Genomic DNA, 144,179 nt, shown 5'->3' on the forward strand with positions numbered 1-144,179 from the left:
TATCATCTGGCACAGTTTTCACCTCATCTGGGTAGAATTCATAGGGTCGTCTCTTCAGAAGGTCCAGAGCCTATAATCACGGAGACAAAGCCACACAGTTGTTCTGTCTTCTGAATACACAAATGGACACATGTGAAAATTAAATAAAGGGACTAGTCAATGCAAATTGTGAATTTTATAGAATGATAGAGCCCATGGGACCTGGAAAACAACCAATTAAAACCAAAATAAATCCTTAAAAGAAATCATCCAAAGTCTATAGTTCTCTGGTGGTAAAATAGACAAATCAAAATGATCCTATTCTTATTCCAATAGAGCTGCTCAGTTTTCTGAACAGTAATTTATTGCGGTTGTGTAGGGCTTTATGGTTAAGCTGTGTAACACACTAACCCAGACATCTTTGGAATTTATGACAACTTCTGAGTTGGTCATTACCTATATTGTAAAAATGAAGAAAGTGGGGCCATTCAGACTGATATCTCTACGCATGATTTATGAGGATTAACACATAAATGAATAAAGCTCAGACAATTAAGTTGCTTGCTCGACAATATATAGCTTGTAAAGGGTGTAAATCTGAATTCAGGTTTTCTGTCTCCAGCCTCTTTTTCTTTTACAACACTGTGCTACTACTGACACAGGGGCTGATATTGCCTCCAGTTCTTACAGTGTCTGATTATTTGATGTGATCATTTCATGACTATTTCTATTTGATCACTTTAATATCGGTCCCAAACTTGGCTTCATCTTTGGCAGCACTAAGTAATTAATTAAAAATCAGGATTCAGGATTCAGCTAGAACTTTTTGCTTACTTTTAATAGATGAATTTATTAGGACATAAATAACGAATCAGTGTAAGGAGGGAAGTAGCTAGCAGTTACTTCTTGCCAACAAATGATGACATATCTAATGGTAAGAAACATGATGGGTATTTTTTTTAAGATTTTATTTATTTATTTGACAGAGAGAGGCAGAGCAAGAGAGGGAACACAAGCAGCGAGAGTGTGGGAGGGAGAAGCAGGTTTCCTGCTGAGCAGGGAGGGCTCTATCCCAGGACCCTGGGATCATAACCTGAGCCAAAAGCAGAGGCTTAACAACTGAGCCACCCAGGTGCCCCACATGATGAGTATTTAATCTCCATTTTATAGCTGAGGAAACGGAGTTTTATCGTGAGGGCTACATAAGATGATGGATGAAAGCACCCCATTTCCTGGCACATGATAAATCTTAGCTACTATTATGAACATATATTTTACATCGATATCCTCATTTAAAAAAAAAAGCCATTATAGAGCAGAATTTGTTTCTATTATATTCAAAGTTTTTAGGCTATATTTCAAAAAAAGCTGTATTTCAAAAGAGGCCAAAATTCTAAATTTTCATGTTTGAATCCATGAAAATTAAGTTGGTTCATAATGTATTTTAATTAGTATATACTCAAATAGTTACATCCACCAATAAATATATGAAAAAGAAGTAAAGTAGGAAAACACAAAATAAAAAAGTGTAAGTTATACTAACCAATTCAATTTATTTCAGTTTGAAAGTCGTGGGAAAAGAATTTGTCTTACTTTTTAAACACAATGTTATGGAAAATACTTAGAAAAGTGAAAATATTTTTAAAAACAACAGGGGCGCCTGGGTGGCTCAGTGAGTTAAAGCCTCTGCTTTCAGCTCAGGTCATGATCCCAGGATCCTGGGACCGAGCCCCACATGGGGCTCTCTACTTAGCAAGGAGCCTACTTCCCTTCCCCTCTCTCTGCCTTCCTGCCTCTCTGCCTACTTGTGATCTCTGTCAAATAAATAAATAAAATTTAAAAAAAACAACAACAAAAAACAAATCTACCATTTGAACCATAATATGCTATAAAATAATTTAAAACAATAAAATACAGTACCACAAAAGGCATTTTACATTTCTTAAATTTCTACTTAAAAACTCTCAAATTACATGAGTCCTAGAGATAAAGCTATTCATAAAAACACCACTACCTGCTTTCTGGGCATTTTTAATTTTTTTAATATATAAGATAAGTAAAACCTAGCTGAAATCATAGAGCTATTTGTTGATGCCTTCTCTAATTTTCTTTGCTTACTTCTATATCTGGTTAGCTGTACTCAAAATGGATAATTTATAATCTCTTGATCATGGAATAAGATAGAATAAAGGCTGGTGAAGGATAACTGAACACCAAGTAGAATAACAGAACACAAGACACACAACCAAGTTAAAAGAGTAAATGGTATGCCACTCTGTTAGATGCCAAGTAAATGTCTGTATAGAAAGCTAAATCCAGAGGCATCTGGGTGGCTCAGCTGCTTAAGCATCTGCCTTATGCTCAGATCATGATTTTGGGGTCCCATGTCAAGCCCCATGTAGGGCTCCCTGCTCAGCAGGGAGTCTGCTTCTCCCTTTCCCTCTGCTCCTCCCCCTCCCTCACTCGTGCTCTCTCTCTCAAAAAAATCAACAAAAAATCTTTAAAAAAATCCTACTCATACTTAAGGTCAGATTATTTTTGACAAGGGAGCCAAAAAAATTCAATGAAGAATGAACATTTTTTTTTTTAAAACAAATGGTATGAGGTCAACTGGTCAACACATGCGTGGGAGCATGTGTGTGCACACACCCGCACACACCCACATGCACACGTATATAAGGTGGCCCCAACACATCATACACATAAATTTAGCTGAAAATAGACCAAAGACCTAAACATAAGAGCAAAAACTAAAAAATGCTTAGAAGAAAATGTAGGAATAAATTTCATGGTGTGGAATTTAGCAATAGTTTCTTTTTTTATAGACAATTTTTAAAAATTTAAATTCAATTAGCCAAGGTATGGTACATCATTAGTTTTTGATATAATGTTCAATGATTCATTAGTTCAGGTAGTAATAGTTTCTTAATTATGAAATGAAAAGCACAGACAATAAGAAAAACTGTGCTAGGCTTTATCCAACTTAAAAACTTTTGTGCATCAAAGGATATTACCAAGAGAGTAAAAAGAAAATGCATAAAATGGAAGAAAATATTAGCACATCATACATCTGATAAGTATCTAATATCTGCAATGTATTAAAAAAACTCTCACAACTCCACAAAAAGACAAACGACTCTATTAAAAAATGGCTAAAGGATCTGAATGGGCATCTTTCAAATCGATATACAAATGTCCAATGCACATGAAAAGATGATCAAAATCATTGATCATTAGGGAAATGAAATCAAAACCATCGAGATACCACTTCAGATCCTCTGGGATGGCACGATCAAAACCAGACAAAAACAAATGCTGATGAAAATGTGAAGAAGTTGGAAACCTCCAAAATTAAAATGGTACAGTCACTTTGGAAAACAATTTGGCAGTTCCTCAGTAGGTGAAACACTACATGGCCATCTGATCAGCAACTCCACTTTTGGGCATACACCCCAAAGGACTGAGAAAAGTTGTACTGGGGTACAAGTACGTGTACCTGAATGTTAGCACTCTTTACAGTAACCCAAAAGTGCAATGAGTAGAGAAACAGAATATGTTATAATAGATAATGGAATATCATTCAGTCTTCGAAAAGGAACAAAGTACTGATATATGCTATAATATGTACGAATCTTGAACACACTATGCTAGTGAAAGAAGTCAGACATAAAAAGCTAATATATACTTCCATTTGCATGAATTAGCCAGAATAGGCACATCCAGAGAAAGAGAAAGAAGATTTTTCAGGGCCAGGGGCAAGGTAGAAAGTGACTCTTTAATGGTTACTGGGTTTCCTCTGGGGTGATGAAAAAGTTCTTGAACTAGACAGTGATAATACTTGTTTAACATTGTGAATGAACATTCAGTGTTACCTAATTGTACACGTTAAGATGGTTAACTGGTAAATGTTATGTGCTCTATATTTTAACACAACTAAAATAATGTAAAAATGGTAACCTATTTTTCTTATCTCTATCTAAACTACAAACTACATAAGAAAGTTTAGTGTTAATTTCTGCCATTAACTCTGATAAGCTATAAGGTGATCTCTAAATGTAAAATAAATGATTTCTAAGACTCTACCTGTGACCTATTTCAAGAATTATTTGAGAAAATAAATATATGGAACAAATTTGAATAGTAATTCAGAATTTTTCAAAATGATGTCTAATAGTAGCCACCTTGCACTCCTGAGAGAAAAGGAAAGTGAGCATTTACTTATTTTTTTCCCCCAAAACACTTGTACAAGAAGAACATAAACATATTTTTTTTAGTAAATAAGAAAAAGCCTGTGATTAATGAAATAAGGAGGATAATTATTTAGTCAAGATCAATGGTCTTATAATCTCAGTTCAGTAATTACACTTTTTTTTTTAACATTTATTTATTTATTGGGGCAAATGGGTGGCTCAGTTGGTTAAGCTTCTGCCTTCAGCTCAGGTCACCATCTGATGGTCCTTCACATGGGGCTTCCTGCTCAGTGGGGAGTCTACTTCTCCCCCTCCCTCTGACCCTCCACTTCCTCCTGCTCATGCTCTCTCTCTTGCTCTCAAATAAATAAATAAATAAATAATTTTAAAAATATTTATTAATTTATTTGAGAGGGGAGGGGCAGAGGGAGAGGGAAAGAGAGAATCTCAGGCAGACTCCACACTGAGCACAGAGCATGATGCAGGGTTCCATCTCATTAGCCTGAGATCAGGACCTGAGCCAAAACCAAGAGTCAGACATGTAACTGGCTGTTGATATCCTCGGGAAAAATTCTGAAATGATTACAATAGGAATGTCATTGATTCACAGTATCTTCTAGCAAAGGACCCTCGGTGTGATGCCCCCCAGCTTACACGACTTCACAACAAGCTGTGTCCCTTCCTCTTCTTCCCCTCAAGATAAATAATGTGTTTTTATCTTAAACATATTTCCAAGTATTAAAAATTTTGTAAATTATCTTCCAGGCTTCCTACTATAAAGAGTAAATGATAGAATATTTGAACTAAAAGTATCATTTAGTGATTCATGAACATTACTAATTATTAAAAAAAAACAAATTGAGAGATTTTAAGTGTATTATATTTTACATAACATCACAGCCAATAAGTAGCAGAGCTGGGGTACCAGGCATCGAGTTTAGTTTAGTTTTTTTTTTTTACCTTGTATTTCCCCCATTATTGCTACTACTGCTCACTAATAAGTCTTCATTTCTTTTTTTTTTCTTTTTTTTTTAAGATTTTATTTATTTATTTGACAGAGAGAGATCACAAGTAGACAGAGGGCAGGCAGAGAGAGAGAGAGAGGGAAGCAGGCTCCCCGCCGAGCAGAGAGCCCGATGCGGGACTCGATCCCAGGACCCTGAGATCATGACCTGAGCCGAAGGCAGCGGCTTAACCCACTGAGCCACCCAGGCGCCCAAGTCTTCATTTCTTTTAGGTTGAAAATCACTTTAACATAAAATACCTTACGTAATTTTTATGAGTGTTTTTACCTAGGGTCATTGAAAAAAGCCACTCTGGAAAGATGATATTTGGATTTGGTTCCAAATCATGGGAAAGAGGCAGCTATGCAAATATTTTGAGGAAAGGGAGTCCCAAGATGAAAAGAGAGTAAGTAACTGCTGAGGGAATGACCTTTAGATATCTCATACTGAAGGTCATTGTAGCTAGAGCATGATGGAGTGGGGGAAACAGGAGAAAAGGTTAGACAGGCAAGCAGAAGGTGCAAATCCTATAGGCCAGGGGGAGGAGTTTGGTTTAGTTTTAACCACAATAAAAAGCCATGGGAAATTATAATCAGGGACATTATATCTCTGATAAAGACTTAAAAACATTAATCTATAGATGTCTGTTCTACGGAGGATGAAAGGAGAGACGATGGCACCTTTGAAGAGAATTGTCACAGTGGAGATGCATGGGGGTAAAATGGTCAAATCTAAGGTATACTTTGGAGATGGAGTGAGAGTCCTTATTGAAAGACTGGGTATGGATCTTGAAAGGGATGAATAAATGATGACTCCTTGATTTGCAGACTGAAAATCTAGGTGGATGCTGTTGACACAGATTTAGAAAATGAAATCAGTAGTTATGTTTTGGCCACATGAAAGTGGAGTACCAACTATACATCCCAGCGCAGAGTGAGAGAGTCCGCTGGACACACCATCTTTGCAGCTTAGGGGTAAGAAGTGAGAGGAGATGTAAATTTAGATGCTGTAAGTGCGTTTCCTTAAATCTGGCAATTAAATTAGATCACTTATGGGAAAAGGAGAATAGGGAAGATCACTAGGGACTACTCCTTATGGAACTCTAACATTTAGAAGTCTGTAAGAAAGAGAAAAAGAAACCAGAAAAGGAAACTGGAAAAGAGTGCTCATTAAGGTAGAAAACTCCTTCAGAGAACTTGCAGAAGTCTATGAAGAGTTTCGAAGAAGGGAGCAGGGCACTGTGTCAAGTGCTGCTCAGACATCATGCGGGATGAAATGGAGAATTAACTATTGTGTTTGCCAACATGTGGATCATAAGGGCTGTACCACAGTGAGATTGAAAGCACAAATAGCGACAAAGGAAGAAAGGTTATCAGATGAGGAGGCGGAGACAATTTTTTTGAAAACGTTTAGCTGTGCATGGCTCAGGGAAATGAGGCACTTGCTGGAGTAAAAAGTGCATAAGCAAAGGCATATGAAGGTATGCAACTTACTGGTGTGCATTATTGCTCACAAAAACTCTGCAAAATATATATATTTTTTCTCACAGTTTAAAAGCGAAGAATTCGTGGCTCAGTGACTTGGCTGAAGCCCTATTTACTATAACAAGAGTTTTATTTCCAAAAATTTAATTTTAAATATAGTATCATTTCCCCCGAATCAGTGCTTTTTGTATATAACTGAAAGAAATCATGCTAGTAAAATGCATTTTTAAAAGACGCTTTAGATATAGGACTTTTGAGAGGCGCAGAAATTCTCCACCTGTGTGTATATTCCTCATAAGAAGAAATAAATGAACACAGCTGTAAGGTGAAAGAATTGGGCACTGTCTTTGAATGGTTTTGTTTTTGTCACCTGGCAATGAAGGACTAAAGCATAATTACTCAGTCCCAGTGTGCTTAAGTGTGTGCTGAGTCATTAACATGACCAATTGATTGCATCTATCCACTCTTCATAGAAGAGAGATGACCAGGGGTCCATCAGAATAGTGTGCCTTCTTTCCACAGGGTAGAAGAGATAGGCTCAGCATTGACATTCTGGTCCCAATTATACCTTCTTCGGCATCTGGGTAACATTACATAAATAATTCTTACAAATTCACTTTCAACAGAGGAGGTATGCCTCGGTTTCAGATCAAAGTGATCAAGGAGTGGATATACATTCGTCGTGGTTTCCCATGTGCCATGCACCTGATGCTTGTAGAGAAATCTAATGTCTTAGAAGTAGATACTCCCTTATAATGGAAAAAGTCTGGGTGCCAGGATGTCCCTTGGAAGGATACTTACAAGGATCACTAGTCTTTACTTTATTATGAACTGGAAATAAACAACTACTCTTATTAAACCACTGAAATTGGGAGATTTAAGCTTTCCATCAGCTACAGTTACTTTGATTAATACATACTGCTTGCTCTAAAACCCTCTGTACCAAATTCTGAGAACTGGAGAGTCATAAATAGTTTGGGACTATTTGGACATGATGCTGTGTTCAAAAACAAAAATGTCCTGCTCCCAAGAGGATGGAAGCCTTTATAAATTCTACTTTTGATTTTTGCTACCTTCTGGGTGTCACAGAGAAGAACTATCAGAGTACGGTTAAAAAACAGATGAAATAAAAATCATCCTAGCTGACAACCACACTGTTACTGATAGGTGCCAGGCAGTTGTCCTCTCTGACTTTGAAAGAACAGCTCAATGAAGAAATATTCCTCTAAAAATAGAAATTGATAAAATTGTTTTTTTTGTTGTTTTTTTGGCTTTTTTTTTTTTTTTTTTACTATCTCTAAACTCTCTGGCTGACATCATTTCATTTGTGCATACTGATCTTGGCCAAGAATGATACACATTATCCCCTTTAAAAATTTAAAATACAGAGGTAGTAGATTTTTTGCAAGGGTTAAGAAACACAGCAACGTTATTGGAGATAGACGGACGGATGTGAAGATAGGGATGCATATATGTATGTGTGTAATTGTTGTATTATGTACCTATATCTTCATATTTTTATCAAGGAATTCTCTATTGGTGTCTTCATTTCAGATCTTAATCTAGACATTGGCATAAAGATGATCCTTCCCTAAGAGAGACCAATTTACTCTCATACAATTTTACCTAAAATAGGGAAATGATGAACTATTGGTTAATAAAATCTTATATATGCAGAGAAATTTTAAGGGCAGAAGGGGAGAGGGCTTGAAACAGGATCGAGACTCAGTGAGACAATTCTCCGTAGAGCAGGTACATTCCCCCATTTCAGGCACACAGATTCTTTTTGGAGGAAAAGGAGGTAGTAGAAAAACATACCCTCTCCCCTACTGTGCTTTCTGTATTTTCAGACAAAAGCAGCACTTTACATCTTAGATTTTAACTGCAATGCAAGTGTGCAGAGGGATACCATCTGTTGCCGGTGCTAGTATGCATATTTTTCTACTCCTGGTATAAAATTGAGGAAGTCAATTATTTAAAAAGTACCAACTTAAGGACCATCTACTTTGTTTCGCTTAGCGAGTTCCAAACAGAGAAGTATGCAGTAAATCCCAAAAGTAATCCCAAAGTAAAAGCATCACTTACTGGATTTTTTTTCAATGTACACATTGCTTATAATGTCAGCCCTAGAATAGGCAGCATAGTGTTTCTCCAAATGCTTGATTTGAAAGATAACAAAAGAATTCCATGAGTCAAATCTCAGTACAATCCTTCCTGTTCCCAGGGCCTCGGAGCACTACGCGCTCTCTCTCAGAAATGGAGCAATATAATTCTTTGCTCCTCTGTTGTATAACATTGAGACCATATGCAGTTTCCCGACCCTATGTGATACAACGCAGCATATATTTTTTGTTCCTGCATTAAATACTGGAACAAGCCAAAATATCTTAGCTGCTTGCTCTGGGAAGTACCTCATCGCAGAAGATAAGACTATTTGTGAATTAACAACTTTGTAATTCAGCAGTTTCCTCATCAGGAGTCACTCCAGAATTCTCACTTCCCTTTGCCAAAACGAAGTTATCATGTCATAAACTCAGTTCAAACTTGGCCAGGTTTTTTTTTGCTGTGCAAAACCCACTTTAAAAGCACCCAACCCAGTTCTTAACACTTCATGAATATCCTACCTTAATTTCCAGTTTTGAAATACTATCAGATGCAGTAATATGTTTGTGTTCTTCCTTCAGAAATCAAAAATTCAGTTTTTTTTTTTCTGGTAGTCTTTTTTAGAGTCCACAGTAGTTAACCTTATGTTAGAAAATGGGAATATTTTGCTCATGTCAAGGACTTTTTGAGAATTGTTTCCCATTCAGACAGAAGGCTATGAAGCCATACTTTTTAATTTTAGCTTTTGTTTTTTATATTAACCTACTCCTGGTGTTATATCTGATTGGACCAAAAATGGTCTAAAAATATTTTCTGAAGATTTATTTAAATTTCTAGGGGTAGATCTGCTTCTCTCTTTCTCCTTCCTCTGAAATCTTGATCTTATTCTTAGCTTCTATAGGACAAGCATGTTTCCTTTGAGTTTCCTCAAACTACAGACACAATACATTAATGTGTATGCAAGATAAATCAAGATTTTACATGATGCATTACTGCAAACTAAAGTTGAGTATTAGACCCTCTTGTCCTTTCAAGTCTGTTAGTCAAATCAGCAAGTAATGACAGAGTTTCTAAGAGCTTTAGTTTCTCAACCACTTGTCAGACAGTGACACTGCATCCATCAAAACTCAGATCATCAGCCTATATTCTTTCTCCATCATTATTCACAGAAATTTCTCTACTCACCTCTATCCAACCTAAGATGGGCCTAAAAGGACATCTTTCGTGAATTACCCTTTAGTGACCCACGCAACTGGAGAATTTTTCCTCCTTGTTCCATTAATTGAAAGGGTGTGGTCTAGAGAGTTACTCTCTCCCTGATATAAATAATGATATCCTTTTCAAAAGGCAGACACATTTAGCGTCAGTTTTGATTTTTGATATTTCCCCGACTAGAGCTGGCTACGCAGTTTGGGGCTGGGGGCAGGGGATATTGTAAATTGAAAACATGAGGCCCCTTGGTCAAAAAACAAGGAATAAGTCCGACACAAAAGGCCACTTACTGTACGATTTCATTTCCTGAAATAACCATTATAGGAGGGACGCCTGGGTGGCTCAGTTGGTTAAGCAGCTGCCTTCGGCTCAGGTCATGATCCCAGCGTCCTGGGATCGAGTCCCACATCGGGCTCCTTGCTCATCAGGGAGCCTGCTTCTCCCTCTGCCTCTGCCTGCCATTCTGTCTGCCTATGCTTGCTCTCTCTCCCTCTCTCTCTCTGACAAATAAATAAATAAAATCTTTAAAAAAAAAAATCTTAAAAAAAATAACCATTATAGGAAAGTAAGAGACAGAAAGCAGATTAGTGGTTGCCAGAGATAAGGGGGAGGTAAAGGGGCAACTGCTTAATGGATGTGGGGTTCTCATTTGGCGTGATGAACACGTTCTGGAACTAGATAGTGATGGTATTTGCTCAACATGGTGAACGTACTTAGTATCACCAAATTCTACACTTTAAAATGGCTCAAATGGCAAATTTTATATTATGTGTATCTTATCTTAGTAAAAGTAAATTTAAAAAAAGCAGGGAGGGCGCCTGGGTGGCTCAGTGGGTTAAGCCGCTGCCTTCGGCTCAGGTCATGGTCTCAGGGTCCTGGGATCGAGTCCCGCATCAGGCTCTCTGCTCAGCAGGGAGCCTGCTTCCTCCTCTCTCTCTGCCTGCCTCTCCATCTACTTGTGATCTCTCTCTGTCAAATAAATAAATAAAATCTTTAAAAAAAAATAAATAAAAATAAAAAAAATTAAAAAAGCAGGGATTGTGTGCTGATAATTACTCCCATTAAAATTCTCTACTGGCAAAATAGAAAGCTTCTTCCTTCAGCACTTTCAACTTTCCCTGTTTTTAAAATTTTTTTAATTTTATTTTAATCTCAGTATAGTTAACCCACAGTGTTATATTAGCTTCTGGTGTATGATACAGTGGTTCAGCTTTTCATGCTTTAAATTTGCTTATTAATATCATTTTAAATAACTAAAAATTAAAATTTAAGTTGTTAGCATACATTTTTCCATTTATCTTTATAATTTACAATGCCAGCTTTCAAAAATTATTTTTATTAACATATAATGTATTATTTGCCCTGGGGGTACAGGTCTGTGAATCATCAGGCTTAGACATTTCATAGCACTCACCATAGCACATACCCTCCCCAATGTCCATAACCCAGCCACCCTCTCCCTAACCCCTACTCCCCAGCAACCCTCAGTTTGTTTTGTGAAAGATTAAGAGTCTCTTATGGTTTGTCTCCCTCCCAATCCCATCTTGTTTCATTTCATGATGCCAGTTTTAAGTGCAAATACAAGTGCACTTAACTCCTGTGTGGGAACTAACTCAAATATTACCACTTACCAAATATCATCAATATTACACAATTAGTATTTCATAGTTCATACAAGTGTATGTATCATTCCTATCAGAGCAGTAGAAATACTGCACAAACTCAATTGTTTTCATTTCACTCGATACGCGTGCTCCATATTTTGCTTACTGAGTACACAAAGACTGAAAACAAAACAAGAGCTATGGGTTGCCCCATAAGTGATTATATAATACTGGGAAGTAACACTAATAAAAAGGGATGTGATAAGTTAGCTTGTTTTTTATGTTTATAGAACGCTATTCTCTGTTTTCAGCATTTGAAGCAGAAGGAAAATGCAGTGTCTCTAGGCTTTCAGAGTCCTCATGTTTTGATTTGTAGACAAAACATGCAGACTTTAGACTCACTTTGAGTTTCACTGAACCTTCCTATATTTGCATTGTGTCTATCTCCTTTGTTTAACAACCAGTTTCCATTGTTCCATCCATTTCATTTACAAAGCACAAACCTAAAGACACAATTATTAAGAATTTCAAAGTGGTGGAAACAACCATACAACCAAGTACGGGGGCCCTTGTGAATGTGGGTCCTATGCAACTGGTAACATGTCCATGAGGTCAGCCTTGCATCAAACACATTAGTTTATATCTGATTCTAATTCCTAGTCTCTCCCATTAAAATTCTCTACGGACAAAAATGTACGTCCACTGTATTATAGTTCATATGGGATCAGGATACTCTGTCAATCAGGTTGAAGCATATGAAGCTGACAGCATTCAATCAACTTTTAATGTCAAGACAATATATCCCCATGTTCAAGGCCATGGGTTTTTTCATTATGTATTTGTTTCCACCCAAATATTATTGGATTAATTAAGTTCTTTGTTAAGCTGCCTCATGGTGAGCTCAGTGCATTTAAGTTGGTGGACCTTCTGATTACCTGGTGTCCCCTAGAGACAAACACACTTATAGAAGTTGCTTGTCATTTAAGATTAAATTCCTAAACAATAAATGCTTCTTTTGAAGAGAAGTTATTTATTTGTTTGTTTAATCTACTTATGTCTTTTTAAAGTTACAAAATGTTTGGTTTTCCTTTTTCCTTATGGTAAAATACTCAAGTTTCATATTCCCTGTATGTTTATTTTCTATGTTTTATTTCCTTGGATCCTTGATTGTACTTATCATCCCATGACAAGATTGTTTCAATATCCTCGTTTGTCTTTTTGCCTCTAGTTTATATTAAATTCAATGTTTCGTCCACATTGTTGCCAAAGGGATTACTCAAAAATATTTATCTTATTTGAGTCACTCTCCTACTTCAAAATAATCTGATTTAGACTCTTATTGCCTGGTGCATAAACTTAGATTTGATGGGTGTAATTTACCTAGTGTATGAAATACACTATTGAAAAGGCTGAATTGGTCAAAGAGAGATTTACAAGACAAGTCAATCTCTACAGAGTCTCTATAGACTCTAACTCTGGAGAAGGACATTGATTTAGCTAGCAGTCACTTCAATAATTTCATTTAAAAAGCCAGGGGGAAACTGTTACACTTAAAATTAGCGGTAAAAGAAACAGGACAAAAAAAGAGAAAATGGAAGAAACAAAACACTTTCCTTTTTGCCACCATAAATTTGAGCATCACTAAAAATAGAAACTTATAACTAAGAAGATGGAAGTAATTAGTGAAGACTTCCTGGCATATACTTTTCTTTTGGCTGTAGCTACCCTTCCTTTTAGGATCCCCTCCTTGGAGAGAGAGTAAAAAGTCACAAAGGTATGAGGTAAATCATAATAAGAATCAGAGCCAAATATGATATACCTAGCATTACTTAGGTAAGATCTGTGCAGGATTTTGGAAAGGGACTATACTTCAAATAAGGCATGACAAAAAACAATTTTTTTTTTCTGAAAGATTTTATTTATTTATTTGACAGACAGAGATCACAAGTAGGCAGAGAGGTGGGCAGAGAGGAAAGGAAGCAGGTTCCCTGCTGAGCAGAGAGCCCTATGTGGGGCTCGATCCCAGGACCCTGGGATCATGACCTGAGCTGAAGGCAGAGGCTTTAACCCACTGAGCTACCCAGGTGCTCACCAATTCAGTTTTTTTTTTTTTTTTAAGATTTTATTTATTCAACAACAGAGATCACAAGTAGGCAGAGAGGCAGGCAGAGAGAGGGGGAAGCAGGCTCCCCGCCACGCAGAGAGCCCAATGCGGGGCTCGATCCCAGGACCCTGAGATCATGACCCGAGCCAAAGGCAGAGGCTTAACCCACTGAGCCACCCAGGCGCCCCACCAATTCAGTTTTGTACAAAAAGTTAATTTGAATCTTCCACCTCACCTAGTTCTAGGCTCTCAAGACTTATGGCTTTTCCTGTTGAATTTAGTTAAGTCAAATACAGGGAATAGATTATGCAGTTGTACATTTATGTTGAACCACCTGTTCCATTTATCAATATTTCTGTGTGAAGGAAAAGTCAGGTAATCCAAGGACTGATAGATAGTAAGCAGAGGCTTCTTCTCCAAGATGTCTTCATCTTGGAGAGGCTGTACAGACCAGCTTCTTACTTTGAACTCCTTGCTTTGTTACCTTCCAGAAATGTTGAACCTACTCAGAGCATGGTAGGGACAGAACAGGAAGCCAAGACAAACCAGACTTCTAACATTTTAAGACAGTTTCCTCTAATAGGAAACATCCATTTGTATTACTTTCCTCCTATTTTTTCATAATCTAAAAAGTTTCATTTCATCCTGTGAGATTAATGCAAGATCACTGTGAAATCTTATTAAGAAACCTCCTGTTGGAAGGAATTATCCCCCCTACTGCTCTATAATACTCTGTGTGCTCCATACTTCTGTTACCACGTTGATAGTGTTGTCCTATTGTATCTGCTCACTGGTGTCCAGTTGGTGTCCATTTCCGGATAAAATTCAAAGTCCTTACTATAGATGTGAAGGCTCTGCATGATGCGGTTTCCTGCTTATCACTCTGATCCTTCTTTCCATTTTGCTCACGGGCAGGGTTTTGAAGGAACATTGATCTCTTTCTGCTATTCCAAGACTCTGCCTTACTGATCCCCTTCACTGAAAATCATTTCTCTAGATATATGATTGATTCATTCTTTTGTTTACCTCTTTAAATTGTCTTATCAGACAGAGCTTTCTTTTGCCTAAAAGAGACCTCTTCCCAATCATGTTCCTTTCCCTATGTTTACTATCTTTTAGTTTTTTTCATAGTATTTCTCTTCATTGATTTAAAAATACATATTTATTGTTTGATACTGTTGTCTATCCACCCACCAATACAATATCTACTTCATGAGAGAAAGGAATTTTTTGTTTACTGTGGGTATTCACCATCCAGGACATTTCCTGGAGCACAGCAGGTACTCAATAAATAGTTGCTGAGCAAATAAATATGTTCCAATCTCATCTAGCAAACTACAGATTCCATAAAGGCAAGGACTGTATCACATTTCCTCAATAACTGGGCCATTATCATCCATAGTCATGAACACATAATGAGTACTTATAATGAATGTTTTTCTTAGATTGTAAACCAAATATTACTCATAAGTGTAATGTACATATGCCACAGATTTTGTGAGATGAAAGGCTCTCACAAAAATAAAGGATAAACTAGTCGGCACAGAGTTTGTGCATTCGGTTTTTGGTGCTTCTCTTTTCTTCCTTGTCTCAGCCTCCCAAGCCCCCATGGACACGGTACGTCCTTATTTCAATTGTGGCCGTCTAACACCTGTAAGATTGTAAAATGCCTATTCCTAGTCACTCCTATAGCTTTTAGGTATCTTGTCCATTACTACTTAAGAAACCAGCAAATTCACTGGCGGGCAGTGTGGCACGTGGGATGCTGCCCATACCTCAGTGAACTCAGCACCCCTTTTTTCCTGACATCTTGACTTAGAAGTTCCCTGCTGCCTTCACACAGACTTTTGTAATATATTTTAAAATTTTACCTACGTTTTCTAGCTGTGTTAAGCGAGAGCATTTCTGAGTGCAAGCTATTTCTTCCTAACAAGACACGGAATGTAGATATTCTAGTACTTCCATTAAGCAAGTTTTACTATAGGTATGTGATTGAGTATAGGGTTTTTTTTTTTTTTTCCCTTTTTTTAGGATGAATTGAATTGCCCTAAGATGACAACAAATCCATTAAAAAAAAAGCATGGTTGATGATGATACTCTAAGAGTATGTAATTAAAAAAACATTTGGAATTGAGGTAAGTAATTCTATCCATTTTTAACACAATCACCTTTGTGTTTTCAGTTAATATATATGGAGCAATGAGTGTATTAACAGAGTATTAGAAGGCTTCACAAAAACAATTAAAGAAATACTAAATACTAACTGTACTGAAATATGCAAAATTAAGCACCTACCAAACCCTGGCTATCAGACTAGAACTGAAATCACACTGACCTACCTTTTTATTCTTTGTCTTCCTGATTCTCCATACCAGGAACATTACACTATTATAAAAATAATAATGTAATGACAATCATTGATACAACTCTTCTAGTTAGAATCTATAAAATATTCAGTTTGATAACTGATGAGAAATGAGTATGAGATATAACTGAGGAAGATTATATAAGGCAAAATATGGGATGATAAGTCATCTATTCATACAGGTAAAAATATTAGTCTGTCATGAATTGACATCACTTAAATTGTAAAAAATCAATAAAATACAAGCTTCAGCATTTTTATAGACGTTTCATTCTTGCACGCATTCATTCAGCCAATATTTGTTGAACTACAGAAGACATTTAGACAAAGGGGATTCAATAGAGACCATTTGCTTCTGTAGAAGCTAAGAATCTGTGCTGAAAACACAAATTAACTGGAGAATCACACAAACATATTATTGTAAATTTTTTTTTTTTTTAAGATTTTATTTATTTATTTGACAGAGAGATCACAAGCAGGCAGAGAGGCAGGCAGAGAGAGAGAGAGAGGGAAGCAGGCTTCTTGCTGAGCAGAGAGCCCAATGTGGGACTCGATCCCAGGACCCTGAGATCATGACCTGAGCCGAAGGCAGCGGCTTAACCCACTGAGCCACCCACGCGCCCCATATTATTGTAAATTGTGATACCCATTGGAAAGAGAAAAATGGTACACATTATTGTTGCCTTTCTGACAGCCATAATTCCTTCTTCCTTTTTAATGTAACTACAATTTAATGTGGTAAAAATCTCTTGCCACGTCTCCCTTCCTTCTTGCTGGGATGTTCTTGAGTAAGGATGTGAAGCTAGGAGTTTTCGCGTGTAACTTACCAAGGTGATGAAGATAAGAAGCTGGGGATGGCAAGGAAAAAGTTTTATTTCTTGCCATTGTTGAGCCACTGGATTTACCTCTTATGTGAAATTGGTAGAATTAATACACAATACTCTTTATCTGAAGTTAAACACATCTTATTAAAAGTAAGTAAAAAACACAACGTTTTTCGAACTAATGTTTTAGGAAGGTTGTCAGGAAGCTAGATTTTATTTTTCCAAAATCATTTTTCCCTTTTGTAATACTCTATGATTTATTGACTATTTAAAGTGTACCAGAATCACAAGTATTATTTCTAATTATTATAACACTTGAAGAGAGAGATATTATTTTTTTTTTCTGATAAGGAAACAGATAAGTAAAAATTTTAAAGATTGCATAGCTAGTGAATGGTGGAGCCAGAATTCTAATGTATGTCTCAATGATACCAAAGCCCAGAGTCTCCTGATAAATCATGGTAAATATCTCATCACTTGACACTTAATTGATTAACCGATTGACTTATTGTTAGGAATATAGAAAACCATGAACCTCAATTAATTTTGGCCATAGAATTAAAGGGGGACTAAAGAGCCTCAGATCACATACTCACAAACATATTTCTTGTTGTCATTTTTTAAAAAAATATATATTTATTTATTTTTAGAGAAAGCACAAGCAGGGGGAGAAGCAGCCAGAGTGAGAAGCAGGCTCCTCACTGAGCAGGGGGGCCCTGGGATCACGACCTGAGCTGAAGGCAGACACTTAACTGACTGAGCTGCCCAGGTGTCCCCTCATGTTGGTTTTTAAGTTAATGTACTTTCGAATAAACTTAAAGATAAATCCAAATATAACTCCTCGGGAAACTTTATGAAATCAGGATTAGTGTAGTAAATCCAAATACACTTTGCAACTTAGGAATTTTTTTTCTTTTCCTGAGTAGAATAGAATTCATCATAAATTTTTATCTTCTCGAAGAAGTCATAGGAAATTTACCAATATAAAATGGATACATTCAAATCTTATAAGTTCTTAGTACAAGAAAAAATATTTTAAAAAATTAAGTCATATATATATATAATATATATATATATAAATACACACGTACATAATCACTAGAAGTAGCTCTCAATTACCTCCATGACTGTTCACATTCAACAATATCATATTAGCTAATTATTTTAAATGGGTATTTCATTCAAAGAGTTAGGTGTATATTAGAAAGAACTAAGGTTGACAGTAGGGCTGTATCCTTTGTGCCATAGTAAACATCACTTTTCATCTTTTCTATCATCACCCATAGGAATTTATGCTATCACTCTTAAAGGTTTTAAAAATAATTTTTAATGAAATTCTGATTTCTCTGCCTCACTAATACAACCTGTTAAAGCCAATAAGGCATTTTAGAACTGTTTAGGAATAAGTGAACTCAAGGGAACAATGTTTTCTAGGGAAATGATAATGGGATACAGAGCCTTTCATTTCTGGGTCAGTAGTTTGAAAGTAGCTCAGGTTGTAAGTGATGGAAAGTCATTACTGTTCAATGGCCTATGTGAAATTAGTTGGTGGTTTCAGTCCAGTTCCTAGTGAATAGGTGTTCACATCCCAATTGGCATTAATTGACACACATGTTGACAGTTTTATTATGACGAAGGGCTACAAGCATTGCCAACCTAATTTTAGAGCACATCACACGTAATAGCATGGCTGAGAGAAGGTATGTCTCTAAGAATGTAGCAAGGATAAGAGTCTGAAAATTGTTTCTCCTCATAAGTTCCTTTGAAAGGTCTTTGGTGCTCAGAATTTTTACATAGGAAAGGTAACATTGATCTAGTCTAGCTCTAACATGGTTGCACATTCTTGGGATATGCTTTTTAAAATCCCTAATTATTGGAAACATCAGTCACAAAACCAGTAATTGTTACTTAGAATCCCTCCAAACACTAGTTCTTAATTTTCTTAAACCAGTTAAGTAATGATCGCCTGGCTAGATCCAGTAATCAATATTGTTTGTTTATCTAAATGATGGTGATGATATTCAACCAACTTTGGCAGTGAATAGAATGTACCTCATAGAGGTTTGGCAAAATCCTATGACTCAAATAGTAATAACATAGACTTTCTAATATAGGGAAGTTTGCACCTATCTATGTCTGATCTTTCCTAATTATTTGACAGGTATGTTGCCAGGGCTGAAAAGCCAATTAAATGAGAATCTCAGATATTCCATCAAGCAAGCAAATATACACTGAACAGAGACACCGCTTACTGAATGTTTCATATGGAAGAAGTTGGATAGCATTATCTACTAGACATAATTCTATCGTCTCTCTCACATACACACCAACTAGAAAACAAACATGCATTTATTAAGTGTCTATTATTTTATTATTTTCCAGGAACTTTATGCTTCTTCAATATGATAGTTCATTTAATAGTGACAAAGATCATGAGGACTGTCATTAGTTCAATTTCTTAAGTGAGGAAAGAGTCTTAGAGAAATAGCCTATGTTCCAGTGGCTAAATCACATGGTCAGGTTTCATTTTGTTTTCTTGACTTCAAAATCTTTGTTTATTCCACTACATTAATATAGGAATCTGATTTCAAATTATGATTGAGGAGCCCATAAGCAAGTCATTTATATGCTTTTGGATTTTTTGTATGTAAATAAGAGAGTTGAACTAGATGCATTTCCAAATCGCTATTAACTCAACTGTCATAAGATTCTGACAATGTTTTTTGGTTTGAGGACACAGACAATAATTGTAATCCTTAAAGAAGGTGTTCTAATTATGGTGTATTTTTTTTTTTTAAGATTGTATATATTAATTTGAGAGAGAGAGAAAGAAAGGGGGATGGGGAGAAGCAGAGAGGGAAGGAAAGAAATAAGCAGACTCTGTCCTGAGCATGAAGCCCAATAGTTATAAAACTATTAACTCTGTTCAGTTTATTCACTTATAAGTAAACACCAAAAAATACTGGATTACATCAAAAAACCTTTAAGCTCTTCTACTAAAATTGCCTATAGAGTCCATCAAATATTTCTTTAAGAATAATATTACTGAGGAGAACCTGGGTGGCTCAGTTGGTTAAGCCACTGCCTTCGGCTCAGGTCATGATCCCAGAGTCCTGGGATCGAGTCCCATATGGGGCTTCCCCTGCTCTGCAGGGAACCTGCTTCTCCCTCTCCATCTGCCTGTCTGCCTGCTTGTGCTTTCTCTCTCTCTCTCTCTGTCAAATAAATAAATAAAATCTTAAAAAAAAAAAGAATAATATTACTGAGAGATAACTTTCATCCATTGAGGAAGGTTTTGGTTTGATGAGCCAATAACCAGGTATGGTGAATTAAATAAAAATTTCCAGGGGCACCTGGGTGGCTCAGTGGGTTAAAGCCTGTCTTCGGCTCAGGACATGATCCTAGGGTCCAGGGATCGAGCCCCACATCGGGCTCTCTGCTCAGCAGGGAGCCTGCTTTCTCCTTTCTCTCTCTCTGCCTGTCTCTCTGCCTGCTTGTGATCTTTGTCAAATAAGTGAAGTCTTAAAAAAAAAATAAAAATAAAAATAAAAATTTCCAGGTGAAACATACTATTTTTGATCAAGTTGACAAGTGACTAGAAGATAATATGAGTGATTTGTGTGTTTGTGAGTTATAAACTAGCATTGATGACAATTCTCGAGGAAGAAGACCAAAAAAATTTAAGTAGTGTTAGAATACTAAACAATGTCTGAAATCCTCTTGAGGTGGCTATTTTGAAAGAAGTTTTGATCTGTATTTCAGTTTTTACATGTTTACAGTTTTGTATATTTTGCATTTTTATTCAACAGTCCTATTAGGTATAGAAAGCAAATAAAATGCACCCAAACTAGACATATTAAAATCTGTTAATCACATACAACAAATCATGAGAATGAGCTTTTTAAACAATTCAGTCAATGGCTAACCAATATTACTACAACATAACAGTGTTCCCACTGTTAATAAAACCATGAGACCAGATCATCAAAACCTTAAATTTCTTGTTTTGTGCAGCACCCTAGACAAGATGATATCATCCTATCATCTCCAATTAGTATCTTTAATTTTTGTAACATTAGTAATACTCAGACTTATTTTGATGGTCAATTAAATATTGCATACGGGATTGTTTTGTCAAGTGGAAAAAAAGATATTGATATCTTAATTATGTTCATCGTCTCATTGTTATTTTTGGTGCTATATCATCAGGTAGGCTGCTATTCAGCCAATAATAGGTAATCAATTTCAGAGGGGGCGGTAAACAGTACATTTGTTGTCTCATGTAACAATAAACCCAAGGTATTCCAGCTTCAAGAATGACTTAGTGACTCAGTGATGTTATTGATAATCCCTCTTTCTTCCATTTATCACCTTGCCATCCTGATGATGGTCTTACTTCTCTTTGCAAGATGGCTACATTATTTTCAAGCAACACATTCAAATCTAACCATGACCAGAGAGCTAGAAAATAATTTTCTCTTGCTGAAGAGTAAGGCTCCATTATTCAGAAGTTCCCTACTCCTAGGTAAATCTTTTCTCAGTCTTACAGGACATAGTGGGTGAAATGGCAAGACCAAACTAGAAACTGACAAGAGGACTAAGATAATCATAAGGTATTAGGCTAACTGATTTTTCTCAGAACTGGGAAAAGGTCAAATTCCCAGGCAGGTGACTATCTAAACTAAATCATGGCTCTTTAGAAAAGTAGTCAGCAATAGTTATCATATATGTCTACTGGTTCAGAGCTTTTGTTTTTGTCACTGGAAGATATTAAGCCCTTACCTTTGATTCCTAGAGCATGGGTGATCCAGTAGTTGTGTAACTGTAAAGTGTTTATACTTGTTACACATAAAAAATGTATTTGTATTTGTAGTACAAGAGAGGCAAAATCCCTTCCTTCCTACCCCAACAACAGCCAAAGGGCAACACTGGACTCACATTTTTATACAGTCCTAATCTACTATCTATATTTGATTGACCAAGCCAATTTGAACTCTTACGAATTTTTAGAATAATTGCTAAGTGCAAAATTTAGGAAGTTTTGACAAACACATAAGTTGAATAACCACTATGTGATCATGGTATAGAACATTTTCTTCTCTCCACCCCTCCCACCCAGAGCTCTGTCAACCTCTGATCTAGTTTTTGCCATTTTAGTTATGCATTCTGTAGAATTGTGCAATCTCTTGTATCTGGCTTCTTTCATTTTCCATAATATTTACGTGATTATTATATTTAATGTTAATTTGTTCCTGTTATTGCTGAGTGTTGCAGTGTCACATATGTTAATCTCTTCATCATTTGATGGATACTTATTATGAATAAAATTACCCTGAATATTAAAGTTTACATCTTTCTGTGGACATAAGCTTTCATTTCACTTGAAATGGGATTTTTGGATCAAAGGGGATATAAGGCAAATTTATGTTATCCTTTGTAAATATACATTTAGCTCTCTAAGAAACTACTCTTCAGCTGTCTAAAGTATCTGTAGATATGAGGGACCCAGTTATTTTTCTCATGTGAAGTCACTGTTCAAATCATTTGCGCATTTTTATAGGACTGTTTTCTTACTATTGAGTTGTAACAGTTCTTTAAATATGTAGGAAAAAGTCCTTATTAGGCATATGTACTTTTTAATAAAAGATTTTATTTATTTATTTGAAAGAGAGAGAGTGGGCAAGAGAGAGAGCATGAGCATGGGCGGGGGGGAGAAGCAGACTCCCTGGCTGAGCAGGATGTCTGATGTGGGACTTGAACCCATGACCCTGGGATCATGACTGGAGCCAAAGGCAGTTGCTTAACTGAGCCACCCAGGTGACTCAGACATACATATTTTGCATATTTTTTCCATAGTCTGTGCCTTGCCTTTGTGTTTGTTTTCTCTACAGTGTCTTCTGGAAATTAAAAGTTATTTTTTTCTTTTATACTTCTTGATTTTTTTGTGTGCATCCTATCTAAAGAAATTATCTAACAAACATCATAAATATTTCCTCCTATGTTATATTCCAGGAAATTTATGGTTTTTGCTCTTATATTTAAGATAATGTTGTATCACAAATTAGTATTGGTTTATGCTGTCAACGTTTAATTTTTATGTGTAGATGTTCAAATTTTCTAGCACCGTATATTATTTTATTTATTTTTTTTTTAAAGATTTTATTTATTTATTTGACAGAGAGAAATCACAAGTAGGCAGAGAGGCAAGCAGAGAGAGAGGAGGAAGCAGGCTCCCCGCCAAGCAGAGAGCCCGATATGGGGCTCAAACCCAGGACCCTGGGATCATGACCTGAGCCGAAGGCAGAGGCTTTAACCCACTGAGCCACCCAGGCGCCCCATCTAGCACCGTACATTAAAAGAATATCCTTTCTCTACTGAATTCCCTTTGTGCCATTGGTAAAAATTAACTGACTATATTCTTTAGGGCTATTTATAGCTCCTATTTTTTCCTATTCTTTCAACATCACACTATTACTTTGGGTAGTTTTTTACATTCTTTACGATAGTATAAGTAGAGAAAAATATCATCTATAAATAAAGACTTCTTCATTTCCAATATCTATGCCTCTTAAATGTTTTTCCTTGCATCATGGAAGTCTAAAGCCTCCAGTATAGTGTTGAATAAAAGTGGTGAGAGTGAAAACCCTTGCTTTTTTGAGCTTGTGCATTAAAACTTTCAGTGTCCCATTAAGCATAATATTAGTAGTAGATATTTTGTAGCTGTCCTTCCTCTGGTTAAGATATCTCTTTTATTCCTGGTTTACTCAAAGTGTTTAATGTAAGGAGGCTGAATTTTGTCAATACTGTATCTATACATTTAAATAACATTTTTGTGTGTTTATTCTAAGAATATAGTTAACATTAATTTGTACAGGTTAGCCTTGCATCACTAAGATAAATCCAAATTGTGTATGATATGTTAGACTTTTTATATATTGTTGGATTCAGTTTGCTAAAATTTTGCTTAGGGTATATTGCTTAAGGTCATAAGGGGTATTAAGCTTATGGTTTCTTTTTCTTTTTCTTTCCCCCCACCAAGTATTTGCTGTTAATAAAAATTCTAAATGAGTGTGAAACCACTAACTGAGCTTCAGAAACCTTATGCAAAACTTGACAGATCTAAAGGAGAAATGACAAAATCAATTACAGAGTTATATTTTAACAGGTTTCTTTTAGTAATAGATTTTTAAAAAGTAGAAGTAAATAGGAATATAGAAAATTCAAACAACCTTATTAATAGTCTTGACCTGACATTTTAAAACATTTCACCGAATAATAACAGAATATACATTATTTTCAAACACTCAAAGAAATCTGGCAAAATAGACCACATTTCAGGTGACAATACCAGCTTCAATAAATTTAAAAGACTGAGATGAACATATTAGGTCATTGATTATATGAAATTAAAATTAGAAAAGTCTGTGGCAGAAAGATACCTAAAAAATTCCTAAATATTTGGACATTAGACAACCTACTTCTGAACAGGATATTGATCAAAGAAACTATAACACGTTAAATAAAAGAAATTATGTTTAACTAAATGAAAATGAAAACACAATATATCAGTATTTATGGGATGGAGTTTCAACCGTAACCAGAGGGAAACGTATCTATTAAATGTTTCTATTAGTAGGTAAAATCTCAAATGGATGATATAAGCTTCTGCCTAAATAAACTAAATACAACAATAATTAAACAAATCAAATTGAACTAATTTAAACTTACAGCTACTGGAAAAAGGGAAGTAAAGACAAGAGCAGAAATACGTAACTCTGAAAACAGAAGCACAATTAAAAATAAATACATGAAACCAAAAGCTAATATTTGGAAGAGATTTAAAAAAAAAATTATATTAAGGAGAAAGAGGGAGAGAGAGAGAAAACACAGATTACTAGTATCCAAAATAAGTGGGGACATAAATGTCCATAAGTGGACAGTTTCCATAGGCATTCGACATATATTTACATAGCATTAAGAGAACTTTGCGCCCATACCTTCTAAGATGGAATAGCTAGATTCCTCGAAAGATTGCAACTGCCAAATTCATTCAAGGGGAAATTGTTAGCCTGAATAATCTACATCTATTAGAAAAATTGTATTCACAGGTAAAATTTTCCTATAAATTGTCCAGTTGCATACACCTCACAATAAATATTAATTATCATAACTACTCATTTTTCGTTCAGCTATTTCCTAAGTTTTTAAGTTTGGACAATCCTCCACCTACAGTGGTTTGACTTATGATTTTTTGACTTTACTCTGGTGCAAGGGCACATACTTCAAATTTTGAATTTTCATATTTTCTCAGGCTAGTGATTTGTGGTCTGATATTCTCTTCAGTGATGGGCATTTTTCACTTTCAGTACAGTATTCCATAAATCATGTGAGATATTCAACACTTTATTATAAAATAGGCTCTGTGTTAGATGATTTTGCCAACTGTAGGTTAATGTAAGTGTTTTGAACACATTTAAGGTAGTCTAGACCAACTACGATGTTTTGTAGGTTATATGTATTCAATGTATTTTTGACTTAATGACATTCCAACTTACTATGGGTTTACTGGAACGTAACCTTACTGTAAGTTGAAAAAGATCTGTATATTTTAATTCAGAGACAATAAAATTTACCTAATTTGCCAATATGTTTTTAAAGAAACTTTATTTTTTATTTTTCTAAAAAGATTTTTTTTATTTGACAGACAGATATCACAAGTAGGCAGAGAGGCAGGCAGATAGAGAGGAAGGGAAGCAGGCTCCCTGCTGAGCAGAGAGCCAGAAGTGGGGCTGGATCCCAGGACCCTGGGATCATGACCCGAGCCAAAGGCAGAGGCTTTAACCCACTGAGCCACCCAGGCGCCCCCAATATTATTTGTTTAAGGGTACTGTGAGTTTATCAATTATCGTCCCTAACCTTGTTAGCTCAAAAACAGTAACAGTACCTTTATTCATTTAATATGACATAGATTATATTTCAATTATTTGTAATATTAAAACTTTTTTCACATATTATCTTTATCTCCTCATAATGCTAAATATTGACCTTGTCTTTTTTTTCAAAACATGATTTTTGATCTCATTTACTGTACTATATACCATATAGAGCAAAACAAAGCACTTCTTTGTAAATTGGCATATCTATTTATGTCAATTGGTGTATCTAATAGTTCCCCAAATTCCTTCCTTTTCACCACTAAATATCCTTAAAAATTTATATGAATAATGAAGATTTAACAGAATAGTCTTTCTACTGTTACAGAATGAAACTGGAATATAAAACATGATAAATGCATGAGAACTTGTTCAAAATATGGCTATATTGCTATAGGCATATTGGACAGTGTAATTCAATAACAACTCTGGAAAAGGCATGTTTAAACTTTACTAAGTAGTGTTTTTGAAAAGAAACAAATCTGCCTTTAAATTTGATTGAAAAATGCTTAACTACTCAATTTCTTCAACTACCTTTGTTTGCATATAATTTAGTTCCACTGCTTTGTGACTGTACATTTGCATTTAAATAGATTCATCTTCAAGTGATGTGCAACATACAATATAAATATGGGAGTGTGAGGCTATTTTGTAAAAGAAATTTTTACTGACCTGATAGTCCAAAATGCTATTAAGCCCTCTTTGACATTTTAAAAATTGTACAATGAATCTTATTATACCTCTAACTCACAATGAAATTACAATTTGGAATGATTTCTCAATGTGTATCTTGAATCTGACTTTTTCTGTCATTTTTCACCTCATTCTAATGCAGATTGACAAAATGAATGTCTGAGCCACTTCCTTAACCTTGAGTCTGGGTAGGGGCCTATGGAACTTAAGATAACTCAAATGACATTATATACTTTTATTGATTTTTCCTTCTGAGTAGCAGTGTCTAATTGACTTCTAATACTGGCAAGCAAAATTCTCTCACATTATATATGATGAGGGTATTAAAGCTACACTCACTAAAGTATTAATAATATTTTAGAATTAAAGCATAGATAACAATAAGATCTTAGGTACTTATTCATATCTAAACCCTCACATTTTACATGCATATGCCATAAATTACTTGTACCTGACTTGTTTCCCTGCCAGAAAGCTAGCTTAAAAGGCTAGTACATGGGGCGCCTGGGTGGCTCAGTGGGTTAAGCCGCTGCCTTCGGTCATGATCTCAGAGTCCTGGGATCGAGCCCCGCATCGGGCTCTCTGCTCAGCGGGGAGCCTGCTTCCTCCTCTCTCTCTGCCTGCCTCTCTGCCTGCTTGTGATCTCTCTGTCAAATAAATAAAAATAAAATCTTAAAAAAAAAAAAGGCTAGTACATAATACATTACATGAAGGCTTTTAGAATATTCTTGATTTCAAATATTGTTTTCTTTTTTTAAAATTTTTTATGTTTTCGAAAGATTTTATTTATTTATCTGACAGAGAGAGGCACAGCAAGAGAGGGAACATGAGCAGGGAAGGGACAGTGGGAGAGGGAGAAGAAGTCTTCCTGCCAAGCAAGGAGCCTGGTGTGGAGCTTGATCCCAGGACCCTGGGATCATGACCTGAGCTGAAGGCAGATACTTAATGACTGAGCTACCAAGGCACCCCAGTTTTCTTTTATTTTTTCTTTAAGTCTCACCTTAAGTGCCATTTGTATAACAATTTAATTTTGTGCCTAGTATTCACTTTCTAACATTTTTTAAAGAAAATATTTATTTATTTAAGAGAGATAAAGAGTGTGTCAGCAGGATGGGGGGTGCAGGGAGAGGGAGAGAATCTGCTAAGCATGGAACTGCAGGGCTCAATCAGGACCCTGAGATCATGACCTGAGCCAAAATCAAGAGTTGGCTGTGTAACTGACTGAGCCACCCAGGCATCCCCAGCTTCTAATTTTTTTTTTTAAAGATTTTATTTATTTATTTGACAGAGAGAGATCACAAGCAGGCAGAGGCAGGCAGAGAGAGAGGAGGAAGCAGGCTCCTTGCTGAGAGAGAGCCCGATGCAGGGCTCGATCCCAGGACCCTGAGATCATGACCTGAGCCGAAGGCAGCGGCTTAACCCACTGAGCCACCCAGGCACCCCTGCCAGCTTTTAATTTTTAAATATTTTATTATTTGACTATCTCACTGGAGTAGGAACTACATGAATATATTATACTCAATGCAGTTGAATTTATTCATTAGGAAACCACCTCTTTCTGATAGATCTTTCTTTCTGTCTTTTTGAACAGTCTTTCCTTTGATGGACACTGATTTCTACTAAAGGTAGTGGTAGGCAATAGAACTTAGATATAACCTTATCTGGGGAATCTCAACCTCATGACCAGAGAAATTAATTAATTAATGTAGGCTTCAATTAAATGAATTCAAACTTGAGTGAAGCCTAAGAAGTAATTCCCATATGGAAGTCTCTTTCAACTTCAGAAATAAATGAACAAGAACTGGTGGTAATCACCCTCCGACCCAAAGGAGAGAACCTGCCTAGTAGGAAGGCCAATACCTAGAAAACTGAAAATGGAAATGAACAAAAAGGACTCCCATCCTTCATATCAAAAGCATGTTGAATCAAACTATACCTGAAGATGTGCTCTGGAAATGTATATTAACATCCTTCAAGAAAATGATAATTTGCTTAAACTACATGGGATTGGTATTATCCTTCACATGCTAATAATTTCATAATTTACATATTTTTCAAAGGAGATTAAGCAGTGGTATGCTGATGTATATTTAACAGCCTGATCTTCAAAAATAGGTCTGTTTTTGTAATGTTTGCGGCTACCATCATGCTGTCATTGGACATGGAGTTAGAAAGAGATTCACACAACCAGCTGTCACAAATCAGTGGGAGCCACTCGAGCCATACCATTGAGGCTAAGCTGTAGCTATATCACTAAAAGCTCCTTAATTTCAAAAATTAAGTGTGTTTGTGTGGGGGGATGCTAGATAAGATTGTAATAAAGTGGTAAAAAAAATATTTGAAATATCTAAGGGTTTATCTTCATAATTTACATGTTATGATTTGAATTATGGAGAGTAAAGAGATTTATCTTAGCAGGGTATCATGAATGAAGTGTGGACCATGGGCTGTAAAAGTAGTAAGGCAGAGGCAGATACATGATGAAGCAAATTAAGCTTAATTACTTAGAGCCTTCATTTCCACAGGTCTCTTCCTGGATAGGAGAATGACACATGTATGCACATTATCCTATGTTTTTATAAAACTGCAAAAGTTAGAATATTTAGCCTGGGTCATTTAAGACCCTTGTCTTTTGCGACTTCCATTTTCCTATTCTTTATGTGTGGAATGCACTGAGCAACTATACATGTTTTCAGGTTCAGCTAAAATCCAAGTGTATGAGGGGGTAATGGGCATGTAGAAGGGACAAAAGAGGGTGGTTGGTGCTGGCTATGTGAGAATCAGTAGCATACACATGTTCCTTGAATTCATGAAAAAGCCCAACAATCCAAGAAATATGTAAAAATTAACAATGGCAAAAATTAAAATACTGGAAATTGCATCACTGAAGCAGTATGGAAAACCAGGAAAACAAACTATAAAAATGGACAGAAAACCCTACAGTGGTATGGAAGTTACTGGAGGTCTGAGTTTTAAGAGGCAGATTGACAGGATGACCTCATAAAAGAAGAGAAATGAAACATTTATATCTGGTTAATAAGAAATTAATAAAAATTTACCAGTTTGACAGAGTTCTAGGAAAAGAAACCAGATGGACATAAGACAAAGAAAAAAATAGTAAGCGCTGCTCTGGAGAAAAGTAGCAACACTTTCAAAATATTTGGGTGAGATGTAGAAATGTAATGGCTCTGAGATGATCCCCAAGGTTTAATATTAGATTTGTATATTCTATACATACACTCAAGAATTTATCTATTCAATTACCTTGTACATGTATGAATACACTATAATGTGTATGATTACTTCATCTCTAGGCACAAATCAAGGCAATACTAATCAAAATATGGTTAAAATTCTCACATCGAAGAGAAGAAACACTTAAAGATGGACAAAATAAGCAAGCACTCATCTAATGTTTGAGTTTCCTCTTTAGCTTTTTACAAAATTTTATTTTGCTAGAGTACATTTATTTTCTTGAAGGAGATGAAAAACGAAATGGAAATCAGAGGGTAAATTAGCAATTCCTAATTGTTCAAACCTAATGAAAGCTTTGTAGGTCAGATAGTTTTAGAAAACTTTTTGCAAAGCTAAATTGACCCAAACCCCCACGGTCTACTTAGCCTATGAACAATTTTTCTTCCAAAACTTAATACTTCCAAAATAGTATTACTTGGTGCTTATTTATTAATATCTATTTCTCCATAACAGCCTTTGTAAGAAATATTATGTATCACTTTTCAATGTTTCCCAATTTTGCTACTTCTGAAAAAAAATTTTAGATACGTTTTTGCCACATTTACACAATATAGAAGAAGACTGTTTTGAGGTTGTGAGCATTTTTCTTCATAAAGGATGTGACAAGGAACAGTTTTAGTCAGCCTTATCTTCCACGGATACAGGGCCGGCACATTGGGGATGGTACATTTTTTATTATTTCCATTACAGCCACTGTCAGTTTGGGAAATATTAATTTTGCCTAAATACACAGCTTGCACATTTTGAATCATCATTTCTGGAAATAACAAAAACACAGTATCAGGCTTAATGTTATGTTGCATATTATCTGAAAATGGAGTACTCTACCAATGGAATTCTGTTGGTTCCAAACTTGTAAAGTATAGACAGTGCATTTTCTCACTTTGTAAACTGAATACATCAAGACTCTTACACTACAGAGCACTGTTGGTACCTTGAGGGAAGGAGAGCCGTTGAAGACACTGCTTACATTAGAAAGCTTCACTCTCTAGGGGACTGAAATGACAACCAGAAAGATAGGAAACTCCGACAATCTCACAACTAGAAGGCTGCACTGAATGGTTAGATGCTAGAATCCAACAGTTTGGCCTGAGCTTGAATCTCTCTGTTGTTGTTGGCTGCTGACAAATTATATAACTTCTATAAAGTGAAGATGGCATTGTAATGTCCTGCAATCTTTTACTGTTTAGTGTGAAAGTCAAATCAAATAATAAATATAAATAAAGTGTTTGGTATTTTACCTGGTACATTATTATTAATTAGTATTTACTATTACAATTGTCTGAAGTAAAGGGACATGAAGAAGATAAATGAATTCTGGGACTGGAGTAAGAAAGAAAAAAATTTGCTTAAATACTTGTAGTATTTTACACATGACTGTGGGATCTCTAGAAATTTGGGAAGACCTGGTATACAATAGTGGAGACATCTCTAACATTCATTCAAGAACATCAACAAAGCCTGAGTAGTAACTGTTGAGATAAATGTTTAGATTAAATTTTACCTGGAATGGTTTAGTGCTTTTTTTGAGCCTACCATTGAATGCTTGATTGCTTGATAACTAACTCCATTTTTTCTAATCCATTTAAAAGTTTTTTTTGTTTTGTTTTGTTTTTTTGTTTTTTTTTTTTTTTCAAGAAAGGAAGTAGGGGGTTGGTTCAGAGAGAAAATGTTAATCAGGCTCCACACCCAGCCCAGACTCAGATGCAGGGCTTGATCCCACAACCCTGAGATCATGACCTGAGCTGAAATCAAGTCAGATGTTTAACTGACTGAGCCACCCAGGAAGCCCTTCAATTCACTTAACCAAATGCACTTAAGTCAAAAGTTTTTGTGAGGATTTAAGGATGCTAAATAATGAGATATTAGAAGTGCGATAGGAGCTAGAATTTTAAAGATAATATTTATAATTACTACCAACAAAAGTCCTTAGGACCTGTACATATTCTCTGAAAATCAGTCTTGCAAAATATCTTGGATCCAAGAAATAGATGATCAACCTTAAACCAATCTTAAATCACTGTTTAAAAATGACAGACCTCATTAAGTATGTGTATTTTTGCATTTTTCTATATTGAGAAAAATGCAGCTTAACCTAGTGATTTGCTTACGAATTCATCTGAGATAAACAATCTCTCTGAAGCCAATTAAATTGTCCCCCAAAAATTTTTTTAAAGATTTTATCCATTCATTTGAGAGAGCGAGAACGCCAGTGAGAAAGCACAAGCAGGGGGAGTGACAGAGGGAGAGGGAGAAGCAGACTCCCTGCCGAGCAGGGATCCAACGTGGGGCTTGAATTCAGGACCCCGAGATCATGACCTGAGCCAAAGGCAGACATAACTGACTGATCCACCCAGGGGCTCCTGTTCAAAATTTTTTAATTGATAATTCCATTTCCTTAATTTTCTCATTTTTAACATGATAGATGTCAGTAGCAAATACTGAACTTTTGTGAGAACTAGATGACAAAATGCAGATGTCACAGTGCCTGATAAATAGCAAGTCAAGTAAATCTGAGTTATTCTTATTACTGGAAGTATTGGTATAAATACTAAGCTGTGAGATTCTAGAAACTTTACCTATATAACTAGTCCATTTTGTAAGTATGCATGTTTTCTATAACTGCTTCAGTAAAGAAAGAATAGAGGAGGTCAAAAAAAGTAACAGGAGACAAAAATATCTAAACACTTTTGCATCTTAGTTCCTTTCCTAAGTAGAGACATTTAGAATGTTCAGTTTCTTAAAATTGTTTACCTGCCATGGATTTCACACCAAATTTGACTTACACGTGAGGGATATTTTATTTAACTATGAAAAATAACCAAAATATAATTTTGTTATAATATTTGAACTTCAAATAGAAAGCTGAATTTGAATTCACTGTACTAGGCAAATCACATAAACATTTTCCTTCCACATAACATTTTTCAACTAAATCTAATACCTTGAATCTCATGAATCTTGGTCTTTATATAAACTGTCATTTTGTATCCCCACACAAACTTTCTAGTATCCGTAGCATCATACCAAACTAACAAAAGATTATGATATACTCTCATTTCTTTCCACCTAAGAGAATTTTGTTGGGATGGTATAAAATATTTCAGAAAACTTTGAAGCAAAAGCAAAATATTCCAAATGATTTATTTCTCTCTCCAGCTCCCAGCATCCCCATCTGAGTTTCTTACCTATTGCCTAAATATATATATTCTCTTCAGTCTTCAATGAAATATTCTGATGAAGACTTGATCAATGCACATTTGAAATTTTGAGAACTTTTCTTTACCCCAGGTTTTTCTACAGGTTCAGAAATAATTATCTATATAAATATCAACTTTTATTTGTCTCCTTGTTTTTCTGACAATATCCACTCTTTCTAGGATGCAAATTTACCTACCTTCTGTGTAAATCATGTGTTGCTGACTTGCTGGTCCTAAGACTAATGCTTCCAAAATGAAAGTGAATAATTCTATATTCCTTACCTCACTGGAATATAGACTGTAGGTCTTTTATGTGGGAAATATTAACTAGGAGATGTCTGTCCCAGTCAGCCTTTCTTCTTGAATTTCATGGCCTTTTTTCCTTTCTGACAATTCCACAGTGCTCATACCCTTCCAGCTCCCTAAATTGGGGAGATCTGTATTTAATCTACTAATCAAATATATTAACTAATCCATCTGAATCCATCTGAATGTTCTTTCTTCACAGATAAATGAAGAACATTTACATCCTCTATTGTATCAAGAACCAAATGGAAGTACCTAACTGCAGAATTTCATAAAATGTGAATTATAGCAGGGAAGGTATTTTGGAGATGTATTATTGATAAAATATCCATCCCCTTTTTATAATTAAAGCCTCCACCATAAAAAGTATAGATCTCATCTATACCAAAAAATTGTATAACATAATAAACAGGGCCCAGTCATCATGAAGTATCTGGGTTCAGTTTCCATTTAATCCACTTAACCAAGTAACTTTAACGATACTGTTTATCTCAGCCTTAGCTCTCTTTATAAAAACCACCTGAAGTGTGCCCATGTGGCTCAGTAGGTTAAGCGTCTGACTCTTGGTCTCCACTCAGATTACTATGTCAAGCCCTACATTGGGTTCAGTGTGGAGTCAGCTTGGGATTCTCTGCTCTCCCCCCTCTTCACCCTCCCAAATAAATAAATAAAATCTTTAAAAAATTAGTTGAAGATCAAACGACAATGGATATCAGATACTTAGAATTATGTTGCATGAATAAATAATACTAGCCACCTCAAAGAGAAGGATAATGGAAATGATGACATGACAATTATCATGATGTTTCTTTTCATCACTTCTTATCCCCCTCCACTCCTAATTGTCTATGATCAGTTTAAGCTGTTAAATCTTGAATACCTGTTAACTTTTCTATAGTTATTCTCTGTGTCATCTAAGTTCCTCAGGGCTTTTTTTTTTTTTATTATTTTTTTTTATGTTCACAGAGGCCTCATCAAATCTTCAGAAAAATAAGGCAATTCACACAAAAGAATATATATATGTATGTAAAATGGAATTATATATAAATAAAATTGCATCAGCTTTAGGTTACTATGCCTGTATGCATAGGAATGATAGATGTTCCACTAATTTATTCAATATGTATTTTTTTGAATTTGTTATTGGGCACTGAGTAAATACTATGTATTTTGCTGTACTTAAAAGCATTAAGTTGCTGAAAACCTGTGCATGACAATTTATTTTGTATTCTAACTCTCCTGCAAACCTAAACTTTGAATATAGATTGCTATAAAAATATAGGATATTTTATGGGCTCCAACACAACCTTGTAGTTGGAGTTTCTTAGAAGAAACTATTCCAATATTTCTACCCCAAATATGAAGTTGCTCTAGAAAAGTACCATGATTGCAATATCCAGGCTTCCCTCAAAGAAAATTATAGAAGTTTTCTACCTCAAAAAGCAGTGCACAACTTGATTTTTCCGACTGAAAAATACTTCCTCTTAATAGGTGTAGTATCTGCTTCCCTAGACCTACTGATGTGAAGTATTAGTTCTGCTCCCTAGAGCTCTACAGTACGAGTCTAATCCATCTTCCACATGACAGCCCTTCACATATTTGAAGACAGCTTGCACTGCCCTGATAAGTCCTTAATCTATATATTCCTGTGGTTCAACTATATTTTTGTTAACTCCAGTCATTCCTTCTTGACTTCCTATGTGTTTATTCTCTGTCATACTTCAGCCTAACTTCATCAGTGCTTAGTTTCAAGATACTCTTCCCCTGGAATAATCCTCAAAATGAATGAACATAACATCAAACAGGAGTTATTAAAATGTTGGGAAGAAATTCAAACCTCAAATATCACTTCTTGATGCTTTAGTTATCAACTGCTATGTGATAAATGGTTTCAAACTTTATGGCATTACACAATAATCATCTTACCACGTTTATGGTTCTCTGAATGGGAAACTCAGAGAGAGCATGATAGGGATGGGTTAGCTCTGCTTCAGGATACCTGAAGCCTCTGCAGGGGAGGGGGGGGATTAAACAGCCTCATGAGACAAATGAATGGGGCCTGAAATTCTTTGGAGGCTTCTTGACTAACATATCTATGTCTGCTCTGGGATGACTCAAAGACCTCGAGGAGTCTGGAGCACCTACATGTGTTCTCTTCATGTGGCTTGAACTTCTTATAGAGCCTTGCAAGCTCTTTCTTAAAGGGAGGAATCAGAGATAGAATGTGCCAGAAAAACTAGGCAGAAGCTAAAAAGCTTCTTCTGACCCTCTCCAAAGATATGCAGGTTCACTCTGACTACTTCCCATGAATTATAAGTTTTTAAGTAAAGCCCAGGTTTGAATGGAGGGTCACTGGACTCTCCTGATAGACGAGTGGCAAGACCACATGGCAGAGGACCATGTGGGACAGCAGATACTATGAGCGTCATCTTTGGATGATTGAATCTGCTCCAGTATGCCCTCTGGCCAAGACTCACATCCCTTCTCATGCAAAATATCCACCTCTGAAGACCCTAAACATCTCATCCCAGACAGTAAGAAAAAGTTCAGGACCCCACCATCTACTCTGGACCAGGTACAGAGGAGTCTCTTCCAGCTCAGTTTTTCTCAAGTGGCTTATGTCCATTTAAATGCTTGTAAACTAAAGAGATCATATCTCTGTCCTATAAACTGAGGATACAATGTTGAATCAGGTGTGAAATCATTATAATAGGCATTGCCATAGAAAGGGGGGACACTCAATGTGGGGCATTTGAGTGGCTCAGACAGTTAAGCATCTGATTCTTGATTTCAGCTCAAGTCATAATCTCACAGGTTGTGGGATGAAGCCCTGGGTGGGCTCTGCATTGCGCAGTCTGCTGAAAATTCTCTCCCTCTGCTCCTTCCCCCACTCACAAGCATCCATGCATGCATTCTCTCTCTAAAATAAATAAATCTTATTAAAAAAAAAAAAAAGATGGGCACCTGGGTGGCTCAGTTGTTAAGTGTCTGCATTTAGCTCAGGTCATGATCCCAGGGTCCTGGGATCCAACCCCGCATTAGCCTTCCTGCTCAGTGGGAAGCCAGCTTCTCCCTCTCCCACTCCCCCTGCTTGTGTTCCCTCTCTCGCTGTATCTCTCTGTCAAATAAGTAACTAAAATCTTAAAAAAAAAAAAAAAGTAATAGAAAAAGAAATGGTAGGGGGTCAATGAAAGATACAGAGCAACCACTGTTCCATACTAATTTTGCAGTCTTACTGGATATGTGTTGCTAATTCCAGAGGCCTCTTTATTTTGCATTGCTTTTTACACTTGTAGTCCAAGCTGTTAAAATTCTTTAAAAAAAAAACCCCAAAAAACCCTCTAGCTTCCTTATGTACCAATTTATAATCCGCCCATTAAAAGAAAGCCATATGCACCAATTTCTTTGACAAATTCTTTCAACTTTGGACTTCCTATGAGACAGCTGTGGGACATCATTGGTAAGATTTAATAGAAGCCTACTTTTAACCAGAGAGTACCTCAGAGGCACACTCTAAATAACCTTAGTAAACCTCCGTCTGTCTTAAAGAGTCTGTGAGGCATCACTTAAAATTTTTTTGGAGACTTTAACAAAGAGATTTTCAATCACACCCTTGGCTTTCTCTTTACTCTGAGGCCACATTTTCCTGACAACCTTGTAGATCTAATTATTTGCCCTGAGTCCTTTTACTATTTTGAAATACTTTTGCATTCTGAAGAGGCTGGGAATAAAAAAATAGGTTTTTTTTCCCCAAACTTCAGCAACTCTTCTCTTTTATAAACTTTTTCTAAAGTTTTCTTGAAAACTGAATAATTCCTTTTTAGCTGAGTTCTATTTGTATTTTATCATACATAACTAAAAGAAATCTGGTGATGCTTAAAAAACTCAACATAGATGGGGCGCCTGGGTGGCTCAGTAGGTTAAAGCCTCTGCCTTCGGCTCAAGTCATGATCCCAGAGTCCTGGGATGGAGCCCCGCATCAGGCTCTCTGCTCAGCAGGGAGCCTGCTTCCTCCTCTCTCTCTGCCTGCCTCTCTGCCTACTTGTGATCTTTGTCTGTCAAATAAATAAATAAAATCTTAAAAAAAAAAAAAAACTCAACGTGGAAATATCCTTAGCATATTCATGTAGTTTGTTAGAGATATTTTCCATTTTCCATGTTACCACAGTATGACCAAATTTTCTGCCACAACATAACAAGGATCCTCTCTCTTCTGACGGAGTAGTATTTTTTTCACTTTCCTTTATGCCTTCACTGATAACATATTCAAAGGCCTGCCAGGGTTATACCTGTGACCTACCCCCAAACCAATGCCAGGGTGTTATAAGGAATTGATAAATTGTTGAACACTACCTTGAGACTGATGATGTTCTAGATGTTGGCTAATTGAATTTAAAAAAAAAAAAATGCCAGGTGTTTTCAGTTTTGTTACATTGATGCCATATTTTGAGACATGAAATTCTACTTCAATTATCCCTTGCTGCACAACGAACTACCCCAAATTACTGGTGTAAAATAAAATCTTATATTATGCTGATTTTGTGAATCAGGAATTTGGGCAAGAATCAGGAATTTGCACAAGAGAGACAGTTTGCTTTCCTGCATCATGTCTGGGGACTCAATTGAGAAGAAACAAAGGTCAGGATGACTTAAATGACTATAGGCTAGAATTCCCCCCTCCTTTTCTCCCTCCCTTCCTTCCTTGTCTTTCTTTCTTCCTGATTTTATTTATTCATGAAAGAGGGAGAAAGAGCAAGAAAAAGCACAGACAGGGGAAGGGGCAGAGGGAGAAGCAGGGAGCCTGACATGAGAGTCTATGCTAGGACTCCAGGATCACAACCTGAGCCAAAGGCAGATGCTTAACTGACTGAGATACCCAGGTGTCCCATAGAATTTCTGAAAAAAAAAAAAAAAAAAAAAAAAAGATTTATTTCTTTGAGAAAGAGAAAGGGAGGGGTAGAGGGAGTGGGAGAGAGAGAATCATTCAGCAGACTCTCTGCTGAGCATGGAGCCCAATGCGGGGCTCTATCCCAGAACCCTGAGATCATGACCCCCAAATAGAGTTGGATGCTTAACCAACTGAGTCACCCAGGCACCCTTCTGAGGGCTTTTTCATGCATCTGGCGCATAGGCGGGGATGACTAAAAGCTATGCTCACTAAAGGTTGTAGATTGGAACATTTGCACATTATTTCTTCATGTGGCCTGAGCTTCTCAGTTCATGGCAGCTGAATTTTAAGGACTTTGGGGAGTGAACAGGGAGAGAACAAGTGATTTCAGAAACTAAGGCAGAATTGTATAACACAGAAGTCAGCTGGTGTCACTCTAGCCTCATTTTATTGATTATAAGTGAGTCACTACAGCCAGTCCAGATTTAAGGGTTTTGGCTGCAGGTTTTGATTAGGTGAACAGGAAGGTCACAATGCTAGAGAAGAGTTCATAGGGTGATGGTATTGTAGCCATCTTTGTAAAATAAAATCTGCTACATCTGGTAATTATTAATATGTGCCTTATTTCCAATCTGGCTACTGTATATTATTTGGGGAAAAAAATAAACCCATTCTTGAATTGACTTCATTATGAGATTCTTTTGAACACACTTTGGAATTTGAATTAGTACTCAAGTTATCTTTTGAATCAAACAACAGGTCCCATAAAAGAATGATGAAGGGCTCTATTACATCTATCTGAGGAACAAAAATCACTTCCGTATAGCTCTTTCCATTTAATGTCTCCATATTAGATTCTATTTAAATGCATTTGGTATTAGCAGTGTGAACCTTGACCAAAGTATGAGATAACAAGTTTGCTTTTGGCACTGTCTACTTTTTGTGAGGGAGAAGGTCATGTGAAGGTAACCTGGATAAATTATGCAGGGTAATGACAAGAGTATGGGACATCTGGTCTCATGGTACAAATATAACTAGCTCCATCATATGGCCACTTCCCTAAAATGGCCCAAATACCCATTTGACCAAGACATCTGTGTGAACCAAAAAGCCCTACATGTTCAGAAAACCATGTGACCAGAACCCAGTCATTTAACCCCTAATTTTCTAGCTTACTCTAATACTTCTATCAAAAAAAATTCTTAAAATTTTCTGTCATCTCCAATCCATGGACTGTCACTCACTATCATCTACTCATGGTTTAATTACACAGTTAATATTCCATGGGTCTTTATCAGAACAGCACCTTTACAAACTCTCTTAGTCTTTATGGTTTCCCCACCTCTGTTACACTGACCTGGAAACACTTCAGTTATGGTTAAAAACAACTATCTTCCTACTCTGTCTGCCACTGATCAGTTTAATACTGCTGGGCGGGGGGGGGGGGGGGGGGGTACGGAGACAATTTGTGAAATAAAATTTTATGCCCTGAATAGATTTGTTTGGCTTGATTAAAATCATGGCTATAACCAGAAGACATGGGTTTCAAGCTTCAGTTAATTAAAATTCTACAGAGAAACTAAATAAACTGATGACTAAGTACTGTGATAATGTTGAACCCTGGGCTAGTTACTAACTTTCATTTGAAAGACAACAAAGAAAATGAATGAATATTCACATATCTGTTACCAAAGTTTTTAAACTTCATATGTTCTGCAACTTGTTACAATAAAGCTCAGGTTCTACCTAAGTTTACTGACCAAAGGAGACAAAGAATTTTCTTCCTACAAATTTAAATTTTTAAAAACATTGTTAGAACTGCTGATGCCTAATCTCTGAATGTTTAGAATAAAAATACTTCCTAGACTGTTTCAGAAGAAACTTGTTCATCCAGGGTTTTCATCTATATTTGGTACAGGAGGATGATTTTACTGATAATAATTGACCATTGAGTATGACTTTATTGATCTAAACTAAAACACATAGCATTTCTAAATAGGTTAGAATCATATCTAAAGATAGCATTCCTTGCAAAAAAAATGGTTTGCATTTAAAATAATAAATCAAACAGTTGTCTTCTTACTCTATGTCTCAGCAGAATTCAAAGACTTACCAATCCCCCATATTGAAGTATTTTATTATTTTAGCTCTGATACAACTACATTTTACTGGTTACCAGTTTTTTTATGTCTAGGTGTATACACTGTATTATTTTATTTCAATATAATATCTGTATCTTGAGAAGATTAAAATTTATAACCTAAAATTAAATGAACTAGAGTGGAATTGATTAAAAGAGGTAGATTCAAAGTTAAAGCATAAAGCAATTTCACTTACTCTCATCTATACATCTTCCAACTGCTTTGTTGAATTATTATTCTCTCTCACTGTATAAAATATTGAGTAAATCCCTAAGCCTTCACAATCACACTGTAGTATTTAAGAATCCTGTCCAGTCCAATGACAAAACTTTATTCTCTCATTTGACTTAAAGCCATTCTCTTTCCAGGCAGCTTTGACCTAAATCTGTCAGAGCAGCTTCCATATCCTTTGTGTTCAGTGTCTTTCTTCTGTTTGCTTTACCTCCTCTTCTATATTTCAGTTGATTAGTAACTCTATCCCCAGACTTAGGGGCAGGGTAATGGGTTATAGGAAACAAGTGTAAAGTTACACAGTAAGTACAATCATAATATGACATCAGGACCACCTTTGTGTCAACTGCTGAAATAAAGTACTTTTGCTCATCAAAGAATATTACTGAAAACGATTTGTCCTTTAGCTCCCTGATAAAGATAAAACTTCTTCCAATTAGATTTTTATGACTTGCTCTCTCAGCCTCTAGCTTTTTCTTAAGATTTTATTTATTTGAGGGAGGAAGGGAGAGAGTGCCCATGCACAAGCATAGCAGGAGGAGGGACAGAGGGACAAGCAGAGTCCCCTCTGAGAGTAGAGCTCAATGTAGAGCTCGATCCCAGGACTCTGAGATCACTACCTGAGCCAATGTCAGATGCTTAACCAACTGAGCCATCCGGGCACCCCTTAGCCTCTGTCTTCTGGATGTCTATACTAAGCACACACTTTCTTTTGAGACCACTTTGTCCATGCTTCCTTCCACAAGTTTCAATGCTGGCCCAGAGGAAAGTGCCCTATAGGATTTGAGTTCTGTGCATTCCCTATGCAGCTCAGGTAACTTTCCTGCTACAGGCTATTAGAACCTGTACACATTTTCAGGCTTAAATCAGAAAATATTTCTTGTATCCCTAAAAATTTAAAGGTCACAAACAATATCTCTGAGTAGTTTTTTCAGCTTTACTTCACATAATTTGTCCATTAATAGCTCTCTCTCCAAATAAATTCCCAATTTGTATGTATGTATGTATGTATGTATGTATTTATTTATTTTTACCATCACTCTCTTCTTCCAGCCATATAGGCTGGAGTTGGATAAATAACTAGTTTCACAGTATCGTACTATGTTCTGCTTATGATCTAGCACTTAGTCTTGCTTAAGGGAGCCACTCCCCAAAGCAAAGAAACTCCAACATAACAGGGAAAGTTCCATTTGACATTGTGTTACAAAGAGTCAGCTCCTAAAGAGACCTTGAGAATTCTAGTACTAATTCTGTATTTCCAAAGAGGTCATGGAAAACTCAAGAAAGGTAAGATTAAGGGCCAATGTCTAATTTTAATTACTTTGATAACAATTTTTATATTTTTGATATTTTGCAGAGTACTTTATAATGAATATCTATATTAATCATTTTTTAAATTACTCATGTTATATATTATTACGAGAAGAAACTAGACTCACTTTTACAAAACCTATCACTAGATACTTAGGTAAGTTTAAAATTATTAAAAGTAGGTTATATATATCTATTTTTTGAAGACTTTATTGATTTGAGAGAGAGAAAAAACAGAGTGGGGGAGAGAGAGAGAAGTGGACTCCTCACCAAGCAAAAAGCCAGATATGGGGCTTGATCCCAGGACCTGACATCACAACCCAAGCTGAAGCTAGATGCTTAACCAACTGAGCCACCTAGGCACCCTAAAAATAGGTTATATTAAACCCACTCAAATAAGTTGATTAAAATGCAACTTCATATTTCTGAGCTATTTAAAGTCTTGCTAATAGAAAAGACCCCCATAGGTATGAGGTATGAGTATCACTTTGGATTATCTCTTTCCTACAAACATTCAATAACTCCCCTTTGCTTATGACATTAACCTCACTAGTTCAGTGTCATAAGTGTTCCTTTTCTACAAGCTTTCTATTTTCTTCAATAAGCCTAGCTCACTTCACTTCCACACTCATTCTCTTTGCTCATCCATGTACTCTTGTGAATTAAGAAATTTATTATCTGATTCCCCAGGTATCTTCTTCCCCTAAATCCCTCCAGTTAAAGTCCTATGCCAAAAATGGTACTAACTTACTTAGATTTTGCTGTTTAGGCTAAATGCAAATGTGTATGTGAGGTTCACCTCAACTAGATTTTAAATTACCCAGTCCTAAACCCGTTTTTGTTTTTTCTTCAGTGCCTTGGATAGGAGGCTGTATAAACAGAGCAGGCTGGCAACACATTATGTTCGTGATAATTTATTACGCAACAAATAAATATATATACTACTATAGAGTGGAGCTCTTAAATTTCACCAGAGAAAAACACAGTGATATGATTGTCAATGTAAGTGATGCAGTAGCACAACATAACCCGATTTATTTCTGTTTATGCATATACTTGATTTCTGATATGTCTACAAAGATATAAACTGATTTTTATGTGCCTTGGAATTTGTTTATATTTATTTATAAACATATTTATTTATAAATAAAAATAAATATAAATTTAAAAATTAAAAATATATTTAGATAAACAAATACAAATTTGTTTATATTAATATATTATATATAATACATGTATTATATATATCTATATATTTGTTTATATTTTAATCAGACACATATGTACATAATATGTATGCATGACTGGATAAGTTTGATGTATGTATCTCACATATGAAATATATATGTTGGTGTATGTATACAGAATTATACTACAGAATGTATACATCCTAGCCAATTGTCCCTTTTATGCCTCCAACTAACTGCAGTGATTAGCTAAGGCACTCCAGAAGAGGAGAGCTGCCAGGCTGACCTGGAAAATCATGAGTTAAATAAATGGGCACTCTGAAGTCCCTAAATTTTGGGGTAGTTCACTATGTATTTAAACAGCAGTAGTTGGGATTAGGTATTAATCCAAAGGATAGAAACACAGTGATTCAAAGGGGCAGCTGCTCCCCAATGTTTACAACAGCAATGTCCACAATACCAAAATATGGCAAGAGCCCAGATGTCCAACAACAGATGAATGGAAAAGAAGATGTCATATATATATATATATATATATATATATATATATATATATATATTTACATATATGTATATATATATACATACATAAATAATATTACTCATCCATAAAAGAGAAATCTTACCATTTTCAATAACATGGATGGACCTAGAGGGTATTATGCTAAGTGAAATAAGTGAACTGGAGAAAGACAATTATCATATGATTTCACTCATATGTGGAATTTAAGAAACAGATGGACATAGGGGAAGGGAGGGAAAAATAAAATAAGATGAAATCAGGGAGACAAGCCATAATAGACTCTTAACTAAAGGAAACAAATTGAGGGTTGCTGGAGGGGAGATGGGTGGAGGGGGCAGGGTAACTGGGTGGTGGGCATTAAGGAGGGCACTTGATGTAATGAGCACTGGGTGTTATAAGCAACTGATGAATCACTAAGTTCTACTTAATTGATTTTAGATAAAAAACAGTAGTTAGATACAACTGCTTATTTATTGTGAATATAAAGATGAATTACATTACAATAATGTATTATGCTGATACATATATTTTAATTCAAAATAAATGGATCATGATCTCAATTTTACTAAATGCATATATGTCTGATGTCTTTGGAAACTTGAATTTTTCTTCTTGCTCATGAAATAGACCATAGATTGTGGTGGTAGACATATTGAGTATGGATGGTTCCACAGAGAATAGCTATAAGATTAGAAACAATATATGCAGCTCTGCAAACAATAGCCAGCAAACAACATTCAGCCAATAGAGTAAAGGAGAGCAAGAATGAGAGCCCAGGGACTCACCACATCAGTGCTTCACATTCATTTTCCTAATGAGTTTGATGTGATAGATAAATGAAATACTTTACTTAGCAAAAATCATTTGAACTTTGTAACATTCTAAAGCTAATTTACATTTTTAACCTTTGTGTAAAAACAAATTTGAAAACCAAGATTCCTATCCACAAAGTTACAGCACATTCAGATCAAATGAAATGCTATAATAAAGTTCTTAATAATTTATGTCCCAAACATCTGATTTTTTTTTAAATTATGAAAGGATTTCAAGCTAAGAAAGCTGTATGTATACATGTAAAAATAAGGAAGGTAATTCTATAAGTGTATTTCATAGCTGTTATGAACTACTTTTTTTCCCTTTCAGATTATTTCATTCAAATGGCCACTGCTGGACTAAAAATGTAGGATATTAAGATGAGGCATTTAGCTCAATACTATTTCACTGCATGTATATACCACATTTTCTTAACTCATTCATCTTTTGATGATCACTTGTATTGTTTCCATATTTGTCTACTCTGAATAATGCTGCAATGAACATGAGGGGTGTAGATATCTCTTTGAGATGCTGATTTCAATTCTTTTGGATATATATCCCAAAGTGGTATTGCTATATCACATGGTTCTATTTTTTAGCTTTTTAAGGAATCTCTGTACTGTTTCCATAGCTGTACTATTTTACATTGCCAACAACATTTTTACAATGGTTCCAATTTCCCTACAACCTCACCAATACTTGTTATCTTTACTTTTTGTTTTGCTTTGTTTTTAAATTACAGTTGTCCTAATAGGCTTGAGATATTTCATTGTAGTTTTAATTTGAATTTCCCTGATAATGATGTTGACCATCTTTTCATATACATCTTGGCCATTTGTACATCATCTTTGGAGAAATATCAATTTGAGTCTTTTGCCCATTTTTAATGGGGTTACCACAAAAAAGGGGGGCACAAGAAAATGCTGGGAAATGTTGGATAGGAATATCACCTTGACTGGTATGGTGGTAACTGTGTGTTTATTTCTGTCCATATTTATCAAATTGTATACATTGAATAGGTGCAGTCCTTTATTATTTATACTTCAATAAAGCTGTTAAAAAATAAAAGCTTTCAGAGAATAAAGCTAATGCCTGAGAAAAATAAGGTAGTATTTACCATTTGTCAGGCCCTGCTCTAAGCATTTTAAATACATGACATTAACTCTTGGTGTTATAACTCTTGATACTGCGCACCAACTCAATAAAATAGGTGCTATTATTGTGCATCATGAAACTGAGCCAGAGGAAAGTACCACCATCGCTACCTAAAAAGTAGAGAAGAGACTCAAGTCCTGGCAGTCAATTCATTTCAAATTGATACCCAACTTCCTCTGCCTTGCCTGATGGACTGAGCTGGGAATTAGCTCTTTAAAATCAAATAACAAGTGAACTCAAGCAATAAGTAGTATTTGATTCCTTAAAATGACAATTAAGGTCAACAGAGTCTGATACAGGTTTCAGTCTTCCATTATGTTGGCCTCAGGAAGTTAGAATAAATTTAGCCAATGAGTTAGAAATTCACCAGAGGTTGGAAATTCATCTGCTTCATTCACGGTTTCTGAAGGCAGCAGACAACAGCCAAAACACACTCTCACATCTACAGTGAAATCTTTACCACAGCATCCCTGTGAGAAGGCATAGATGTCACCATTTTATAGCTAAATAAGTCAAAGCTCAGAGGGGATGAAAAATTTACTACAAGTCCCCTGTTTTAGGTAGATTTTCTCCTTTCAGTTACGCTGTTCTTTCCCATGTTGCATGTGTGTCTCTTCTCATTTTATGAACCGGCTAAAGGACTTGTGCAATATCAGACCACCCAGCATATCCCCAGTCACCTTTCTCTTTTTTTACCCTGAGATTAGAGGCATGGAGCTCTGACTCTTGTTTTACGATTTAACTGTAAGCACAGGGCAAAATACAAGGTATGACGTTCATATAAAATATTGGTAAGTAAATTTACACGGATTGAAATTTCTCTTCTTCCTTTATAGATCAAACTACTTGTCTCGAAGCAGTATTACTCCTAATTATACTAATAAGAGTGATCAAATTAAATTCCTTTATATTAGCTCTGGAAATTGACTTTCCTTGTTTGCAATCACTGAAGTCCATATAACTGATTTGGTCTCAATTCTCTGGAGCTTCTTGAAAATGACCTCTAGCTCTTCATATAAATTAATTTTTTAAAATGCTTTTACATTTGGAGAACAGGGTTGACACCTCTAGGTCAAGGATAAAAGAAAATTAAACTTTTAACGTTTCAGATTTTCTTTTCTTCCTGTGGTTATTAGAACTTATAAATAAATGAATTTGTGTGAATAATTTTTTGTGAACAAATGAATCTTATTTTTTTTAATGCAATCTAAAAGTGGCTTGAGTACTGCACATAAACATTAACAGAAACATTAAGGATGAATTAAAGTAAGTTTCGAGTGATAAAGTTTAGTGGTACTTTAGTCTAAAACAGAGATTTAATGAGAACACACCTCTCAAAAGTAGGCAGGAAACAATTAGCCATAGTATAAGGCAGCATTTGAAAAGTAATACATGAAATATACAGAGCAAGTGAAACAGGAGACAGAAGAAAGAAACATTCTTTGGTGAAGGATGAAAGAATAGTTCATGGAAGGAGAACTGTAGCTTTGTTCAAGAGTAGACTGGAAAGAAAACTTAATTCAGGTAGAGGGAAGAGCATCAATATGGCACAAATGCCACAAAGTTCTTGGTAGAATAGGACAGTGCTTGATGTGTATTTGGTGTCCTTATATCTGGATTAAGATTACTCCACAGATTTTTTCAAATACCTGCCAAATCCAAGAAATGGAATTGACATGGTACAGACATGCATTGCATGGAAATCGTGGAAGCTGTGGGTAGTTAAACCTCTTTCAATCTTACTGTGAGCACTGTAGTTCCTGATGGTTAGCAGGCAGTAATTTTTTGGTCAATTTTTGTAATTTGTAAGAGGAACTAAAGTTTACCCTAAAACTAAATTTAGAGACAAATTCTAAGAAAAAACTAAAAACAAAACAGAGGCATAGAGTCAATGAGTCTACATTTAAAATTCTTAAGTGAAATCTCAAATAACCATTTAATCAAAAGTCTAATGTGGTAATTACCAGCGATCTAATCTATTCATTAAAGTGTCATCACTAATGACTAAAGTTGTAAACACTGTGTTTACCAAAGTTACAGACACATTCTTATTTTAAAAAATTTTATGACTGAGATATAAATTTCTTCATTTTGGTTTTTTCCATATTTAGTCTGAATGATGGAGATTTATTAAATGTGTTCTACTTTATTGATGTACGTGACAGGGTTTCTGAATAGGGGTACTGGAAATTAACATTTTTCTTTTTACTGGGTACTGGAAATTAACATTTTTCTTTTTACTTTTCTTTTTACTGGAAATTAACATTTTCTTTTTTTAAGATTTTATTTGCTTTTTTGGGAAGAGAGAGAGCATGAGATGGGGGAGGGTCAGAGCAAGAAGCAAACACCCCTTGAGCAGGGACCCCAGTGCGGGACTCAATCCTGGGACTCCAGGCTAATGACCTGAGCTGAAGGCAGTCACTTAACTAACTGAGCCACCCAGGTGCCCAACGTATCTCTATTTCAAAAGTCCAGTCATGTATTACTAAAACTTCTAGAATAAAACAATGTAGAGTTTTTTGTGTTCATATTCTATATGACGTTTGTTGGCAAATCAACTCATAAGAAGTACTTTAAAACCATCTTGGGGCACTTGGGTGGCTCAGTGGGTTAAGTGTCCAACTCTTGATTACTGCTCAGGTCATGACCTCAGGACTGTGGATGGAGCCCCATGTCAGACTCTGCACTGGGCATGGAGCCTGGCTCTCTGGCTCTGACCCTCTGCCTGCACTTTCTTTCTCTCAAATAAATAAATAAATCTTTTTCTTAAAAAGGTACTTCTTACTGTATTTGAAGGTAAGTGTTACAATAGTGACTTAACGCAAGATGTAAATGGGATGAGAAAATGTAGAGCTAGCTGCCAGAGGCATTGAGGTAAGGCATCCACTACCAAGGCAATGCTATTTGAAGGAAGGGAAGGCAAAAGAAGGATGGCAGTATTCCACCATTAGGAGAAAACACAAAGGCACAGAAGCATGGGCAGGCACTGGGAAAAGTAAGCAGTTTGGTGTACTAGAGTGCAGTGTATTTGGAGGAGCAGTTTGGAAAGAAAAGAAGACCTACAGAAAATTGAACATGGGACTAACAAACAATGAATTTTCTTAATACAATTAATGCTAATGTAAGATTGGGGGTATTTAATTTGGGAGTCAGGAAGAGGGATGTTTAGAGAAAAAATAGAGGAAAAAACCAGTGAGGAAGATATTGTAATATCTGAGTTGGAAGAGAAACTGAAGTTCTACATTCTCAAGCTCACTCTTTTATTTCAGATGTTAAAATACTAATTACTTAACACAATGATTACTTCAGGCTTCTTTATATGAGGCTTATATCTAGTAATTCAAGTTTCAATCCTGCATTAGATTCTGGAAAAGCAAAGCAGTTAGGACAGAGTCCCTGACCTGGTAGAGCCCATGGAATCATGAGATACAAATAGGGATAGCGATGGCAATACAAAGCTTGGGGTTACAGCAAATATAAATTATAATTACAAGGGATAAAGAATTTTGAGGATTACTTCACAACTCATATTTTGAGATCTGTATCTTAAGTATAACTGTGCTCACCCTCAAAATTGGTATAGCATTTTCTATGGCTTCAACTAATTTTATTAGTAACATTAATCTTTATAGAAATCAATGTTAATGATGCAAAACAAGTGATATATAGATTAGACTGCATATAGTCAAAGGAAGATATTGTTTTCTGGGGGGCATTGGAAAAATCATTTCTATATTTCTAATGTTTTTGTTACATTTAAACATACATTTACCACCTTGGGGTAAGAGGTTAAAAAAAGTATGTGTATATATATATGTATATATACATATGTATACTTTATATATGTACATTTGCGTGTATATATGCACATTAGTATTATGGCAATATTAAACTTGTAGAGTCAAAAGGGAGAGAGATAATATAAGGAGACAAAAAAAAAAAAAGCAAAAACAAAAACTAAGAGGAGAACAAAAAGAGTATAACAGAAGGCCACTCCTATATCTGGACCCTGGTAGGTGCTTAATAAATGATAAATTAATTTAAAAACAGATGTTTGAGTTGATTTTTCAAAGTAATGTTTAAATCATTATTTTTCAATTTAAGTTTAATTTATAACAAAATTCTAATTTTTTATTTTGAAAAATTTAGTATTTTTTATTTTAACTTTTTTTAAGAGTCATTTACTTTATCAAAAAGTTTATTGCTTTTCAAATTCAATTATAGCTCTTACTAAAAAGATGAGTAGAATGAAAAGTTTAATATGTAAGTATAATAATTAAAATTATTTTCCAGAAATGTTTCCAAATTAATATTGAGTTAGAATTTTTAGGACAGAAAATTTTTTTTCATTTAAAAATAGTGATTAGTTTAAGAAAATGAGAATATAAATTGATATTTTATTATTTTTACTTCCTAGTAGTAAGTGAGCTGTACTGTCATTTACTGTTATTGCAACATGTACATGAAGAATGGCCACTGGATTACAACTGCTGAAAATGATCTAAAAATGACTGGATGAAAAAAAAAATTTTGCTCTTCCAACTTCAGTACATGTGAATTTGATCTAGATTATTTATCTTCTGTTCTAAGACCTTCACAGAAAGTGTTGGGACTATGTAACACACAGCTTTGAAGTTCACAATTTCTATATCATATTGATTATTTATTTGAATAATTTGCCAAATAGGGGAATACAAGAAGTGAAAAAATGCAACTATAAGCTTGTCTCCCCTCCTACAGTTCTCTATGGCTTTGCTTCTCCCCTAGGTATTTAAGAGTTCTTTTTCAGTATAATTCTAGTGTCTTATCTGGATCAGTTTAGATATAGACAAAACACACATATACGTAATATATGTATTTTTTCTGTTATTTGTGTACTTAATGAAGAAGCTCTTTCATTACTCTTCCCTCAGGTGTGTTATAAAAGTCCCAACTCCCCAAAAGCATTCACTGCCCACTTCTTTCCTCTAAGATCATTTTTTTCATCCAACATCATCATGCACTATGAAGCACATCTACAGTCCTCTCCACTTCAGTGTAGCATCTGACAGAGGGTGCCACGACTCCCACATTCATTTTTGGAGATATAATTTTGACCAGAATGTGTAAAAAACAAAACAACTACTTATTTCTTAAAAGTTTCTTTCAAAGATAAGGAATAGGGGTGCCTGGGTGGCTCAAGAGGTTAAGTGTCTGCCCTTGGCTCAGGTCATGACCCCAGGGTCTCAGAATCCAGCCCCGTTTGGGGCTCCCTGTTCAGCGGGGAGCCTGTTTCTTCCTCTCCCTCTGCCTACTGCTCCCCCTGTTTGTGCTCTCTGTCAAATAAAATATTATAATAAAACAAATATATTAAAAAAAGAAAGATATGGAATAAAATTGGTGGTACCAGGAACAAAAGAAAATAAGCACATTGTGGAGATTAATTGGATAAAGCTATTATAAAAAGAATTGTCTGAATATTGTAGAGTCCATTTATGGGATTATTAAGTATAAAACTTAATAACCAGAGGGGACTTTCCCTAGAAAATAGTTAAAAAAAAAAAAGTATACTATCCCTATAAAAACAATAAGAAAATCAACCACAGCTGAGAGTTTCAAGATAGAAAGGATTTAACTTATGATAAAAGTGACACTTACCTCCCGGGAGACTGGATTATTCTGATAAGTGAGATTAGAGAAAAAATATAGCTAATCCTCCGGATGAAAATTAAATTATACTCTGTTTTATGTCATAAATTCCTAGTGGATTAGAAATCTAACAAAACAAAAATTAGGAGACTGATATTATCACTTTTAATTGGGAGATAAAGTAAGCACTGATTGTTGTAGGGAGGGAGCCATGTGATTAGCATGAGAAAGAATGAAAGGAGGCTTTAGGAATAGACACCAGCACCCATGGTCTTCAAATCTGATTAACCAGATTGATATGAAATTTCCCGAAGTTTAACTTTCCCTTAGAATTTCATGCTTCGATTCTTGATGTATGATGTTTTTAGCCACAGCCTTAACATTCAGCTCAGCTGTGTAATTATTTCATTCTTTTGGGTTGCCATTGCAAAGGTATGATAACTGGTGTTTAACAGTATGTATTAGTAGTATCTCAAGCCTTATTAAATACCTACTTAGCATCATAAGACATCAGATATGGTAGCACTCTATATGTTAGTGCATCCATACACTCTATCATCTATCTATATATCCATCCATCCAACGATCCATCCATCCATCCACGTGGGCCTATTGAGATGAGGAAGTTCATTCAGTTACAGCTCAATTCAAATTCTAAGGAGTTAAAATACTCATTCCCCCTCCCCAGACTTATGCAGGAGAGTCCATAACTAAGTTTGCCTTAAAGGAAAAAGTCAATATTACAACTATATTATACTCAGTTTAATCTAAATAGTTCCACTTTAATAATTGTTCATCAATGTGAGTCTGACACTGTAAAGCAAACAATAATACATAAGGAAAAACTTCAAAGGCCAATGAAAAAGTAAAAAAATTAAACTTTTTTTTTTTGTCCTAAAGTTTTGTGCCTTGAGCTGTTCCTTTCAATTATTCAATAGCGGCATCATACATCCAGGAGGGAAATATATATATATACATGTATATATATATATGTGTGTGTGTGTATACATATATATATGTATACACATACACCATTTACTTAAAAAAAGTGATAGTATGAAAAAATATGTGGTAGTAGTGCCAGAAGTCAGAAATATGCTTTGAAATATTGGCATGGGTATGCATTTATGGAAAATGAAAGAAGTACCTCTGTAAGTCTATAGGTAAAATAGTATAGCTAAGTTGCATCTGGCAACTAAATTGAACTCCTTGGAAAAATCAAACCTAATACTACATAAAAATATTTTCATTGAAAAAGGCATTATGTTTCTGCATCTTCTCTGCATGTTGCATAATTTATAAATTGTGTCTTATGTTTGTGGTCAATATGATCTGCTTGAAGGACTGGTAGTTCTAATATTCTATACAGCAGCTACACAGTTTTGTGAAAAATCAATGCTACCGGCATTCAGGTCAAGTTGGAGCATCAAGTTCATGCTTTGATCACCCTCTCTGTTCTAAACACATAGTAATGATTGATAAAATATTAAAAAAGAAAATCTAAAAGTCACTGCTGAGCTCAAATACAAAATAAAAAAAAAAATCTCTGTGAGCCAGAAATAGAACAAAAACATGCAGTAACAAGCCAGGCTGAAGCTGCAGGCTTACTGAATTTTAGTGTAGAAGACAACACTGTTGGCTAGGAGCTTAATTTTACAGAATAAAAAGTGTTAAAATTGCTTCATGTAAAATGCTGACTCTGAACCATAGTGACTATTTGAAGCCAGTGAATGAAATTTGGTTCCCTACACCACAAACCTTGTGAATGGAGAAAAAACATATATAATAAAATAAACAAAATATCATCAGTTATGTGTGGATATGTAAATCCTAGTAAGCCTTCGAACATAGGAAGATGAGTAGGCAAATCCTGTGAACGGAGTTGAACCAAATCACTGGCTGTGTCCACGTCCAACCTTGCCAAACTGCTAATTTAATTGTAGGACAGGAAATCTAAACTTTACTAAAGATTTGGCCTGTAGGGTTAAATGAATAGAGGCAACTGAAACATTGTTACAAACTAATATATGACCTGAAAATGGCAGGAAGAGAGAATTCACACTTCAAATTCCCAAAATTCCAAACATTCCACTCAAGATAACAAAACACCTAAAATTAATCTAATGCAATGACACCCAACATATATATATATATATATATATATATACATATGTATGTATATATATATATATATATAAACTTTCTACCTGAAATGAACTTTATAAGATTCTTACAAAGATTTTAATTATATTAAAATACTCAAAGAGAAATAAGGGTATATTTAACAAAGAAGTATCTTTTAAAGAAAAGCAAACAAAAATAACATAAGAAAAAAGATTATATAGGAAAGCTTAAAAAAGAAGTAATTACTGAAATACATCATGTAGGAAAAATTCCAGACTGAATACATTTAATGAAAAGAACAGTGAATGGTAAAATAATATTGAGAAATTCACACAGTATGCAGCAGAGAGAAAAAAGGCAATTCGAATACAAATATGAACAAAGAGTTAAGAATGCTAGAGATACAGTGAAAAATTTATTTTTAAAAAATAGTTGTTACAGAAGAAAACAGGTAATAACAGAAAAAGTAGTAAAGTATTAAGAACAAAAGTATTTTTTAGGTTTGAGGTAAGATATAAGCTCCTATTTTGAAACTACACTCAGAGTAATTAATAATATAAATAAAAGAAAATCTAAGTCCATGAGCATTGTAATGAAACAGTAAAACATCAAAGAAAAATGAATGCTATGTAAAGCTACAAAATAAACATATTTATGAAGAAACAGTTATTAAACTGATCTTAGATGTCTGACCTATAACAGTCAATTCCAGAAAACAGTATTATAGTATCTTCAGAACGCTCTAGAAATACAATGGATTCAGAAGTTTATACCCAGCTAAACAGTCATTTAGTAGCAAGAACAACATTCAGATACATTCAGAAAGCAAAAAATAGTTACCAGTGAATAATAGTGATTATTGGAATGTTAGTGAATAAGTTTTAGCACCTAAAGACCCTCACTAAAATGACTCCAAAGCAACCTTTATTGAGAAGTAAATTGAGAGTAAAAGTAAAAAAAAAAAGTAGGAGTAAATCCATAAAAAATGAAACATGTACATAAACTATATAAACAATGGTCTTCAAAAATATTAATTATATTATTGGGTCAAAAATAAAAGAATAACCTAAGACTTGAAGTAAAAATAATCCTAGTGGATAAGTGTTCAGTTGGCATTTAATTAAGGCTCTTGTCATAATCAAGAGTATCCAAATACTGAATGATAGAGTAGACTCAGGAATTCCTAAAGTTTTGACATTTTTCAAGAATCAAGGGATTCTGAGAAGCTTGTCTATGACACATCCAAATTAGATACAAATCTAGACAAAGCCTGTATACAAGACTAGTCACCTGTACTTCATTTCTGAGACGGATATCTAAGTAGTAAGTAACTGACAGTGATGTACATACTATCACAAGAGAAAGGCAGATGGCCAGGATGTCCTAAGATGTTAAATGACTAGCTAGGTATTAAAGCTGAAGTGACTTCATAGCACAGCTTCTGCTTCAACATAACCTAATTAGTACCAAACATTTCTGCTTTTGCTCTGAAAGCCTTTTCCAATTTAAAAGAAATGGCTGCAAAAAATATGCTCTATTCTTGGTAGAATAGCAGGGTAGAAGGAATGTAAGTCCAAGAACCAATGCAAGGTAATGTAGTTTGGTATCTCCCCAACATTTAAAACTTAAACTTAAAGAATAATTAAAACTGACATATGAAAAAGACCTTACAGGGTCATGTGAGCCAGAAATCAAACAGTATTTGCCTTAAACTATAGTTAGCATTTTCTCAATTGTCCTGAGGATCAAATGGCATGAATGTGTAGTATAGTAGTTTTTGACTTGTAAATGCTCTTTGAAAAAAGGTAGTATCATTCTAGGCCTCAGATATTTCTCCTATTTATTTATTTATTTAATTTATTTTTAAAGATTTTGTTTATTTATTTGACAGAGAGAGAAAAAGAGTACAAGCAGGGGGAGCAGAAGACAGAAGGAGAAGCAGACTCTCTGATGAACGAGGAGCCCAATGTGGGACTCAGTCTCAGGACCCTGAGATCATGATCTGACCAAAAGCTTAAACAACTGATCCACCCAGGTGTACCTGTTTCTCATAATTAAAAAATGCAATATCTAGTACACAGATGAGAATTGTCAGGCATGTATGGTTAAAAAAAATTAGTGAGAAATACCAGAATTATATAGCAGAAACAGACTCACAGGAATCCTGATGTTGCAATGTTCAAAGAGACTGAAAAATGACTACAGCAACTATGTATAATGTGACAAAAGGTAGGTGAAAATGTCTAGAGAAACTGAAAGTAAGACATGTGGCATAACAAATCTAAAAATGAAAAGATTTCAAACTACAAAAATTAAGAACTTGCAAAGATGAGGTTGACATAGGATTAAATACACGAGAAGAGAAAATTAGCGAACTGGGGTATAGGTCAGAAGAAGATTATCTAAGACAAAAAAATAAAAAATATATAGTTGATGATGAGATACATAAAGGATCAAGTGAGAAAGTCTAACACAAATGTGCCAGAGCAAGAGACAGAGAAAGAGGGACAGGACATTGAAAAGGAGGAAGAAGAAATATTGGGAGAGAGAGTGGCTGAATTTTTGTTTTTCTAATGAAATATCCCAAATCAACGATTCAAGAAATGCTACAAATTATTCATAGGATAAATTTTAAAAATCCCTACCAAGACTTAGAAGAGATAAACTAAAGTGTCAGGTCATGATCCCAGAGTCCTGGGATTGAGCCCTGCATAGGGCTCCCTGCTCAGGTGGGAGCCTGCTTCTCCTTTTCCCTCTGCCCAACCCCCTTGTGGTTTGTCTCTCTCTAAATAAATAAATAAAGTCTTTAAAAAAAGTTTTAAAATGGAATCAGGTGGGGGTAGCACATTACTTTTGTGTGGGTGGTAATAATATTACAGAGACCTCTCTGCGAGATGGAAGTCAGCAAACAACAGAAAGATGCCTTCACTCTAATGAGAGGAATTAACCGTTTTGTAGAAGTTGAGACTCAGAAAAAAAACATCTCTTAAGAATGAAGGCTAAATTCAGAGGAACAAAATTGAAGAGTTTGCCCCTAATTGACACAATAAGGAAACATTTAAAGGATGTATTCTCATCAGAAAGGAAAATTATCTAAAAGAAAAATTAAAAGGGAATGAAAGAATTCAGAAGAAAAAAATATGTATGTAGGAACACACACACACGCACACACACACACTAAATATTTATACATACAGTATTTAATTCTTTACAAATTAATAATTATGATGGTTTGTGAAGTGTCAAATATGCATGGCATTCATGCATGTTGGCCTATTTAAAAGATTACATGTTGAGAAGTTTAAGATGGAATTAATGGATATTTGCTATTTCTAGCTAATTTAAGGATGTATCCTGTAATTTGGAAGGTAATTACTACAAAAAGAAAGTAACAACAATAAATTGTTTATTCTATATTGGGTAAGGCAAACATGGATTGCCCAAAAATATAGAATATGACTAAAAGAAGAAAAGAAACAAGGAAAAAATAAATTTATAGCAGAGAGGGTATGTAGGAAGTACATAATAAAACGTAAGAAATGAACTCAAATATATCAGCATTAAAGTAAATTTAAGTAGATTAATTGCTCTCTTCTAAAAAGATAAATTTAAAATATAAGTACACATAAAGAATAAAAATTAAGAAATAGTAAAAGAGCCAATATGCAAATCTATCCCAAAGAAATTTTGTATAATTACCCTAACATCAGACAAAGAGGAATTTAAAAAAAGGATTTCCAGATAGAGACACTTTCACAATGATGAAAACTTCTAATTTTCTCAGAAAATATAATAAATCTAAATTTATATAAATGTAATTATATAGTAGTGCTGTTCAATAGAACTTGCTGGAATAAAGGAATGTTCTCTATCAGCGCTGGACAATATAAGAGCTACAGTCCAATATGTAACTATGGAACATTTAAAATGTGGCTATTGTGACTAAGACATTGAATTTTAATTTAATTTAAATTAATCTAAATTTAAAGAGATACATGTGGCTAGTGGTAACTATATTGGACAGAGAAGTTATGTATCATGAAAATACACAAAGTAAAAATCAAGAGAAGTCAAAATAGAAGTAGAAAAATCAAGATTTATAATTGGAGATTTTAACGTATCTCTGTTGCTAACAGATAAAGTAAGCAGGAAAACAAAACCTTAAGGATAAAATTTGAACACAACAAATAACAAGTTTGGCATAGTTGGTATGTAGAAACTGTAGTATTCCCAAATTGGAGGCCATACATTATTTTCAAGAGCAAGTTTTATGAAAATTGACCCTAAGTTGGTGGACTGTAAGCCAATCTCAGTGAATGTAAAAGAAATGAAATCATACAGAATACGTAGGAGAGAACTGCAGACCTAGAGAGATTTAAGGTAGCAAATTAAGTCATGCAATTAGAAAATATTTAATTTTGAAATAAACTCCTAACTAGCAGATAGATCCAAAGTAAAATAAAAAGGGATTTAAGAAAACATTGTCAACAAGGGGCATCTGGGTGGCTCAGTGAGTTAAGCCTCTGCCTTCAGCTCAAGTCATGATCTCAGGGCTCTGGGATCAAGCCCCACACTGGGTTCTCTGCCCAGCGGGGAGCCTGCTTCCCCACCGCCCCCCTCTCTGCCTGCCTCTCTGCCTACTTATGATCTCTGTAAAATAAATAAATAAAATCTTAAAAAAAAGAAAACATTGTCAACAGACATACAATATAACAAAAGTAAAACATATTAATATGCATTGCAGCTAATTTTGCTAACAGAGACATTTTTAGCCTCACATGCACATACTAAAAAATAAGAAATGGCTAAAAATCAAAGGGCTAAGTATTCATTAAATAAAATTTGAAAACGAATTCATATTAACCAAAAGAAAGTTAAAGAAAAAAAAACAGTAAGTGGAGAAATCAGACTCAATGAGAAAGAAGATAAAAACTATAAAGAAAATTGAAGGAGCAAAAGCAGTTTTGATAAGAATTGGAAAATTAACACTACATGTTAAGAAGGCAAAAGGGAATAAGAAGCACAAGTGACCAGTTTCGGGAATATATAAGAACAGCACTAAAGAGTTGGTGTCATTTAAAAGGATTTAAGAATTTCTTGAACAACTTTATACCCAATATTCAGAAAATTAAATAAAATGAATAAGTTTCTAGAACTATGTAAATTATCTAAATGGACACAAGAAAAAAATCAAATTCTAAATTGTCCTATATTATTTAAAAAGTGAAATCTGTAATGAATATTTTGATAAAGCAAATGCTAGATCTAGATAGATTCACAAGTGCATTCTGTTATCATTTAAGGAAAAATAATACCCATCTTACACAAAGTCCTCCAGAGAACAGATGGAAGAAAAAATTTCCAACTTGGTTTCTGAGGTCAACATAACCTTAATACCAAAATTTCAGTAAGATGGAAATCACAGGCCGGTATTGCTCATGAATCCAAATGTAAAATCCTCAACAAATTATTAGAAAACCAATTCAGCAATAAGACTAAAATAAACAATAAAGATAATAAACAATAAATAATAAAATAAAACAAAAATAAAATTAAAATAATAAAAATAATTTAAAAAGACAAAAAATAATAAAAATAAACAATAAAGACTAAAATACATCATGAACAAGTTGAGCCTATCAAAGGAATGCAAGATTGGTTTGTAAATTTCCAAAAATATGTATTGAAACATTGGATTTTTAAAAAGATTTATTTATTTATGTTAGAGAGAGCCAAGTACACGCAGGAGGGGCAGAGGGAAAAGAAAAGAGAATCTCAAGCAGACTCCCCACTTAGCACAGAGCCTGACATGGGCTCAGTCCCACAACCCAGAGATCACAATCTGAGACTAAACCAAGAGCTGGACACCTAACTGCCTGTACCACACAGGCAACCTGAAGCAATGCTTTTAAGAATAAATACTGTGGATAATCTTTATGTCTATAAATAGAAAACTAGAAATATAAAATACACACAATTTTAAGTTAATGAATTACAGCAACTATCTACCAATATAGATATATCTCAAAATATAATAGTAATCATGAAAGCAATTATTATATATTGCCACTTACTTTAAATTCTGAATAGCAGAAAATCCTTTCAATTTAATATTTAGGGGTACCTAAATATGTAGTAAGTATGCATGGAAACAACTACTGATGGGGGAAAAAAAAAGAGTTGAGAATGGGTAAGGCTTATACCATCTTTTTTTTTTTTTCCCACAGTTTCCCACCATTTAATAAAAGTGTCAAAAATTGTGGCTTAATGTTGTTTTTAAAACATTGTGATATATACACACACATGCATCCATTTTTATATATATATGGATGCCTGCTGGTTTATTATCTAGTCTTGCCTGTATATCTGAAATATTCCATATGTAATATAAATAGGCAAAATACAGATGCCATAATTTATAGGAGACTTGCCTTGTGCTTTAGGATTATTAGACTGTTTCATCAAATTTCAACTTGAGACAGCTATTCAAGGTAGTTATTATGGTTTCTAATGACACACTTAATGATTCCTCCCCCAACTATCCAGGAAGAATTCGTGTCTTTGTCTCTCAAAGACTTTCAGGTTTATCCTTTCAACTAAAATCAATCAGCCATTTTGGCATTAGAAAAGGAAATCTGGTGGGTTATTATTTTAAACAGAAACTTATGACAATTTTAGTTTGTTTACTAATAAATGTTTAATTATTTTTACTTCCTACATGTACTTCCTACATATAAGCATTGCCATTAGGTGGGAGAAAACAAGTAAGTAATTTCCACTGTTACTTGCTTGTCAGAAATCATGCCCTTATTAGTAAATCCAATGAACCAATTTTATTCTGCATCTTACTGGGTCTTTGTTGAATGCTGGTACTCAGGACAATAGGTATGAAAATAAAACCAACATATAACACATTATTAAATAAAGATTGAAAAAAGACTTTGCTCCAATTAAGGTATGATGCACATACATGCTCAATAGTTGATCAGTTCTCAGATTAACTGCTATAGAATGATTATGGGTTCATGGTGTAAATGACTTCACCTTCATGTTCAAAATGTTTCATAACCTCTAAGTGAGGAGCGTAGCTAATTATATGAAGACAGAATATGAGTTGGATCAACCTCTGATACAACAAGTTAGAATCAAATTGATCACTACTATTACCATGATAAAAATCTGAGTACCTGGGAAAATGGCGGGAAATGGTATCCTTTTTTTTATGAGGTATTCCTATTTGACAAGTCAGCCAAGGACAGGGCAAACATTTAATCTGACCACCGACACCTTCATGAAGTTATGTCTTATTGATTCCTCCCATAGCTTTTTAATATACAATTCTTTAAACTTTATTATCTCTGACCAACATTTACACATAGATAATATATTGGACTCTTTTCTTTAGCTCACAGCTCTTTGCCATGGGTTCATTCTTTGTGAGACAATCTCATTCACTATTATAGCACTATTTTAATACATGATTTTCTCATATACTAATGGCTCACCAGTCTCTGTTCCCATAAAAAACTTCTCCTACAAGCTTAAGACTTACATCAAAAGGCCAGTCAAATTTCTCCCCATCTGTGCTCCCACACACGATATGACTAAAACCTGAAGAGCTCTAGAATACCTTGGTGTCTTGGGACTAGAATAACTGGACCATGTACCATATGTGCTCATCTTGATTTCCCAGTATTTAACAGACTTCTTGATTCATAGTGTGCCTTATCTAGTTAACTCAATAATCTAGAATGTGCCCCAATGTCCTTCAATTCTACCTCTCATGAAAATCAAATCCTGTGTCTGCATCAACCTGCAGATAAAGTCCCTGCTGAATAAGAATATGAAATCAAGTTACTATCGTTTTCTCTTTATCTCTATTGGATGTGCTATGTACATCTCCTTCACCTCATTTTTCTAAGATCAAACATGCCAGGATTTTATCCCCCACATCCACCCAAAGAGAAGTGCTGGGACACCTGGATGGCTCAGTCGGTTAAGAATCTACCTTCAGCTCAGGTCGGGATCCCAGGGTCCTGGGATCAAACCCGCATCAGGCTTCCTGCTCAATGGGGAGCCTCCTTTCCTCTTCTTCCGCTGCTTGTGCTCTCTTGCTTGCTCATTCACTCGCTCTTTCTCTCAAATGAGTAAATAAAATCTTTTAAAACAAAAGAAACTTAAAAAAATTAAAATAAGGGGTGGCTGGGTGGTTCAGTCGATTAAGCAGCTGCCCTCAACTGAGATCATGATCCCAGAGTCTGGAATCCAGCCCCACAGCAGGCTCCCCTGCTCAGCGGAGAGCCTGCTTCTCCCCTCTCCCCTTGCCTGCTGCTCTGCCAACTTGTATTCTCTCTCTAATAGATAAATAAGTCTCTAAAAAATTAAAAAGTTTAAAAAATTAAAAAGAGAAGTGCTGTGATCTCCCGTCTCAAATTACTGAATACTGACCCACGAGTTTATTGCCGTGAGGACACAGAGGTAGAGGTCAGGGAGTGATAGCTGAGCTGAGAGAAGTTACTGAGGCAGTGTACATTCCAACTATTGCATGATAAGATATAAACATTTCTTACAGATAAGTAGCTCTCAAGGGTTAAACAGTCTTTGAGTTACCCCTAACGGCCAAGATTTTGGGGGCAGCCTCATGAGCAAATCTCTCTGGGATGAATTTTGTGCTCAAGTCTGAGTAGGGAAAAATGAGGTTAAGACTGAATAATCTCATATGCGGGACACAGCATGCTTTGAAGTTCCTATAGAAGTACATTTTCAGCAGACCTCAAGGGCACCCTGATGCAGATTTCTGAACTCTCCTTTTCCTATAGACTTCATTCTTTCCTGAAACTCTCCTTCACATGGTCAGTTATCTCAGACTTCCTGAACTTCATCTCTGCATCTGTTTTCACAGCTCAGCAGGAATGCTTTGGGACCCTGACACCATTCTGTGGAGAAAAGTACCACCAGAGATTAAGCCATGCTTTTGTTGCCCTTGTCTTATGGATGACAGTTCTACCACTTCCTGTCATCACATGTCTGAAAACAATTGGTCCATATATCTTTTCCAGATATAGTTGTTAAGGTGAGTAAGCAGTTGTATTATAACATCATGGCCAAAGCGATAGTCAAAATAAGCTGTATCTGCTAAAATAATAATATGTCATTTACTATTGGTAATTTTTTTACTAATGAAGTTATAGAAAAGTTATTTGCAAAAGGATGTTTTTGTTTTGAACAATGAATCTTCATTTGAATGTATGTGTATAAAGCTAAACAGAATAAATGGAACATTAATTTTGGATTTTTTTAAAAGCAATCGTATGAAGTTAAAATAATATTAGATTTCTAACTGTGCATCAATGATACATTGGAAGGAAGTATTTTCTTTAGCAAGCAAAGATAATTAAAAATATTGATATGAATTCAGTACTATATAGCTTATTGAACAATAACTGTTTCCTCCCAAATACATGGAAATTAAGAAAAAATGCAAATTGCTTTTCAGACGAAAGTATTTAAAGTTTTGATAGTTCCAAGGATACTTTTGATGAGCTGTAAATCTAATTTGAATGTTATATTATGTTTGTGACCTTTATGCTTTTATATTCTGTAGTACTCTCATTTTTTAAGAAGAAGAAACAGAGTTTACGATGTAAACAAAAGGAAACTCAACATGTCTACAAGAAAACATTAAATATGATAAATATACAAACTGTCATTGTTTGTGGAAATATTTTAATTGTTGGTGTTGGAAGTAACAAAGGAAAAATCATATTAATAGCAATATTGAAACCAATAAATTAGACATAGATTCATTTGTATTTCTTAATACTTACATAAATTAATGTTGATATAACCTTTTAAGAATATGATAAGAAATTTACATTTTCTCCAAAAAATATGACACTGGCTCATTAGTTTGAATGTTTCCATGATTTTAAAAAGAAAGTAATTCATTTTGTCTAAACAATATAAAATGTAATATATAGCTGATAAACTTTTACACTTCTCTAAGCAAGTAATTTGGTTCATTTTCTTTTTATTGCCCTTATTTTATGTATGCACAGGGAAAGAAAAATTTGATTATTCCTCAACAATGTTTCTATGAAGCTTATCATTCCAAAGGACTTAACTCTAACTTAGAGTTAAAAATATTCCTTTCATAGAGTATATACTTTCACAGACGTTCTAAGGAACAATATTTTCTTCAGTAAGAAATAGATTCCTTCTATGGTCAAATTCTTGGACTAGGGTGTTCGAGGGAGACTGCTTTTCTCATGACTAATTTCAATCATGAGAGATTTTTTCATATGCACCTCCAGGGCTTTCCCCCACATGTTTGACTCTGAGGAGGGGCTTTACTCTGTTTAAATCTTTTATTTACCTTGGTATAAAGTGATGTGCTTTCGCTCCCCTAGGGGACCATTTCTTACCTTGCAGAGACGAGGTCTCTGACTTTGTCCTCATTGCCTGTGAGTCACATTTTAGTGAACTAGATGCTAGGGTTAAGTAAGCAGGCAGGGTGAATCACCTGGTAAGCTGTATCTTCTAACCTGCTTTTTTCTGCATAAAGGTAATATGCTCATCACCATCTTTCATTCCTTTGGTTTATTCTCATGGTATTTCAGAATTAGCTAAGGAAAGGGACATTATTTTAATGAAGACCACTCTGACAGAGTACAGCACGGATAATGGCTAACAAATAGAAAAACCGAGCCTATAGATCTGAGTTTGTATCTCATCTTTAGGTCTTAGGTGTTGTATTATATTGGGCAAACCCCTTTCTCAGAACTTCAGTTTTCTTAAATGTAAACAAGAATAAGATATATTGTTTACTCTAAGAATTTGGTGAACTACTGGTTTTATATGTATACCCATCTTCTAATATAGTTGTATAAATACAAATATTTAATAATATATTTATATACTGTTGTAAGAATTAGGTAACTTATTTTTTATATAGCTGATATGATAAAATATTAACAGGAAATAAATTAGAAATACTTAAAGTTATTATATTTATATGATACATAAGACAGGAGTTTTTGTACAATAATTATGTATAAGAGACCCACAGAATATCAAGTATCAATCACTTGAGGGAATGGGATCAAAGATTTTTGTTAATACAAGAGAAAAGGAGGTTCTTGAATATGAGTCTTACTTCTTACTGAATGTGTTCTTTGAATATTCTAGGTACCACTCAAGAGAAATAAACAAAGAAGGAAGGATATAATTCTCTTTTTATTCTGATATCCCATTTTCTTTCAGTGTTTCTTACTATTGCCACTATTTTCCTTTTTCAGGAGGCAACATTTTATATCTGCAATTTCTTGTGTATTTGCTTCCACTTACTATAGATTAATTTGTTGCTCACTGTGTATATGGTCATTCGCTACGAATATTGGGATAATTAATACTTATAAATAACCTATCTGATTTTTCATTTAGCCACAAATGACATGGAACTTCTATGTACAGGTGAACTTCAAAAATTCACAACTTTTATAGGAGAACTGAAATACTAGTGGAGATATCCTTTCTCTGTTTTACAAGTAAAAAAGATATTAAATATCTAGCTGCAAGTGCAACACGGAGAAATCAAGAACCCTAGGACACTTCAGAAACACACAACCCTACTTAAATAAATAAATTCTGTTATGCAGCTCATCTAATGGAGAACATATAAAAAATGAACATTGCACAAATCACGTGACAGTCCCTTGATCACTGTGCGAGCGTGAACATGTCCTGGATGATGGAGTAAACAGATTGGTGTTTGCTCACTGTCCTCTATAACTTTCTTTTTTTTTGAGCCACTGAGGCCTTATGTTTCCTCAGGGAAACAATCATCTCTGGGGGAAACCAATGGCAATGATTGATAATTTACCACCTTCAACATGCCCATTTTTTACCCAATTACTACATTTTTTTTTTTTTGGTCTGTGGTTAGCTTGTATCATACCACACTCCAGGTAGTGCTGAAGCAGGCAAAAACAGTAACTTACACTAAGAGATGTGACAAGATTCAACTTCACATGGGTGAAGAAAAATACTTTATAACACTTAGGATAGCCTACAAAGCATGCAGTGCTTATAGTATTCACATTATCATACTCAATAAGGAACTTCATGCTCCTCAGAGTTCATAAAAGAAACAGGATTAAATGATACGCAAATCCTACAGGAAAAGATTCAGAGAAATAAAATGTAAAAAATCAGGAAAACATGACTATCAAATTGTGCTTTTCAGGGACATTTGGGTGGCTCAATTGGTTAAGCATCTGCCGTTGGCTCAGGTTGTGATCCTGGGGTCCTGCTACTGGGTCCTGCATCTGCCTCCCTGCTCAGCCGGGAGTTGCTTCTCCCTCTGCCTGCTGTCCCACCTCCCCCCCCCATCCCCCTGCCCCACTTGTGTGCATCCTCTCTCTCTGACAAATAAATAAAATCTTTTAAAAAAAGTTGTGCTTTTCAGAAACTATTGGATGGTAAATTACATGATAAGATTCATAATTGAAATGGTTTTAAAAGATGTTAGATCTAACCTTTATGAACATAGTACATTTAAAATGTGAAATTCTCTAAGATAAAATGAAAACCTAAAATACATAATTGAAAATTGACTATGTCTTATGCTATATTTTATTAACACCCAAATCTAAGCACTTGGAACATAGAGGAGGGTTTATAGTTTTTATATATACACATATGTATAAGTATGTGCATGCATCTTATACAAATATGTTCACATGCAATAAGAAGTATATAATAGATATATTTAATATATTAGATGTGATATATAAATATATAAAGGGAAAATGATTTTATTAGAGAGAAAGAAATACACATCCAATAATGATGTGATGTAAGGATATATAGAGAGCATGTAGAGATAAGGATGCAAAGATTACACCACACATACACACAGAGAAAAAAGAATGTGCATGCGGGAGATTCCCTGTGAAACTTTTCTCTGTATTAGTCACTTTACAGCAGCTAATGTGCTATCCCAAATTACATCTGTTTTTTATAAATATGAGGAGGAGATCTATATTACAACCAATCCTTTCTTATTAGGGTAAACAACAGTTAATTGTGCTATGATGCTAATTCAATGGGATAGAAAGCATATAATGAAATAAGACTTTCAAATCACATTAGTGTACAATACTATGCTCATGATCATTGTCAACCGCATTATATTTGGTGGTTAATGGCATGCATGTCCTGGAGAGAAATATTTTATTTGAGCAGGTAAGTTACAAACTGACAAAACAGTGCAGTCTGAGACTCTTGATTGCTGAGCACATTCTTGTTACTTCTGATTATTTAAGAAGAACTTTATACTGATTTCTTTGGAGACTAATTGGAAATGAATGAGCTCTCAGAGTTAATCAGTTTCAGAAGGCAGCATAAATCATCCTAGTCCATGTACTCTTCACCAATGCCATGTGGGTTGGTAGTGTAGGGATACAATTTAACGGAGCCAATTTCATAATCACAGTCCAAACACATCATGTTGTGATGGTGTCTGATTTTCCACGTAGGAGTCAGTTGTTTAGACTCTGCACTATTTCTGCAAGTCACCTCTTTATTTCTTATTTTTCAAATAAATGATAACCCTTATTCAATTAAAATAGAACTAGGGCTCCTACTGTTTTAAAACAAGAGACCCTCAGTTTAAAGATTTAAACAACCAGTATTTGTGGCAACATTCACCCAAGGACTCCCGAGAGGCCTCTCCAACGTAACCCTAAATGCTCCATGAGGTAGCTGAAAATTTGCACTGTTGAAAGAGGTACGATTAGCAACTTAAATATTATATGCAAGCCAATTATATATTAATCACTTTTTTAGTGTGAATTTTCCACACTGGTTCAGAATTTTTTAATTGGTTTAGTTTTTACAGTTTGTGTGTGATTCCTTTAAAGCATGTTCGGTTTTTGAATAGAGGATATAAATAGTTTACATGACAAATGATGGGAAAAAAATCAGTTTTGCACCTGGGTTTTTGTTTTATTTTATTTTTTTAACTGGGCTTCAGTGTTTGTGTGTGAATTCCTGAAGCTATATGCAGAGGGTTCATTTATGTGCATCTATGGGCATAAATGTGTCACTTCAAGCATTATCCCTTTTTGTTTCTTTCCTGCATTTTCATTTTTCTGTTGACCATTTCCCTTTCTGATTACCCATTTTTATAGAATGTCCTAGGAGTATTATTGAGAGAAAAGAAAGTGACACAGTGACTTGCTTTCCTCCCTGTGCTTTCAGTGCATAACAGAGATACTGTAATCAAGCACTGAATGGCTTTGAAAGAAGCAGTGTGACTGTGAACTGGTGATAATCATAACATGCATCTGATCCTTACCTTGGGGATTGTAGACTGAAGAGAGAGCAGGACTTTACGGTACCATATTGTACTTTATGCAATTATCACTGCTAACACATTGTGGTAACTGAAATGTGAACCATGTTGTGGGGGATTGATATAATTTAACTATGGTAATGGAAACTCAAGCATATCAAAATCACATAAAGTGTGAATACAAGGTGTATTCAATATCCATATTCAAATATGATGGCAAAATGTTTCTTCAGATCAATAAATGCTGGGAGAATTTCTGACCACTTTATCTGAAATCCTTAGAAATACAGAGGAACTTCTTTAAGCTAAATGGAAATCATAGCAGTGTAAGTGTAGAGACACATACATCTAGGAAAGCAAAGGTAACCTGAGAAGTAAGATATACCTAATTAAGGAACACATAAATGATTTCTTCTATTTATATAACAGTTAATAGTTTAATACAAAAACTTATGTATTTGTGGGGTTTTAACATATTTTGATGTAAAATATATGGAAACAATGTTATCAAGAGTGTGACAGTATAAAGGGAATTGTTCAAGGTTCTTATATTCTATAGGAAGTGTGGTATTTCCTCCCTGTAGATTCTGATAAGAGGCAAAGTGTTGTAATTTCTGCATTAACAACAACAAAAACAGATGAATATAAACACCAGGAGAAATTAAAATAGAGGGGCGCATGGGTGGCTCAGTGGGTTGAGCCGCTGCCTTCGGCTCAGGTCATGATCTCAGGGTCCTGGGATCGAGTCCCGCATCGGGCTCTCTGCTCAGCGGGGAGCCTGCTTCCCTCTCTCTCTCTCTCTGCCTGCCTCTCCGTCTACTTGTGATCTCTCTCTGTCAAATAAATAAATAAAAAAAAATAATCTTAAAAAAAAAGAAATTAAAATAGAAATACTAAATTACTTATTAATAGAAATACTAAATTATTTTATTAATTTTATTATTTTATTAATTATTTTATTAATTCAGCAGCAAAACTGAATAGTCCAAATGAGAAAAATTAAATAATGGAAGCTCCATATCTATCTACATCAGTAATTCCACTAAATGTAAATTGACTAAATATGCCTAATAAAAGTAAATATCCTTACACTAGATAAAATAGGCAATCTTAAATATATATATAGTTAAAAGAGATTATTTTGAAATATAAATAGGGTTGAAAAAGACAGGATCAAAAAAAGTAATCTGTTCATAAAATAAATACAAAAAGCCTGCTTTGTCTATATTAGTGTCAATGTGGATCTCAAAATAATAAGCCTTAGCTAAAATAGATAATTTATAATAAATAAAGGTAAATTTATCAGGAACATAAAAATCATAAATGTGTCTAATTAAAGTGCTTCAAAATCAATAAAATATAAACTGTGACAGATAAAGGGAGACATAAACAAATCTAGAAATATAGTTGGAGATTTAATACATACTACATTTGTGACCTTAATGATGCTACTGTATCTCTTAAAGCTTCTCTCCTGGTCTGTTGAATAAGCATAATTTCTATCTTAAAAGGTGAAGCTTAAACATGCTAGTATATGTAGGGGCGCTTGGGTGACTCAGTTGGTTAAGTGTCTGACTCTTGATTTTGCTTCAGGTCATGATCTCAAGGTCATGGGATAGAGACCCATGTTCAGCTCCACACTCAGTCAGGAGTCTGCTTGAGGATTGCTCCTTCTGCTACTCCCCTCACTCTCTCTCTCTAAAATAATAAATCTTAGGGGTGCCTGCGTGGCTCAGTCTGTTAGGCCTCTGCCTTCTGCTCAGGTCATGACCCCAGGTCCTGGGATCAAGCCCCACATCGGGTTCCCTGCTCAGCGGGAAGCCTGCTTCTCCCTCTCCCACTCCCCCTACTTGTGTTCCCTCTCTTGCTGTGTCTCTCTCTGTCAAATGAATAAATAAAAATGCTTAAATAAATTGGAGTCAATCCTCTCAAACCCTGCTGCTGGTTTATGAACAGAGTTGATGCAATATTTTAAATAATCTGTTGTCATTTCAATTATCTTCAAATCATCTTCATCAATTGATTCCATCTCAAAAAAACAAACAAAAAAGAAAGAAAGAAAGAAAGAAAGAAAGAAAGAAAGAAAGAAAACCAGAAAGTACTTTCATTGCTCGTCAGTAAAAAGCAACTCCTGATCCAATCAAATTTTATCACGAGATTGCAACAATTCAGTCACATCTTCAGGCTCCTCTTTTAATTTTATTTAGTTCTTTTGCTATTTCCACCACACCTGCAGTTACTTCTTCCACTGAACACTGAATTTGAACATCTCACAGTCATCCATGAGGATCAGAATCAACTTCTTCCAAACTCCTATTCATATTGATGTTTTGACCTCTTCCTGTGAATCAAAAATTTTCTTAATGGCATCTGGAATAATGAATCCTTTCCCAAAGATTTTCAATTTACTTTGCTCAGATCCATCAGAGGAATCTTTTGCAGTTGTAGACTTAAAAAATATACTCTTTAAATAATAAGACTTGCAAGTAGAAATGACTTCCTGATTCATAGGCTGTAGAATGGGTGTTGTGTTAGTGGGCATGAAAACCACATTCATCTTGTATATCTCTGAGCTCCTGGGTGACCAGATGCCTTGTCAATAAAGAGCAATGTTTTGAAAGCAAAACTTTTTTCTCTGAGCAATTTTTAAAAAAAAGATTTTATTTATTTATTTGGCAGAGAGAGAGATCACAAGTAGGAAGAGCAGCAGGCAGAGAGAGGGGGGGAGCAGGCTCCTTGCTGAACAGTGATGTGGGGCTTGATCCCAGGACCCTGGGATCATGACCTGAGCTGAAGGCAGAGGCTTAACCCACTAAGCCACCTAGGTGCCCCTCTCTGAGCAATTCTTAACAGTTGGCTTAAAATATTCAATAAACCATGTGATAGATATACAATGACCCAGGCTTTGTGGTTCCATGTATAGAGCACAGAGTAGATTTAGCATAATTACTAAGGGTCTAGGATTTTCAGGATAGTAAATGAACATTGACCTCAACTTAAAGTCAACAGCTTCATTAGCCCTTAACAGGAGAGTCAACCTGTCTTTTGAACCCATGCATTGACTTCTCCTCTCTAGTTGTTAAAGTCCTGGAAGGCATCTTCTCCAAATAGAAGGCTATTTCATCTGCATTGAGTATCTGTTTTTTAGTATAGAAAACCTCCATGAATGATCTTAGCTGGATCTCCTGGAGAACCGACTGTAGCTTCTTCATCAGCACCTGCGGCTTCACCTTGCACTTTTATATTGTGGAGATGGTTTCTTTCCTTAAACCAAAGGAAGCAGTCTCTGCTAGCTTCCAACTTTTATTTTTCAGTTTCTTGAACTCTCTCAGACCTCATAGAATTGAAGAGAGTTAGGACCTTGCTCTAGATTAGGCTTTGGCTTAAGGAAATGTTCAAACCAGTTTGGTCTTTCATCTAGACCACTAAAACTTTTGCCACATCAGCAATGGAGCTGTTTTGCATTCATAGCATTTGTGTGCTCCCTGGAGTAGCACTTTTCATTTCCTTCAAGGACTTTTCCTTTGCATTCATGACTTGGCTAAGTGTTTGGCACCAGTATTAGCCTACCTTGGCTGGTTTTCGATGTGCCTTCCTCACTGAGCTTAATCATCTTTAGTTTTTTATTTAAAGTTAGAGATGTGGGACTCTTTTTCTTAAATACTTAAAAGGCCATTGTAGGGTTATTAATTGACTTAGTTTCAATATTGATGTGTCTCAGAGAATATGGAGGCCTGAGGAGAGCGAGAAAGATGGGGGAACAGCTGGTTGGTGGAGCAGTTGGAACACCTACAGTATTTATCAATTAAATTTGCCATCTTATGTTGGCACAGGTTTTGGGTCCCTAAAAGAATTCTAATAATAACAAAGATCATTGATCACAGATCATCATAAAAATAAGGAAAAAGTTTGATATGTTGCAAGAATTACCAAAATGTGACACAGAACATGAAGTAAATAAATGCTGTTGGAAAAAGAGCACTGACAGATTTGCCTGACTCAGGGTCACCACAAACATGCAATTTGTTAAAAAAAAAAATGCACTACTTGTGAAGCACAATAAAATGCATAAAATAAGCCATGCCTATGCATCAGTATTCCTGCTCTACTTACCACTGTAATTATTAAATCTAGTAAGTTTCCTCTTGTTTTAGATACAAGAAGACAAACTTTCTTTAAAGAAATCTCAATATTTAATCAATTTCTATTTGCCCAACAGATATATCAACTCCTTAAACTGTGACTTGAAAAGTCTTATTGCAAAATGTCTAAGAAACATTTTTCATATGAGACTTCCAAATGCAGAATACATTGCTACCTTTCATGTTTCAAAACTTCTGTTTTGTTCCAACCATAACTTATATTATCATTAATGTACATTAAAGGATCACTGTGCATAAAGTATATGGTCCACAAGTCATTTGACTTTCATTTATAATAGAAAAAAAAAGTTGCATTTTAAAACAAGTCATGGGTCTTCAGCTTTCTTTCATTTCACTTTCCAGGCAGTTCCATGGGTTAATTTTCTTATACAATTGTCTAGAATTTGTCAGCACTGATGTGGGACAGCCTCATCATCATGATTCTATTATGAGAGTAGTTCCTTTACTGGACACTAACCCATTCTTCCCCTCTTCCTTCCAATTCTTCCTGAAACCAGTAACCACCTCAGGCTTTCTTAAGCAAAAGCACCAGCCTCTCCCATAAACTGCAATGGGTGCAAAGTAAATGTTTATCCAAATTTCTCTTGTTCAAGTTTTCATAATCTGCCACCCTTTTTTATCTGCCAACCAGTTTTATCTGTCCCTCTTTTCCAACACATGTTTGTCATTGTGATTCCTGGTAAATCATGCATCTTTGATTTCTCTTCCCTGTGAAGCACCCCATCTCCATGATGTTTGATCCTGGCTATACTCAGTTTCACCGCCACCCTAGAAAGCTCCCATTCACTCTTCCATCTTTAGTTTTAGTGCCCCCTCTTGTGAGAAGTTTGGTTTATTTTGTTATCCTTCATTCCCCTCCATTTAGCTGTGCAGTTAATCAACTATTGCTTTTTCACTAGCTGGCTCCCTGGTAGCACATGGCCACTGGAGCCACGAGAGGGAGGCTGAGAAGTTGGAGGAAGAGAAGGGTTTTTGGTTGTCTTGTTTAGGCTTGCTTTTTGTTCCTGTCAGCAATCACCCCAACAGTGCACCTTGACCTTTGGCAGTGGCAATTAATAATAGCAGTTGAGTTCAGTATCTGGGTTTCCAACTCCTATAACCAGGCTCATTGAGATGTTTGAAGATGCCAGAACCAATCCTATTGGAGCTGTCCTTCAGGATGTGAATGCCTGTGCTCCATGAGGTCCTCCTCAGAGTCCTTCAGATATCTACCAAGCATGCAAGTCTCCTCCTTGGAAGTTAGGAGACACTCTAGTTCCACAAAGCTCTTCCTCTGGCCCTTTAAACTTGAATAATTGCAACATCTTTTCTGTTAGCTCAGCCTAAGTTTTCTGTAGTTGGACCACTGTATCCTCAAGTTTCTGTTTGCAAGAACAATTCTCCAACACTGTTAACCTTTCTATAAAATATTCCTGGTAAAATAACGAGTGGTATTTTTCTTCTAACTGGACACTGTTTAGTAGACCTTCCTCTCAGCCACCTTTCCTTCCCATATGCTGCATTATGACAGCAGCTCAGTAAGATGTTGCTTTATATTTGTTGTATCCCAAAGAAGATCGACGTGTTCTTGAAGGCAAGATACTTTCCTTTCTGCATTCCTAGAACCAAGCACATCACCTGATGCCCCATATATATGTGTTAAGTGAACAGACGAATAAATGACAGTATTGAATTACTCCTAAGTCTCTGTTTCTGTCATGTGGTGATGAAAGAATTGGGGAGCCTGGCTTTTGTAAGCTACAATGTCAGATCAGAATAGGAAGCTCGTCTAGCTGGAGGATCTGAGCAACATCAACTATCAATCAATGACTCACCACTAACCCAGGGTTTCATCACCATGTAGGGAGGGACAGAATGATCATTTTTTTCTGAGAGTGTATGTTTCACAAACCCTTCTGAGGTAGAGCTTACAGCAAAAATTTCTCTCGAAACCTCCATATGTGAAACTTTATTTTTAAACTCTCTCCTAAGCCTAGAAAATATGGAAATTTAAAACTGCCATACTTGCCATTTAAATAATGGCCATTATACTTACTTGGTACTCATATTAATTGGGTAATGACAAAATTAATCTTGCTATGTATCATTCTGATTATTTTTAAAAAATTGTCACTTGCCTTTCTTGTGATTATAGAACACCTTGCAAATTTAGTAGCTGATCTGAGAATATTCATTCTACTTTTAAGCTTTTACTATTTTAAGATGCTGTTTTCTAAAAAGACATTTTAAAACCTGTTCTTTTCATATTTGTCTAAAATTCGCTTCAAATTGCCTTTGAATTATAATAAAATGAAAGTATGTCTTAGCTATTTGTACCACACAGCCTGCCTAAATAAAATATTGATGTGCCATTTTCACCAAGCAAATATCTCAGTTTAAATAAATAGTAGAGACTCAGGATAATGAAGAAAAATAAAACCATGATTTAAAAAATCTGTTTAATATATGCACATATTCATGTGGATGAAATAAGTTCATACTTTTCTAGGCCTGTTAATTCAAAAGGAACACCAAGGTATATGTATGGGACATTCTTACTACAATTATTTGTTTTATATTATATCACTATTTTTTCTATTCTTTTCTTAAGCTGGCTTCTCTTTAATCTTTTTCATGATCCCTGTGGTGAATAACCAACCTAAGATTATTTGTCAATGTCTTGTTGCAATTGGACCTTTCAGAGAGGAAGTATGTGCTATTCTAGTATGCAGAAGAATCTTTTTTGTTTACACATGGCAACTCTAAAAAGCTTTCCTCAGATACATGAAAAATTGAGTGTTATACTCTCTTCATTCAACAATGAACTGATTCATCTTTTCTCCCTCACAAGGGATGATAGCGTAGCTTGTAATTCATCCTCTGTTTTTTTTTAAAGATTTTATTATTTATTTGACAGACAGAGATCACAAGTGGGCAGAGAGAGGGAGGAAACAGGCTCCCTGATGAGCAGAGAGCCTGAAGTGGGGCTCGATCCCAGGACCCTGAGATCATGATCGAGCTGAAGGCAGAGGCCTTAACCCACGGAACCACCCAGGCAACCCCCCATCCTCTGATTTTTATGGGTACAACACCACCTCTTAGGAGCAAGGGTTCAATCAGTATTATGGTCCCAAGAGTGCAGATGTCTTTTCGCTCAAAGCAACTGACTATAGTTATATACAATCTGTCACTCTACCATTGATGTGATCTCCTTCAGATAACTAGACTCACACAGTAGGATTCAGCAAGGTCAACAATTAAACATCTTTAGATCATCTAGCAATCCATAAGTTCGTGACTTGACTAAACAATGAGGCATAAAATACACATAAGAGTTAGGAGAGGTGAAGAATATAACAAGGAAGATACAATTACAAAACCCGGACAAATCAATGGGACTGTTAAAAAAAAAAAAAAGTATCTGGCAGCATAGTGGCTGTGAAAATAACATTCTTCCCCAGGGGTTGATAAGTGTAGCATAATGAGTACAACCTTTATAGCCACGCATTAGTCTGCCATGGAAGGCCTTCAGCAGAAAATGGAATTACCAACAAGATTCATCCTGATCAAAAAGCCACATATGCTGTTAATGAGCAGCCTTATCTTTTCTTTCTTATTTGCCTTTACAAATTTAAGAGCAGCCCAAGTTGAATTATGGAAAAGGAGGAAAGTGTTGCCTCTACTTGGAGAAGGGAGAAAAGTTGGTTGTGTCAATATTGCTAAGTTGCTCTAATGGCCGTTAAACTCTAATTTTTTGGTACTTGTTCAGTTCATGACAAAGTACATTCAAGAATTTAAAAATAAAACATTTCTAAATGCAACAGTTGGGTGTTTATGATGTCCTTATGGGCCATGGATGTTTAAATGAACCTTTTCCTTTGTGAGCAAGGGCAGGTCAAATCACAACTGGAAGATGAAGAAATAACCCTCTTGTTATGTACTTTTCTTCCTTCTAGGTTTCCTTTATATTATAGATACCAGTGTTTTCATCCTACAGTGATAGAAATGATGTGAGAGAAGAAAAGCATATTCCTTCATACAGGACACCAATAGGCAGTAATGCATGGCAATACTTTATTAATTTTCATATTTGCATGCATTGTTCCTTTTTTTTTGGCCTAGTATGTTCACCCTGTATTATATTACTTGGGAAAAAGAAAATTTTCCTTCATGTCTTAGCTCAAGTTCAAACTTCCTTGGCCTCTGTCATTGCCAAGCACAGAGAGGTACTTGCATCTATGGTCAACACCTTCAGTATGTTGTTCTTCTATTTAATGCTTAACAACTTGCAGACTTTGAGTTGCTTTTATCTATTTACTTTGGTCTTACACAATGCCTGGTACACAGTAAGCACTTCATAAAATCCACTCAAAGATTGTGTATGTTAACTACAGATTAAAAAATAATCTGTTGTAAAATTCTTCTTTGTCTTTGCATTTTTAAAAGAGACAAGAGATTTAGAACTTCAGCCAGCAGAACACTTAACAGGGAAAATATTTTGATACAAGGCGCATCATCCAAGCATACCCTGACGTTTAAGCTTGCTCCTACAATTTTTCATTTCATGCTTATGATCTCCTTGCCTGTGAACTCTGCTAACTTATCCCATCACATTCCTGCCTTACTACTGCATTGGTCATTAGATTGAATTTGGTTTTAGGTTCCCTTTTCCAGGACACAGTACTAGTGCTCTGATGAACTCAACATCCCCCTAATTGACACTCCAGTTCTAGATGTTTTCAGTGTGCCTAGTTCAATGCTGCAGGCTTCCGTGATTAACACACTCTAATTTCCTACTCCAGGAATTTCTAAGTGAAGGTAATTTTTCTTTACTGTCACTCATTCTCTCCCTATAGCTGTATATATGGATATTTAAAAAGTAATTTTACTTTTGCTATGTATTGTCTTATGTCTTCCCTCTTATGCTATTTCTATCTGGGGAGACACCCAGCTTCTCCTAATAATCACAGTATTTAGCATTTCAAAGTCTAACAACTGGCACTGGTAATTTGTCATGGAGATCAGGCCTTGCTTGGCTTATCGAATAACTTGTGTCCATTTGTCTGAAGATTATCCCCCACCTAGAGTGGCCAAGTCTAATGGCAGGTTCTGGAAACTTCTACTTTTCTCCAAGCCTCATGACAGGCCCTGGACACTTCCATCAGCAGAGGCTAAGAATCATTCAGGTGAGAAACATGGCAACAAGGGAAAAGAACTAAACTACCATTTAGTTAGAACATGGATCAAAGTTTTCTTTCCTCAGATGATAAACTCTACTGGAGCAAGGAACATACCTAATTTTTTGTTTTTGCAACGCCTGTTCTAATGAATATCTGAAAAGTATCAGACAATTTAAACCTCAATTTTTACTTTACATTGACTAATTTTAACTTTCAGTATTCTTATCTTTAATAGTCTCACAATTTTCAGTTTCTTTTTTATTTGTTACCAATCATCAATACATACTTGATTATGATAACTTTAAACAGGGTGGCTGGTTTACTAAAAACATGAAAGATATATTATCACGAATAGTTAATACCCTACCTAGGAAAGTTTTTGCTATTCACTGATATTACTCTTAATTGTAGTAACTGCCATTCTCTTTCACTGATTCAGTTATTATTCTTTGGGGTCTCCAGTCTCCCAAGGGCTTCACATATAAATCCAGGGAGTCCATAAATATGGGAAGAAAAAAAATCATGCTTTATGTTCAGTAACACATTACGCATTTTCTTCAAATTCCTCTCAATTATAGGCAACAAAGTAGAGGTATTATTAACTGTGACTTGATCACCAAAAGATACTACAGATACACCATTCCACATTAGAACTGTTGTTTTCTTTTGTAATCCTAGGAAATATGTATGTATTCACGTTATTCTGGTAAATGGGCACATGGGCTTCACCAGACACCAAAAGAAGTACACAGAACAAGAGTCTAAAATATCTGCTCTAAAACTTTCTCTGGTCATATGCTTACTTAACAAATAACCCCTGTGTATTAAAACTTCTCACAGATACCCTCAATGTTTCCTCCTAGAAAACCTTCAAGACCCAGATCAGTACAATTTGACACTGGTTTCTTCATGCTTTCCAGATGTTCTGGTGAAGCAAAATATGTTATGAGGTTATACACTGAAGGACACTCCATGGAATGATAGTCACTATTTCAAAACCAACACTTAGGAAAAATGTCATCTAGTCATTGAAACCACAGGTCTCTCTTACATGTGTATTTTTTTATTTATATACTTTATAAAGTTCATTTATACTATCTCTCTTACTTATACACCCATGTAACACATGCACACAGTAGGCAAACTGTATGTATATACATGTATAGGTATATATATATATATATATATATATATATATATACACATTTCTTTTTAAGATTTATTTGAGAGAGAGCATGAGAGATCACAAAGGGGAGAGTGAGAAGCCCACTTGCTGAACAGAGAGCCCAATGCAGGATTGATCCCAGGACCATGAGATCATTACCTAAACCAAAAGCAGACATTTAACTGACTGAGGCACCCGGGCATCCCATACATTAGAGTTTTTAATTGTAGCACATAATTTGACAGTTTTTATGTCTTCTTTCACAATTCCAGGGAACTGGTTAGAAGTAAAACATTGTGTCATCAGAGTGTTCTGGGACTTCTAGTAACTGACCCATTATTGGATTGGAAGAGGAGTATCAAACTACCAATCAAACAACAAAATCAAAAAGGCAACAGCTCATAAATGTATGACATCATCAAAGCTACAGTTGAGTGTTGATATCCTTTTAGAAAAATTAATCCCTCAATAAATAAAATTTCAGTCAGTTATATTTATAGACTGAAAAGCTGGTCTTAAAATATATGGAAATGCAAATGATTTATGATAGTCTAAGTGATTTTTATTTTTTAATTTTTATTTTTTATTTTTTAAAGATTTTATTTATTTATTTGATAAAGACACAGCAAGAAAGGAAACGCAAGCAGGGGGAGTGGGAGAGGGAGAAGCAGGCTTCCCACTGAGCAGAGAGCCCTATGTGAGGCCAAGATACCAGGATCTTGGGATCATGACTGAGCCGAAGGCAGCCGCTTAACAACTGAGACAGTCAGGTGCCCTCTAAGTGATTTTTAAAGGCAATCAACACATCAGTGGATAAAGTCTCACAACTGATACTGGGAACTCTGGATTACCCAGGAAATACAATGAACAGACTGTTACCTTATTTTATAATAAAAAGGAACTCATAGTAAATAACAGACTTAAATGAAAAAGCTAAAATTATAAAGGTTTAGAAGAAAACGTAGGTCTTTGTGACTTAAAGAAAAGTTTCTTAAGACAAAAAAAAAGATATGAACTATAAGAACATAAGGGCAGTCAACTAAAATTAAAAACTTGAAAGCTTCTATGAGCTAACAAGAAACAAGGCACAGAACAGGGCAAAGTATTCACAATAAATGTATTTGACAAAAAACTGACCAAGGATAAAAACACTCCCAGGATGAATGAGTTCTAAGAGGGTAGAGCACCAGTAGTTTGGAAAAAAACACAATTTGTTGTCATGTTTTCATAATTTTTACTTCTTACCTCTTAGAATATTTTGGACTAGAAGGGGTTGTACATTTACACATTCAACCATTTTTCTTTTATTCTGATAATCAGGAAGTTCCTTACTGCATGAGATAATATGTATAATGCACTAAGCGTAAAACCTACAGGCTTATTGTACTGTAAGAATTCTTTATCTAATCTGAATATGAGTTTCAAATGTACTTATTATGAATAAGAGTCGCCACATTTCTGCGTCGATTCTGATAAATGAGAGGAGTAAAATAACACAGGACATATATTGTAGACTAACATATCTAAAACTTAGAGTAACATAGAATCATTTAAAACTTAATTTGGATATTAGACAAGGGTTAAAATATTCTAGTTCATATCCTGCTTTAGGGAAGTCTTTTTAAAAGATTTTATTTATTTATTTATTTGAGAGAGAGAAAGAGCACAAGCAAGGGGTAAGGCAGAGGGAGAGGGAAAAGCAGGCTCCCTGCTGAGTAAGGGGCCAGAAGTGGGGCTGGATCTCAGGACTCTGGGATCATGACCTGAGCTGAAGGTAGACGCTCAACCAACTAAACTACCTGGGTGCCCCTCTAGCCAGTATTATCCATACTCTAGAGTTTATGACAGCAAGGACATATAAAAGTTTTACTGAAAGTCCTTTTCAAGGAAATTCTGCCGGTTCTTAAAATTTTTATTTATTCCTATTACATACATAATGCCATGAATACCAATTAATCAAAAGAGACACTGGCAGTGAACAACCAATAAGCCTAGAAGGGAAGGTGGTGAGTGTGTCTCAGATCTTAACTGTCCGTCAGACACTGTTCCAAGGGCTTCTCATGGCCTGTCTCCATTAATCCTCTATCAACTTGACTGGATAGGTTCTGTGCTTCAGATCATTAACTGAAGCACAGGGAAAGCAAGGAACTCACCAAAGTCATGCCAGAAGTCAATTTCAGTTGAACCCAGCCAGCTAGACTTCAAGCCTTCCCTCTACTCTTCCTTGATTTACTAATGTTTATACGTATGGTCTTTGATTTAAAACTCATTTTTTTTTAAACAAGTACATATTGCTATTCCTCATCTTTTTAGGGTAAATAGGCTAAAAAAATCAAGAAATTTATATAATTAGGTAAGTTAGCTCAGGGTTTTTTTTATTCCTGGGATACAGAGAATATGATCCTTGGTTGAGTTTTCACTTACAGTATTATCAAATACATAGTTCATCTTAAGCATTTTAAAAATATGAATAAAAAGGTGGCAGTATGTGTAACTCAAATTATGAGACAGTGTTCAATTCCAACTGGATTACACTTGGAAAACATTTCAATATTTATATATATAGTTTCTGATTAAAAAATAAACAATAACAAAAGAATATCCTAGTTTACAGCAAGATGGAAAGTTTTAATGTGGCTCTAATCTTAATCTCTTTTTTAATGCAAGATTTTCATAAGTATTCATCTACTTGGGACCATGGTATGTGATATAAGTGTAACATATTCCATGAGCTAGGCTAAGCTGAAAATCAAAATTAGTTTTAGCTTTTTAGAACCTTCTTTGGTTAACTTTAAGCTCCAATGTGTATATTTTAAACAACTTAATTCACTTCATATTTGAAGAAGAAATATTTTTGTTTCTTTGCCTGAAGTGTCAAAAAATTAACAAAAATATTTTTAATAAACAGCCACGATTTTCTTTGAAATTTTTCAATTTTATGTCTTTATACTTTTTCAATGATCTTTGACTACCTAGTAGCTATTTCCACTCCATCATCAGCTGTGGGCTAGAAGGGCTCCTGAAATCCTGAGTCCATGCAGTTAAATATCCTGAAGGAATCTGTTTATGATACCGAGGTCAGCTTTCATAGCAAAAGATCTACTCATGATTCTGTTTCTTGCATTACTGACATTCCACAGGAAGTATAGTACTTTACTGAAATTTTTCTTCTGCTGCTTTTTTTCCTCCTCCCCCGTATCCTGTAGCTTTTGGAAGAGGGCTTCAGGCTAGCAGGAGGGATAAAAGAAAAGCACACTTTTTGATAAGATTGAGTGGTTCTAAATAATATATTGCAGCAATCAATATCTGAATGGAGGCAAATGGAATCCTCTTTTTGATATATGACATATAACTATTTCATAAGGATTAAGTCAAGATTATCCTTAGGCTAAAAATACATTATGGACAGTAGGACACTGACAAAACTCCAGGGTCTTCCATTCACCCAGCAAAGTAGGTTTTAACTGTCAAAAATAATGAGGATAGCTCCATCTAGGATTAAAACCTTATTAAATATTAATTTATTGAAAATTAGAATGTTATCATGCACATTAACATGAATATACTTCTACCTATAATGAAATACAGAGACAGAAACTTTCTTCTGAAACCTATTTCCATCAATAATATTGTGTCAGTACACACCTCTAGGAGGGGGTGAGCTTCTATTTAAAAAAAAAAAATTGGCAGCTCTTCTTTTGACCTTAAACAGGAGAATTTTACAACAGTGTTAAGCTAATTAAGTTATGAAGAAGACATATGCCTACTTATTTCTATTAATTCTCTTTTTATCAGGAAGAGACTAAGACTTGGAGCCATTTAGTTGACCATGTGGGGAATGCTACACATGGTTTCCACGTAAAATGCAAATCAACAGTTTTATTATTCTGAACTTGGGGACTAAATTTAAGAAAGGCATTAAGCATCAAAGAGAGCTGTCAAAGGACAGTTTAGTATAGAATTATGGAGACATAGCCTATAGGTATAGATCCCAAGAAGCTACTGTAGACTCGATTTAGAAGAAAAATAAAAGGACCAACTGAGAAAAATTAGGAAGACATTTGTTTGAGTACCTAGCTTTCTGTCAAAGATTATTCAGGGTCATGCCAAAGTCCAGTAAGTTAAGTAGCTCTTAGCAAGTACTTTCGCATCCAGGCAAATGTAAAGAATAACTTTTTAACTTCTGAAGGGCAGACTGGACATGAAAAGTTAATTTTTCTTCTGAGTATTGATTTTTCTCTTCCTTACTATCTTTTCTTTAAGAATGTTAATAGATCTTAATATAAATGTGTATAGATGGATTCAGATGACAGTATATTCATTTCATCAGTATCATAATTGCTTGTGCTTTCATATTAATGGGAGTGTTATGAAAGCATCAATAAGAATTATACAGACAGCATATATAAATAAAACTAGGTTTAATTCCTTTTGAGTTTCCTCCTTATGAATTATAATCTTCATAGGAACTGTATAGTTAACCAAAGACTTCAGGTAACCAAAAATAACTCATCTGTTGCCTTCACTCACTATTGGTCTAAAGTACCGAAATCATTTGGGGCTTTTAATTACAGAGCAACACAATTCTAGGTACCAATCAAGAAATGATACACACATTTTGAGATATACAATAACTAAGTCAACATGCAGCACTGCCTCAGGTTTACAAGGGATAAATCTTTAAAAATGTCATTTTAGTTACAAGTAGGTGTGCATGATCTTACATAAAAATGAATGTTACACTACCACTATATTTCACACTGTAAGAGATCAAAGAGAAGATAATAAAGCTGCTTTTAAGCCAAGTTATTAAACCATTTTAATTTTTCTGAGAACTTACCTTCACTAGAGATACTATAAAACCTTAGATTCTATAATTATGTGGCAACTAGTTGAAAAGTTGCAAAAATTACTATTACAATTTTATGACTACTGGGCTAATAGCCATTTGTATTAGCTTGGTTTTTATCTACTAACCAGCTATTATTTCCTAAACTGATGCTTCCTTAGCAGCTGGACAGACCGTTTTAAACAATGGAAGTTAAATTTTTTTCTTCTCTTCAAATTCTCTAGAACTTTTATCTGAGATTTAAATCCATGTTACTAGTATCCATACTCCTCTATCAGAAAAAAAAACCCTTCTCACACCTAGTATTTCATCTAATTTATTAACTCTTCCTTATCGTAGGAAACATATTATAACATGTTTCCTTTGAGGATATTCTACACCCACATGATGAATCTTATCAAACTCCAGAAAAGCCTAGGAGTCTGAGGTTACCCTTCTCTGTAGGATATAAGCCATTTCCTTAGTGTTGAGACTTATTAGGGATGTTACTATGGGTACAAAATTGTAACCTAGACAACCGTTGTCAAGAGTATGTGGTCAGGGGGCATCTGGGTGGCTCAGTTGGTTGGGCATCTCTCTTTGGCTCAGGTCATGATCTCAGGGTCTTGGCATCAAGCCCTGTGTTGGGCTTCTGCTCATTGGGGAGTCTATTTCTCTCTCCCTCTGTCCCCCAGCCCCACCCCCAACTCATGCTTGCTGTTTCGTTCTTAAATAAGTAAACAAAAATCTGAAAAAAGAGTATGTGGTCAGATGGTGAGTTGAGCTAGAGGCTTAATTTAAAATTCAAAGCCTTGCTGTCACACAAAGCTTTAATTCAAATTTTCACTTGGGTCACCTGTGTATGAGACTTTACCACTACTTAGAATAGGTCATGACCTTATATATAAATAATGGGAGATAAGGAGACGTCAGAGAAGACAGATACAGCCATGTACCCTCTTGTACTTAAAGCTCAACATTTAAGTCATATATTCACACACATTACCACAAGTTGTCTTAGAAGTCAGCAAATGCTAAAAAAGCAGAACACTTTGATTTCTTACTCATGCAAAAATAGGTTCAGTTTATTCAAATTATATTTTCCTTTATTCAAATATTTTTTTTTTAAGATTTTATTTATTTATTTGACAGAGAGAAATCACAAGTAGGCAGAGAGGCAGGCAGAAAGAGAGAGGAGGAAGCAGGCTTCCTGCTGAGCAGAAAGCCCGATGTGGGGTTCGAACCCAGGACCTAGGATCATGACCTGAGCTGAAGGCAGTGGCTTAACCCACTGAGCCACCCAGGCGCCCCCTTTTATTCAAATATTTGCCACTATTTTCCTTCTCTTATGATAGAATTGCATGACTCAGATATTTCTACAATAAAAGCTAAGATTCACCAACCTTAATCCCTAGAGTCACCATTATAAAAAGACCATCATTATTGGCTAATTATTTTGTTTCATGAAGGGATACAGGCATCTTGTTTAAAGATATGCAGTCTCATAGAGATTATATAGCCTCAATTCTATATCTTAAGTTACGAGTTAAATGTAGATATATATCAAACATTTCCTACATGGTAGACATACACAGACAATTTTGAAACTAAAATACCATCAGTTTGCAGGATGTGATATGGAGCAACTTTCTCAACTATAGTTGAACCTGTCCTGGAGTCTTGGTAACTTTCAATAATAAATCATACTGCAAAGGATCCTAGAACTCATAAAAATTAAGTTCCTGGGAGAAAAAGGGATGCCTGTGTTCATAACTCAAATTATCAAACAGTTAACAATTCTGTTAAGTTTGGTTCACTTTAGAATTAAAAAAAAAAATCAAACAGAAATTCCTTTCTGATAACAAATAGTTTCTCAGCCACTCAAGGAATGTAAAGCCTTCAGGATGACTCTGTGACCCACGGTACTTATCTAAAAAGCTAGCCTTTAGAAATCTTCATCTTTTGTGTCACAATAAGATCATGCTTTATTTACCACAGTGGGCTGGACCACATTAAGTATTAATGTCTTCTATTTAACTGCATTTGCTAATTCCTTAAAAGGACTGTAAATGTTTAATAGTCATTGTTTTAACGGAAGAATTTAGGATTTTTTAACCACACAGATTTGTGTAAATCCAGATTTATATTTTTTCAACAATGTAAACCTCCGATATCCTTGGATGCCCCCTCCCCCCGCTTTTTTTTTTTTTAAACACACTGACCTTAGGATGCATTTCATGCATTTCTTCTTCACAGACTCTGGCTGAATGAATTGTTTGTTTCAGTAAGTTCCACCAGTAATTTATTTTCTATTCTCTTCACTGGCTTATAATTTTCAAGACAAGAAAAATCTTGATCTCTTCTTCTCCATTTGTATTCCAAAAGAATTTCTATCTGTTCTTTTGTCTTGAGTCACATTACCAGATCTTTATACTTACTGACATGGATTCCTACTAGGTTTCAGAGGGGTTAGAAAAAAAGGGAAGGGGAAGCAAGAGAGGAGATAGGGAATACTATTATTATTATTTTTTTTATATTGGTTGAAGGTAGGGGAAAACTCTTAACCTTAGTTCATAGTCCAGTTACAATCAGTTCTGCTATACTGTTTGTTTTCAAACTTGAAATTATTCCAATGAAAATGTTATATGAGGAAACAATCTGAGTATAACTCAAATTTCAAATCTGTTTATGTTCAATTTTGTTCCAAAAAACCCCAGATCACGTCCTGAACTGAGTCAACTATTGCAACTGACCCACATTATGTAGAAATGTACAAACTGAGGGTTTTTTTAGGGGAGAAGGGTGGGGGATTGGGTGAGCCTGGTGGTGGGTATTAAGGAGGGCACATATTGCATGGAGCACTGAGCGTGGTGCCTAAACAATGAATCTTGGAACACTGAAAAAATAAAATACATTTAAAAAATAAATAAAAATTTAAGAAAAGAAATATACAAACTGTACACATCTAGAACATCTATTCACTTTTCCAATTCACAGTATATGTCCTGCTTCTCACCTGTGCACATTTAATGTTACAAACTCCCAAACTCCCATCCAATTTCAGACAACCCTCTCTCACCAATTCAAATCAATTTAAAAACTCAAAGAATGTACATTATTCCTTTAGATTTGCAATTTATTATTACTGTTAATTTTATTCTTACTTGAGAGAAATCATTTTTCCCAACTACTCAGAAACACATATACACATGGTTGCTCTTGCAGCTACGATTAACATTTTTTAGAAGACAATTGCTATTAAAGTAACCTGTTGGCATTAAGTTCCAAGAGGTTTACTTGTGTCTCACTCTTTAGACACCTGTGAGTTTTGGGAGCCATGCCCAAACAAGTACAACTATTGTAAACTCTAGAGTAGGTCAAATGACTAAGCTACCCTGGCTACAAATAGCATTATGATGATTTTATAAATAGAATGGAATTACCATTATCTATGCTTTCAAAGAGATCTTTTGCAAAATCCAGGTTTTGGATGACAGCCAAGTGACTACACTTATGAAATATATATATTTTTAAAGGCTATTTTTTACTGAAAATGAGTCTGAGTGTTTTACCATCTTGAAATGGCAAATTCAAATTCAATTCTTGAGATTGACACTTAAGGTCATGGATTAGAGGGTTAATGTCTAGTCTGTGAAATCTTCTTCTTCTTTTTTTTTTTTTTAAGGTTTTATTTATTTATTTGACAGACAGAGATCACAAGTAGGCAGAAAGGCAGGCAGAGAGAGGTGGGGGGAAGCAGGCTCCCTGCTGAGCAGAGAGCCTGATGCAGGGCTTGATCCCAGGACCCTGAGATCATGACCTGAGCTGAAGGCAGAGGCTTAACCCACTGAACCACCCAGGCGCCCCTGAAGTCTTCTTTAATATCCATCTAGCTTCTCTCTGATTTCAGATGATTTTTTGAGATTTTTATTTTGTTTTAAGTAGAGCAGAAAAATAACACTGCAATTTCTGTCCACTAGAAAGTTCCAGTGTTTTAATACATGAAATGGGATAGTTTGAGGATTCACTTCAAACATATGCCATGCTTTCTAAAAATCTCATCTAATCATCACGTTATATGTTAAGCACAATAGTATTTTACATGAAGAAACAGAAGTTTTGAGGGTTTTTTTTTTAAAGATTTTATTTATTTATTTGACAGAGAGAGATCACAAGTAGATGGAGAGGCAGGCAGAGAGAGAGAGAGGGAAGCAGGATCTCTGCTGAGCAGAGAACTCGATGCGGGACTCGATCCCAGGACCCTGAGATCATGACCTGAGCCAAAGGCAGCGGCTTAACCCACTGAGCCACCCAGGCGTCCCTTTTGAGGATTTTTTAATGCAACTTTAGTAACTGCGCTAATGAAGGTCTACATTGTTTTCTTCTGACCAGTATACCTCCCTCCAACCTTTCCAGCACTTTGAATTAATGGGAAATATATTTTGTCATTAATTCATATATGCCAGAAATCAATTAACTACAACTAGCTGCTAGAATATCATCAGCCGAAAAAGGATGAAGAATACCTTTTAGGCTTGGAGAGGCATGTGACTTAGCTATTCAGTATTATGAACAGAATTTGATTATTAGTTACAGGAAGGCAGTGAGTGAGCCAATGCCATATATTATATCACTATTCCATATCTAATTACATTTTTTAAACTTTTACTTGTTATGTGTAGGCATAGAATTATGTTTAATAAGGTGGTTGAAATATAGCAATATGTTTATATATTATAGCTAAACCTTAAGAGAGCCTACCTAAAACTGAAAAATTTATGAATTGCTGCATTGAAAAAGGGGGGGATTAGAATTAGAGTCAGAACCTCCCAATTTCAAATTCTGGATCTCTCATTGATTATGCAGTATTCTTCACGTCATTTAATCACCATAAGCATATATATATATATATAGAGAGAGAGAGAGAGAGAGAGCGAGAGCGAGCATATATATAAGATATATAAAGCATATATATTATATAGAGAGAGTATATTATATAACTATATATATAAAATTTTCCTTTACTCTGTTAAAAATTTTAACAGGATATTACTCTGTTAAAAATTTTAACAGGATAATACCTGTTACAGTATTTGGGGAGGATAAAATGTAATGTGAAAGACTTTGGTTAAGCTTTGTATAATATATTATTATTATTTTAAATAAAATTAGGAATTATTGGGACGCCTGGGTGGCTCAGTTGGTTGGACGACTGCCTTCGGCTCAGGTCATGATCCCGGAATCCCGGGATCGAGTCCCACATCAGGCTCCCAGCTCCATGGGGAGTCTGCTTCTCCCTCTGACCTTCTCCTAGCTCATGCTCTCTCTCACTGTCTCTCTCTCTCAAATAAATAAATAAAATCTTTAAAAAAATTAGGAATTATTTTGTCAATATATCTTCATTTCTTTGATTTAAATATAAGAGATAATGAAATCAACTGTGGAAATTCAACAAAGTTTACTTACATGTTTTAAGAATTCTATTTGAAACTTTAGAAGACAATAAAATTGTTAGCATCACAGAATTTTCACAAAAAAAGTGTTCTTTACTAAAGACACATTGACATATCAATATGTATCCATTGGTGAGGATACATTCTATTTTGAACATTGGCAGTGTTTCCCTGGTGATTTTTGTGAGATTCACTAAAATATCAAAGTATGACCAGATCGATGAAGAATTAGAAAAGACACTATTTCTTTTTTCAACCATGCTTATTTTTGGCTTTGCCTTTCCTAGCATCTGAGGTTTAAGATATGGAGGATAAGGACTTTGGTGCAGGCCTTGGGAGGGAGGAGAATGAAGTCTAACTAAGCATGTTTTAAGTCTTGACTAAAGGGTCAACTTTAATCATTTAATATTCATTCACCTAAAATGGTTGAGCCGGGATATAAACCCAGTTATCTCCCACTACAAAACTATTCAATACCATGGTATTTCATTAATTCTTAAAAGGTAGACTAAGAAAATGAACATCATTAATATTTAAGTATTGATATTTAGATATAGTACACCATCTTAAAAATTTATTGCTCTGGTTCAGGGGGGTAAAAATAAGGCAATAAAATTTACAAAAATATAAGAATATCCATAACCCTTGCTTCATGTTAGTCTTCTTAGTTCTTATGTTGAAAAATATAAAACTGTACAAGTTTTTTTCTTTAAAAATAAAAGTATTTTTTTCTTAAAGTTGGCATAGATGATAAGTAAAAATTTAAATTTTTACTTGTTTTGTGCAGGCATAGAATTATACTTAATAAGGTGGTTGAAATATGGCAATATGTTTATATATTATAGCTAAACCTTAAGAGAGCCTACCTAAAACTGAAAAATTTATCAATTGCTGCACTGAAAAAGGGGGGATTAAAATTAGAGTCAGAACCTCCCAATTTCAAATTCTGGATCTCTCATTGATTATGCAGTATTCTTCACGTCAAGTATTTCACTCAAGTATTTTCATTAATGTATACATTTTTAGACAAGTGTGAAAAGGTCCCAGAATCTGTTTAGCTAAACACATATTACAAAGCATAACAGATAACAAAAACACTTTTCAACTATCAGAGATCATTCTAAAAGGGTTATTCTCTTGATAAGAGGGTTTTTGAATTAAAATAAAGGGTGATTGCTTAAAATTTTAAGCATGGAAAGTGTTTTCAAAGACATTTATTTTCCACTAACTTCATACATTATTCAAACATAGTTAAAAAATAACACAGATGGACTTCAGTTAGAACATGTATGTATTTTATCAAAAAACATTCAAGTTATATGGATTTTAAAATGGCTCACTACACATATTCACACAGTAAAAAAAAAAAAAGTATTTTTTAGAAAAAAAAAACAATCATTACTTACTTTGAAACAGATTTAAGACAAAGAATGGTATAGTTCATAGTTTCATAGTTTCCCCAGTATCAATAGCAGTAAACGGTCTCCCCTTGTTTCTGAGTTGGGCATCACCTGTGCCCTTTCAATATTGTTTATTCTAACAGTCGCTTATTGTCACTGAAGAATCAAAGGAGAAAGCCTGGAATTCTTGATATTGCTTTCACCCTTGACATGGACTGTACCAATGTATTAAGTATTCCTGATACATAGGCTTAAATAAAGAAGAACCTCTGTAGGGTATACAGAAGACTAAGAAGACGAGACATGTACCATCCAAGTACTTCTATCACTCATCTGTCTTATCGAATAGGTAATCCTCCTACACGAAACTTCATAGGTTTAGGATTTGGCACAGAGAGAGTAGATGGAACAGCAATGGCTCCTTCGACTGCCTGGAATGTTTCACTGCACTGAGGCCTACAAGTCTTCCTCAGGGAAGCCACGGACCACAGAATTTGTAAGAAAACCAAATAGACTTAAAATCACCATATGATGTCTCTGTTTGCTTTTAAGTGAGTGGTCTCTTATATTTGGGACATTCATTTTCCACTCTAGTATTTGTTGTAGAAATTCTTCACGAGATTTCTGAACCATCTTTTCCAGTGCATTAGTATACAATGACTGATTAATATCTGGCCAGGAATTCTCAGTACACATATATATCAAGAATATTCCACTATTTTTACTTCATTAAAAAATACCCATGCAGGCCACAACTGCTGTCACAAATTAGCCTCTGATATTTAGCCTCTGATATTAAAATTACACTGAGACACTATCCAAGAGTTGTTTACTTTACAAATGCTAACTGAGTGAACATTTTCATTAATCATGAGTAAAAATAAATTACCTTTTCTAATTTTCATAGGGATGCCAATTATTCTCATACACACTTTTGTATAGATGTATAAACATACACAACCCTGTATATAGGATTGTATCATTTGGGCATTTGGGTTATAAAAACAGAGCAGGGGGAAACTGAATTGCCAAAAAAATAAGTAAGTCAATCAATCAATCAATCAAGTACTAACGAGCACATACAAGAATTGATGAAATCTTTACAACAAAATCAGTACACCAAAAAAATGTAGTAATTACCTTAGCAGGATGGCATAATTTTTTTGGGCACCAATCATGTCTGATCTACCTTTACAATTTTAATAGTAATTTCAAAGTACTGATTACATATCATTTTATGGCAGGTACTCACTTTAAGACATTGTACAAAATTATATGAAGCTTTTAGATCCTCAAGAGTGTCTTAAAATCTCAAAATATATTGTGAGTTCTTCTTCTGCCATCATAGGTACAGTCTTCTCTAATCATAAAACATGGTGTCCCAATGAAAACAACATGCAAAAGGATGCTCAGTGGTAGACAATTTTGCTAATTATCCTTCTATGTTCATAAATCTTTTTTTTTTTTAAAAAGGATTTATATGTTTATTTTAGAGAGACAAAGTATATGAGTGGGGGGAGGGGCAGAGGGAGAGAGCAAATCCTTAAGCAGACTCCATGCTAAGCATGAGCATGATGCAGGACTGGATCCAAGGAGCCTGAGACCATGACTTGAGCCAAAATCAGGAGCTGGTCAATTAACCAACTGAGTCAACCAGGCACCCCAGAAATGTACTTCATCATTTCAGAGTTTACTCATCACATTTCTCCCTCCAGCTGTGGTTAAAAAGTTGGAAACGAAATGACCTTAGGTGTAGAAGTAATTCAAAGTTTTAGGACTAGAAGTTGCAAAAAGAAGTTTTATGGAGATGACTTGGGTTTCTTTTCTGAAATTCTTTTACCAGTATGCTAAAATTTGTTTAATATCCATATAAGTGATACTACGTTACAATAATATCCAAAAAATATTTTGTATTTTCCTTTGAATATAAATACAGGTCAAAGAATTGATACATAAGGACTTTCTCATCAATATACTATTGATTTCATGGACTTTAGAATCACGTTATCTTTCATGAATTTAAATTGTGGATTATAAAGAAAACCTAAACAAAATGTTCTAGTATTTCCATTAATGGTAAAACAATGTTTTTGAGGTTTTTTTAAAATTGGAAATTCAACCATTGAAGGTATGCCTTCATCTTGAAGAAGTGGCTGGAGAGTAAATTTCCACAATGATGTCACCACACATGCAAATTTTAGAGCTAGCCTCGTACTTGAAACCTGTTAATAGGGGGAGTTAGTATCCCTTCTTCTTATATTACTTTTCTATTTTTGAATATTTCCTATCAACTAGCCCACTAATGTAATAAAAATTTACCTATAATAGCCCTAGGAAGGACAATTATGGGAATGAGAATGAAAAGAACTAGGAAAAATATGACTTCCCAGAGAAGCTGTATAGAGAATAATTTGGGTGATCTATTTAACAGAATCAAAGTGCTTTTCTTCTTACTGAAAGCACTTTTTTTTTTTTTTGATTCCCATAAATGCTTTTAAGACTTTCTTTGGAAAATCTGTCATTTTCAAAGTACCCTAAGAGCACATAATCCCTACATAATTTGAAAAAATTGCACTTTTCTGAAATAATGGCAATTTTTCTACGTAACTAGTTTATACAATAAGGAAATGCCTCAGACTTGCTTTGAAAAGGGGAGGCATTACAGATGGACACCTTGTGCCATACTTTGGATATAGTATATTACCTACAAATTTAGAAGTACACAGATTAATGTGCATTAGATGATAATCTATACTTTTTTTCTTCAGGGAAAAACATACAACTCGGAAACACTTGGGCACTTTTGGGGAGAAGAGGGTGGTGGAATAAAGCAATGGTTCTTGTAGGCTTGGGAGCAATATAAGTACACTGGTATTTTTAAAGATTACTTTACACTCTACAGAAGGTGACCTACAAGGGAAAGAGAATGCTGGTTGACCTACATTGACAAATTACACTTATACATTTGCAATGTAATTCTCAAATTATTCTGCTACACAAGACAGGGGAGGAAAAAAGTAATAGGAAAGAAAGTAAGAGAACTCCCTTACAGATGGGATTATAATCCATTTCCCTAAAAGACAGAGACCATAATCTTTTTCATTTTTCCAGGTCATCAAAATTCTGTTACCATTTGCCCTGCTTTAGGATGACCTTATTTCAATTGTTTACAATTACCCATCATGAAGCCATAGCAAATGAGAGCCAATTCCTTCGTCATTCTTGTAATACCTAGCCTAGAAGAATATCAGAACTTTTTACAGTAGGAAACTTACTACATGGGGACCAAATCTTTATTATCAATTTATAGAGATGATTAAAAATTTTTACTTATAAAGATGGTCAAACATTTTATAAAACCATTTCCCTGGAAACTATAAAGTCATTTATGAGAGATTTGCCAAATAGCAGATCTCTTCTACAAAGAGATCTTGTCAAACCTTGAAAATTTATCTTTGTCATTCCCAGTCACACTCAGTTAAATCTGATAGGAGCACTGAGGATAAATCCTTTCCTTTGAGTTATCTATTACAAAATACTTTAGAATGGGAAAATATCCATTCTTCTAGGAAAGAATCTGAAAATATTAGTTCAATTATTATGTCCTTGGGAAAGAAACTGGAAACACTACTTCAATTATTGTGTCCTTGTGAAAACAAGCTCAGCCTTGTGTGTGAAAACTCAGTAAGAATTTAATTTGTACATACCTTGCATATTAAAATCAATAAAAATAGTATATATAATGAATTGTCACAAGGACATTAAAAGGAAACAAGGATAGTAGAATGATGCATCATTCTTGACTCTATACCAAGATAATTTTAAAACATGAGCATTTGAATACATCAGAGTATAATCCAGAGAGTTCTAAGTAATCTAAAAAGAAAAAAAAAATACCTTTGTCCTGAAAAATATTTTTATAAGTAACCATCTAAATAGTAATATTATCTTAGGTAACCCATTTATAAAAAGTGAAACATAATGTGCTCAAAATAACATGCTTTATGAATATGAGATTAGACCTGAAATGAACAAGAAATATTAAACATTGCAGGATATAAAACTATAATGGAATTATGAAACTATTAAGTTTTTAAGATAGAAGACACATGAGGACTCAGTTTACCCTCATTGTCTTGCAGATGACAAGATGTACTTAGCAGTTAGCTTGTGTCGTTTTCTCAGAAGTTAGAGTTTGAGCACTTAATAAATCTTGGGCATTGTGCATAATATAGTAAGAACATTTTTTCTTTGAATTCTCATCATTCTCTGAAGGTAGAATAGTGGGTAGAGTGGAATTTCTTCTACAGGGAGGAATTGCAATTAGGTGAAAATTTCATCGAGTCAGATTTCTCTGTAAAACGCCTTAGAAGAAGATATTCTATGAGAGATTAATGTAGAATTTCCCCAGAAACACTTACAGCTGGGTTTTGGACTAGTATTAGGCAGATGGCTATCTCTTGAGTGCCAGACACAGTAGTTAACTTGCTTTGTATGAAAACAGCTATCTTCAAGCACCAGAGGATGGTGACAATCTTTTACGTGAAGCATGCATTCTACTATTGTGACTGAGCAGTCATTAAAACCACTGGCCCAGGAGGACAAAAAGTCACCTCTAAACAGCCATTTTCCTGAAAATGGATTCAAAACCATGAGAAAAGTGTGATGTTTACTGCTTACTATAAGCCAGTTTTGATATTTTAAGAAGTAGGCTTTCTTCATGATTATATTTATACTAACGAGCACATGGAAATTATTTCTTGTGCACAAGTCATAGTGTAAGCAACACAGGTTTTCTTTTTTGTTTTTGTTTTTTAGCACAGATTTGCTTTTGAGGTAGGAATACTTGCTTTCTAGTTTAACGTGGCTTTTATTTGTTGGTAGACTACCACCTTCTTTTGTAAGCTTTAGTTTTAACATGAGGTGAATGTGAAAAATAATTTCATTGTTAAGATGGCTATTGTTTAGGATCAAGGAGGTAGCCTATATAGAACACCTTGGAGTGTCCTTATTAAGTTGTAGATGCCCTCAAATTAATAATTTCATCCATTTTCTTTCTAGTATCTTCTAGGAAAAAATGTAATGAAATAGATTCGGAAACAATGGTAAAATACGAATTTCCACCATTTCCATCATTCTTTAGATGCGGCTTTGATCAAATTCTGTAAACTCTCTATATAGCAATTCCATTATCTATACAACACTTTGTTCTCTTACACAGTACTTTTTTATCTTCTGTCCTTATTTTACTCATTTCTACCATAAATAGTCCAGTATGCTACTTGAGATACGTTAAGACTTCAAAATGTGACACACAAATGGAGGGGGGAGAAAGATGTAAATCATCTTTATTTCATTCTTTTACCTCTCATATCAGGGGATACTATTTCAAAGCACATAGGTATGTTCTTCAAATCATTTAATGCAGTCTTCCTTAGACTGGGACTGTCTGCTTTTTCCTTCATTATTTTTCCTCTTATAAAGGCTTTTGTTTACTGTGTCTCCAGGAAATATTGGTTGCTTATGTAAACAAATGAATAAATGAATTAAAACCTTTACAGCACACAGAGGAGGTTTTCCTAGTTTCACTAATGATATTTAACTTTGTGCATATGTTACACTATGCTTATTATACACCTTCCCTCATTTAATAATTATTTCTTAAACAGGGTAAAAAGCATGTGTGTGTTACATCTACTCGGTAGGAAATAAGGTTATTTAGATCAGGGGTGATAAACTGTGGTCCATGGATCCTTCTGCCTATTTTTGTAAATAAAGTTTTACTGGAATGTTCATACTGACTTGTTTATTCATTGACTATATATGCTTTCTGGTTACCATAGTAGACTTCAGTAGTTGCTATAGAGACAATATGGCCCAGAGAGCCTAAATTATTTACTATCTGCCTCTTTATAGGAAAAATTTGCTGACCCTTGGTTTAGAGAAATAAGATAGAGACACCAACAGCAGTGTTTAGTGATCTCTGCACTATTTAGAAAACTTCCTGAGGGAAATATCCTGTGTTATCACGCTCAGCTTGGTATAGAAGATAGGAAGGTAAAGCTATGCAACAGATTTTTAAGAAGCATTTCACAAGTTACACATCTAAATGAGTGTTGTCTCCTGTGGCACATATATTTATAGCCTTTCAATGGTGAAAACACAGGTGCCCTTTAATGCTGAATTTAAATTTTAAAACACTTTTTTTTTTTTTCCCTGAGAGGTAGCATGATTAGATAATGAGTTTTACAACCTGGCAATACAATTTCAGTCTGAAAATCTAAAGCAATGGTACTTATTTCCTTATGTGGCCTGTGATCTGACTCTGAATATGACTCCAAAAGAAGTTTTAAAAATTTATTTTATACAAATGAAGCATCAGGGGATTCAGTGCTTGTTTTCAAGGTTAAAAAGTTTCTATGTTGCAACACACAAGAATTTAGAGTCGTATCTGGTATGAACAGGGCATGAACACATTGAGCTGATGGTGTCGCTTGTAATATCCTATCACTTTTGTGTATCAACCTTCACCTTGACTGTATTTGTCTTCCTGATGAATATTTTTTTAGATCAAATAGAATAAAAGTAATCCAGAAACAAGGGATGGTCAAATAAATTAATGAGTTTTGTTCTAAGTAAATTACAAAGCATCAGAAAACATTTCTGTTTATTCAGTGAAACCGACAATCGATTCTTACTGTTTAGGCAGTGCGACATTACACATTTTAACTTATTGGTTGTGAAAACATGTGTCAGCTTGAAAATAGTTTCTTAGGAATGTGAGGGTATTAAATATTGCCTTGCAGATGCTCACAAAATATGTGCCCATTTTTACCAGACGGGATAGACAAATGAAAGTCTTCAAGGATCAACAAGAGAAAAACAAACCACCCCATATGCAGATTAAGCTAAGTGCCAACTGGGGATAATATCCTCTTTTAAAGTGTCAGGACTGATGAAATTTAAAGTGATCTTTGAATATAAAATGGCACAAATAATAGAAAATGTCTTCTTTTGTTTTAAATGGACAATGTATTTTTAAGTTAAAAAAATATTGAGCCATAGTGCAAGGGATACCATGGTGATTATCTATGTCTCAAGTTTAAATAGAATGCAGAAACAAAAACCCAGTATTCTGACATGATTTTCAATATAAGAAACTATTAAGCACTCAAAGAAACTAAGTATACTCTGCAAATGACTGTGGGATACATAAGAATAGCTAATATTTAGGTTGATGCTTTCTTCATCAATTTGAAGTCAACATCTTTCCTCTTTGCACTTCCTAAATTGGCTTCCTTTCCTGTATTTAATATCCCAGTGATTGGTGCTACCATGAACTAAGTTACCCCATAAAGTCACTATGATTCCTTTCTTCCTGCCCACAACCAGTCAAGAGATCTTATCAATGGCATCTGAAAGGATTCCTCTGGTGGTTCCCTTTGTCTTCACTCCCACTGCTTCTATGTCAGACAAGATTACCAACACAAATACAGTTTACTTGTCATGATTATAAGTCCCTGCATATTTTCTTCCCTTTTACTGGACCTGTGTTGTACGGAATTTAATGAATAGCAATCTTTTTATCAAGGCACACTCTCATCATTCTCCTGTAAGAACAGTGTTGCTGTAAAAAATACCTGGATTTATCTACCAGTGCATATATATAAGAATTTTTTGGATGGAGGTGGGATTTGTACCTAAAATTATAATTCCTGGGTATAATGTGTAAGTATATTAAATTACAAAGTAACATGGTTTTTCTCAAATAGCTGTACTAATTTACATCCCTACCATCATACTATGTAAGCAATAGTCTTGATTCACATTTAGTACACATGATATTGTCTAACTTTTAAATTTTTACCAACTAAATGGATAAGAAAACTTACCTCAACCTTCACTTTTCTGATCGCTAAGGAGATAAAACATTGCTCATAATTAGCTCTGGTTTTACCTTGTCCCTGCCCCAAAGTAGCCACAAAACACACATATGCAAATACACCTGTGTATGGTGTACACAACACACACACACACAAAATTATAATTCACACATCTATCACTTACACACTTTTTACTCCTCATCTGTTACCGTCTAGTCACCATCAGCTCTCGGAAGGCTTTTTGGCCTTCATTCCCTTTCTACCTGGTTTCTTTAGACACCTATGCACTCCCTCCAACATTTTTTTTTAACTGTAGCACTCAACTATTCCTTATGTCAACCAAACATTTGTTTGAATTTTCAAACAGAAGTCCATGAAACCAGTGACGGTTTATCTCACATACTAGTGTATAATGGTACATGCACTAAAGGTTCTTAAGTGTTTTTACCTAATCTTCAATTTGTGCCAATTCTAGTTAAATTGTAAATATAAAAATGTATCTTCCACTCGATATCAATTAATGTTAGTATGAATATTCCTTGTTCTATGGTCTTAGATTCCAGGATCTTAAAAATATGTGTAGGTGTACAAGATACAGATAATATATATTTACACCTAGGCCCATCATTTGTTACATATATTCTCATCCAAAATTATATACTCGAGACATCAGCATGGTGACCAGAACATGACATGTCTCGTGAACCGCAAATACCCTAAAAGATTTCTGCTTATTTGAAACTGGTGTCCTACAAAAATTCTGAAACCATGCTCCCCAATGATTTATTGCACACCGCTGCTGCATGTAGCCTCCTGTGATTTAGCTCCTTGGATTAGTTATTCAGTCATTCCACAAACACTTTTGAGTCCTGACTATTCCAGGCTTCTCTAGATTGAAGATTTCGTTGTGATCAGTACTTTCAAAGTCCCCACCCTCAAAACTTCCATTCGGATAGGAGAAACCAATATGATACAAACAAAGGAAAACAAGTAATATTTCAGAGAGAGGTGAGAGCTGTGAAGATATTTAATCTGAATAGTCTCCCAGAGCAACTGGGCCATGGTTGCTATTTCAGGAGCAGCAATAAAGACAGACATCACAGATGAAGTGAATTTGAGCTTCAATCTTAATAATGAGAGACGGGGCTGAAATTTATTTCTTTGAAAGTTGATTAAAGAAATCTTCGTGGCCCATTTTTTAGTGCCCCGTGATGAGACTGCTAATGTCATGCTAAGGGTGCCACCTCCAGACCTTTTCAAACGCTACTGCATGCAGTAAATAGTCACGGGGGTGTTGGATTCTGTTCACAGGAGAGGAAAAGGGCCCTTTCCCTCACTCTCCCACCATAAATGCTCCCAAACACACGGAAAATTCATAGTCCTTTTACTAGAGCTGCTCTCTTGATAGCAGAGAGAATAAAGCGAAGTAAGCATTGCTATGAGGGTTATTTTAAAACGAAGCCCAGAGGCCATTGAGGAACTGGGTCTTAATGCACATCTTCTGTTTCAAATTCTTGGAATTTTTGCTGAAATCAATTGAAAGCCAAGGCAGCTGTTGCATGTTAAAAGGGACCTAAATGGACTTTTATGCCCTAGCAACCAGTGACAGAGGTAAGTGCAAGGGTAGCTACACCAACACCAATAACATTTAGTTCCAAATAACTTATGTAAACTCCCTCCATAAAAACTCTTAACCTCCTTTGTCTCTCCACAGAACACTTTAGATTTCAGCCTACTCTGTGTCTCCTAAATTGCAATTCTTAAGACCACGAATAAACAGACACATTTTACTTAGCCGCTTGCAGTTTTCTCTTTCATTGGCCAACACTCCTCTGCTCAGTATCTCCTGCAAGCAAACTCCAAAACTTCAACGAAAATAAGTTCTTGCCACAGAAGTTTCTGTAGGATTCAGATTCTCTGTTCACAAGCCTGAAAACTAACCTCTCCCCCCTACACCAACCCTCCTGAAAATAGCCTTCAAGGTAAAGCTCTGCCAATGTGAACAGACTTTTCAAAGCGCAGACTTTGAAATTACTGGATCTGGGTACAAAACCATCCTTCCTTTGCTTCTATTGTACGTAAAAAGAGAGTTGTAATTCAATGGTATACTGTGGTTTGAATTACCTACTAACTAAATGAAATACAAGGTTTACGAGACTCTAAGAGTCACTAGTCCTGGTGGATCAGGAAGGGAGCCGATGCCCAAGAAGCACCCTTACAGACTGGGACCACGGAGAATGGAGGTCCCAAATCTCAAATAAGCAAATGAGATTCATGTACAGACATTAAAGTTCGAGAACATCAGTCTTCTGTGACAGCGAGAACAAGAACGGTACTCAGGCTGATTCAAGACAAACATGACTGCATGTTTCCTAGGCCTGATGTAAACCAACAAACAAAACTTACAACAACAAAAACTTATTTTCTTACTGTTCTGACGGCTTCAAGTCCAAAATCAGGGTGTTGACAGAGCTTGTTCCCTTTCATGGCTCTGAGGAAAACCTGTGCCAAGACTCTGTCTTAGCTTCAGGGGACAGCCAGCAATCCTTCAAGTTTTCTTGGTTTGCCGACCCACCACTCGATTCTCTGTCCTCATCTTCACCTGGCGTTCTCCCCGTGGCTCTCCTGCCTCTTGCAAGGACCACGTATGTTGGATTAAGGGCCTGTTCTACTCCAGTATTGCCTCCTTTTAACTAATTGCATCACAACTACCCGAACCCTATTTCCAGTTAAGATCAAATTCTGAGGTACTGGAGGTAAGGACTTCAACAGATCTTTTTGAGGGAACACAATTCAACTCATAATAAAGAATAACTGCATATTCAGCCATCAGTTTTCTCATGATGATATGAATCAGAATCTTCTGGAAAGGAGGGTAATGGAGATTCCTAGCCACACTCCAGATCCCCTGAATCAGGACTTTTAAGGCCCCCAAACTGGGATTTTTTTTTTCTTAAAGATTTTATTTATTTATTTGACAGACGGAGACCACAAGTAGGCAGAGAAGCAGGCAGAGAGAGAGGAGGAAGCAGGCTCCATGCTGAGCAGAGAGCCGATGTGGGGCTCGATTCCAGGACTCTCAGATCATGACCCAAGTTGAAGGCAGAGGCTTTAACCCACTGAGCCACCCAGGTGCCCCCCAAACTGGGATTTTTAAGGAACTTTTACAAACTCACTTAAAAATTATTATTGTAGGGGTGCCTGGGTGGCTCAGTGGGTTAAGCCGCTGCCTTCGGCTCAGGTCATGATCTCAGGGTCCTGGGATTGAGTCCCGCATTGGGCTCTCTGCTCGGCAGGGAGCCTGCTTCCCTCCCTCTCTCTGCCTGCCTCTCTGCCTACTTGTGATCTCTGTCTGTCAAATAAATAAATAAAAATTTAAAAAAGAGATTCATTTGTTTAAAAAAAATTATTATTGTAAACAGACATATTAATATTTCTATGGTAATGGTTTGTGCTACACCTAACACGGTAGAACACATTGTAATATTGAAACTTGGGGTAAAAGAGAATACTAAATTTCAATTTAGTCAAGCAGCATTAAATATTGCTTGTATGAAGCTATTTTTCAAAAGGAAATAAATCCTTTGAAATCGATTTCATCCTTTTTTAAAATATATTTTTAATTTATTTATTTGACAGAGAGAGATCACAAGTAGGCAGAGAGGCAGGCAGAGGGGGTGGAAGCAGGCTCCCAGCTGAGCAGAGAGCCCGACGTGGGGCTCGATCCCAGGACCCTGAGACCATGACCTGAGCTGAAGGCAGAGGCTTAACCCACGGAGCCACCCAGGTGCCCCGAAATCGATTTCATCTTAAAATGAAGTAGCTTACAATGGATTTGTTCCTGTCACATTTTAGGCGCATACTTCTTTATTCCTGTTTTACATCAATTTTTATTCTTTCTTTTCCTTATATGTTTATATTTCTCTTCTGTGTCCTTTGTAGTGCAAGAATTCATTCATAAATGTATCTCTAGTTAATACATTCATGGAAGTACTTACTGTGTATTGTGTGTGTGTGTGTGTGCGCGCGCGCGGGTGCTAAAAGCTGAGGAAATAATGTTCTCTAAGACTCAGTCTCAGTTTCAGAGAAATTCTTGGTCTACTAGGAGGGAGGGAGGGAAGGAGAGAGAGAGAGGAAAGAGAAAGAGAAAAGAGAGAGAGAATAGAACCTTAAAAAAAAGCTACTTTGGGGGCACCTGGGTGGTTCAGTTGGTTAACTGATTCTTGACTTTGGCTCAGGTAATGATTTCAGGGTAGAGACACTGAGCCCATCATTAGGCTCCACACCGGGGATGTGGAGCCTGCTTAAGATTCTTTCTCCCACTGACCCTCCCTTACCCTTCCCCTCCCCATGTATACTCAAGTGGCACTCTCTCTCTCTCTCAAAAAAAAAAAAAAAAAAAAGAAGAAGAAGAAAAAGAAATGAAAAAAGAGAAAAGAGCTACTGTGAAATGTGAAAAGAAGTACTTCATAATGTCCACTGGAATCAACTTGAGATATTATTAAAAATAGATTCTAAATCAGTGAATTTGGAGTGAAGGCTGAGAGTCTTCATTTCTAACAAGCTCCAAGTGATGATGCTTCCAGTTTGTAATTTATGCTTTGAGTAGGAAGTTTATAAGAAATAAAATGGAGATACATGCAAAATGCTAATGGAACACAACAGTGGAAAATCATTACAGAGAAAAAGGATGTAGATTTTGGATTTTAAATATACTGGGACTTCATTGTTCAAAAGGATAAAGGATTTTTTTTTTTTTTTGAGTATAATTGAAACACAATGTTACATTAGATTCAGGTGTACAACTTAGTTATCTGACAAGTTTTTGCATTATGCCATGTTCACCACAAGTATAGCCACAATCTGTCCCATTACATCACTATTACAATAACCCTATACTCCTTATCCTCTGCTCTTTCTTCCTGTGACTTATCCATTCTATAATTGGAGGCCCATATCTCTCTTTCCCCTTTATCCATTTTGCCCAATCCCCCAACCCCTCCCCTCTGGCAACCATCGGTTTGTTCTCTGTATTTCTAGTTTTGATTTTGCTTTTTGTTTGTTTACTCATTTTTGGGTTCCATTTATGAGTGGATTCATATGGTATCTTTATCAGTCTGACTTATTTTACTTAGCATAATATCACCTACAACCATCCATGTTGTCCAAAATGTCACGATCTAATCCTTTCTTATGGTCATGCAATATTCCATTATGTATACATATGTACCACATCTTCTTACTATTTATCTATTTATTTATGGACAGTTTGGGTGCCTCCATGTCTTGGCTATTATAAATAATGCTGTGATAAACATAGGGTGCATATATTACTTTCATGTTAGTGTTTTTGTTTTCCCTGGGTAAATTACCCTATAGCAGAATTATTGAATCATATGGTATTTCTATTTTTAATTTTTTGAGGAACCTCCATATTGTTTTCCATGGTTTTGGTACCAATTTATATTCCCACCAACAGTGCATGAGAGTTCCTTTTTCTCTGCATCCTTGCCAACACTTGTCTTTTATCTTCTTGAGTTTAGTCATTCTAACAGGTGACATCTTATTGTGGTTTTGATTTGCATTACCCTGAGGATGAGTGAGCTGAGCATCTTTTCATGCGTCTGTCGGCCATCTGTATGTCTTCTTTAGAAAATGTCTATTCAGGTCCTCTGTCCATTTTTAAATTAGTTTTTTTTTTTTTTTTTGATGTTTCATTGTTTAAGTTCTTTATATATGTTGGATATTAACCCCTTATCAGATATCATTTACAATTATCTTCTCCTATTTAGTAGTTATCTTTTTTGTTTTCTTCCTCATTTTGATAAAGTATATTCTTAGCAATGGGAATAGAAAAAGTAAGGGTTCAAAGTGAAGAGTAATAACCAATATAAGTGTGGTTAAACCAGTGCTTTTTAAAATACACTTTTTAAAAAGCAGATTCTTAGAACAAAACCCAGAAACAATTATTTAGAATTTCTAAGACTAAGGGCATAGGCCTCACAAGAAAATTCTAAACTTCTTCTCTATCTCTGCAACCACCTTCCCATCCTCACAAATTTGACTGGTATAAGCTATGGGCTGTATGCTGGTAGAAGTGAAGGAAATAGTGTTTGAGAATATCCTTAAATATAGCCTATGGTCAAGCATGAAGACCATTCTATGCCTTGTCTAGGAGTTTGTGTTTTACTTTTCAGTAGTTTATTCTGATTACAGAAAAAAATAATTACACCCCTATGTAAATGTCATTATTTATGTAATATATATCCAAATATAGTCATTTCCATATATTACTCTCACATTTTAAATTATCTTGAGACACTGATTACTTTTAAGTGCTTTGACTTTTTCTTGAGTACAGTTGACACACTATGTCACATTAATTTTGGTTTTATAACATACTGAGTCAACAACTCTATAAGCTATGCTATGTTCACCACAAACTGAATTTTTTCTTTGTCAATAATCCTAATTGCTGTGGAGCTGAAATTCAGATAAGCCAAAGGTGCTAAAAGCTGCTTTAGAAGCAACTCTTCTCTTTGTGTCCGTCCTTTCTCTTCCTTTCCCTCTCCCTTTCCCACCTTCTTTTTCTCCCTCTCCCCCTCTCAACAGTTGAAACAAGAGAGAATAAAGTTGAGTTCCTGGATTCAGTAAGATTCCCCCATATATCCTATTCACCTTTTTAAGTTAGAGTAGGAAATATTTATATGTTATTGGCTTACAAAGCAAAATTATTTGTAGCTGACATTGGTTGTTGGTTTTATGATAATTTTAATGAAATGTTTTCCAGTCCCTCCAAATATAAAGGATGTTTAAAGTATAAGATAATGCTCAACAGTTGAGGGGATATAACCAACAGGGGAGAACTGATGCCACAGTAACCATGGTGAATTGTTGTAATGTGACTGTTCTCTTCCAACAGACTTATTCACTTCCTTTTATTCTCTGGATGAACTATCTAACATAGTAGTGAATAAGTAATAATGCATCATATCCCAGCTGTGAGCAGTTTTGTGGTTAGTAAAATAGGGAGCCATCAGGGATTTACAATTTCAAATAACATTGTGTATGACAAGTGAAACTTCAGTAATTTGCAGTGAATAATTCTGTACAAGAAAAACAGAAGATAAGGGCTCTGTGGCTCAATTCTTCACAAATATCTGGATCTATGCTTAAAACTTGAGACTTGGGAATTTACTAAATTAGGGAATTCTTCCTAGTTTCCTCAATTATGATATTAGGGAAATTGTTTAACTTCTCCAGACCTTAGTTATTCCCATCTGTGAAATAGGAAATTGAATGAGATATTTGTGCAGAAATCACATAGAAATCAGTGGCAGATAAAATGTGGCTACAGCCTCCTCCACAAGCACTGGTTTCATCTCTTCTATGCCTGTTTGCACCTTTGGAAAGTCCCAGCACTCAGTTGCAGGGCTTTTCTTTTCTTTTTCTACACTTTCTCCATAAAAAAGTTTTTTTCTTCCCTTTCCTTCCCTTCCCTTCCCTTCCCCTTTCTTTTCCTTTTTATTTTCTTTTCTTAACTGCAGATATGCTGATGGCTCCTAGTTTTTGATCTCCAACTGAGCCCTTTCCCTTCTTTGAACTCTGGCCTATATAACAATCTGCCTTAGATGTCTGATGAGCATCTTCAACATCAAACATTCAAAACTAAGATAAAATTCACCTCCCCACACCACTAGTCTGCTGTTATACTACATTAGCAAGTAAAATAAACCCTATTCTCTTCAACTCATATTCAATCCATTAACAAACCCTGTTTTCTCCTTCAAAATGCCCTTTAATTTGTACTGCTTTTAACATTTTTCATCATGATTGAAACAATCATCATCTCTCACCTGAATTGTTTTAATAGTCTCCTAATTGGACTTCTGCTTTTTAAAAAAAAATTTAATTTAAATTCAATTAGCCAACATATAGTACATCATTAGTTTCAGATATGATGTTCAATAATTTATCAATTGCGTATAACACTCAGTGCTTATCACATCATGTGCCTCCTTAATACCCATCACTCTGTTACTCCATCCTCCACCCACCTCTTGTTCAGCAACCCTCATTTTATTGCCCAGTTAAGAGTCTCTTATGGCTTTTCTCCCTCTCTGATGACTTCCCATTCAGGTTTTCCTCCTTCCCCTATGATCCTCTGCACTGTTTCTTGTATTGCACATATGAGTGAAACCATATGATAATTGTCTTTCTCTGTATGACTTAATTTGCCACAAAGTACCCTCCAGTTCCATCCATCCATTCCATTGTTAAGTATTCATCCTTCCTGATAGCTGAGTAATATTCCATTATGTGTGTGTGTATATATATACACATATATGCATATATGTATACATACATACATAGGTATATATGTGTGTGTGTGTGTGTATATTATATGTTCATATTATGTTCACATCTTCTTTATCCATTCATTTATCAATGGACATCTTAGCTCTTTCCACAGCTTGGCTATTGTGGATATTGCTCTTATGAACTTTGGAGAGCAGGTGCTCCTTCAGATCACTACATTTGTATCTTTGGGGTAAATACCTAGTAGTGCAATTGCTGGGTCATAGGGTAGCTCTATTTTTAACTTCTTGAGGAACCTCCACACTGTTTTCTAGAGTGGCTATACCAGGTTGCATTCCCACCAATAGGGTAAGAAGATTCCCCTTTCTCCACATCTTCTCCAACATTTGTTTCCTGTTTTGTTAATTTTAGTCATTCTGACTGGTGTGTGGTGGTAACTCATTGTGGTTTCGATTTTTATTTCTCTGATGCTAAGTGAAGTTTAGCATTTTTTCATGCGTCCATTGGCCATTTGTATGTCTTCTTTAGAGAAATGTTTGCTCATGTCTTCTGCCCATTTCTTGACTGGATTATTTGGGGTTTTTTTTTTTGGGTGTTGAGTTTGATAAGTTCTTTATAGGTTTTGGCTATCAGTCCTTTATCTGATAATGTCATTTGCAAGTATCTTCTCCCATTCCATAGGTTGCCTTTTAGTTTTGTTTTCTGTTTCTTTTGCTGTGCAGAAGCTTTTTATCTTGATGAAGTCCCAATAGTTCATTGTTGCATTTGTTTCCTTTGCCCTTTGGAGATGTGTTTAACAAGAAGTTGGTGTGGCCAAGGTCGAAGAGGATGCTGCCTGTGTTCTCCTCTAGGATTTTGGTGGATTCCTGCCTCACATTTAGGTCTTTCATCCATTTTAAGTTTTTCTTTGTGTATGGTGTAAGAAAAAGATCTATTTTAATTCTTCTACATGTGCCTGTAAAATTTTCCCAGCACCATTTATTGAAGAGAAAGTCTTTTTCCATTGGATATTCTTTCCCACTTTGTCAATGATTAGTTGACCATAGGGTTGAGGGTCCATTTCTGGGCCTTTATTCTGTCCCCTTGATCTGTGTGTCTGTTTATGTGCTAGTACCATATGTCTTGATGGTTACAGCTTTATAATATAGCTTGAGGACTGCCTGTTTTTATCCTTGAACAACTAGTCTATTGTTTATTTAACAGAAGAGTAGTTATTTTAAAATATAAATCAGATGATGCCTCTTCATGGTTTCCTTATCTTTCAAAGCATAATCCCAATAAATGTCATGCTTCAATAGCCCTGCTATCCCTCTGACCTTATCCCTTTTCCTTATACTTTTCTCATTTCATTGTATCCAAACAGATCCAATTAAACAAGTTCTCATCTCAATGCACTTGCAATTTATGGACTTTTTAAAATGAATTTGGGTCATGGTTGTTATGGATGGCATGATTATGTCATCTGGGATAGCTGAGGCTTCTGTCCACGTTTTTCCTTTACCCACAAAGCGGCTAAACTTGGGATATTTCATGGGGTAGCAGAATATTTTCCAGCAGCAACAGAAGACAAGCCTTAATATATTACATGAAAGTTTCTGGTCCTGTTGTTTGTTAATGTATCATTGGCTAAGGTAAATTCCATGATCAAAGCCGAGTACGATGTAGGAGAGTATTATAAAAGAGCATGTATATATGGAAATAACATTTAATGGTGGCATTACTAGAAAAAATTGTTAGGTTTTTTTGCTGCTGTAATAAGTTACCACAAACTTATTAAATATTATAGGCTTCCTTCTAGAAGAGAAATCTGTTTCTGGGGAAGAATCTGTGTCTTTGTCCTCTCCAGGTTCTAGAGGCTGTCTACATTCATTGGATTGTGACCACTTCTTCCATCTTCAAAGCACATTATTCCTACCTCCACTTTTATCATCACTTCTTCTGACTTTGACCCTCTTTCCTCTCTCTTTTGAGCACCCTTGTAGTCACACTGGGTCCATCCAGAAAATTTAGAGTATTTGCCACATCTGAAGATTCTTAATCACATCTGCAAAGTTCCTTTTGTTCTATGAAGTAACATACTAACAAGTTCCAGAAATTAGGGAATTGAAAGATATCTTTTTGGAGTCCATTATTCAACCTACTGCACTCGTCATGTATTCTCAGAGCCTGGAAAGACATTCTGGCATGAAGTAAATACTCTACATGTGTGTTGAGTGAATGAACAAGTAATTGGAGTAAATTTGTTTAAAGACCTGTTTTGCTAAAAGACACTGTAAAGAAACATTGTCTATGCAAGAAAAATTTTCAAATATACTGATCATATATAATGTGTACAAAGTCATTTTTAAAATATTAGCAGAAAGGCAGTATATATGTTTTAATACATTTACTTAATTGTGTTTGTCAAAACACATATATATGTGTGTATTGTGGGGCATGGGAGAAACCTGATGGTTGATAATGCAAATGTAATAATAAAATTTTGAGTTTTTTTTAAATTTAATTTTATTTTTTATAAACATATATTTTTATCCCCAGGGGTACAGGTCTGTGAATCGCCAGGTTTACACACTTCACAGCACTCACCATAGCACATACCCTCCCCAATATCCATAACCCCACCCTCCCTCTCCCAACCCCCCTCCCCCCATCAACCCTCAGTTTGTTTTGTGAGATTAAGAGTCACTTATGGTTTGTCTCCCTCCCAATCCCAATCTTGTTTCATTTATTCTTCTCCTACCCCTTAACCCCCCATATTGCATCTCCTCTCCCTCATATCAGGGAGATCATAGGATAGTTGTCTTTCTCTGATTGACTTATTTCGCTAAGCATGATACCCTCTAGTTCCATCCACGTCGTCGCAAATGGCAAGATTTCATTTCTTTGGATGGCTGCATAGTATTCCATTGTGTATATATACCACATCTTCTTTATCCATTCGTCTGTTGATGGACACCTAGGTTCTTTCCATAGTTTGGCTATTGTAGACATTGCTGCTATAAACATTCGGGTGCACGTGCCCCTTCGGATCACTACGTTTGTATCTTTAGGGTAAATACCTAGCAGTGCAATTGCTGGGTCATAGGGTAGTTCTATTTTCAACTTTTGAGGAACCTCCATGCTGTTTTCCAGAGTGGTTGCACCAGCTTGTGTTCCCACCAACAGTGTAGGAGGGTTCCCCTTTCTCCGCATCCTCGCCAGCATCTGTCATTTCCTGACTTGTTTATTTTAGCCATTCTGACTGGTGTGAGGTGATATCTCACTGTGGTTTTGATTTGTATTTCCCTGATGCCGAGGGATATGGAGCACTTTTTCATGTGTCTGTTGGCCATCTGGATGTCTTCTTTGCAGAAATGTCTGTTCATGTCCTCTGCCCATTTCTTGATTGGATTATTTGTTCTTTGGGTGTTGAGTTTGCTAAGTTCTTTATAGATTTTGGACACTAGTCCTTTATCTGATATGTCATTTGCAAATATCTTCTCCCATTCTGTCAGTTGTCTTTTGGTTTTGTTAACTGTTTCCTTTGCTGTGCAAAAGCTTTTGATCTTGATAAAATCCCAAAAGTTCATTTTTGCCCTTGCTTCCCTTGCCTTTGGTGATGTTCCTAGGAAGATGTTGCTGCGGCTGAGGTCGAAGAGGTTGCTGCCTGTGTTCTCCTCGAGGATTTTGATGGATTCCTTTCTCACATTGAGATCCTTCATCCATTTTGAGTCTATTTTCGTGTGTGGTGTAAGGAAATGATCCAATTTCATTTTTCTGCATGTGGCTGTCCAATTTTCCCAACACCATTTATTGAAGAGGCTGTCTTTTTTCCATTGGACATTCTTTCCTGCTTTGTCGAAGATGAGTTGACCATAGAAGTCAAACTATCACTCTTTGCAGATGATATGATATTATATGTGGAAAACCCAAAAGACTCCACTCCCAAACTGCTAGAACTTGTACAGGAATTCAGTCAAGTGTCAGGATATAAAATCAATGCACAGAAATCTGTTACATTTCTCTACACCAACAACAAGACAGACGAAAGAGAAATTAAGGAGTCCATCCCATTTACAATTGCACCCAAAACTATAAGATACCTAGGAATAAACCTAACCAAAGAGACTAAGAATCTATTCACAGAAAACTATAAAGTACTCATGAAAGAAATTGAGGAAGACACAAAGAAATGGAAAAATGTTCCATGCTCCTGGATTGGAAGAATAAATATTGTGAAAATGTCTATGCTACCTAAAGCAATCTACACATTTAATGCAATTCTTATCAAAGTACCATCCATTTTTTTTCAAAGAAATGGAACAAATAATCCTAAAATTTATATGGAACCAGAAAAGACCTCGAATAGCCAAAGGAATATTGAAAAAGAAAGCCAAAGTTGGTGGCATCACAATTCCGGACATCAAGCTCTATTACAAAGCTGTCATCATTAAGACAGCATGGTACTGGCACAAAAACAGACACATTGATCAATGGAACAGAATAGAGAGCCCAGAAATAGACCCTCAACTCTAAAATTTTCAGTTTTATGCAACAATAATATAAAGACAGTTTCACATACGAATTACTACCTAATGTATTACTTGTATTAACTCATTTGATCTTCGTAAAAATCCATGTTTTGCAGAGAGTATTAAATTCATTATTTGCTGATGAATGTACTGAATAAAACAATTGGTTAAAGGATTTGCTTGATATCTTATAGCTACTAAGCAGGGGAACCCAGGCAACTGGTTTCAGAATCAGCTACTTAATCATTGAGGTATAGTGTTTTATGGAAAACAATGAGTTTTCTGGAAGATAAAGGAGGAAAACAATCATATCTCATTGGGATTATGAAAAATACTTCTTTGGGTTGGTATCATTTATATTCAGATAAATTTTTAAGAGAAAAAATTTTTACAAGTGGAGAAAATCATATGAGATGATTCTGAAAGGCAGGGAAATGAGGTCTCTACAAGAAACAGGAAATATTCTTGTTTGAATGGAACATCTGGAGTATGTTTCCCTGTAGGAGAAATTAGGCCAAGAAGGTAGACTAAGAACATGTTATTGGAGAACATGATGAGGTGACACATCTGTCCTAATTTTTTTTATTAAAGATTTTATTTATTTATTTGAGAGAGAGAGAGAGAGACAGTGCACACAGATGAAGAGGAAGAGGGAGAAGCAGACTCCCTACTGAGCAGAGAGCCCAATGCAGAGCTCCATCTCATGACTCAAAGATCAAGACCTGAGCTGAAGGCAGATGCCTAACCAACTGAGCCCCCAGGCACCCCTCTATGCTAATTTGGATAAACAGTGGGAAATGTAACTGAGGCAATGAGCTGATTAAACTGTTTTTTCAAAGTTTGATCTCATAATGGCATATAGGATAGTCTAGAATACTTATAAGAATGCAGGAAGAAAAGTGAAAAGTACTCAGTTCCACATAAAAATTGTACTCCATTCTGCAAAGTTGTGAAAATGAGAAAATTGATTGAAATATTTCTATTTCCTTTTCACCTTCACTTTTTCTTCAGTATGAAGGTACCAAGGCAGGGCAGAGAATGATGATGGAAATGATTTTGATGATGTACCTGTTTAAGGTTTAGTTATCTTGAAGTCCATCTCCACTTTTATCCTTCCTTTAGTTTGACTAGTTGCTTCAAGGTCATCTCCATTTTTGGTTGATCAGTTCAAATTGGGTTTTCACCCCTTGTCATAAGTGCTAATACACTTCTAGATTTTTTATATCAGAAATTTGGGTGAATAAGTTCTAGCCCACAAAATTTCTTTAAGGGTAAAGGAAGCTCAAAAAGAAGGAAAAATTAAAGACTTAAAAAAGATAATGAAATGTGAATGTGAAGAGATGTTTACATATGTCTGAAGAGTACAGAAAAATAGCCATCCTCAATGGGTGCTCTCTACATTCTCTTACATTTCAAAAGAAAGGTTGTTTTTGTATTCTAGTGTTTTATTTAGATCTTTCCTCCTTCATTGAAATGCTTGCCATTTCAATGACTGTGAAAACTTTTATAGATTATTTTACATCATTAAATGACATCATGAATCTTGTTACACCTATGAAAATAGTTTTAATGAAAACTTTCTCATCATCTTCAGAAATTCACCTGTGATTCCCAGGCTCCATCTTGCACTAACATATATATGAACAGATACTTACTTATTTTATTAATTAATTTTGAATATGTGGTATTTCACAATGGTGACCTCATTTTTCTTTAAAAATAATTAATTGCTAACTGGTTATTGTCCCTGAGCATTCTAAAACATGGCAATTAATGCAATAATTTGCTTTCCAATTTAGCAAAGTTTCTTTGTTGTTATTTTAATGAGAATATCCTACACATTCAGAAGGTTAAACACATTAGAAATGTAATTCTATTGACTCAAATGCCTAGAGAGTAATTTGGCAATATTTTCTAAGACTCTAAAAATGTCAAGGGCTTTGACAACAATTTCTCTTGGAGAATCTATAGCAGAACATAACTCAAAATAGTGAGGCAAAGCAGAAAAAAGATTAATGTTTAAAATGTGTAATTTTTTTGTTAAAAATTGAAATAACATGTATAATGGACTTTGTGATGTTATATTCATAAAACAAATATTAGTTAATCAAATGATATTTGAAGATTTTAGACATGAAAAATGTATGTATAAGATATCAAGCATAAAAAGTTATAATCAAAATGATATGCACATTATATTATGTTAAAATATACATCAATAAGGAAATTTAGAAAAACAGACTGAAATGTAATTTCAGATTTTTCCCCTTAAAAAATAGTTCTCATGTATATTAGAGTCAACATATAGTTCAATCAATTGACCTTATATCTGCTAAAATGTTGCAATGGTTCAAAGAGTAATATTGGATAAAACTGAAGAATCACATGGGAAAAACAAATTTGAGGGGAAAATATCTATCAGTTAATACAGTTATTTCCCCAGTTGACAATACAGAAATGAGATGAAACTTCCAACTTCAGCATGGTTGAATAAACTGAAGATCAAGAACCTCAAGGATGTAAAGAGTACTGGAAATGTCGTTCATTTTAGCCCTTGTTATCTATAAACTGCTCCTAGAAAAATGAGAATGTATCCTATTTTTTATTATAATTCTCTAGAGAAAACATTGCTATAACTTCTCATTTTAACTAAGTTAAGACCACTATTTCAAAGATCTGTAAGAAAATACTATTTTTAAAAAACCCAAGGCAAAAATATAAATAATTTTTTTATTGGAAATTTAAATTTTCTAATCATTACCTTGAGTTTTTTACATTGCTGGTGGTCATTATTTAGTCATTTTCTAGTTTTCTAATTAAGTTAAAACAATTTTACATCCTTCAACTTTCCCCAATATCTGTGATTCTTCATTCTACTAATTACTATTGAGCTCTTTTCTGAATAGTCTTCAGTTTCTCTGCAAGCCAGTTAATTTGTGTAACAAAGAACTAGTCAGATCCTAATTCCTTGCTTTGTAAATTCTAGTAATCACTTTAATTTTTTAAATATATTGCTCAAACTAAAATTTTTATGATTTAATTATAACCATGGCTAATATTTTGTCATTTAAAAGTTTACTATTAAGGAGAAGAACATTAACACTCACCAAACACCATGGTATCTCTATAAACAATTTTTTCTTGATTATTATCTCAGAGTAAGGCACACATCTGGATTTTATTCCAATATTATGTCTTCATCTTTTAGTCTGATTGCTAAAATAGCAAACCAATCTTCTAAAGGAACACCTACTTTACTGCATATTCTTTCCATAATCAAATTTACAAAAGTAATATTCTTTATTACTTTATTAAAATGAAGATATCATTTTATCATACTCTCCTCAAAAGTGTATAATGATGACTGATTGTTACTGGATTAGTATGTGTGTGTGCATGTGCATGCACTAAGAATACTTAACAAGAGATTTAGTTATTAACAAATACATGCCCAACACAGTATTAACTATAGGCACAATGTTGTAAACCAGAATTGGGGTTGCTGGATCATATAATAGATCTATTTTTAATTTTTATAGAAAAACATTGTACTGGGGCGCCTGGGTGGCTCAGTGGGTTAAGCCGCTGCCTTCGGCTCACGTCATGATCCCAGGTCCTGGGTTCAAGCCCCACATCGGGCTTTCTGCTCAGCAGGGAGCCTGCTTCCTCCTCTCTCTCTGCCTGCCTCTCTGCCTACTTGTGATTTCTCTCTGTCAAATAAATAAATAAAATCTTTAAAAAAAAAAAAAAGAAAAACGTTGTATTGTTTTCTATAGTGGCTACAGCAATTTACATGTTACATCCCACCAACAGTGTGGATGAGTTCCATTTTTTCCACATCCTTACCAACACTACTAAATATATGGATATATGATACACATATAAAGAGCCATGCTAAATAGATGTGAGGTGATACCTCATTGTGGTTTTGATCTGCATCTCCCTAATGATTGGATGATCAAACATCTTTTACTCATCTGTAAATTTTGGAAATTTACCCCTCACAAATTTTGGAAATTTACCCCTTATCTGTTATGTGGTTTGTAAATATTTCCTCGCATTCTGTAACTTTCCTTTTAACTCTGCTGATTATTTCCTTTTCTGTGCAGTGGCTATTTAGTTTGGTGAAGTGCCATTTGTCTTATTTTGCTTTTGTTGCTTGTGCTTTTGGTGTCATACCCAATAAATCATTGCCAAAACAAATGCCATGAAGCTTTCTGTATGTTTTCCTCTAAAACTTTACAGTTTCAGGTTTTATGCTTAAATATTTAATCTATTTCAAATTAATATTTGTGTATGGTATAAAAGAGGTCTAATCTCCATCTTTTGCAGGTGGATATCCAGTTTTCTCAAACTTATTTGCTGAAGAGACTACCTTTTCACCAGAGTATATTCTTTTTCTTTTTAAAGATTTATTCATTTATTTTAGAGAGAGAGAGAGAGAGGGTGTGCATGCATGTGAGCAAGGGAGGGACAGAGTAAGAGGAAGGGAATCTTGCACAGACATTCTGCGGAGCACAGAGTCTCTTTCTTTGTATATAACATACATCTATAAATGTAATATTATTCAGCCATAAAAAGGAATGAAATCTTGCCTTTCGAGGACATAGATGGAGCTAAAGAGTATAATGCCAAGCAAAATATGTCAATCAGAGAAAGACAAATACCATATGATTTTACTCATATGTGGAATCTAAGAAATAAAACAAAGAGAAGAGAGAGAGAGAGAGAGAAACCAAGAAACAGACTCAACTATAGAGAACTAACTGATGGTTACCAGAAGGGACATAGGTAGGGGGATGGGTTAAACAGGTGATGGTTGTTAAGGAGAGTACCTGTCATGTTGAGCACAGGATGATAAATGGAAATGTTGAATTACTACATTGTACATCTGAAAACTAATGTAACACTGTATACTAACTAATTGGAGTTTAAATAAAAACTAAAAAATAAATTGAAAAGAGAACATTTCCAAACTCATTTTTATTGGCTAACATTATTCTGACACTAAAACCAAAGATATACAAGAAAAAAAATATAGGCCAGTATCTCTCATGAATATAGATGCAAAAACCCTCAATAAAACATGTGAATACTAAATTCAAATATTAAATGTGAATCTAATTCACTAATTAACTATAGGCACAATGTTGTAAACTAATTCACTAATTCACTAAACTAATTCACATATTAAAATGATGATACACCATAACAAAGTGGGATTTATTTCCTGGGATACAAGGATGATTCAACATATACAAATCTATTAATTTGATACACCACATGAACAGAATAAAGAATAAAATATGCAATATTTTTAAACATTTTGCTTAGCAGTTTCTTGTGCACAGAAGATACTTGGTAAATCTTTGATTTCGGTGAGGCAAATCCAACTTTTGGAGTTAAATACTTTTATAAATTTATACACAGATTTTATCAACAAATAAATTCTAAACAGCAATGAGTTTAGAGGAGTGAAGCCAAAATGAAAAGATTTAAAAACCTTTGTGCTCCTGTAAAATAACATACTTGAAAGAATTAACATATGGATTTTGATATAACTTGGGATCTCCTTATACTGGGATACTGCGGGTCATGATATATTTTCTATGAATCTTTATTAACTAAAGTTTTTGACATTATAAAGACCTCCTATTTGTGAACCCTAGTTGAGATTATATAATAGTAAAAACTGCTATATTTTCAACCTAAGTCTAAGTGAGAACAAGCTTGTTACTTAGTTGGACATCACATGGGGAGAAAAAAAGAATCTAGACATAGACTTTACACCCTTTCTAAAAATTAACTCAAAGTGGATCACAGATTTAACTGAAAACCACAAAACTATAAAACTCCTAGAAGATAACAGAGAAGAAAACCTAGATGAACTTGAAGATGGCAATGCCTTTTTAGATGCAGCACCAAAAGCACAATCCATGAAAGAAATAAGAGATAAACTGGACTTCATTCAAATTAAAAACTTCTGCCATACATAAAACAATGTAAAGAGAATGAGAAAATAAGTCATAGACTGGAAGAAAATATTTGCAAAAGGCATATCTGATAAAGCACTTTTATCACAAATATACAAAGAACTCTTAAAACTCAACAATAAGAAAACAACGCAATTAAAAAATGGGCCAAAGATCTGAAGAGACACCTCACCAATGACCAATAAGCATTCAAAAAGATGGTTCACATCATAGGTCATCAAGTAATAGCAGTTTCATGTATAATCACCAAAATTTGGAGGCAACTAAAATGTCCTCTAGTAGGTGAGTGAATACATAAACTGTGGTATATCCAGAGAATGGAGTATTATTTAGAGCTTAAGAGATAATGAGCTATCAAACCATGAAAAGACCTGGAGAAAACGTAAATGCATATTACTAAGTAAAAGAAGAAAAATCTACATACTATATGATTCCAAGTATATGAAATTCTGGAAAAGGCAAAACAATGCAAATTGTAAAAAGATCTATGGCTGCTAGGGGTTAGGGTTAGGCAAAGAATGAATGGACAGAATACACAGGATTTTTAAGGTAACGAAAATAGGAAACCATGATGCATATATATCATAATCCATTTGTTTAAATTTATAGAATATACAATACAAATTATGAAGTGTAATGTAAACTACAGACTTTAGATGATTAGGATTGTCCATGTAGCATTATCATTTGTAACAAATGTACCACTCTGGTGGGGTATGTTGGTAATCGGGCAAGTTATGCATGTGTATAGGCTAGGGTCACATGGGAAACTTCTGTGTCTTCCCCTCAACTTTGCTTTGAACTTTAAACTTCTCTGAAAAAATATCGATAAAATGTACTAAAAAATGTTTTAAACATCTGACATGGAAATAGTGGGATAAACTCTTCTTATTTTAGTTCAACCCAATTAAGAAGGAGAATTTCTGTAAATTCACTATGAATTACCACTTCTGAGAAGGAGGTGATAACTTGTGCCTATCCCTTTGGTTACACTTTCACTATTTTCCTTGTAAAGAAGGTATTTATTCACACTTTGCCTCTATTATTCCAGCTGTCTGCCTTTTGTTCCTTCAAGGAGTTCCAAACATTACGTGTTTTAGAACACCTCTTTAATTTTATTACTTCCATTTTCAAAATGTGTTGTGTCTAGAATGAAGGCTTTCAGTTCTGTTGTGACATTCTTAACAGCTCTAACTCCCCTCACTGTAGACCAATCTTTAGCAAAACCATCAATCGCATTGTTGTGCTATTGACCTTCACACATTTATTACTTAACACATTTGCCCTTGTCAAATTCCTATTTTACTTTTATGGCCACATATCCCAAACTCCACCTTGAAATTCTGTACATTTTTTTAAAGGCTGGCTCATATTTAAAGGCTGGCACCTTCTCTTATTATCACTCTAGGTGAAAATGATTTCTCTTCCTTCTTTAATCTCTGAACTCTATAATTATTCCAAGAGACATGGACTTAACAGCAATTATACACATCTTAAAGTGAGTTGAGGCTTTATCTTTTCTTCCTGTGCCATAAATTCCTTCAGAAAGGAGACCATTTTAAGTTCCTTAAAGATTCCTTACAGATAGAAACTAGAGATATGACATCTACAGTATGGTTTAAGTATAACAACAATATGCTTATTTATTAGTAAAGATCAAAAATTATGAACTATTTGATACTGCTGCTTAGTAACAGTTCAATACACACTTATTGAAGGTTTATTTTAACTCAGGACACAAATAAGTCACAAGAACTACAGAAGTGATTTTTTTTTTTTAAGAGAGAGAAATAGCATACACATATGGGGAGGGAGTAGGAGAGGGAGTGAGAGAAACTTATGCAGGCTCCTCGCTCAGCACAGAGTCCAACACAGGGCTTAGTCTCATGACCCTAAGATCATGACCAGAACTGGAATCAAGAGTTAGACACTTAACTGGCTAAGCCACCCAGGCACCCCAACAGAAGTGATTTTAGTAGGCCATAAACTTTCAAGGAGATCTTTCTGATAAGAGAATCAAAATTAACACCACCAATGAAATAAGATGCTGATTTGTACTAGTTTGTGTGCATAGACTAAAAAAGGTTTTGAGTCAACTAATGACTCAAGTGTTGAAGCAAATCCGGAAAATATAGCATATGAAACATTCCAAGGGGAGTGAAGGAAAGAAACATGAGATTAGGTGATTACTAAAGAAGTACAATGTTCATGTGCAGAAAGAACTGGTAATGAGACACCTGGAGAATAAGCAGAAGCCTCCAAATCATAGAATGTGGTCCAAAATTATGGATTTGAAAGTCGAAGGCCTGCATATTCAGCTTCCTTTCCCCCCACTCCAACTTTAGTGCACAGATAGGGCTTCATGCTTAACAAAGCATTAGTGGTCATGATTCTTCCTTTATCTCTGGCTCTTTTCCTCAACCACATTTCTCACTGACTGAGAAAAATATATTACTTTGTTATCATAAAAGCTTCCAATCAATAATCTGTCAAGTATTCAAGCCTAGTCATAGCATTAGTATATAAATTTATATATAAATAAATAAAGCAAGTTAGGAAAATGAAGAAGTCTTAGCACTCGGGATTTCACAAAGAATTAAGAATATTTATGACAGAATAAGATGTGGCTTGACTAAAAACACTGCTACCAAAGCAAAGCAGGAGCTAAGCAAAAATGTGGTGAAGGACCATGTTTCATGAACGGGCTGCTTCTCTTCCTTATAATTTTATAGACTTTACCCATGAAAAACTATATGAAGAAGAGATGCCACAACAATTATAAGACAGTTCATAAAAATGAATCATGGAAATTGATACGGCAAAGTTAAAGACCCAAAGATTAAGCAGACATGATACTTCAGCTTTACTGAGATTTAATTGACAAATACAATAGTAGGATAACTAAGGTACACAATGTGATGACTCGATATATGTATATACTGTGAAAGGAACCTGTACCCATTAAGATAATTAACACATCCATCATCTCACTTACCTTTGTGTGTGTGTGAGAACATCTATGTTCTACTCAGCAAATTTCAATTATACACTAAAATCTTATCAACTAGTCATACGTTATATACTATGACCTTACTCATCTTATAATTGAAATTTATCAACCTCTCCCTATTTCCCTCTGTCTGGCTTGTTTCATTAACTATGATGCCTGCCAGTTTCTACCATCATGTCTCAAATGGCAGGATTTCCTATTTCTCAAAGTTAAATAATATTTCATTGTATATATATTAATGTTTCATTGTATATACATACACCACATTTTCTTCATCCATACAAGACGAGTTGTTTCCATATCTTTGATGTTGTGAATAATGTTGCAACAAATATTAGTGGACATATTCTCTTCAAAATAATGGTTTCATTTCCTTTGGACATATACTCAGAAGACAGACTGCTGAATTATATGCTAGTTCTGTTTTTTCTTGAGGATCCATGGAGCCAAACCCTGGGTTCCATCTCCAGATGGGGAGATCATGACATGAGACAAACCCAAGAGTCAGCTGCCTAACTGACTGTGCCACCAAGGTGTCCTGAGAAACTTTTAGTGTACCTGTACAATTTGTATGTCTTCTTTGGATCAGTATCTATTTGGATCTATGTCTACTTTTAAATTTGGTTATTTTTGTTTCTGCTATTGAGTTGTATGTGTTACTTATATATTTTGGATATTAATCTCTTATTGGATATGTGGTTTACAAATATTTTATCCCATTCCATAGATTGACTTTTCATTTTGTTGATGGTTTCCTTTGTTGCATAGAAGTTTTTTTTTAGTTTAATGTAGTCCCACTTTTAAATTTTTCTTTTGTTGTCTTTGCTGTTGGTGTCAAAAGTGAAAAACCATTGCCAAGAGTAATTTCAAAGACCTTACTCTTTATGTTTTCTTCTAGGAGTTGTATGGTTTCAGGTCTTACTTTCAAATAATACATTTTGAGTTGATTTTTGTATATGTTATAATACAGTGGCCCTGTTTCATTCTGCATGTGGCTACCAGATTTTCCCATCACTATGTACTGAAGAGACTATCTTTTCTCTATTGTATATTCTTGGCTTCTTTGTTAAAAATTAATTGCCCAGGGGTGCCTAGGTGGCTCAGTGGGTTAAGCCTCTGCCTTTGGCTCAGGTCATGACCTCAGGGTCCTGGGATTGAGCCCTGCATCAGGCTCTCTGCTTGGTAGGGGGCCTGCTTCCCACTCTCTCTCTCTGACTGTCTCTCTGCCTACTTGTGATCTCTGTCTGCCAAATAAATAAATAAAAATTTTTAAAAAATTAATTGCCCATATATGCATGGGTTTTCTATACAATGTGTGTGTGTGTGTGTGTGTGTGTGTGTATCCATATATATATGGATATATATATATATATATATATATATATATATCCATTTTAATGCCAGTACTATACTGCTTTGGTTACTACAGCTTTGTAATATAATTTGGAATCAGGAAGGGTGATGTAATATAATTTGGAATCAGGAAGGGTGATGCCCTCAGCTTTGTTCTTTCACAAGATTGCTTTCACTATTTGACTTATTTTGTGATTCCATGCAAATGTTAGGATTTTTTTTCTATTTCCTGAAAAATGTTATTGGATTTTTTATAGCAAGTGGGAAAGTATATAGTTAAAGCCATTCCAGGGAAAAATTAAAAGATGAGTGTTTTTGCCTACTCCCTCTGCAAACATTATGGGTGTATGGTGGGGGCAGGGGTTGTGCACCTGTGTCTGCTTAGGGACTTGTGTTTTCCTCTTATGGTCCCGGGAGACTAATGAATGCTCCACTGATTATCAGAAGACTCATTTCTGAGGAATAGTTACAGAAGTTGAGGTGCCTGACGCATGACAAGCTTCTTACAGGGAGATACGTGAGATTTGGTTTTTACTGTTGGAGTGGACCAAAGCGAAAAGGCAGAGTAAGTGTCCACCAGCTTCCTTGGTCTCTGGGCAGGATCACAGGCAACCCCTAGATGTGTGATAAATTAGAAGCCAAAACCTCAGGCAGCTTATAATGTGTGCAGTTAGCCCCCTTTCAAAGAAAGACTATAAGGGGCATCTAGGTGGCTCAGTGGGTTAAAGCCTATGCCTTCAGCTCAGATCATGATCCCAGGGTCCTGGGATCGAGCCCTGCATCGGGCTCTCTGCTCAGCGGGGAGCCTGCTTCCCTTCCTCTCTCTCTGCCTGCCTCTCTGCCTACTTGTGATCTCTGTCTGTCAAATAAGTAAATAAAAATCTTACAAAAAAAAAAAAAAAAGAAAGACTGTAAGATGGCATTTTTGTTTGTTCTTTCTGTGCTGAGCTCTGTGGAGAATACTCATGGAGAGGGCTTCTGGGTTTTTTAGAACTGCTTGTTTGCTATAGTTGCTGGCTTTCAACACATAGGTGTTTCGGGGCTATCACTTGGATGGGAGTCTTAAAAGCTGGAGCACCAGATGTGTGGCACAAACACTTTGCTCCCCAGGAGTAGCTGGGAGTTGAGGCTTCCTTCTTTATTGTATGGCACTCTTTTTTTTTTTTTTTTTTTTGTTTTTTATTTTTTATTTTTATTTATTTATTTTTTAAATTTTTTATTTTTTCAGCATAACAGTATTCATTATTTTTGCACCACACCCAGTGCTCCATGCAATCCGTGCCCTCTACAATACCCACCACCTGGTGCCCCCAACCTCCCACCCCCCACCCCTTCAAAATTCTCAGATCGTTTTTCAGAGTCCATAGTCTCTCATGGTTCACCTCCCCTTCCAATTTCCCTCAACTCCCTTCTCCTCTCCATCTCCCCTTGTCTTCCATGCTATTTGTTATGCTCCACAAATAAGTGAAACCATATGATAATTGACTCTCTCTGCTTGACTTATTTCACTCAGCATAATCTCTTCCAGTCCCGTCCATGTTGCTACAAAACTTGGGTATTCATCCTTTCTTTTTTCTTTTTTCTTTTTTTTTTTTTACAGCTTTATAAACATATATTTTTATCCCCAGGGGTACAGGTCTGCGAATCGCCAGGTTTACACACTTCACAGCATACTACTACTACTACTACTACTACACTACTCACCATAGTACATACCCTCCCCAATATCCATAACCCCACCCCCCTCTCCCAACCCCCTCCCCCCATCAACCCTCAGTTTGTTTTGTGAGATTAAGAGTCACTTATGGTTTGGCTCCCTCCCAATCCCATCTTGTTTCATTTACTCTTCTCCTACCCCTTCATCCCCCCATGTTGCATCTCCTCTCCCTCATATCAGGGAGATCATATGATAGTTGTCTTTCTCTGATTGACTTATTTCGCTAAGCATGATACCCTCTAATTCCATCCACGTCGTCGCAAATGGCAAGATTTCACTACTTTTGATGGCTGCATAGTATTCCATTGTGTATATATACCACTTCTTCTTTATCCATTCGTCTGTAGATGGATATCTAGGTTCTTTCCATAGTTTGGCTATTGTAGACATTGCTGCTATAAACATTCGGGTGCACGTGCCCCTTCGGATCACTACGTTTGTATCTTTAGGGTAAATACCCAGCAGTGCAATTGCAGGGTCATAGGGTAGTTCTATTTTCAACATTTTGAGGAACCTCCATGCTGTTTTCCAGAGTGGTTGCACCAGCTTGCATTCCCACCAACAGTGTAGGAGGGTTCCCCTTTCTCCGCATCCTCGCCAGCATCTGTCATTTCCTGACTTGTTAATTTTAGCCATTCTGACTGGTGTGAGGTGATATCTCATGGTGGTTTTGATTTGTATTACCCTGATGCCGAGGAATATGGAGCACTTTTTCATGTGTCTGTTGGCCATCTGGATGTCTTCTTTGCAGAAATGTCTATTCATGTCCTCTGCCCATTTCTTGATTGGATTATTTGTTCTTTGGGTGTTGAGTTTGCTAAGTTCTTTATAGATTTTGGACACTAGTCCTTTATCTGATATGTCATTTGCAAATATCTTCTCCCATTCTGTCAGTTGTCTTTTGGTTTTGTTAACTGTTTCCTTTGCTGTGCAAAAGCTTTTGATCTTGATAAAATCCCAAAAGTTCATTTTTGCCCTTGCTTCCCTTGCCTTTGGTGATGTTCCTAGGAAGATGTTGCTGCGGCTGACGTCGAAGAGGTTGCTGCCTGTGTTCTCCTCGAGGATTTTGATGGATTCCTTTCTCACGTTGAGATCCTTCATCCATTTTGAGTCTATTTTCGTGTGTGGTGTAAGGAAATGATCCAATTTCATTTTTCTGCATGTGGCTGTCCAATTTTCCCAACACCATTTATTGAAGAGGCTGTCTTTTTTCCATTGGACATTCTTTCCTGCTTTGTCGAAGATGAGTTGACCATAGAGTTGAGGGTCCATTTCTGGGCTCTCTATTCTGTTCCATTGATCTATGTGTCTGTTTTTGTGCCAGTACCATGCTGTCTTGATGATGACAGCTTTGTAATAGAGCTTGAAGTCCGGAATTGTGATGCCACCAACTTTGGCTTTCTTTTTCAATATTCCTTTGGCTATTTGAGGTCTTTTCTGGTTCCATATAAATTTTAGGATTATTTGTTCCATTTCTTTGAAAAAAATGGATGGTACTTTGATAGGAATTGCATTAAATGTGTAGATTGCTTTAGGTAGCATAGACATTTTCACAATATTTATTCTTCCAATCCAGGAGCATGGAACATTTTTCCATTTCTTTGTGTCTTCCTCAATTTCTTTCATGAGTACTTTATAGTTTTCTGAGTATAGATTCTTAGTCTCTTTGGTTAGGTTTATTCCTAGGTATCTTATAGTTTTGGGTGCAATTGTAAATGGGATGGACTCCTTAATTTCTCTTTCTTCTGTCTTGTTGTTGGTGTAGAGAAATGCAACTGATTTCTGTGCATTGATTTTATATCCTGACACTTGACTGAATTCCTGTACAAGTTCTAGCAATTTTGGAGTGGAGTCTTTTGGGTTTTCCACATATAGTATCATATCATCTGCAAAGAGTGATAGTTTGACTTCTTCTTTGCCGATTTGGATGCCTTTAATTTCCTTTTGTTGTCTGATTGCTGAGGCTAGGACTTCTAGTACTAAGTTAAATAGCAGTGGTGATAACGGACATCCCTGCCGTGTTCCTGACCTTAGCGGAAAAGCTTTCAGTTTTTCTCCATTGAGAATGATATTTGCGGTGGGTTTTTCATAGATGGCTTTGATAATATTGAGGTATGTACCGTCTATCCCTACACTTTGAAGAGTTTTGATCAGGAAGGGATGCTGTACTTTGTCAAATGCTTTTTCAGCATCTATGGAGAGTATCATATGGTTCTTGTTCTTTCTTTTATTAATGTGTTGTATCACATTGATTGATTTGCGGATGTTGAACCAACCTTGCAGCCCTGGAATAAATCCCACTTGGTCATGGTGAATAATCCTTTTAATGTACTGTTGAATCCTATTGGCTAGTATTTTGGCGAGAATTTTTGCATCTGTGTTCATCAAGGATATTGGTCTGTAGTTCTCTTTTTTGTTGGGATCCTTGTCTGGTTTTGGGATCAAGGTGATGCTGGCCTCATAAAATGAGTTTGGAAGTTTTCCTTCTATTTCTATTTTTTGGAACAGTTTCAGGAGAATAGGAATTAGTTCTTCTTTAAATGTTTGGTAGAATTCCCCCGGGAAGCCATCTGGCCCTGGGCTTTTGTTTGTTTGGAGATTTTTGATGACTGTTTCAATCTCCTTACTGGTTATGGGTCTGTTGAGGCTTTCTATTTCTTCCTGGTTCAGTTGTGGTAGTTTATATGTCTCTAGGAATGCATCCATTTCTTCCAGATTGTCAAATTTGTTGCCGTAGAGTTGCTCATAGTATGTTCTTATAATTGTCTGTATTTCTTTGGTGTTCGTTGTGATCTCTCCTCTTTCATTCATGATTTAATTTACTTGTGTCCTTTCTCTTTTCTTTTTGATAAGTCTGGCCAGGGGTTTATCAATCTTATTAATTCTTTCAAAGAACCAGCTCCTAGTTTCGTTGATTTGTTCTATTGTATTTTTGGTTTCTATTTCATTGATTTCTGCTCTAATCTTTATGATTTCTCTTCTCCTGCTGGGTTTAGGGTTTCTTTCTTTTTCTTTCTCCAGCTCCTTTAGGTGTAGGGTTAGGTTGTGTACCTGAGACCTTTCTTGTTTCTTGAGAAAGGCTTGTACCGCTATATATTTTCCTCTCAGGACTGCCTTTGTTGTGTCCCACAGATTCTGAACCGTTGTGTTTTCATTATCATTTGTTTCCATAAATTTTTTCAATTCTTCTTTAATTTCCTTGTTGACCCATTCATTCTTTAGAAGGATGCTGTTTAGTCTCCATGTATTTGGGTTCTTTCCAAATTTCCTCTTGTTATTGAATTCTAGCTTTAGAGCATTGTGGTCTGAAAATATGCAGGGAATGATCCCAATCTTTTGATACTGGTTGAGACTTGATTTAGGACCAAGAATGTGATCTATTCTGGAGAATGTTCCATGTGCACTAGAGAAGAATGTGTATTCTGTTGCTTTGGGATGAAATGTTCTGAATATATCTGTGATGTCCATCTGGTCCAGTGTGTCATTTAAGGCCTTGATTTCCTTGTTGATCTTTTGCTTGGATGATCTGTCCATTTCAGTGAGGGGAGTGTTAAAATCCCCTACTATTATTGTATTCTTGTCAAAGTGTTTCTTTGATTTTGTTATTAATTGGTTTATATAGTTGGCTGCTCCCACGTTAGGGGCATAGATATTTAAAATTGTGAGATCTTCTTGTTGGACAGTTCCTTTGAGTATGATATAGTGTCCTTCCTCATCTCTTATTATAGTCTTTGGCTGAAAATCTAATTGATCTGCTATAAGGATTGCCACTCCTGCTTTCTTCTGATGTCCATTAGCATGGTAAATTCTTTTCCACCCCCTCACTTTAAACCTGGAGGTGTCTTCGGGTTTAAGATGAGTTTCTTGTAGGCAACATATAGATGGGTTTTGTTTTTTTATCCATTCTGATACCCTGTGTCTTTTGATTGGGGAATTTAGCCCATTAACATTCAGGGTAAGTATTGAGAGATATGAATTTGGTGCCATTGTATTGCCTGTAAGGTGACTGTTATTGTATATTGTCTCTGTTTCTTTCTGATCTACTACTTTGAGGGTCTCTCTTTGCTTAGAGGACCCCTTTCAATATTTCCTGTAGAGCTGGTTTGGTATTTGCAAATTCTTTCAGTTTTTGTTTGTCCTGGAAGCTTTTAATCTCTCCTTCTATTTTCAATGATAGCCTAGCTGGATATAGTATTCTTGGCTGCATGTTTTTCTCATTTAGTACTCTGAATATATCATGCCAGCTCTTTCTGGCCTGCCAGGTCTTTGTGGATAAGTCTGCTGCCAATCTAATATTTTTACCATTGTACGTTACAGACTTCTTTTCCTGGGCTGCTTTCAGGATCTTTTCTTTGTCACTAAGACTAGTAAATTTTACTATTAGGTGACGGGGTGTGGACCTATTCTTATTGATTTTGAGGGGGGTTCTCTGAACCTCCTGAATTTTGATGCTTGTTCCCTTTGCCATATTGGGGAAATTCTCTCCAATAATTCTCTCCAATATACCTTCTGCTCCCCTCTCTGTTTCCTCTTCTTCTGGAATCCCAATGATTCTAATGTTGTTTCGTCTTATGGTGTCACTTATCTCTCGAATTCTCCCCTCGTGGTCCAGTAGCTGTTTGTCCCTCTTTTGCTCAGCTTCTTTATTCTCTGTCATTTGGTCTTCTATATCGCTAATTCTTTCTTCTGCCTCATTTATCCTAGCAGTGAGAGCCTCCATTTTTGATTGCACCTCATTAATAGCTTTTTTGATTTCAACTTGGTTAGATTTTAGTTCTTTTATTTCTCCAGAAAGGGCTTTTATATCTCCCGAGAGGGTTGCTTTAATATCTTCCATGCCTTTTTCAAGCCGGGCTAGAACCTTGAGAATCGTCATTCTGAACTCTATATCTGACATATTACCAATGTCTGTATTGATTAGGTCCCTAGCCTTTGGTACTGCCTCTTGTTCTTTTTTTTGTTGTGAATTTTTCCGCCTTGTCATTTTGTCCAGATAAGAGTTTATGAAGGAGCAAGTAAAATACTAAAAGGGTGGCAACAACCCCAGGAAAATATGCTTTAGCCAAATCAGAAGAGATCCCGAATCGTGAGGGGGGAGAAAGGGGATAAAAAGGGGTTCAAAAGAAAAAAAAAAAAAGAAACTATTTAAAAAAAGAAAGCCGATAAAGAAAAAATATGAAAAGAGGAAAAAAAATATATATATTAGATAAACTATTTAAAAAACGTTAAAAAAGGAAACAGTAAAAGTTAAAAAAATTTAGCAGAAGAAGAGAAAAAGAAAAAAAAAATTGAAAAAGAAAAAAAATTAAATTAACTGCAAGGCTAAAAAATCATGGGGAGAAAGCCATGAGTTCCGTGCTTTGCTTTCTTCTCCTCTGGAATTCCGCCGCTCTCCTTGGTATTGAAACTGTACTCCTGGGTAGGTGAACTTGGTCCTGGCTGGATTTCCCGTTGATCTTCTTTCAGAAAGTGGTTGATTTTCTGTTTCTAGAATTGCTGTTCTTCTCTTCAATCTCCCGTTGGATTTGTAGGTGTTTGCAATCTTTAGATAAGCTATTTAGCTGATCTCCCACTACCCGAAGTAGTCTCAGCCTGCTACTTCTCCGCCATCTTGACTCCTCTCTGTATGGCACTCTTGTAGAAGTAGGGTTTATGGTGAGAATGTGTCTCACTTTTCCTACCTATTTCAATGTGGATATTTTCTCATTCATCCAATATGTAGGAATTGGTTAGGTAGTTTCTGGATTTCTCTGAGGGTACTGTTCCAAGAGTAGCTGTACTCTGCTGTGTTCCTGGGAAGATGGGAGTTCAGGAACATCCTATGTTTGACTTTCCCATCCCTGTTCATTCTTCAACCTAGATAGACATGTTTTATTTTTATTTTTTTAAAAGATTATATTTATTTATTTGAGAGAGACAGAGAGAGCATAGGTAGAGAGATGAGAAGCAGACTCCATGGCTGAGCAGGGAGCCCAGTGCAGGGCTTGATCCCAGGATCCTGAGATTATGACCTGAGCCAAAGGTAGACTATTAACCAATTGAGCCACCTAGCCTCTCTGACATGATTTTAAATTTCAGTTCTGTCATTAAATCTAAGGATATCATTTAACCATTCTAATGCACAGTTTCTTCATTTGCAATAATAGGAAAAATAGTACCCTCATCTCATAGGGTTTTTTGAAGACTAAATAAGACAATGTAAAAAAAGGGCAGTTTCTGGAATATAGTAGATATTAAATAGATCTTGCTTATTATGATGATTATCATTTTAATGTACCCTTTATTTCCAAATATGTATTTTCTGTGTTTATCTTGGAAAATTTCCCTTGCAATATTAATAGAAAATGCTATTTTCCCCTAACATTTTCTGATACTTTCTCATTATTTATATATAATATATCATACCTTTCAAAAAAGTTCTCTCCAGGGGCACCTGGGTGGCTCAGTTGTTAAGCGTCTTCAGCTCAGGTCATGATCCCAGGATCCTGGAATCGAGCCCTGCATCAGGCTCCTTGCTCGGCAGGAAGCTGCTTCTCCTTCTCCCACTTCCCCTGTTTGTGTTTCTTCTCTCACTGTGTCTCTTTCTGTCAAGCAAATAAATAAAATCTTTTAAAAAATTCTCTCCACCTATTTTTCATTACTGTCAAGTTTCTTATCAAGTTGACTTATATTTGCAGTTATCATAAATATTTGGCCTTAAACTCTTATTCTAACAAAAATTAGTTGCTTATATAATAAATATAAGAAAAAGGAGAAGCTGGTTATATTGTATATTAAATTCATTTCCTTATTTTGAGATGACTAGATATAATCCTTCAAATGTCTAATTTACTTATGCTTTGAAAATGTAATTTAAAACAAGTTGAAAATACTATTACATTATTTTGGTTTTAGAAAATATAGAGATTAAGCAAACCTGCAAAAACTAGATGGTTTATTTTGTTTTTCTGTTTTGTTTTGTATAAAAATAATACATCTCCAGGGACCTGTAGAGCATGCAACTCTTAATCTAGAGATCATGAGTTCAAGCCCCATTTTGGGTGTAGAGCTCACTTAAAGAATATATATGGATATATATATATGTAACTTTTATTTTTATCTGCATAATCACTATGGTCCCTTTTATTTGACTACTGCTTTTTAGTCTGTGAAATACTACCAAGAACAAAGGAAGTTTATCATGATCATATAACATGGGAATAATTAAATATGACTAACTAAAATAGTTCTGAGCATATGGTTTAATGCCACAGCCTCAAATATGAAATGTTTCCCTCATATTTAATATTTTTTAAGTGATGAAAGGACTTGCTCAAATTTCTTCCTATTTTGGCAATGTTAGTACTATACTAATCATATTTTTGTGTGTATGGTATTCTAAACAGACTTTTTAGGATCTTGGACCCCTTAAAGCTTTAATTGTATTGTGTGACTTTATTATCAGCATTTTTTGGTTGGTTGATTTGGTTTGGTTGCTAATTAGATGAGAAAAAAGAGGATTGTGTTAAGACAATTGAAATAAATGGATAATTCTGGATAAACAGTCTATTTTACTCACTCAAATATATCCTCTATGATAAATATACTGGGTTATGTGCTCAGAGAACTGTGTGATTTCAGCATAGTTTAGTGAAATTCTTTATGTTTTTCTATATCAGTGAATATTTGTTCAGAGAATGATCTTCCAGCAGTTAAAAAACAGCATGTTACAACCAATCAACCTATCACAGCCAAACCCCAGAAGAAGAAAAACATTACATGGCAAGTGGCACCATAACTGATAAATAATAATGAAAAATAAAAAGGCTAATGAGAATTTAGTATTGCATTCCCTCAAACCTCTAAAACCACAATCATATGCTAAGAAATTAATCAGAATGCACTTGATATTTTATAATATTTACACATGGCAAATTCAAACTTCTACTATATTTCTTATGGAGTCCATAAATTATCACTGTCAGTGATGCACAATGAAACATGCTAACACCATAAAAAAGTAGAAATGGGGAATTGCATCCCTGATATAAATTCCATGATCTAAGTAGGTATATAGCCTATATGAATAATTATACATTTCATATAATAAAGTTAAGGTGACATGAGAGAGGAAGAAAGGAAAGGAAAGAAAATAGCACACACACTTCATAGTCAAATAAATCTTAAATGTAAGAAATTAAGTAGAAAATATCACTGAAAATTATTCACTTTATAAATAATGTTTTCTAGTTCTCTCATTAGGGTGTCACAATAAGTAGTGTTACCTATTGCTTCAATCCTTTATTCATTTACAATGCTTCAATGCTAACCTTATTCTCACAAAAAGAAGATAAAGTTCTTGGGAATTGTTTGTGTCTTGAGTTAGGAAACATAAACATAGGACAAGAAAAGATTGAATTGTTGTTAGACAATAAGAAGGTTATCAGGGATGCAAAGGGGTACTTAAAGGAAATTCCCTAATCCATAATGTGATCCCTAATGTGAAAATCTAAGAATTAAATAAGAAAATGAATAAGAAAACCATGAGTATATGATGATACTCAAAAATACATTAAGAAATGGGCAGGTACAAATAAATTTCTGATGTTTTCGGAAATTGCTGAATATGGGTATATCTGAGTTGTATGCATGTGGTCAACAATGAAATCTTATCACGCTTATTTGATAAGTGATTAATTCTAAAGTGATTAGTTCTACTTCTAGATAGGGTAGGAAAAATGCAAGCAGGTGAAATCAGTCAACAAAAATGTTGAGTATAATGTAAAGATTTATATTGATTTGTTAAACCCATGGAAATACATTTCTTGAACTATTGATTCCACCTTGGAGAAATGGCATCTTTGAGGTTTAAAAATTACCTGATGGATTTCTTGTTTTGTTATTTTTTTCACCTGTATAATTCATGCATTGACTGGATAAATGTGGGTTTGGCTAAATGGATTTTATTCAACACCCTGACTTTCTCTCTCTCTCTCTCTCTCTCTCTCTCACACACACACACACACACACACACACACATACAGCATTTAAGCAAGTGATTATAAAGGCAATATATTTGATTTGTTTAGGGGAAGTGAGATTACCCAGGTTGGAGGGAAAAAGCATCATTTGGAAAGTTGCATTAGGTACAAAATATTCAATAAAGTCAAGTCTGGGTGGAATCTTCCTGGAAGCTCCATCTAGTTCCAAAAGACAGAACTCTAGTTAGTTAATGCTTCAGTATAAAATCAAAGTTGTCATAGCAAGCATGAGATGGTTGCTATTTTCACTTCATCAAGAGAATGTATTTGTAAACCAGTGATGAAGACATAGTATATTAATGAAAATTTTTATATAACTTATATTAGTAATATAAGTATAGTAATCAATTTTAGAGTTACTGCATTGTATGTACATACTTGTTGAAAGTTGATTTGAATGGTTAAATTAATGTCAGTTATGAAATTTTAAAAATATGATTTAGGGGCACCTGGGCGGCTCAGTGGGTTAAGCCTCTGCATTCAGCTCAGGTCATGATCTCAGGGTTCTGGGATCGAGCCCCGCATCCGGCTCTCTGCTCAGCGGGAAGCCTGCTTCTCCCTCTCTCTCTCTTCCTGCCTTTCTACCTACTTGTGATCTCTCTCTCTCTGTCAAATAAATAAAATATTTTAAAAAATATATGATTTATTAAACTGAAAGCATTTATTAGTACACAGGAATATTTCACTCATAAAATTTATATATTTGCCTTTTTAGATGTTTGAAGTGATTATGATAATCAGATAAATTAAATTTTGATTGTAGCTTAAAGCCTAAGTGAATGTTAATTAAATATGTAAATATAGGTAAAGTTTAAACAGATTTTAATACCTCAAATGTATGAATTAGTTGAGCATAAATTGAAACCAAATAAAATGAGTAATCTCATTTTATAATTAATTGCTAGATTAAAATAAATTTAAAACCTCAACAAAACTAAATTTAAAGTTTTTAACTACAATAACTGAAATATTAATTTAAACAAAAGGAACTGAAACTATGTTTTATGGTGTCAAATATTCCCCTTAGACATTAAAAAAAGGACCAAGTGGACTTAAATTACATACCTTTCCTTTGCTATATTATTCTTGCATTATAAGCATATAACATTTTATTTATTTCATTTGATGTGATTAGCATCAGGATGTTCAACAATTGAAAAATATCTCAGATTTCTATTGTGAATTTTTTCAACCAAAATCATCATATTCATATTCTATGGCTAAGAATGTACTTAACTAGCCATGAGATGAAGTGTTTTCAAACCACCCTCTGAACCAAGCAAGGTGGAAAATGAAACATGAAGGACAGATAAATATAATTAAGCTAAATTAATTAGTTTTATTAATACACCTAAGATCTTTGTTTAACTAGATGAAGGAAAATCAAGTGTTTCATAGCTATCTCAGGAAGGAAACAATTAAATAAACAAGTATATTATCTCATAGTATTTTAGCTATCTTACATATACTGATATGTTCCAGTGATTTCAAGATTGATCAAACATTTTACAACATTCTAGAGGAATATCATTTCTCCCTCATTTCCCTCCCTCCCTGTGTCCCTTTCTTTTTCTGTCCTTGCCTCCCTTTCTTTGCTTTTCTTCCTTCATTTCCATCTTGCCTTCTTCCCACCCATTATCTATTTCTCCATCTTTCCTTTCCTCCCTCTATATATTCCTTCCTCTTTTTCCTCATTGCTACTTTCCCTCCCTGCCTTTTCTCATTTCTTTCCAAAATTTAATATTTTTATTGATGTGTAAAGCCTTGAATTTTGTGCACTTGATTTTTTCGTATTTTTATCAAATGACTACCTCAGTGTCCAAATATCCAAGGTTTGTAGTGAACTTGTTATTCATAAAAGGATGTTATATCTCTAAGCGCTGGTTCCACATTGGGAAAAGCCTATCTCTTAAAGCTGAATTCTTTATCTGATGGAATCCTTTTTTTTTTTTTTTCCTTGTATAATTTAGAAGTTAAATACCCAGCTACTTTATTCATCTCCCTAAATGCACATACGCACATACACACACACCCCTCCTTCAAAACTGGAAGGAAGAAGAAACAATGTTTACTGATACTGGACAAATACAAAAATCTATTAAGTACAGTTGTTAAGTACTATAAAGCCTAGAATGAAAGGACTGAAGTGAACTTATTGTACCACTTTTGATTTTAAGTATGTAGGGATTTTCTATACATCAACTGATTTATTTCAAAAGGCAGATCCACTGATATTATTGTAGTAGTAACTCCAGATTACCTGGCCAGACCATTGGAAAATCAGGACATAACATTTTAGAGACTTAATTCACCAGTTTGGAATGATGATATATGCTATCTATCCTTAAGGCCCCTAGAGAGAGTTTAGAGAAACTCTTTTTAGAATGGAAAACACGTAACATGCATCAGTGTATCATTTTGTACACAGTGACTATCCTTTTTACACCTACTCAGAGTAGAGCAAATCGGTATGATGAAAGGGATGTTTTGAAGATGACAAGCTATTGTAAAATCTGTAAAATAACCTAGTTGACTCCCTTCTTCCTTTCCTCTCAAATGGTTTAATTTATTACTAGGAACTTACATGAACTGACCTATAAAAACTTCAAAATCTAAAATTAAAAATTGGCGATGTATTAACATATTGTTTCTCAACTGCAAGCCCACATTTTCTCTCTTCTGCTTTGTGAATATAGGCTAAGATGGAATTGGCAAGACACTTTTTTTCTTTACCAGTCGACTCATTGTTAGCTTCCACCAATAGCAGGCACTGGAGGAATAGTGATATCAAGACTGTGGAGGAGGAACAGCTTCTCCTCTTCACTCTGTATCTATTTTTGCTCCCAGTTTCCTCTATGTTTTCTCTTCCATTGGTGTCACCAAAGCAATGCCTCTTCATTCTCAAGTAAAAGTTTGTCCAGAAGTAGCAGTTGACTCTAGCTTGCTGTTTTGCCAATACTTACAGAACTAGACCCAAATATAACTTGTCAGGGATAGTTCATCCTCTGAAGTCTGATTTCCAGACCCACGGGGACCCTTCTCCAAGGGTTAGAGACATCAGTAGTAAGGAAGCAGCATCTCCATCTCATAGGACCAAGTTCCAACTTTCTGGATTTTCTCCTAAAAACATCTAAGTTTTGATAATTCCCATCTCTTCTCTTTGTCCCCACAGTTCTAAAGGAGTAGCTGTTTCTGCAGGGCTATTATTTTAATACCTTAGCATTTCATTTCTACTCTTTAATATCTTTAATAACTAGGTAACAATTCATAGTAAATTTTCTCTGTATTACAATAACTAATGTGGTTATGTCTCTTGACCAGACCTTGGCTAATATACCGCCTAATTAGAATTGTATTCCCTCAAATTCTTGTCTTCCCTATGTCTGCCCTAATTTGTTTTTTGTCACATTAATTATCTCTAGTTGATGTACTACTGTATTTTTCTTCTCAGCAATATTTTTTTTATGTCTCCTTCTACTAGAATATGAGTCTCATGGAGACAGAAATTTTTGTATACTGTGTTCATTGCTCTGTGCATGTGAGAACATTGACAAATAGCAAATAACAAACATGTATTGTATTAAAAAATAGATGCATATATTGTAAAAATTAAGCAACACAGAAACTGTGAAGAAATAAGTAGAAAACAGTTTTCTTATATCTCTACCTGGAAATATGCATAACTAACCCTTAGAAAGCATCTTTCTAGCAACCAATGTATATAAATAATTGATAAAAACTCAATATAGATAGCAGTTAGGAAAATTGAATAAAACCATTAGGATTATTTTTTATAAAATATTAATTCATTTAATTTAACTGAAGAAACATAAACTCAAGTGAAAATGACAGAATTACTAAACATGAGATAAATGTTACCATGTGGAATATTAGTTCTTAAAAGAGGTTGGAAATTTGCAAGCAGATTGCTTGAAGAATTTGTCCTACTGACCCTTTTATGTGTATAGTGTGATAAATTTTTAAAAATGTCTTCATAAAAAGCATATGGACTTCAGGCTTTTCCAGTTCCACCTACTCCCAGTTGCCTTAAATCCAATTATTTTATTCCTTTTATTTTCTGCCTGTATCTGGCACCATTTGCATTTATGACCCCTGTTTGAAGATCTCTATAAAATTAATTAAAAATGGTCTCATGGACACATGTAGTAGTTGAGTCTTTATCATTTGATAAATGTCTCAGGAACAGGATTGAACACGTGTAGTTCTTTATTTTTTTTTTTAAAGATTTTATTTATTTATTTGACAGAGAGAGATCACAAGTAGATGGAGAGGCAGGCACAGAGAGAGAGGGAAGCAGGATCTCTGCCGAGCAGAGAACCCGATGCGGGACTCGATCCCAGGACCCTGAGATCATGACCTGAGCTGAAGGCAGCGGCTTAACCCACTGAGCCACCCAGGCGCCCCACGTGTAGTTCTTTAAAAATTAAATCTATGACGGGGCGCCTGGGTGGCTCAGTGGGTTAAGCCTCTACCTTCGGGTCAGGTCATGATCTCAGGGTCCTGGGATAGAGCCCCGCATTGGGTTCTCTGCTCGGCAGGGATCCTGCTTCCCCCGCTCTCTCTGCCTCCCTCTCTGCCTACTTGTGATCTTTCTCTCTCTGCAAATAAATAAAAAAATCTTAAAAATTAAATCTATGAAACCTGTCTCTAATATTATCAATACAGTAAAGCATCTGATTTGCCATGTGACTCAGGAAAATGATTCACTTCCTCAAAGTTCTTTAGCAGAAACATGTCTTTATTTTGGGTTACAATATAAAAGTAAAATTAATTTAAGAAAACTTTATTTTAAATTAGTTCCCATGATGCCAAGTGTCTAGTATAACTCCTTATACAAATCTGTTCTTCAGTTCAGTGGTAACTGATTGAATTTTAACGGTATGCTAGTCCCTATACTTGAAACTGGAAATGCAAAGTAGTACATGCATATGTCTTGGCCCACAAAGAAATTAATGAAATTTAAGTTTTAAGATCTTTGATATTTACAAAGTAACCTAAAATAGACATAGAGTCTAAGACTCCCTTGGCAAGGTTATATTATAATTCTTCCCTCTAATATAGCATGAAAGGAATAAGCAATCCAAGACTATCTCTGCACCTCCAGAAAGGAAGGAAGGAAGGAAGGAAGGGAGAGAAGATGGATGAAAGGAAGGAAGGAAGAAAAGAAAGAGAGGAAGAAAGAAAGGGAGGAATAAAGGAAGGGAGGAAGGAAGGAAGGAAGAAGCCTACAGCAAGTACTTTTGAAAACTAGAATGTCTTGCCATCAATCTCCCCACTTATCTATCTATATATCTACTATCTATCTATCATCTATCATCTATATTTTTGTTGAGAGAGACAGATGAGATAGCAAAGATGAAACCACTTAACTAGGGAGAACTCTAGTTATCCAGTCACTATATCAAAATGTTTTCAAATTGGATGTCAAGATGGATCTTCAATTTATAATCCAAGAAAAACTGAGAGAAAAAGTGGGGGGTGGCATTCAGACATCCTTTATTTCCTCCTCCAGTCACTGGCACATGCTTGGAGACATTTGGTTTAGATTGCAAATAGCCTCCTCCTTTATTTTCTCCATGGGATGGAGGAACCTTTCATACAGCAGTTCAGAGATTTCAGAAGAGGGCTCAGTCTAGTGCTGGTAACAACTACCATCATAGTAGAGATAAGAGGAAAGTACAACCTGATTTGAACTGGGTCTCTCAATTTTATTTGTTTTAAATTTTAAAAAGTTTTCTAATTCAAATGTGGTAACTCCATGGTTACTACTCCTGAATTGGAAGGACCTCCGACATTAAGATATTTATATGTTCTATTTTCATTTAAAAGCAGTCTGAAACTTTGAGGGCAAGGATACAGAATTAAGTTAACCACTAACCATTTGATGATTCCTAGGGGGGAAAATGCCAATGTTTACAGAATATCTATCCCAAGCTGATTGTTGAGCTAGGTTCTTTGCATATATTTTGCTTCATTTACTGACTACAACAACTCTGTGAGGCATGTTATTCTTATCTCAAATTCACAGCTGAAGAAACAAAAATGCAAAGAGTTTAATTTTCCCCAGGTACACATCACATAATAAAGGTGGGACTAAACTAAGTTCAGTCTAGAAGCCCGGTCTGAATGTTCCATTCTTATTTGCCCAGGTGTAAAATTAGGAAAACTATCTCTTAGGTTATCCAGCTTTGAAATGTTAATTCCAATTTAAATAATATCCCAAATAGATATTAGTAAAATTTCTTATATGTTTCTCCTATTCTTAGCAAGTTCATTTATTCATATCTTCAAGTACAGACATAGGAGAGTAGATCATGAATTAGACTAGAAAAGGACATATATTTCTTATACATTTCCCTCCCCATTCCTGGCCAAGTTTTCACATTGCAAGGAGCAAAGAAATGGGACAATAGATATAGCTTTAACATTGTTGGTTTCGATAATCTCTTTTAACTGAAGGATCTTATTCTATTAACAGTCTAAATATTTATGTAACTGCTTGGAGTGCTATGCAACAAAGGAAGTCTTCAATAGCTAGAGAGGTAATCCCATCATTTCTTCATTATTTACTTTTTCTGTATTTTCACCCATGCATACATGTGTCTGATTTTCCCACCTACAAAAAAAGCTTGAAGATTCGTAAGAAAACTCTTCTCTTCTGTCTCTTTCCCACACTTATTTTCTGCTTCTCATTCCCTCTTAACCAAAAATTATTTGTGGCATCAGACAGATCTCATGTAGAGTTCCTACCAGTATATTATTATCATTATTAAAACTTGGTATTGTCTCCAGAGTTCATGGCACTAGAAAATATTGAAAAAAAAATACAGACACACACACACACAGACACACATATGTGCCAGTTTAACCTTAGGAGGTTTTTGTTCACTAGGTTCCTGATACACAATTAAAATGAAAAAAAAAAAAAAAGTTAAAATGAGTGAACATTGCTGATTTCAATCTGCCTCAACAGCAACCATCTGTTAAGGTAAAATACACACCAAAGCTCCCAGTAGTGCAAATCCTTACCTAATGCCTGTGACAACAGAAGGGAAATCTAAATTCAGAAGTAATGTCGAGTGGGAAAGAGTAAATGTCCTTTGAATAGATCAACACTTATTTCTGTAGGCTCCTGGCCTCAGAATAGATGTGTAATATGCTATGGTACTATTTCTATGTAAAACACGACGTTGGAAAAACTTCACTAATTTAGGATTCAAATGGCCATGATTTAGGACTAAGAAAAATTTTCTAGGTATTTAAAATTTTCTAGTGTTCTTTTTGTGTCTCCTAGTATGTATATCTTCCTGGAATTGCTCCATAAGGACATGCCAGATGAGAAATGCACAGTTCTCTCAAAGTCCACATTATCCTCTGAAAAAAAATACATCACTATTTTGTCCATTTCATTCTTTGGATGCTTGTGGCAACCCGATATTACTGTTAATATTTTTCTTCCTTGTTTCTGTAATACTAGAAAGTTTTAGTTCTCTTCTGACAACTCCTAAATTTCCTTTGGGAATGCTTTCTTGCTTCCTAGCTGAGAAATATAGGTGCTACCCATTCTTTTTTGTATTGCCTTTTTCTTATTAATATTATCTTGGAAGTATTTTGATCTTTATACCTATCTGTAAGAATACAGACCTCCAGTTTGTGGTATTACCACTGGCTTACTTTCTGAGTTCCAACATTTCCAAGTGACAGATATTTCTCACCTTATGATAAAATTGATATTCTACTTATTACCTATATTTATTGACTTTTCTCAAATTTTTCATCAAGTTACATGCATAATAATTCCAGAAGTAGCTTGAGCTCCAGAATTGTTTGAATTGGCTATACAACGATGTCTACATCTCTACTCAACACACCAACATACCATGGTATTGATTTTCTCATTAAACTGGTACTGAGAAAGCTCCAATAACTCTCCATGATTTTTTATTAGAAAAATGCAATGTTATTCAAAACCAGACCTGACTCCATGTTACCAGTAGATTCTCCTTCACTTTTATCTGGCCATAACTGAGATTAATTCCTTTTCTAATCCATTAACTAGAAATCATGATTGGCTTAGACTAATCACCTGGGGTTGAATGGATGCTGGGAAGACAATAAAAACATCTACCACTATATTATCTCATTTCCATCTCCACATGCCAAAATTCCACTAATCCTTCAAAGCATGTGTCTTCTATGAAACTTTGCATGGCTTCTACTAATGAAAACTCCTCTCCTTTTTTTTTTTATTTTTTTTTTTTTAGTTTAAAATGTCTATATACTCCTACAGTGTACTGACTTGTAGACCAACATTTCTACATGTCTTCTCCAACTTAAATACTCCCTTTCAGAATGTGTGATAGTCAGCTTCACAATGAGAATTAGACATGAAGTCCACTAGCTTCATAGGTTCTACCAGCCTTCCATTCATCCTGATGTTTATCTAATATTTTTGTCTGATATCTCTAAGTCCCAATCATGTTTACCATAGACCATCTGCAGTGCAGCCACACCTGAAATAGCTACAGCTTCATTTTTATCGTTATCATCATTTGATTAACTGACCTTTCACACCACGGGCAGATTTGTGCTTGCACAGTTAATTTGAAAGACAGATAATAAGAACAAAACTCAAATAAATGTATCATTTTGAAATATAAAACTTAAATTAGTAATATATAGATATCTGGATTTTATTGGGAATATATAGGAGAGAAAGAAAAGACAATAACATATTTAAGAAGCATGAAAAATCAATAAATATTTACTTATTTCATGAACTACTTAGTCCATATTGGCAGAGATATAAGATAGAATACATGTATATTATCTGGGATTATTTATCTTTCTTTTGATGTTTCCAACTTCTAAAGCTGGGTAACTAACACCTTTACAGAAAAGCATTTTACCTACTTTTCATTTCTTAATATTGTTTTGTAAAAAATTCTAGGCCATCTGGGTAACAATTAATTTATTTCATATATTAAAGAAAATTGGAAATAAAGAGTTGTAAAACTATATGATTGTACATACCAAGTTGTCTGACTTTGTGATAGAACAGAAATCAGTATTTTCACGTGCCAGTTAGATGAAGTTCACATTATTATAACTTTCTTCTGAAAATCTCTAAGAAACATATTCATTTGCCATATGCAGATGAAAATTAAGTTTCTGTCAAAATGTCAGTTATACAGACACAAATACAAAGAGAAGTTCTCTTGTGTTTCAATCAAAATTCTTTTTGTTCTTTTCCTGGTAATGCAAGTATCTCTATGAAGTGTTATCTGTTCAGAAGTATAGACATCTTTTAAACTCTGAACCTCTGATAGAAACATAAGATGACAAAAGGACATCTACACAGGTTTCTTGTTTCACTGATTATCACTGAACACAATAAAAACACAAGTTATTCCCTGATTACTTATACCTTTTCGTGATATAAAATATGTTGCTCGGGCACCTGGGTGGCTCAGTGGGTTAAGCCGCTGCCTTCGGCTCAGGTCATGATCTCAGGGTCTTGGGATCGAGTCCCACATCGGGCTCTCTGCTCAGCAGGGAGCCTGCTTCCCTCTCTCTCTCTGCCTGCCTCTCTGTCTACTTGTGATCTCTGTCTGTCAAATAAATAAATAAAATCTTTAAAAAAATATGTTGCTTTACATATGGAAGAAAACTAAATTATACTTAACTCTTGGAAGTCATAGGTTTAGCATCTTGACTCCATTTACATTTTCGTTATGGAACTACTGAACTTTCTCTGGTAGTTTGGAAGTTTTAATACATGAGAGGAGAACACATATGCAGTTTTTTGTTTGTTTGTTTGTTTGTTTGTTTGTTTTTAGAGAGAGAGAGAGAGCGAGCAGGGGTGGGGAGGGACAGAGGGAGAGAGGGAGACTCTCAAGCAGGCTCCATGGAGCCCAATGCAGGGCTCTACCTCACAACCCTGAGAACGTGACCTGAGGCAAAATCAAGAGTCAGATGCTTAACTGGCTGAGCCACCAAGGTGCCCCAAAACATACACAATTTAAACAGGAGACATTGGAGCAGAATAAAAACTTGAAAATCATGTGCTCCTTTTTAAGAAACAGGAAACATAAAGAAGACATCTGGTAGAAAATATGAATGGTTTAGATATAAAGACACAGAAAAAAAATAAAAGATTGTTCAGATAAATGATCTAAAGCTTGCTGAAATGGCTGATGGTCAGTACCACAACACTTAATTTTTTTTTTCTTTTGTAGAAAGAAGTAAAACCTGACAAGATACTGTGAACAAAGAATAGTAGCTTAAATATTTCAATCACAGGCAAACTGTAGAATTGAGAATTATATAATAATTTCAGAAACTAACCAAATCAATATAAACTAGAATAATCAAAATAAAACAAAATGATAAACAACAAGAACAAAGAACCCCTATAAATAAATATTTAACAAAGATTTAATTATTGTGAAAATGCTGTAACAAATCAAAGTACAGTTACCTCTTTTTTCTTTTTTCTTTTTTTTTTGTTTTTAAAGATTTATTTTTTTTAAAGTAATTTCTACACCCAAATTGTGGCTCAAATGTACAACCCCAAGATCAAGAGTTGCATGCTCTATTGACTGAGCCAGCTGGGCATCCTGTACAGATACCTTTCTAAATTCTGTTTTCATTTCCTTTGGATGTATACTCTGAAGTAGGATTGCTTTATCGCCTGAGATAGGGAACACATAAGAGTCCACTGATGGAAGAATGGACAATATATATATATACATATATATACACACACACACATATATATATAGTCACATCTTTGTCCACTCTATATACATATATACTTTATATACATATATTCTTCGTCCATATATACATATATGTGTGTGTCTATATATATAGACACATACACAATGGACTACTACTCAGCCACCGGAAAGAAGGAAATCTTACCATTTGTGACAAACAACATGGATGGACCTTGAGGGCATTAAGCCAGATTAAGGAGAACAAATGTTATATAAAAGAGCTGAACTCATAGAGATAGAGTGGAGAGATGGCTACTAGGGGCTAGAGATTTGGTGAGAGAATTGGGAAAATGTTCATCATGGGGTACAAATTTCCAGTTAGAAGATGAACTAGTTTTGGGAATCTAATGCACGGCATTGTGATTGTAGTTAACAACACTGTATTTCGTAAGTGAAAATTGCTTAGAAAGTAGATCTTATATGTTCTGACCAGTATGCCTGGGTGGCTCAGTAGGTTGAGCATCTGCCTTCAGCTCAGGTCATGATCCCAGAGTCCTGGGATCTAGTCCTGCATTGGGTTTGCTGCTCGGTGGGGAGCCTGCTTCTCCGTCTCCCTCTACCTGGTCCTCTTCCTGCTTATACTTCCTCTCTGTAAAAAAAATGTTCTGACCACACACATACACACAAATATCTTTGTGTTATGTGATGGAGGTGTTAGCTAACACTGTAGTGGTAATCACAGTGCACTGTATTAGAATATCAAATCAACATGTTTTATACCTTACACTACACAATGTCAATTATATCTGAATAAAGCTCTGGGAGAAAAAACAAAACTTTGAGAAGCTTCTCAGCGTACTGAATGCTGTATAGTTCTAGCATATGGGGTGAGCTACTAGCTTTAGTGTGGGGCAGACAGGAGCAAAAGGAAAGCAGTAAAGAGGTAATTAATTAATTAATTAATTAACATATTTTTTAGATTTGTTCTTGTCTTTTTCCTATTTAGTGCCCTGAGATAATCATTGCTTTTTCTCACTGCAGTGGACCACCAGTGCTAATATATACACAGAAAAGATGAGCAAATACTTGAGCAAATACTTTACTTGAGGGGCGCCTGGGTGGCTCAGTGGGTTAAAGCCTCTGCCTTCGGCTCAGGTCGTGATCTCAGGGTCCTGGGATTGAGCCCTGCATCGGGCTCTCTGCTCAGCGGGAAGCCTTCTTCCTCCTCTCTCTGCCTGCCTCTCTGCCTACTTGTGATCTCTCTCTGACAAATAAATAAATAAAATCTTTAAAAAAAATACTTTACTTGATAGGGTTAAGTATTAAAACAAAAAATAATACTGAAAAACAAGCTACAATGGGACATTCTATTCTTCATAGTCACCCCCAAAACTGTGAGATTATAACCTTATAGACTAGAGTGATGACATCCTTTCTGTTGAGATATAATAACCTAGCCCTGAATATATATACAATTTGAATATGTATGTGTACGTATATTAATATATATTCACACACAAATAAGCTGAGATTAAATAATGGTGATATTGAAAAAATATACACAGGCAAATATTCATATTAGCAATTAAAATAAAACTTAGCATTAGCAAACTATACCTAGCATGTTTTTATTAAGACACAGAGGAAGACAAATAACTACATGAACCTTAAAAGGAGAATGTAAAATGAAAATAGGTGGGATGACAGTAGTTGGCTTGCTCACCAGATATCAAGATATGCTGCAAAAGCCAAAGCAGTAAAATAGTGTTGATATAGCATAAGCACAGGAAGATAGACATATGGAACAGAATAGAAACTTTAAAAGCAGATCTGTGTGCGCATGAAAA

This window comes from Lutra lutra, chromosome 13, assembly GCF_902655055.1.
Source record: "Lutra lutra chromosome 13, mLutLut1.2, whole genome shotgun sequence".
Classification (NCBI taxonomy): Eukaryota; Metazoa; Chordata; class Mammalia; order Carnivora; family Mustelidae; genus Lutra; species Lutra lutra.